The sequence below is a fragment of the Meles meles genome, chromosome 5 (genome assembly GCF_922984935.1).
Source record: "Meles meles chromosome 5, mMelMel3.1 paternal haplotype, whole genome shotgun sequence".
In the NCBI taxonomy this organism is placed as follows: domain Eukaryota; kingdom Metazoa; phylum Chordata; class Mammalia; order Carnivora; family Mustelidae; genus Meles; species Meles meles.
The window spans coordinates 44,277,464-44,421,642 of record NC_060070.1 but is presented as its reverse complement, the minus strand read 5'-3'; the positions used below and the strand labels follow the sequence as shown (position 1 = coordinate 44,421,642).

The following is a 144,179-nucleotide window of genomic DNA, read 5'->3' as shown; positions in this document are numbered from 1 at the left end:
ACCTAAGGCTACATTCACATGACAATGGTAAAGTTGAAGAGTTTAGATAGAGACCATTTGCCCACAAATTCTAAAGTACCTACTATTCGGCCCTTGATAGGCAAAGTTTATAGACCTCTCTTCTACAAAATTGATCTTTTGAATGGTCTCTTCAATCATTCCATTTTCTTTCTAGTGCCAGCTGTATGAAGAGAGAAACAAAGGTGAACAAGACATGGATCTCATCCTCAAGCAACATACAATTTATGAAGAGGTAGAGATAACATTTATCTAACTATAATTATATATAAAAATAAATATAGATAAAAATATATAGCACATACATATATAAAGCCACCTGAGAGAATAGATAGTGCAAGTGCTGTGTGGGATACAGATAAGATGATATTGCTGTTGAGAGATGAGCAAATGTTTTTATAGCACAGGGACTCAGCCAGCACTCCTAAGTGCATGACATATGGGTGGAACTTAAAGATTAGATACGTCCATGAAGTCTTTACCTCCTTTTATGCACCTTTTTTTTAAATTTTCTTTTCTTTTTTTTTTTTTTTTGGAGAGAGAGTTCACTTGCTCAAGAGTTGGGCAGGGATTGTGAAGGAGGGGCAGAGGGAGAAGTAAAAAGACAATCCCAGGCAGGCTCCATAGGCTTCATACTCAGCCCAGAGCTCTATGCAGGGCTCAATCTCATGACACTGAGATCATGACCTGAATGGAAATCACGAGTGAAATGATCAGCCAAGTGAGCCACCCATTCTTTTATGCCCTTTAAAGTGCAGTAGATATTTACTTGAAACTACAAATTTTTAATTCAGATGTTTAGGTAATAATAATAAACCTGTCATTTTTAAATACCATCTTTTAACAAGCTATTTGTATTATAATTTTATTTAACTTCATTCCTATTTAATTCTTATTGTCAAAGACCTTGAAAATTTTGTCTAAGAAAACGAACAATGAAGACACATAATGTTCTCTACACTACTCTGATTTGGGTAGGTAGTACTTATTATGATATACAGTACAGCAGGGAAGAAGGAATGGTTAAGTCAAAGTAATTACAGTTAAGCTGTCTTCTAATCAAAAGAGTACCTTTGGCTGGTCTGACATTAATCTAATTGCACAAAACATGTCATTCATTATTGATGGTATAAAAAATATTTTTTAAAGAACACAATAGTTCTATGGCAACAGAAGACTAAAATCTTATTTTCAATGGTTCAGGTCTTAAATTGTCTTAAATTGAACATCTCTTCTGAGCTCCATATACACAAGAAAGCTGAGGCTCTCACTCACATCAGTCTGGAATGATGGCTTATCACTTTCCTATGAAAGAAAACAGCTGACTACTGCAAGTCTCACAATAGAAAAAACAACCTCCTTTTGGGAGGGTAACCCCAGCTTTTACCTCAAGATCCCCTTTTGAGCATTCCTGCTACCACCTTAATGGCTTCAAGCATGGACAACCATGAATAACCAAAAACAAAGAAGGCTGAAAACACTGAGAATTCACCAAGACTTGATGAAAGACTAGAATAACAAGAAAGTAAATACAGAGAACCACATGGGGTGCCTGGGTTGGCTCAGCTGGTTGAGCATCTGACTCTTGGTTTCAGCTGAGGTCACAATCTCATAGGTTGTGAGTTTAAGCCCCATGTTGGACCCTATACTCAGCGAGGAATCTGCTTCAAGTCTCTCTCCCTCTGCCCCTCCCCCTACTCACGCAGGCATGCACATATTCTCTGTCTCTCTCTCTGATAAATAAATAAACCTTAAAAAAAAATTTAAAAAACTTAAAAAAAAATAGTATCACACAAAACTAAATAACAGCTAAGCAGGACACCAAAGCATGGGGCCATCTCCATGTACTTCTAGAGAGATGATGAAACTATGGTTCCCAAATTTACTTCCTTCAACTCTTTCCAACATGTTTCTTTTCCTCCAAACTTCTGAGATGCAATTATTTCATCATGAGAGAATTTCCTCACTATTGTGTCCAAGACATATACAAATCAATGATTTTTAATTAATATACAATTTGAAGAGTTACTGTAATATGCTATCTGATAATATTTGCCAGTATTGCTCTGACATGATCATGGAAAAGGCATTATTAAGCCAGCTCAAAAAGTAAGCTGAAACAAAATAATGATTAGGTGTTCAGTGTCTGTCAAGGAATTAGCACTAAATCAATCATATACATGACCAACTGGACGTAACTGAGGGGTAATGCTGGTGAAAAGTGTTGCCTGCCCCATTTTCTTTCTGTATTGCCTGACTGAGCCTCTCAGGTCAGACTTTTATCCCTTAATGTTTACTAATGGAATTCCAGGACTTTACCTTGAAACTGCAGACCATTTTTGAATTCCTACTAGGAAAATTTTTCAAATGATAATAAGAAGAAAATATTAATCTCTCTTCCTCTACAGTTGCAGAAATGCAGACTAGCTTTGTGACAGAAAACTGAACTTACAAATGTAATTTCTAGGAAGTAAATCTCCTAAAAACCTGGCCTTCAAGATAATTGCTATGCCCTGTAAAAGTACCTCTAACATCTAAAAAAATCTATAACTGTAATTGACTGTCTAAGAATTGTTTTCCAGGTGTTAATATTTAAACAAACTTCCCTGTTTGCCCAGGAATTTCCTAGTGTTAGCACTGGAAGTCCCACATCCCAGGAAAACTCTTGGTCCCAGGTAAGCCCAATTGGCCAATGTTTTAGACATCTTTGTGTTCTAGAAGGTATAAATGCAAGCTAACATTCTTTGTAAAGCCAGAAGAGGATTATTGGCACTTAGTTCTTCTTCCTCAAGCAGGAAGATTTTAAAACCTATCACTGTAATATTTCTTGCTTAAATGAAGAGTTTAAGATTCTGTGCTTCACTTAATAATGCAAGCAATTGTAAACTATAAACTTCTGTGAAAAAGTAAATAAGTCAACATGCTCTGAGTCCCCAAACGGGCATAAATTTTTTGTGCTCAAATACTCACAACAAAAGGAAACATGTTAAATAAGTCTACAATGTAATAAAATAGATTTATGAGGGGCGCCTGGGTGGCTCAGTGGGTTAAGCCTCTGCCTTCGGCTCAGGTCATGATCCCATGGTCCTGGGATTGAGCCCCGCATCGGGCTCCTTGCTCAGCAGGGAGCCTGCTTCCCCCTCTCTCTCTGCCTGCCTCTCTGGCCACTAGTGATCTCTCTCTGTCAAATAAATAAATAAAATCTTTTAAAAAAATAGATTTATGATTAATGAAAAACTGCTAATTAGTAATAATTATACTGTTTACTAGGAATTTAGTGGGTCTTTGAGTAGAATAGATTAATAGACTCAAAAATTTCAACCACCTGGGTGGCTCAGTCAATTAAGCATCTGATTCTTGATTTCAGTTCAGGTCATGATCTCAGGGTCACAAGATGGAGCCCCACACGAGGCTCCATGCTCAGAGTCTGCTGGAGATTCTCTCGCTCTCTCTCTCTCTTCCTCTGTTCCTCCCCCATTCACATTTTATCCCTCTTCCTCTCTCTCTCTCTCTCTCTCTCTCTCAAATAAATAAATAAATAATTCCTTAAAATAAAATAAAAATTTAAAAATACCTCACCTTGACTGAACCCTGTAACACTAAATTAGAATCAGAGACATCAGTATGGTCTCATGTTTAATTTAATATAAATACAAATAGACAGATACAAAGACAAGTACAGACATGTGTATATATGTGGGTTAGTATGCTACATACACTACCTAGCTCAGTCTGCAGAGAGGGCCTAGAAACAATGACACCCCAGTAGCAGTCAATACATCCAGTCCCTGAACTTGAACCCAAAAGCAAATGCAAAAGAGCTTTTGGTAATCAGAGCTGGAACAATTTGAGCATCAAAATAAATAACATAGTATGAAATCATAACTTAGAATATAATAAAAATATGAGATTATACTGTTTTTAATTTAAAAAAATAAAGTAAGTGGCTGAAAAAGAGTGGAAATAAGCAATAAATATTTCCCAAAAAAATTACAGAAAAAGGAAGCAGTTGAAAGGTTCTGGCAATTGATTAATAAAGATGTAAACAAACATAGACCATATCACTCATAGAAGGAATAGAATCAAGAAGACTGACAATTTCCCCCATCAGATCCCAAGGATCCTCAATCCTTGAAGAAATCAGATGTGGAATAGGGTAGAGTTGAAAGACAGAACTGAAACAAGGGCTTTGGTTACAAGTTTGTATGTAAAATACTTATTTCCTCCATTGTCTTCCATGCCCTAGAAGTAAAATCCTAGGAACTAGATGCCCATTCTCAAGAGGGTCCCTTCTCTAGAAAAACTGAGAGCTTTCAGAGAAAAGATATCTCTGAGACCATAGATAAAAATCCTCAGAGATAGTTGAAAGATCTGGTATTTATAAAAAAAGAATGAGATACTAGTTCTCCCAGCAAATAGGAGTTTAAAGGTGAAAAAGAATTGGAAGATGCAAATTATCAAAGAAATAATACTAGAGAAATTCCCAGAAATTGAAACACAAGTTTTTATATTGAAAATTCCCACTGAGTGTCTAACATACTGAAAGAAAGAAAAAACAAAACAAAAAGATGTAGGGAACATTATTAGAAATTCTGTTATACCAAATCTGAATAATACAAATGAGAAAATATAGGTTATCTACCAAAAAATAAGAATAGCAGGAAGTTTCTCTTGGGTAACCCAGTATGCTAGAGGAAAATGGACCAAAACCTTAAAAAATACGAGACAAAATGATGGTCGGCAATTAATTCTCCACTCTGAAAAATTATCACTCAAGTGTCAGGTAAAATAAAGATAGCCTTATAAATGTATGAGTTCAAATAAATTCTCCTCAGGCCCACATTTTTTAAGAATTCTGCTCAACAATATACTCCAACAAAATAATAAGGTAACCATAAAAAAGAAAGTTAAGAAAACCTGATATGGTAGATTCAACCTAAAAAATGTTGGAGTCCCCAAATGACAGCTAAATAACATGTCTGGGGAACTGTCAGGCCAGCAGTCAAGAGCAAAGGAAGACAGAACCTCAAATCAACTCCAAACCTTCAAGAAATAAAGGGCAGGAAAACAACTAGAGTACAAAATAGGGTAGAACATTTAGAAAAATTAAATGTGTGTGGCTGGAATTTGGCCAAAAGAAAGAAAGAGTACATAGAAAATTTTTAAACTATACAGTAATGAATATATTCCTATAAGTCGTGTTTTCTGATAACTTACATTAGCAATATATCTATATTGGGAAGAATGGAGGAGAGGAGGTGAGTGTCCCAAAATTAATAAATCCTCACCAATCAAAACAGGAAGTCAATAAAGAATCTTTCAACTTGATTACTAAGAATATAATAGTATAAACATATCATTGTCAGCAAGGACATAACCGCTGAAAATAAAGCAAACAAATGCATTAAAAATTATTGCTTCTTAAAAGCAAGAGGCGCCTCTGGGTGGTGGATTGGTTGATCAGCAGACTCTTGATTTCCGCTCAGGTCGTGATGTCAGGGTCATGAGATTGAGGCCCACTTTGGTCTCAAGGCTCAGTGCAGAGTCTGCCTAAGACATTCACCCTGCTCCCTCTGCCCTTCACACCTCACCTTTAAATAAGTAAATAAATTATTTTTAAAAGAGGGGCGCCTGGGTGGCTCAGTGGATTAAGCCGCTGCCTTCGGCTCAGGTCATGATCTCAGGGTCCTGGGATCGAGCCCCGCATCGGGCTCTCTGCTCCGCAGGGAGCCTGCTTCCTCCTCTCTCTCTGTCTGCCTCTCTGCCTACTTGTAATCTCTCTCTCTGTCAAATAAATAAATAAAATCTTTAAAAGAGGGACAGGCTCAGTGGCTCAGTCAGTTAAGCATCAGACTATTGAGTTCAGTTCAGGTCATGATCTCAGGTTTCTGGAATCAAGCTCTGCCTTGGTCTCCCCAGTCAGAGGGGAGTCTACTTGAGTATTCTCTCTCTCCCTCTCCCCCACAGTCTCTCTTTCTCTCTCTCTCTCAAATAAACAAATAAATCTTTTTTAAAAAGTTCTCATCACACAAAAAAATTGTAACTATGAGATGACAGATAACTACACTTACTGTGGTAATCATTTCACAATATACACATATATCAAATACTGTCTTATACATGTATAATTAATACAATATTATAGTCAATTATATCTCAATTTTTTAAAAATGATGTTTTTTAGTGTGGGTGGTAATGGGAAGAGGAATTGCATGTTTAATAAAAGTGCTCTATGATTATAAAATTTTTAAATTTTGTACCTGTTTCATGTTAAATTTTTGTATTTAAAACATTAGAATATTGGAAACTTCACATTTTAAAAATTAGAAAAAGAATCCTAGAGAATTTCCCAGAGATGAGCAGTAGACATGTCTCTGTTGACAATGCCCTCCCTATGTCAAGCACCTGGTAACATACATGTGACAGTTTAGATCATTGTAAAATTTCTTTTTTCTTTTGTAAAATCTTTTTCATTGTAAAATCTTCTCTTTCTTTTTGAACAGATATTTTTCAATAAATATTTTTCCTTAGCATCTAGCAGGTGCCAAGCACCATTCCAGGTCTGGAGCTTCAGTAATGATCAAAACCAAATTCTTACTCAATGGAACTCATTTAGGGTTTGGGAGAAACAGGCAATACAACAACTGAATAGAGAAAGTGTCAGGGATGGTAAGTTCTTAGAATGAAAAAGCGTGGGAGTCAAATGGCAATTTCATGGTAAATTTTGAATGAATTAAACTATCAACCTGATAATATTTTCCCAAACCTGAGATTCCAGCTGGTCTCAAAGTTACTTAAAAATTGAAAGAATAAACCAATAATTACCTGTGCACTCTTCTCCTAAACTCATCAATTCTACAATTTTCTGCATTTGCTTCCTCTTTCTCTCCAGGTAGAGACAGAGAAAGAGACTATTTTACATGATTTAACTTTTTACTGAGCCATTTGGAAATGAGTTGTAAGTATCATGACTTTACCCCTATGTTAGCATGCATCTCTTAAGAATACAAATATTCTCTTACCTAACTCCAACACAATTATTTCACCTAAGAAAATTAATGAGGTATGCTTGTTGCTGGTTGGGTGTAATTGTTTCTTAGACATTAGTGAAGATGACAAAGAATACATGTACATTATTTGTTCATATTGCTATCCCCAATTCAAACCCAACATTCCAGCTTTCTTCTTTAACTTCTTCCATTTCATATTTGTCGCTCCTTCTCCCACAATGAAAAAGCCTTGTTTCCCCCCAAATCTATGTATTCACCCATTCACTACTCTATAAGATAGTTGGAGAGCTACAACACTAATAATACTATCAACAACAAACCTAATAAGAAGAGTTCAAATGTATTTTGTAATTGGTTTTGTCCTCGAAATATATTCTTCTAAGTGTACATGATCAAAGTACTGTGTTCAAATTTACTTCAATTAATTCCTTTTTCTCTGTGGCTATGATATCAACTTTATACACAATAAGGATTGTATTTGTATTGTTTTTAATGTTTGCTTTTTATTTCATCCTTTTTATTTGCTTATTTTTGAATATGTAAGATATTTACATGAATGCATAAAACATTCCAAAAGTCAACATTATTTAAAGATATATTCAGAGAAGTCTAGTTCCCAGCCCTACCCCTTCTTCAGTCTCACCCACCAGCTTATGTAATCACTTTCATTACTTTCAAGGTTGTCATTCCTGTTTCTTTTTTAAAAACTAAGCAATGTGTGTGTGAGCTCTTATTTATTTATTCTTCATTATGCAAAAGTCAGTTCACTGCATACCCTGTTGACACCTTGCTTTATTTAATGATAAATTCTGAAAATCGTTCCATATAGTTACATAAAATTCGGGTTTTGTTACTCTTACAATAGCAAATTACACAATTTTATGACTGCTCAACTAATCTAAGAGTAGGGTATCTAGGTTGTTTTCAGTATTTTACTAATACAAGTCATTTTGCCATGAGTAGTTTGGGGCATTTTTATTTTGTACTTGTAAGGTGTATCTTTAGGGGCTTAGTACTATATTTAGTGTTTGGCATAATGGCTATTTAAGTGCTCGAGAAATGGTATGATAGTTGTCTATACAATATTCAATTTCTCCTACCTACTAACAGAAACCTGGTTTAACTATACACCTCAATATGCCAACTGAAAGACTATATTCTCTACTCACTATTAAGGACACAAACTCAACAAGGAGTGGATTTTGTTGTCCTTTTGTCCTCTGCATTATTTCTGTCTAAAACTTGAATGGAACATCTGGAACCCCAGCTGCCACTTTGCACCATGAGGCAACCTCAAAAGTTGGAATCTAAGTACAAAGGATGGGATAGAAGAGAAATGGTACACTGAGTTCTGGTTCTAAATTGCCTGCCTCAAGACTTCTTTAACATGAAAGAGAAATAGATTTCTATAATGCTGGAGCTTGTTCTTTAAATTTGCCGTATAAATAGCCAAACAAAATCTTAGTGACATGGAAACTGATACTTGAAAGTGGAATGTTACTAAGAACTTAAGCCAAAGAGTGTCAAGAGTTTGTGGAGGAACAACAGCTAGGAAGCTGGTGATCCTTACAATGAGGTAACAAAACATTTAGTCAAATGGCTTGCCTCTGTACTTTGGAAGAATGTCCATGTTCTGATAAAGACTAATGTCAAGGGAAATAGTTGGAATATTCATAGCGATCCATGTGTGGGCTCTTATTTGTCACTTTTAGTAAAGTCTACAAGGGAGACACAAATTCAGATCAGAGCTACGAAGCCTATAAACAAAGGTGAAAGGAAACTGCTTTAGGGAGGGAGGGGTTCTCGCCTAAGGTTTACAATCTAAATTGAATGAGAGACCCACAGTTCAAAGCCTCCAAGCTATAAAAGCAACCACTGCTTCTGTACTCTCAACCAGAGCAGTAATAGGAGGTGTCCATAAAAGTGCAGCCTTAACAGGATTTAACATGGAAGGTGCATCTGTTGGCAATGACAAGACTGAGGATGCAACTTCCTACTAGAGCCCTTATTTCAAATCAGCCTTGAAGCTGAGAGTGTTGGCCAAACATAAAAGTTGAAAGTCTTCAGGCTTTAGAATTTATATATCTATGGGAGAGCTAGGGTAGTACCATCCTTTTTGGAATAAATATAAGGCCACTACAGCAGCCCCAGACTAGGACTATGAAATCTGTCCCTGCCTCCTTGACTTTGACCTTCCAGAGGAAAACCAGCTGCTACGAATATTTAAGAGTTTACCCTAAAGCAATTATATCAGTTATGATGGGAGGAAATCTGTTATTGGCTTTCTTCCTCCAGAGACAAGGAGGACGACAGGAGGTCTAGCTGCTATTGGATGTACTGACAAGTTCACTAAATCACAACATTCTTCCAGCTGGGTCCTGCTGACCAATACGATGTTATCTTATAGTCCCTAAGTTCTTAGACTTGAATGCTGGTCTTTGACTCTTTCCAAGGGAAGGGAAAAACATGTTTTTTACTGAAGTCCGCTTTGCCTTTTTTCAAATAAATCCCTACGTGAGATCATCACAAGTTAAAGTGAAGGGATAGCTCTTACAGGCTTTATGAAGGAGGTGCAACTTGAAGAATGGATAGAACTTAAATTAGCTGTTACTTATTTCAAGCATAGTAAACAGCACACATAAAGGACTGGTAGAGAGAAGGCTCAGACCTGTCCCAACAGCAATGAACTGGTTTGGCTGAAGCTTCAGGCACAGACAAAGAGATACATTTGGACAGAGCCTTGAAGGCAAAGCTAAGACATTTGAACTTTGTCCTGGAGGTGACAAGGATTCCTGGAAAACAGTGAATGCTGTTTGCGAACACTGTTTTCAAACAATTCATAAAGCAGTGCCCAAAGCTAAATCATGGAGTCAACTAATGACCCATACAAAAGTGCACAAGTTCATCTGAGGGCAGTTAATAAGCAAAATGGAGTAAACTGGTGGTTAAACCAGCAACCCCTCTCAGGCTCACCAGCATAAGCAGCGATGGCAGAGTGAAAATGAGGCCGACTGCTCATTTGGAAAAACTCTTCCTTTTGAATCTCTATAGAATCAGACTAACCAATGTGCAGACTTAGGTAGCATATGATGTATTATCCTTGCCAACTGAGAACTTTCTAAATCTTGCTTTTTTCTCTCCATCATTACTTGAGAGTGGATCAACATTGGAATGCGTCTAGGAGCACCAAAAGTCAGATTTGTGACTCATCCACCATTCACAATAAAATCTGTTCAAATACATGGCTAAGTGACTATTTACAAATGTACTGGCGGTGCCTAGCCAAATACAAAGACAGACTCTCCTAAGCTTACTAAGCAATCTTGAATTTTTTGCATCGATTTGTATGGTTCTTTCTATAAGCCTTAATCAGAATAGGATACAAAACATTGTCTTTTGATTTCATTTACATCCAATAGATTGTCATCTCACTCTAACAGTGCACCGTGATTTTTCTAAACTTTAGAAAATGTGATCCTGAAACATGGCATAATCTTGGGGGATTTAGCGACCAGCCATTGTACCCACATCTGCGCAGTCATCTTGGCCTCTGAACTATCAGCTCCAATTGTAAATTTGATCTACTAGTTCATGAAGCTGGGTCTCAGAGAGAAAACATCAGGCCTGGCTTTAAAAAGGTAATACAGGGGCACCTGGGTGGTTCTGTCTGTTAAGTGTCTGCCTTCAGCTCAGGTCATGATCCCAGGGTACTGGGATGTAGCCGGGTGGGCATCGGGCTTCCTACTGAGCAGGGAGCCTGCTTCTGCCACTCGCCCTACTTTTGCTCTCTGACTCTCACTCTCTCTCAAATAAATAAATAAAATCTCTTTAAAAAATAAATTAGGGGCACCTAGGTAGCTCAGTCTTTTAAGCCTCTGCCTTCAGCTCAGGTCATGATCAAAGGGTCGTCAGCAGGAAGTATGCCTCTCTCTCTCTCCCCCCCTCTGCCTTTGCCTTACTCTTTTTCTCTCTCTCTCAAATAAATAAAATGTTTTTAAAAAATAATAAAAAATAAGTAAATAAGTTTTTAAAAAGGATTAGAAAGCAAAAATGGCTTCAAAGGTAAAAAGAGTATTAAAAAAACAATAAAACAAACATACTACCGATGTCTCTTTAAACAACAGAATAAATTATTCTAAAATGAATGCAAGAGGAATATCACTATTTGTTAGAGTTTATCTTTTCTTCTCTCTCTCTCTGTTGATATTTTTCCCACTCTCCTGTTTGGTACAGTACATCTTTTAAATTATGTCTTGCTAAGGGCAAAGATAGTTTTTGTTGGTGCTTTCCCTCTGGAGAGAAAGCAAGGGTGAGTGTCATTTGAAGGTAGACAACATCTTATTTGTTCTGTTGAAATCCTGGCTCACTGCAGAGACTTGATAAAAGCTTAAAAAATAAGGAAGAAATCTACCATCAGTAGTACCATCAAGATCAATGTCCATGGTTATATTGAGGGAAAAACTTTTAACTCCACAAACTCCAGAGTTTGTGTTCCCATAGATACATAAAAACCCTTCTGAATTCAGGCACATTAGAGTTCTGATTATCTCTTTTTCCTTCATGAAATAATACTTACCACTCCTAAAAGAAATGCCTAGCCATCAAGAAGGAATTAACGAGACATTTTCTTTCTAGTTTAAAGATTTGTTTAAATTAATAATGTTGTCTAAATTATAGAACAGTCTCCACTGTGAGATAGCATACTGTATTAATGTGGAGACAAAGGTGATCCATACAGAAATCCAGGAGCTCTTCCTGGGTTACCAGATTTTAGGAGTTGAATCATGTCTCCAGAAAGATATGCTGAAAGTCCCAATTTCTTGTACCTGTGAAGGTGATCTCATTCAGAAATAGGATCTTTGAAGATGTAGTTCAGTTCAGATAAGGTCATTAGAGTAGGCCCTAATCCAATATGACCAGTCTCCTTGTAGGAAGAGGAAAATGTCACGTAAGGACAGAGACATAGCGAGAATACCACATGACAAAGGAGACAGAGATTGCACTGGTACAGTTGGAAACCAAGAAATGCCCAGGACTGTGGGCCACCACCAGAAGCTGGGAGAGGCAAGGAAGGGTCTACTAGAGTCTCAGAAGGAGACTCACCCTGCCCAAACAATGACTTTGAACTTCCACTCCGAAGAACTGTGAGAGAACATATTTCTGTTGGTTAAAGCCATCTAGCTTGTAGTACTTTGTTCCGATGTTCCAGGAAATTAATAGAACAATATTGCATTAGAATAATAGCAGGAAACAGAAAGTCAAGCTGGGTTGGGAAAAAGTACAAAATTTGTCTTGGAAAGCTTGGATTTGGATCTTGGTTCTGCCACAACGCTGCTACATGGATATTATGGTTATTATTACATGCTAACAAACTATTTTTACGTGAAATACAAAATAATTATTTTAATCCTTAAACAAATTACAAAACTCTATAATTCTTACAAGTCTAAAAATCAAGAGTTGGACTAACCCTACTCTCCCAGACAGCTAGGATTACTCTGATGTCCTACCAAACAACAGGATACATCACTTTGATGCTTTATAAAGAATTTTCTTTCTTGATATCACAGATTTTTTAAGATTTCTGCTTTATAAATTTTAAAACAGTGGTAAGAAAGTAAGTATAATGTTAATAGCTATAATGACGAGAAGTTAAAATGATATTCTGTGTATATGTATGTCTTATTCTTGTTGCTAATCTTGCTTGAGATGATGAGATTGGCTTTGCAGACCACTGCTATGGACTGAAATGTGTCCCCCTAAAATTCACATGTTGAAACCTTAACCCTTCATGCAACTGACTGAGATAGGTCCTTTAAGGAGGTAATTAAGGTTCAATGAAATCACCTTGATCCCACAGAACTAGTGTCATTATAAAAGGGAAGAAACACCAAATCTGTCTCTCTGTCTCTCTCCCTCCCTCCCCCCACCAACCATCTCTGTCTATCTTTCTCTTTCTCTCTTGCCACCATTTGAGGGCAGAGAAACACAACCACCTGTAAGCCAAAAGAAAGTCTTGCCAGAAACTGAATCCTGCTAGCACCTTGATCTTGGACTTTACAGTCTCCAGAGCCATGAGAAAATACATTTCTTTTTTTTTTTTAAGCCATTCATTCTGTATTATTTTGTGATGGCAGCCGGAGCAGATGAAGATAACCATTAAATATATGGCAGGGTAAAAGAAGGGCTGTATAATCTGAACAGTTAGAGAAAACCTATCCTAAGACAAAACTACTATGTTTAAAATACATCATATCAGAGTATTTTGGCTTTCTTTTTAACAGAATAAGGAATCATTTGGGGAATCTCTGAAAAACACAGATTCCAGGGCTACTGGGGGCACAGCCTTAGAGATTTTGATTGCGTAGGTCTAGGGCAGGGTCTGGTTTTCTCGCTCTTATTTTCACACTGTCCAGATGATTCTGAGGTGTCACCAGGTTTAGAAACCACTGCACCAGGGAAACACATCAGAAAGAATAGAGTTAATGAGTGAAATCCCCTTCTCTCATGTTTTCTTCTCACCTCAAACCTGCCTATCCCTCACCCACCTTTTTCTTACAAGTAAAACAATTTTGAATTAATCAAAGTGTTGAATTGAAATCAGTGTGTAGAAATTTTTTTATAAAGAACAAGAAACCTGCCATTCTCTGGTCCAACAATTAGACGGTCTGCACAAAAGCAGAACACAAACCTGAGGAACCCGCTGAATTGGTTCTGTCTGTTCAAGAAGTCTATCACAGACCTCTAGGTACTTGTTTTCAAAACGGCCTTTTGGATTCTTCTACTTACCTTCTTTTTACCTTTGCTGTTTTTGGTCTCCCAGCCTAGAAACAAGTGAAACAAAATCAACAGGATTTGGTGACCAATGACAGAGGAGGGACAGGAGGGAAAAAGAATGTTGGAATTGGAAATTCCAACATTCTTTTTCCCTCCTGTCCCTCCTCTGTCATTGGTCACCAAATCCTGTTGATTTTGCCTTTTTAAGTCTGTCTCAAATATTTCCCTATTTCTTTTTTTTTAATTCTTTTTTTTTAAAAGATTTTATTCATTTATTTGAGAGAGAGAGAGAGAGAGAGAGTGATAGAGGGAACACAAGCAAAGGGAGTGGGAGAGGGAGAGGCAGTCTTCCCGCGGAGCAGGGAGTCCGATGCCGGGCTCGATCCCAGGACCCTGGGATAATGACCTGAGCCAAAGGCAGATGCTTAATGACTGAGCCAATTAGGTGCCCCTCCCTATTTCTATAGTATCCATAACGTCCGTCTTATTTCTGATTCGTATAACTTCACACATGATTGTAATAGCTCTGGTTTTCCTTGTTTGCAATCTTGACCTGCCGTGATCCAATCCAGACTCAGATCCTTCATACTCCTTACAGTGACTGGCAGGTTTCCTCTTCCTTTCAAGGTTAATTTCCACAGCATTACCCCAGCACTAACCCCTAAACACACACCCCTGGGCGCACACTGAACTATTTTATTTGTTGAACGCCTTATCTTATGATTCAAATGAATTTCACACATTAGCTATCATAAATCACCCCTCTTCTCAGAATAGGACTTTCCCAAAATTTGTCCTGTTCTACTCATCATTCCTTCCAGACCATCCTAAATCCTGCCTCCTCCATGAAATGCTATAGATCTTCACCTGTAGGGTTAATAGGAAAAAAAAAAATCACTTCTGTGAATAACTCAGTATTCTGAATAGACCTGTTTTGGGTAAGAAAAGAATATAGGGAAGTAAAAACCAAGCCTTGACATTGTGCCTCTAGAGCCTAGGATGTAAAGCTGAGTCTGATGAAGCTGTGATGAAGAAAGAATCCAGGGCCTGGAGGGAGTCAGCTCTGCAACCCTTATCTGCCCAACAGCTCACCAACAGTGCTGAGGGAGGCACAGTCTTTCCTTCACCGTGCAACATGGCCATGGAGAACAGGACAGTCATGAGGGGAAGGCTTGAACCACCTCCCAGGGGAAGGACCACTTAAGCTATAACATCAGGGATCCTTTACTCAAAATGTAAGGAGAAAGGAAGGAGTTGAAAATCCACTGAGGGAAAGGTAAAATATCAGAATATTCCACAATTGGTGCTGCCATTATGATGTCTGAAGTCCCTAGGGGTGAAATTTTGAGAGATACTCTTGTGAGAAACCCAATCTACTTTTCTTCCAAGGACTTGCTTTGGGAAGTACTTGTTAATAATTTCCAGAGACTGATGCAATTACCTTTAAAAACATTTTTTAGGGGGCACCTGGGTGGCTCAGTGGGTTAAAGCCTCTGCCTTTGGCTCAGGTCATGGTCTCAGGGTCCTGGGATCAAGCCCCACATCGGGCTCTCTGCTCAGCAGGGAACCTGCTTCCTCCCCTCTCTCTGCCTGCCTCTCTGCCTACTTGTGATCTCTGTCTGTCAAGTAAATAAAACCTTTAATAAAAAAAAAAAAAAAACCTTTTTTAGGGGTGCCTGGATGGCTCGGTTGGTTAAGTGTCTGCCTTTGGTTCAGGTCATGATCTCAGGTCCTGAGATCGAGCCTCACATTGGGCTCTTTGCTCAGTGGGGAGTCTCCTTCTCCCTCTCCCCCTCTCTGTGCCCCACTCGTTCCCTCTCTTTCAAATAAATAAATAAAATCTTCAAAAAAAAAAACCCACCTTTTTTAATACCAACACTTTCTGAAAAGATCGTAGCCAATTCTCTCTGTATAGACACACGGAATTCCCATGTTGACCTAATCACTTATGAATTCAAGAATTTGCTGGAACTAAAGTGGGTTTGGGGCCCTCAGACATGCATTCTATGTACCTCAGACTCAAAGAAAAACAATTATGTATCCATGATGCTTTTTCTTCCAGTTTCAGTATACTCCTCAATACAAGCTCACTCTTTTTCTGTCCCAGCGCACCAGGTTTTGAATCAATCTTTAAGGAGGACGTTAATGGAAAAAGTACCAACTTTGGAGTCAGGAGACCTGGGATCTAATGCAAACCCTGCCTCTGACTAGATGTGTGACTTTGGAAAAGGCCATACTTACTTTTTTATTAATTATTTTTATTAACATATAATATATTATTTGCCCCAGGGGTACAGGTCTGAATCATCAGCTTACACATTTCACAGTGCTCACCATAGCACATACCCTCCCCAACATCCATAACCCTATCCCTCCCTCCCACTGTCCAGCAACCCTCAGTTTGTTTCCTGAGATTAAGAGTTTCTTAGGGTTTGTCTCTCTCCCAATTCCATCTTGTTTCTTTTTTTCCCTCCCTACCCCTCAAGCCCCCTACCCTTGCTCTCAAATTCCTCATATCAGAGAAATCATATGATAATTGTCTTTCTCTGATTGACTTATTTCACTCAGTATAATGCCCTCTAATTCCATCCATGTCATTGCAAATTGCAAGATTTCTTTCCTTTTGATGACTGCATAGTATTCCACTGTATATACATACCACATCTTCTTTATCCATTCATCTGTTGATGGACATCTAGGCTCCATAGTTTGGCTATTGTGGACATTACTGCTATAAACATTCAGGTGCACATGCCCCTTCAGATCACTACATTTGTATCTTTAGGGTAAATACCCAGTAGGACAATTGTTGGGTCATAGGGTAGCTCTCTTTTCAGCTTTTTGAGGAACCTCCATGGTGTTTTCCAGAGTGGCTGCACCAGCTTGCATTCCCACCAACAATGTAGGAGGGTTCCCCTTTCCCCACATCTTTGCCACCATCTGTCATCTCCTGACTTGTTAATTTTAGCCATTCTGACTGGTATGAGGTGGTATCTCACTGTGGTTTTGATTTGTATTTCCCTGATGCCGAGTGACGTGGAGCACTTTTTCATGTGTCTGTTAGGCCATAGTTATCTTTGTTTTCATAGCCTATATCCTTATCTGTACCAAAACAAAGTATACTATATACTAATGTCTAAGGTGTTAGATTTCTCTAAAATTCTTGGGGATCTGATAAATAATTTTATACTGAATATATCTACATTGACAGTATATCTCTGGCGACTAGCAATGACCTTAAATAATTTATCTACTGACTTCTTTAAGCCTCACTACTGGTACTGGATTGCCAGGTTTTAAACCTCAGTGTTGCCATTCTCTGGTTACAAAGATTTGGGAATGTTGCTTAACTTCTTTGAACCAATCTACCAGTTTAAAAGATGAGGATAATAATAGCCTTCTCTGTAAATGTCGTTGCATACACATAATATGTTTAGAGCAGCATTGCATGTAGGAAGCGCTCCATAGATGTCAACTTCTAGTACCACCCTTATTGTCATGATAAAGTGAGACTGACCTGCTTTGACTTCTCCCCTGATTCATGAGGGTCAATTAAGATAATATATGCTGAAGTGATTTGTAAATGTAAAAGTGCTATTTAAAATTAGGGACTTATACAAATGTTCAGCACCTGGTGACAAGACTAGGAAAAAAAGTACTACATACCCATATAATGCAAAATAATTCAGTAATTAGAAAGAAGGAACTACTGGTACTTGCCACATACAGATGAACCCAAAGAAATTGTGCTAAGTAAAAGAAACCAGACACATAATATTGCATATTTATATGCACTAATGTGCAAATTTATAAAAACAGAAAGCAGATCAGCGGCTGCCTGGGGACAGGAGGTGGGAGCAGGTAAATTGACTGTAAACAGGCATGAGAGAAATTTTTAGGGTAGTGGAGGTGTTCTACAGCTGGACTGTGATGACGCTGCACAACTCTGTACATTTAACAAACCCATGAATTGTATACTCACAACAGGTAAATGTGACATTATCAAAGTTATACCTCAGTAAATCTTTAAAAATAAGAAAATATATATATATAAAGTTAAGGTATTATCATCACCTAATATGTTATGTTGTAAACTCTGTTTGTTAAAAATGATTTGAGATTCCAGCTGCAGAGTCAGGAGCAGGCCAGGCTTTCCAAAGGCCTCTGCCCTCCTCAGAAACCTTCCATCACCCCAGGTGCTCTCTGTGTAACATTTTAGAAAGCCAGGTGTGGCTGCTGATTTCCTGCTCACCATTAACCCCAACAGTTCCTGGCACTGCTCCATGGTGTCCTTACTGTGGCTCCAAGAAAGGCTCGAGAGTGCAGAAGTAAATCAAGTCTCAAGTCTTATAGAATGATGGGAATCACTACAGGAGAATGAACATTTAGGGGACGCCTGGGTGGCTCAGTGGGTTAAGCCGCTGCCTTCAGCTCGGGTCATGATCCCAGGGTCCTGGGATCGAGTCCCGCATGGCCTCCTTGCTCGGCAGGGAGCCTGCTTCTCTCTCCGCCTCTCTGCCTGCCTGTGTGCTCTCTCTCTCTCTCCTTCTCTCTGACAAATAAAAAAAAAAAAACAATGAACATTTAGCTTCCTTTCTAGACTGAGCAAGTGAAACCCTTTTTTTGAACCTTTGGCTCAGCCATAGTAGTGGACTTGGAGAGAAGAAAATGTCAGTAAGATGTGGTGGAAAAATGAAGAAATTCTGAGAGAAATCCAACCTGTTTACTCTTCAATCAGTATGAACACAAAGAGTTATCAACCAGCTCCTGTGTTTCTGCCAAATTAGGTTCATTATACCAGAAGATACAAGACTGTGATCACTATATAGAAAGAATAAAGCATTCCAGAGTACACCTTGTCTGCACCATGATTGATACATTCAGCTACACATCCATTCAGCCATATCTCACCAAAATGGCTAGGAGGAGGAATGCCCAGCAGAAGAAAAATTCAGAGACTGGGCCCTCTCCATCAGAGCTTTTGGATATGGACATAAACAGTATGTTGGAAAGGGAATTCAGGATAACAATTATCCAGGCAACAGCTAGGTTGGAGAAAGCCTTTGATGACAAAATGGAATTGATTAGGGCAGAAGTGAAAGGCACCAGGGATGATGTTAACAATGCTCCCAATGAGTTCAAATCTAATCTAAATTCTCTAAAAGCTAGGGTAACTGAGGCAGAAGATGGAATTAGTAACCTGGAGGACAAACTGATAGAGAAAATGTATCAGGAGGAAGCCTGGAACAAACAGCTTAGAAGCCATGAAAACAGAATTAGGGAAATAAATGATGCCATGAAATGTTCCAACATCAGAATTATTGGAATCCCTGAGGGGGAGGACAAAGAAAGAAGACTAGAGTTTGAACAAATTCTCCATGAAAATTTTCCCAATCTGGCAAATGGAACCAGCATTGGTTACAGATGTCACAGAGGCAGAAAGGACTCCCCACAAAATCATAGAATCTAGAAAGACCTTGAGACACCTTATTGTGAAATGATGAATCATAATTTTAGACAGGAGCTCTTGAAAGCAGCTAGGGGGAAGAGATTCCTTACATGCAGAGGAAAGCCCATCAGAATAACATCAGACCTGTCCACAGAAACCTGGAAAGCCAGAAAGAGCTGGCAAGATGTATTTAGTGCACTAAATGAGAAGAACATGCAGCCAAGAATACTTTATCCAGCAAGACTTACATTCAAAATGGATGGAGAGATAAAGAGCTTCCAAGACCAGCAAAGTTTAAAAGAGTATGTGACCACCAAGCCATCACTGCAAGAAATACTAAGGGGGGTTCTATAAAAGAGGAAAAAACCCAAGAATATCATTGAACAGATATATATGGAGACAATCTATAGAAACAAAGACTTCATGGGTAACATTATGTCAATAAAAACATATCTCTCAATAATCACTCTCAATGTGAATGGCCTAAATGCGCTCATAAAGTGGCACAGGGTTGCAGATTGGATAAAATGACAGGACCCCTCCACATGTTGTCTACAAGAAACCCATTTTGAACCTAAGCATAGGTCCAGACTGAAAGTGAAGGGATGGAGAAACATCTCTCATGCCAGTGGGCCTCAAAAGAAGGCTGGGGTAGTGATTCTCATATCAGATAAATTAGATTTTAAACTAAAGACTGTAGTCAGAGATACAGAAGGACACTACATAATTCTGAAAGGGACTATCTACCAAGAAGATCTAACAATTTTAAATATTTATGCCGCCAATATGGGAGCAGCCAATTACATAAGAAAACTGTTAATCAAGATAGTCATATTGATATGAATACATTAATAGTAGGAGATCTTAACACGCCTCTCTCAGTAATAGATCATCTAAGCAGAAAATCAATAAAGAAACAAGACCATTGAATGACACATTGGACCAGATGGACCTCATAGATATATACAGAACATTCCACCCTAAAACGATAGAATACTCATTCTTCTCAAGTGTACATGGAACCTTCTCCAGAATAGACCACATATTGGGTCACAAATCAGGGATCAACCAATACCAAAAGATTGAGATTATTCCCTGCATATTCTCAGATCACAATGTTTTGAAACTGGAGCTCAAACACAAGGAAAAGTTTGGAAGGAACTCAAACACCTGGAAGCTAAAGACCACCTTGCTTAAGAATGCCTGGATCAACCAGGAGATCAAAGAAGAATGTAAACACTTCATGGAAACCAATGAGAATGAAGACACTTCGGTCCAAAACCTATGGGATACAGCAAAGGTGGTCCTAAGGGGGAAATACATAGCCATCCAAGCCTCCCTCAAAAAAAAATGAAAAATCCAGAATACACCAGCTGTCTTTACACCTTAAAGAACTGGAGAATCAACAGCAAATTCAGCCAACTCCACACACAAGAAGGGAAATAATCAAGACTAGAGCAGAGATCAATGAGATAGAAACTAGAGATACAGTAGAACGTATCAATGAAACTAGAAGCTGGTTTTTGAAAGAATCAAGAAGATCAATAAACCATTGGCCACACTAATCCAAAAGAAAAGAGAGAAAGCTCAAATTAATAAAATTATTAATGAAAAGGGAGAGATCACAACTAACACGAAGGAAATGAAAACAATCATCAGAAGTTATTATCAACAGTTATATGCCAATAAGTTAAGCAACCTAGATGAAATGGATGCATTCCTGGAAAACTATAAACTCCCAAAATTGAACCAAGAAGAAACTGACAACCTGAATAGATCAATATCTAGTAACGAGACTGAAGCAGTGATCAAAAACCTCCCAAAAAACAAGAGCCCAAGACCTGACAGATTCCCTGGGGAATTCTACCAAACTTTCAAAGAAGAAATAACACCTCGTATCCTGAAGCTGTTTCAAAAAACTGAAGCAGAAGGGAAACTTCCAGACTCTTTATATGAAGCCAGCATTATCCTGATCCCCAAACCAAGCAAAGACCACACCAAAAAGGAGAATTTCAGACCAATATCACTGATGAATATGGATGCTAAGATTCTCAACAAGATCCTAGCAAACAGGATCCAACAGCACATTAAAAAGATTATCCACCATGACCAGGTGGGATTCATTCCTGGGTTGCAAGGATGGTTAAACATTTGCAAATCAATTAATGTGATAGAACAAATCAATAAGAGAAGAGAGAAGAACCATATGGTCCTCTCAATTGATACAGAAAAATCATCTGACAAAATCCGTTCCTGATTAAAACCTTTGAAGCATAGAGGGAACATTCCTGAACTTCATAAAGTCTATCTATGAAAAACCCACAGCAAATATCATCCTCAATGGGAAAAAGCTCACAGCCTTCCCGTTGAGATCAGGAACACGACAAGGATGCCCACTCTCACCACTCTTGTTCAACATAGTATTAGAAGTCCTAGCAACAGCAATCAGACAACAAAGAGAAATTAAAGGTATTCAGATTGGCAATGAAGAAGTCAAACTCTCTCTCTTTTCACAGATGATACTTTATATGGAAAACCCAAAGACTCCACCCCCAAACTACTAGAACTCATACAGCAATTCAGTAATGTGGCAAGATACAAACTCAATGTACAGAAATCAGTTGCTTTCTTATACACTAACAAAGGAAATACAGAAAGGAAAATTAGAGAACTGATTCCATTTACTATAGCATCAAGAACCATAAGATACCTGGGAATAAACCTAACCAAAGAGGTAAAGGATCTGTACTCGAGGAACTACAGAACACTCATAAAAGAAATTGAAGAAGACACAAAAAGATGGAAGACCATTCCATGCTCAAGGATTGCAAAAATAAACATTGTTAAAATATCTATACTGCCTAGCGCAATCTATACTTTCAATGCCATTCCGATCAAAATTCCATGGGCATTTTTCAAAGAGCTGGAACAAACGATCCTAAAATTTGTATGGAATCAGAAGAGACCCCGAATTGCTAAGGAAATGTTGAAAAAGAAAAACAAAACTGGGGGCATCACGTTGCTTGATTTCAAGCTTTACTACGAAGCTATGATCACCAAGACAGCATGATGCTGGCATAAAAACAGACACATAGACCAGTGGAACAGAGTAGAGAGCCCAGATATGGACCCTCAACTCTATGGTCAAATAATCTTCAACAAAGCAGGAAAAAATATACAGTGGAAAAAAGACAATGTCTTCAATAAAGGGTGCTGAGGAAATTGGAGAGCTATATGTAAAAGAATGAAACTCAACAATTCTCTTACTCCATACACAAAGATAAACTCGAAATGGATAAAAGACCTCAACATGAGGCAGGAATCCATCAAAATCATAGAGGAGAACATAGGCAGTAACCTCTTTGATATCAGCCACAGCAACTTCTTTCAAGATATGTCTCCAAAGGCAAAGGAAACAAAAGCGAAAATGAACTTTTGGGACTTCATCAAGATCAAAAGCTTCTGCCCAGCAAAGGAAACAGTCAACAAAACAAAGAGGCAACCCGCGGAGTGGGAGAAGATATTTGCAAATGACAGTGCAGACAAAAGGCTGATATCCAGGATCTATAAAGAACTCCTCCAACTCAACATGCACAAATAATCATGTCAAAAAATGGGCAGAAGACATGAACAGACCCTTCTCCAATGAAGACATACAAATAAATGGCCACCAGACACATAAAAAAATGTTCATCATCACTAGCCATCAGGGAGATTCAAATCAAAACCACATTGAGATACCACCTTACACCAGTTAGAATGGTCAAAATTAACAAGACAGTAAACAACAAGTGTTGGAGAGGATGTGGAGAAAGGAGAACCTCTTACACTGTTGGTGGGAATGCAAGTTGGTACAGCCACTTTGGAGAACAGTGTGGAGATTCCTGAAGAAATTAAAAATAGAGCTACCCTAAGATGCTGCAATTGCACTACGGAGTATTTCCCCCAAATATACAGATGTAGTGAAAAGAAGGTCCATCTGTACCCCAATGTTCATAGCAGCAATGGCCACAGGTCGCCAAACTGTGGAAAGAACCAAGATGCCCTTCAAAGGATGAATGGATAAGGAAGATGTGGTCCATATACACTATGGAGTATTATGCCTCCATCAGAAAGAATGAATACCCAACTTTTATAGCAACATGGACGGGACTGGAAGAGATTATGCTGAGTGAAATAAGTCAAGCAGAGAGAGTCAATTATCATATGGTTTCACTTATTTATGAAGCATAAGAAATAACATGGAGGACATGGGGAGATGGAGAGAAGGGAGTTGGAGGAAACTGGAGGGGGAGACGAACCATGAGAGACTATGGACTCTGAAAAACAATCTGAGGGTTTTGAAGGGGTGGGGAGTGGGAGGTTGGGTGAGCCTGGTGGTAGGTATTATGGAGAGCATGTATTGCAAGGAACACTGGGTGTGGTATATAAACAATGAATTCTGGTACACTGAAAAGAAATTTAAAAAATTTAAAAATTTTAAAAAATAAAATAAAAATAAAAAATAAATTAAAAAAACCAAAAAAATGATTTGAAATTGTTGGGTTTTGTGGAGACAGTGGAAGTGTTTTGAGAGTTGCAAATCTCTATGCAAAGTAATATAAATAATAATAATAAGTAATCATAAACATATCTTAAGGCACTCTGTGATTGGTCTACATAAGACCCCCCATACACACCTCCTCACTGGCAAAATCTGTCACAGAAATACCCTGCTTTGGTGAGTCTGAGTCTCACAGCCAACTGAGTCCTATAAACAAGTCCCATAATCTCTTCTCCTCCTCAGCACTCCATCATCCCATCCTTGGAACACATTGCAGTATCTTCAGAGCCAGTCATGGATTTAAATTTCAGCTCAGCCACATGTATATCCTTACGCAAAGTATTTACTCCAGAGTTCCTCCTTTTCCCTGAAGGCAGAAGGCAGGCACTGAGGGGCGCCTGGGTGGCTCAGTGGGTTAAAGCCTCTGCCTTCGGCTCAGGTCATGATCCCGGGGTCCTGGGATCGAGCCCCACATCGGGCTCTCTGCCCTGCAGGGAGCCTGCTTCCTCCTCTCTCTCTGCCTGTCTCTCTGCCTAGTTGTGATTTCTGTCTGTTAAATAAATAAAATATTTAAAAAAAAAAAAGAAGGCAGGCACTGAGACAGAAAGACTAGCCATTCACAGAGAGGGCCTAGTCATACCCCGCATGTCTTTCCAAATTCAGCTTAGCCCCAGTTCCTCCTCAGAGGCTTCTCTGCTCCTTCAGCTCTTTTGTATAGTAATTCATGCAAGAGCTTTCTCTTACCTTAACTTTGGAACTCCTTGAGGGAGGGAGCAGACATATGTCTTTCAAATTTCCTGACTGGAGGTGTTTAAGAAATATTTATTGGAAATGGGTTATTTCTACTCTTCAATGAGTGAGCTGCTTCTCATGATCACTTCCAGTGAAGAAGCTGGTTGGTCATGAGCCACTGCAGATACCATGAGAGCTTGAGGTTTAGTTCCATGACAGGGTTCTCCTTACCCACCTACTCCGTCTTAGTTATTCCCTTATGGAAATAAGGCATGGAGAAATGGCCAGCGAATGCCCAGAGAACAGAGCTTTTTCTTAGGGCAAGGCCAACTGCACCTGTAAAGTTTGGATCCTGATGACATATCATCATCAATTAATTTAGTCAGCCTAGATTCATTATTTTGTTCCTTATGACCTAAGGTTGGTGAACACCATTAGCCAATAGAGTCAATGATTTTTTTTCTTTTATATCTTTGTTTAAATTCTAGTTAGTTAACATACAATACAATCCTGGTTTCAGGAGTAGAATTCAGTGACAGATCACTTACATACAACACCCAGTGCTCATCCTAACAAGCGTCCTTTTTTTTTTAATAGTTTTCTTTTAAAGATTTTATTTATTTGAGAGAGAGAGCACAAGCAGGGGGAGGGGCAGTGGGAGAGCCGGAGCCCAATGTGAGGCTTGATCCTAGGATCCTGGAATCGTGACCTGAACTGAAGCAGATGCTTAACTGACTGAGCCACCCAGATGCCCCATAAGTGCCCTTTTTAATACCCATCATCCAACTTCCCCATCTCCCACCCACCTCCCTCCATCAACCCTCAGTCTGTTCTCTGTCCTCAAGGGTTTCTTATGGTTTGTTTCCCTCTCTCTCTTTTCTTTTTTTCCCCCTTCCTATATGTTCACCTGTTTTGTTCCTTAAATTCCACATATGAGTGAAATCATATGGTATTTGTCTTTCTCTGACTTATTTCACTTAGCATAATGCTGTCTAGCTCCAACCACATCATTGCAAATAGCAAGATTTCATTCCTTTTTATGGCCAAGTAATATTCCATTTAATATATAAATATATATTTGTAAATACACACACACACACACACACACACACATATATATATATATATATATATATATATATATATATATATATAAAACATCTTCTTTATTCATTAACCAGTCAATGGTCACTTGGGCTCTTTTCATAGTTTGATATTGAAAAATATTTTAAAGAGAAAATACCTTCATTCAAAAGCATCCCTGTAGACTGTTGTCAATTGATAACTTGTTCACCATAGTTTGCCACTATCATGCCCATCTCTACAGATCCCCTCCTGGAAGCCCTCCTTAGAGGAAGTATACTCAGCCATATGACTTACTTTAGCAAATGTTATATGAATAGAAATGATTGTTCCTATAACCATGAACATAGAATGCAATTTGAAGTTCATTCTTTAAAAACAACAGTAAAGAGTCACCTGGTGACTCAGTCAGTTAAATATCTGACTCTTTTTAAAAATTTTTTTTAATTTTTAATTTTTTTTTCTGACTCTTGATTTCTGTGGGTCATGATCTCAGGGTTGTGAGATGAAGCCCGCATCTGCTTAAGATTCTCTCTTTCTCCCTCTGCCCTCCCTCCCCTACCACCCGCACTCTCTCTCTCTCACACACACACACACACAAAAAGGCAACACTAGGACTGTGTAAACTCAGTAAGCATGAGCTCCTTCCCATCACAACTCCTTCCTTTTCCATTTTATTTCCACTTCCACAGTGGTGGTAGGAAACTACAGGCAATTGTCTACTAGAGTCTTGACTTTTCTCTATAATGAGGACATGAAAAAGTCATACATAGTCCCTACCTTAAGAATAGTCTAGTCTAAGTCCTGTGAGGAAAACACAACATGTGTATGCTTGCTCCCTCATATATTTAAGTAAGTTCCCAGCACCCTAGCAGAATGCTAACAAATAAGATTAAGACATGTTTGGGGGATGAATACAAGTTATTGTTCATCATTTTTCCTGCTCCCCATCCACTCCCACTACCAACCACCCCTTCTCCTATACACACAAAACCACCACCTGCACCTCCATCCAGTTTTCCCTAATACTCAAGGCTGGATTAGAATGCTCTCCTTTGTGTTTCCACAGAACACTCTACTTCCCCCTTCTTCCAACTGTTACTTAGGATTGGCTTTGTTATTTTGTGAATCAGTCTTCCCACTAGATTCTATGGTGCATCAAAGAAGAAACTGTGTCTTCTTTATTGTATTCCTAGAAGTTGGCTCACACCTGATAAAGGGTAGATGTTTACCAACATTTTTGAAAGAATGAATGAATTTGATCAATTCATTCCTTCATAATGACTTTCAGGTTCTCACCACAGTTGATAAATTTGTTACGCCATGTGCCCAAGGCTCTACCCAATAACTTTATAGATTATATTTTTAATTGACAATGATTCTCCATTATGAAATCAGCATGTAATTTACATGTACCTACAATCTTAAAGTACCCAAAGAGCCCCATGGAAATCTAAATGGGCAATCCACAAATTGAATTATCAGCTTCTATTAAGCAGAAGTTGAGTTTCATTAAAACTGGTAAATTATATCCTAGAAATTAATTAATAGCTTGAGGATAACCATGAACTTCATGAAGCTAAAATCTGCCAAAGCCAGGGTATGCTGAGGTATATTCAGGAGAGTTTCCAAATGTATAATGTTATGTTTCCATAATTGCTAACCTGTAATGATCAAAGAATAAGTAAACTAATTTCCTTAAAAAAAAAAAAAGACCAAAATGAACTCAAATTTTATTCATCTTTTGGAAGGATTCCAGAGTTGCCAAAATAGGACTATAATCCTATGAGGTTCCTTTCTAAAATGAGGAAGGATTCTTGTTCTGTTTGTTTTTACATAACAGCTCTATCATTAAACACAGAAGTACTACCTTTCTTTGGTAGGAAAATACCCTTCCATCCCATTCTCCTGTTTGGCTTTAGTGCACTAAAGCCTTTTCTCTTAGGATTAACAAAAAAAGCAAATCACAATTCACAGCCAGAGTTTACCAACCTTCCTTCCTCTTTTCAGCAGCGTTCCCCTTCATACCACCACCCAGCCCCTGCTGATCCTGAGAGGCCCTTGAGAAGGCAGGAAGAAGAGCGTGCTCGCTTACGTTCTGAATTTTAGAAGAATTTCATTTGTTTTAGAGAAGCCAAGCTACCAAAAAATTAAATCAAATAAAGCCTTCTCAAGTCAGCCATTAAACTACACACGAGAAAGGCAAGTGTGAGGCAGGTATTCAGGGAACTATGTGGGTTGTCTCTAGTTCGGAAGTCCTTTCAGTTTGTATCAGGCTGTCTACAGATCATATAGTCCGCATAAGATTTGCTATCCTATTTTATAACTCCTCATCTCTCCTCTCCCATCTGCCAGGGTTGTAGTTCAAATAATCTGATTTTTTTTTTCCTCCCAAAATATCAGGGAATCAATCCATAAAAAGCTTCAAGATTTCAGAGCCACCCAAGTTCCTTCTGGGAAACAACCCACTGACGCTCAGGAAGCTTCCTTCAGCAGTGTCAGGATTCTAGAAAGTCCCTCTCGAGTCAGCTGCTCTCACCTTGCAGCAGGTGGCTACCCCTGGAACACTGGGAAGAGCACAGAGAACTTGCCAACCTGAAATACCACCTCCATCACTTCCCCTTCTCTCCTCTTGTTTTCTCTACCTCTCTGCCGCCTTCCACTTTTCCCCACCCCAACGTTCCCCTACTTCTTCCTCGCCCTCTTCTTCTCATCCAACTCCTTAAAGCACCCTGTGAATGTTGATTGTAATTTTCCCCTCAAGGAAAGATGAGTAATTCACTTCCATGGGATTTGCCTGGAGGAGCCACAGAGCGGTGAAGTTCAAACCTGCCAGCGACGGTATTTCCTCTCTCCCCAACCAAGGCTGGCCACAGAAGAGGAGTATAAGATCTGCCTTTCCTTGGACCACCTGGACCCTCATCCTGGGCCGTCCCCAACAAAGGGCTCTGGATGTGGGACCCGCGTCCGCACCACCAAACCCGTAGGCCAAGCTTATAGCATGGACAGCACTGCCCTCTAGTGTTTGCAACCGGGAGCCCTGAGGGCACCATCCGCTCCAGAATTTTTCTTTTACAGCCTAGGCAAGACCTGAAACACCTCGGAGCTCCGACCCTCGAGTTCTCCTCCGCAGCCACCGCCCGCATTGCACCCCGGCTCACCTTTTCGTCCCTCCCACCCCTTGCGCCGTTCAGTGGCGTCCTGGGTGCCTGCAACCTGCCGGGTGATTCAGTAGACTGCCCCCTGCTCCTGTTCTTGTTCTTGTTCCTGCTCCTGCTCCTGCTCCTCCTCCTCCTCCTCCCAGCTCTCACTCTCGCCTCCTCTTCCAGTCGGGGCGCCCAGACTTCTCAAAGCACAGCGCCACCGGACTGCCCGGTGCGCCCCGCTCCTGGCTCCTTCTCGCGGCAGCCTGGGGGCATCGGCGCGGGCAAAGGACGCTCGAGGGGCCCTCGCCCCTGAGCTCAGCGTGCCCCAGAGCCGGATATTGAGAGAAGCTGTGCTTTGATAAAGCTCAGGAGAGCACCGAGCGTTTTCGGAGTGAGACTTCGGGAACCAGCGGGACGCCCTAGGTCACCCAGTGCGACGAGGCTGCACGCATGGTCCACAAGGTGAGGGGCGCACGCTGCCGGGGACGACCTCGGCTTTCCTGCTCACCCCCTCCTCGGGTGAGGGGCTCAAGCGCTGCTTTAGGGATTTTTGCCCCCTCTGAGGCGCAAAGGCAGCGTGGGGGGGGGGGGGGGATAGACTACGGGGGTCGCCTGGACACTGTGCCTGCCCTTGGACCCTCTTAGTGAGGAACGCATTTCTCGGTCAGACAACCCTCAAATGTGTGAAGCTGAGTGTCGACATTGTGTATAACTGTGGTTTAAGAATTTTATCCTGCTTCCTTGCGAAAGGATTTGAGGCGGCTTAAAGATGAAATGAATGTGGGAGGGCTGCCAGGAGAAAAAAAACTTGAGTGGAAATCACGCGGAGATGGGTGTGCGGCGAGGACCGCTAGAGGACGAGGTGATTTCAAAGCCAACGCTGATTGAAAAACCTTTGATTAGAAAGGATGGTGTGGTTTCTCCAGTCCTCAGAAAATAATGATGTGCTTAGTCCTGATAAAGAAAATACCCAGGTGGGCAGGTGATGGGCTTGACTCATTTTCTTAAATTACAAAATAAACCTGGAAAGTGAGAATTGAGACAGGAAGTTTGGTCTTTAGCTATTTCCACCCAGTACTGCAAGGTGAGAGACTGGCCTCCTGCTTAATGAAGACGAAAGGGCATCCAGGCTAAATGGAAGGGTTTCCTGCTCCTTTCGCAGGATGATACATGGTTTCGCATAGTTAAAATATATATACTTGTGTATTTTTTTTTATTTGGGGGGCTGTGTCCAATTTTGGATTCAACTCAACTCTGCTTGTCCTTGAGTTCGAAGGGTGAGGCAGAGGGTGTCAGCATCCCAGGATGCTTCTTCCTAACCTTCCTCACTGTCCTTCCCTGCCTCCTGCACCAAATCTCTCCGAGCCCAGGAGGGAATAATAGATGGTCAAATAAGTTGGGGCGGGGTGTTTTCCCCAAATATGTGATGTTCACCTACCATTCTTCTTTTACCCCAAACTCCAACAGTTTATGCTCCTATTCTGAACTTGACATTACTCTGGGTCACATTTTTCTATGGTTACACATTTGGATATAATGTGCCTGACCTTAAACACCCAGGATGACCTATGAATCTGAGGTTTCCCTGACTTAACAGTTTGGAGAGCAGGAAGCAGGGGCCTACGTCTTGTTGCCTGAGCAGCCTCTTCCATGGGGAGCATATTGGAAATACCTCTGAAATACATGTTTGAAATACAGAGAGGAAATCATGAGCCAGCCTTTCTGCACTTGCCTGTACACTTGTATTCTTGCTGAATTAAATGAGATGACCCGTCTTCAACAAATAAGTGAGCAGAGGCTTTTGAGGCCCACTAAACAAGTGCAAAAAAAAAAATATGCCTGCCTGCTTTTCTCTTCCCTTCAGAACTTTAGCTCCTAGACCACAGAACGGTGAAAATGAAGCAAGCCTCCCGAGTGGGACTCGGTTCAATTTCTGCACCATGTTTAAAGCAAAGTGTATTGCTTATTTCTGAAATTGCATAGCACCTCCACAATGAACCATTTTGCTGCCTAGAGGTGGGAGAAGTACTTCTGCCCAGATATTTCATCACTAGAGAACTATACAGAGAAACTCATTCAAATCCTGACTCATCATTGTTGATAAAACTTAACTATTATGTCATCATCACCAGATATGGGCTTTTGAAACCCAGGGACCGCTACAGATCTCTATATAAATTGAGACTTGTAATGACAGAGCCGGAAAGGAGCTCGATAGATAATGTAGCCAAAACTCTGGTTCTCGGGGCCTTGGCGAATGCATGCCTAAATATTCCTTTAGATGGTAATTGTTCCTTTCATAAAGATTTCCAGGGATGAAGACTTCACAGGCTATTTTTATATTAAAAAGTGTTCAAATTGACCATTTATATCTATCAGCCGGCAAATTTAAAATTCCACAGGAATCAACCTCACTGACAGTAAACTCAAGTTTACATTTCCTCTTCTGCCCATGGTGACTTTATTTGGGGGCATATTCCTAGGCCAGGAGCTTCTGAGTATCCTCCCAGACACACAGTTCTTTTGGGCACATGTTCATGCATAAGCCACGACCTCCTTTGAAACTCACTCTGATGGCACCTTTGTTAGCCATTTCGGTACCTATTAAAACATTTGCTCCCATTTCTTCTTACTGATGCCTGGTCAGCATCAATTCTGTAAATAAATTTCTTTTCTTTTGAGGTAAATAACCAAGTCAGGATGTCTCAGGGATAGTATTTAGGAAGAAAGAAAATCTAGGACACACAGCATATTCCCATTCCCTGCTGTTTGATGGGATTATTATTGGAGAGCAAAGTGAGATTACCACCAGCAGGACCTTGCCCCAACTGGCTGAAGCTCCTTCCCATCAGCATATTACACCACCACAACCACCACTACCAAGAGTCCAAGGCTTCAAATCAAAAATACATCCCTTTACAGAAAACAGTAGGCCCTGACCATTGGGTGATCTTCTTATGGCTCAAACGTCTGATTCCATAGACCTTGCCTTTATGCACATGCCATTTTTTTCCCATGTGTCTGTGGTCCTTCTTTGAATTTTATTTCTACGCTACCCTTTACAAGTAAAAGATCTAAAGCTAATATTTTAATAGGGGGAGGTCTTTACTCCACTACTATAGGCTTATTTACATGAGAAAATAAGCCTGAAGAGGCTCAAGACGTGAATTTCAACCAAATGGGGATTTGTTGTTCATACCATATGCTGTCAAGGCCATCTCAGGGCATCTTACACTGTACTGTCCTTTTTTCTCCACCTCCCACATTTTTCTACATATGAAATTATATGAATATTAGTTTCAGGAAAACACTGACGATAAGTATGCTCTATGAGCAAGGAGGGAGCAGATGGGTAGACAAGGAAGGAGAAAAGGCAAGCAGATGGGTGAATAGGAGAGAGAAAGGGGGAATGGGGCAGTAGCTCTTTAGAGTGGCTAACTACTCCCTTGTCATTGTGTGGTCCCTACAGCTTGGGGCCCAGGTGAGTGAATTTACCAAAGTCCATCCTCCTCAAAGTGAAAGGACTTTCATCAATAGCCCATCTACTTGTCAAAATTTAGTATCCTTTCTCACTTAATTTTGTGGATTAAGAAACTAAGGACTAGAATTTATAAAGATCATTTGGTCAATTTGGCATACTCCTAGATCACAACGAATTGGTAAAATCCTTGAGAATATTTCTAATACAGTTTGACTCTAATCTTGTTTTTCATTCTTAGTATTCTCTCTCTCTCTCTCCCCCTCCCTCCTTTTTGTCTTGCCCACTGTGGATTACCTGATTACTGTGGTCCTTATTCTAAGAGATTTCAATTCTTTTATGTCATGGTTTTATTCTCCTAAGACGTGACAAATGAAAAATAACCTAGCCAGCAGAAAACTTGTGATAGGTTCATTGTTAGAGCTCTCTCCTGTTGGTCAGTTCTCAACACATGCAGTTGTAGGATTAGGAAAACAAAATCCTTTAGAAAAAGCTATAAAACCTAATTCTTCTACATCTGGATCATTTTAAAGTACAAGTTGTAATAGGAGTGAGCATCTCAAGATTCTAGTTATCAGGACAGACCAGATGGAAGGTCTTTATGAAATCTGGCATGAGAAAGAAAGCATTTTTATAGCAAGAAGGTAATATTTTGAAAAACAGGAACCAATAGAAGCAGCAGCTTACAGTTCTAAAACTCTCAGATCCTTCTAATGACCCCATCTACCTACAGTGCTCAAATAAAGTAAAACCAGACCCCATAAAATGTCTTTCCTTAGCTGCAGCTGTTCTTTATCCCTTTATCAAATAATGGGTATGTGGTGATATTTCCAAGGGATCTCATTTAAACATTAAAGTATGAGTTTTGTTGGGACAGCTTGCCCAAGAAAGTCACATTTGTGTCAAGACTTGTATTCTTGGGAATTGAAGACAAGTCAGAGTGTCTTTGGGGAATAAACTCCACCAAATGGATAATGAAATTTATAGGCCATACCGCTCAAAAAGTGACTTCAGCAACACTACCCTAATAATGACCAGAGTTACCATAGGTTCATTCATCTGCACTGGTGGGAGGGAAAAGGAGGAAGGAGCTAACATATGTTGAGTGTCTGCTATGCTTCAGGAACTGTGCCAAGAACTTCATGTACATTCTTATATTTCATCCTCACAAAAGCCCTGTAGGGTAAGTGTTATCAGCCCCACAATTATCACCCCACATTCATTCATTAAAAACCTGTATTTATCACTCAACCACCTGCCCTGCTGTCCCTTTCAGGGAGAGGCAAAACATTCAGATTAAGTGAAGTCAACATACACGAGGAGAATACCTAGAGAAGTTTGAGAAATGTGCTTGCAATTGAGGGGATCCTATGAATTTGGACTTTACCTTATAGGCCCAAGGGAATAATTACAGGATTTGTAAATGTATTTATTAAGACTAATGATCATACAGGGAGACATGCAAATCATAGTTGTTACTTTTCTCTAAGTGAACATACTCATGTCACTAACCACCACCAAGATAAGAAATGGAACATTGCCACAGCACAAGCTCCTTTTGTGTCTCTACCCAGTCATGACTTCACCCTCCCTAAATGTACCTCCCTGCATTCCAACATCACAGATTATTTTGAGATTTAATTTGTAGAATGATATCTTTTATGATTTGGTTCGTGTTATATTCATGAGACTTGTTCATGTGGATGGTTATGCTAGTAATCCGTTCACTCATTGCTGTTGTTGTACAGGACTGTGTTTATGAATGTGCCACAAGAAAATGATCCATTCTCCCATGGATGGACATTTGGGTTGTTGCCAGTTTTTTGCTATGATAATGCTTTATTAGGGTAATTTAAGCTGTTGACCAAAATAATCATGTTGGTGTTATCAAGACCTCCCTCTCACCACACTATGGAGTGGGAGAGAGTAAGTGTGAAAGAAGCAGTTATTGGAAGAGCCCAAGTCAAGGTAGTAGCAGTAGACATGGAGAGAGTGAAACAAGAACAGGATGAGTTAAGGCTACCGTGGAAAAAGGAAATGATAAGATGCAGATATTAGATAGAAACAGATCTGTGTTTGAAAGAAGCACTTTGTTTCTCCCATGGCTCCCACCATTGCCCCTTTCTCCTGCGAAAGCACCCCTCACACCCCAAACTGTAATGGTTAGTCACCTAAAAAGAAACGTGAACTGCTTCATGTTTCCTGAACTGTTGACCTATGAATCATTTGCTTTCCCTTCAATTTGTCTCACAATTACCAAAAAAGAAGGAGATGGTAATGAATCAGCTAAAACTTTGGCTTACATTTTAGTGTACAAGACAGAATTCTGGACAAGAGAATGGAAATAAACAAAATAGAATGCAGACAGCCTAGTCTTCTTCTGGTTGGTTCAAGAGGACAGATCTAATTAACAACACGTGCAGAGAAGGAGATTCCAGCTCTTGGTGGAAGAGCTGTCTAACACTATCTGAAACACAGACTGTGTGGGGGGATGCCCTCTGCAGCCCTGGGAAGTACAGCATGCCTGGGGACATGTCCCAGGTGGGTTCTCCAGGCTCTAAGAGAAACATAGTCTAAGATGAGGTTTATTGTGCTTGATGTTGATTAGGAAATGCCCTTGAGAACCACGCTGAATGGGTGGAAGGAAACAGGGGTGGACTGAGGGAGAAACTGAGCTGCAGAGTTGGTCCAACCATAGCCTCAGCCAACCTTGTGGGGAGTCTGAGCTACAATGATCCATCAAAGTTGTCCCAAGCTAGACCAAAAGGGTCGGACTTTCCAACCCCTTCCTCCCTCAGGCGCTGATTGTGAGCTGCCCCAAGAAGAGCAGTGTCTTAGGAGAGACAGCTCTCTACAGCCAAGGACATCCTAGAAGGGTCGGACAGCTGAGGGCTATCCTGACCCAATCTCAGCAGCTGGCTATAAGCTCCTTCTTAAAAGAGGGATCTGGGCAGTATGTATCTGTGTCCATCTCAGGACATTTGTTTATTTGGACTTCAACTACAGGGGATTAAATTAGATAACCTTCCAGGTGCTGCCCAACTCTGAGATCTGCATGTACTTATTTCATATATCCAGGTTTCCAAGTCACTATGGAGTTTACAGACTGTTGTGAATAATTTGCCATTTCACCTTTAGTCTTTCCTCCCTCCCATTTCAGCAAGTAAATATATCACTTGAACCACTGAAAGTGGATGGAAGGCAAGAATTCCTATAAACATATGAGGTCCCTTGATGCAGAATTTCTCATGAGAAGGTAGAGAGGGTATCCTGCCAACTGTCTTCGGAAGGAGCTTTTTAAATAATCATAAAGGGTCTGTGTGTGTGTGCATGTGTGTGTTTAACACTTGAAACAGACTTTGACTTTGCCATAACTGCTCCTTTTATGATTGGACCTGCATGACATCTTAAATATAACAGAAAAACTGCTCATAGAAAAACCTCTCCTTCGTATCTCTGTGTAGTACCCCACAAAGGGATTTTGTGCCGTACATTTTTGACAGGAGGCTGGCTGAAACTTGGCAGCTTGAAGAACCTCTCCGAGCAGATTCTACTGGGGAGACTCCTGCTCTCACATCCGACACAGCAGCTCCTGAGCTGGGGATACTGCCTCTGACCTAATGATTCACCATCTTTGCCTTCAGTGCTGGGGCTGCTGCTCCCCGCTTAACCACAATTGTATTTAGTGAATGACTACCGAGAGCCACTCCACAAAATTTCTATGGCCCAGAGAGGGCAAAATTATGCTGTTTTCGGCATCCATCCCAGTTCCATTCCTGGGTGCTATTTTGTTTTTTCTCCCACAGTTTGGTCCCCTTTCAGAAATAGTTTTTTTTCTGCAAAAGCATGATTATAAAAGAAACATAAAACATCACTAGTGTTTTTTGGCTTTCATTGTATTGATATTGTGTAAGTGTTCTTTAATTCTCCAGTTTGCTTCTGTTGATTTTAATATTATGATCTCCCTTCACTTTGTCCTAATCACCTAAAGTAACTTCTTTGCTCTGTGCCTCAGTTGTCCCGTCTTTATTTTTTTAAAGACTTGTTTTCCTTTTTTTTTAAGATTTTATTTATTTATTTGACAGATCACAAGTAGGCAGAGAGGCAGGCAGAGAGAGAGAGGAGGAAACAGGCTCCCCGCTGAGCAGAGAGCCTGATGTGGGGCTCGATCCCAGGACCCTGGGATCATGACCCAAGCCGAAGGCAGAGGCTTTAACCCACTGAGACACCCAGGCTTTTAAAGATGTCATGCACATCTTTAAAATGTGCATGACAATTCCTGCCTTAGAGATCTATAGTGAGGAGTAAAGAAATGTGCTACATAGCCATGAAGAAATGATAGGTATTATTACAATTATCATTATCATTCCTGTGTGTGGTGTTGTACAAATAATTCTGACCTGAACTGAGGTGAAGAATATTGTCCTGGCCTTGGAGAAAATAGAGATGGGTCCAGACAAAGTTCCATTGCCCTGAACCCTGTTGGCAAGAATTTTTTCTCTTTTATTTACTAAACATTGCCTCAGGTCAGATATATCCTCAAGCCCCAGAGAATGCTTTTGCTGGAGCACCTGTGTGGCTCAGGTGGTTAAGTGTCTGCCTTTGGCTCAAGATCAAGCCCCAGACCAGGCTCCCTGCTCAATGGGGAGCCTGCTTCTCCCTCTCCAGCTCCCTAGTGCTTGTGTTCCCTCTTTTGCTATCTCTCTCTGTCATAAATAAACTGTTTTTTTTAATATTTTTAAAATTAAAAAAAAAAGAATGCCTTTGCATGCTACTTTCTCCAACCACTGAATCTCCACACCCTGAATCCACTCACAAATCCCTTCTTTATATGCAGGACAAGAGACTAGTCCTAGGATGTGACTCTGGAGTTCCATTTGCAATAGTTCTGCATCTAGAAAGTCATGATTCGAGCTTTCTATAATGGTGCCTCTCAAAGCTTAGTGTGCGGAAGAATCGCATGGAAAGCATGTTAAACCTCATGTTCATGGTCCCCACCTGCAAAGCTACTAATCAACAGGGCAGGGTGAGGCCAAGAATTTAAATTTTTCACAAAATCCCAGGGGATGGTGATGGTGGTCATCTGCAAACCACACTTTGCATAGCAGAAGATCTATGGGAGTCAGCAGGACACACAAAATTAATGTTTTTGTTACAGCCAGAGAAACAGAAAAATATGTAAAGGAACTTACTATCAAAGAAATCCAGACCTGACTAGAGACATGTAATCTTTGAGCAAGAAAACATGTTTTTGTCATGTTGCAAGTATTTTATGACCAGAGTCCTCTTTATGGGGGAGACAAACTGCCTTTAAAAATAGGAGCAAGAATATCACATTGACCACGTGATGACCATCTCAAAAGGAACCAAAGTTTACAAAATTCAATATATAATCATAATTTTTAAAAAACTGGTAAACTAGTAAACTAGGAATAGAAATAAAATTCTTAGTTAACTAGAAATAGAAAGGAACAGCTTTTTACATTAAGAACATTTTTCTCGGGGCATCTGGGTGACTCAGTGGGTTAAGCCTCTGCCTCGGCTCAGGTCATGATCTCAGGGTTCTGAGGTCGAGCCCCACATCTGGGTCTCTGCTCGGCGGGGAGCCTGCTTCCCCCTCTCTCTCTTCCTGTCTCTCTGCCTACTTGTGATCTCTATCTGTCTAATAAATAAAATCTTTAAAAAAAATAACATCTTTCTCAAACAATAGCCAACATCATGCTTATTAATAAAACCCTATACAGATAAGACACCATTATTTAGCACTCCTCTGAGCATTCTAATCAATACAATAGAAAGAAAAGAAAAGAAGTGACATAAATTTATAAATACTGATCCTACAGTAGCTATCTTTTACTTACAGATGATATGATTATCAACTAGGAAAACATAAGTGAATAAATGAAAATGCCATTAAAGAGTATGTGGAAATTCAATAAGATGTCTAGCTATAAAATACACAAAAGCCAATCAGGTTGCCTGATTAGCAGCAATATAATTGTAGGGATCTGTACTAAGCCTGCAAATCACTGGACAGAAAACAGACCTAAGAAATGTAAAAAGATTCTGTCAGCTGTCAGAGTCCAAGAAAAATAAGAATTGAAAGCCCACCTCATCTGAAGAAGATGGAGAAAGAGGACCCTGCAGGAAAGGACTCCACATTCCAACTCATCCCTATGAATTCTGTAATATTTATTCCTCCCCGTTTCCGACAACACAGTGGGGTGATATAATTAACTCTATCCTGTATTACTGTAAGTGAACAAGAGTAGTATACTTTAAACTTAAGTAGCTTACATCTTAAAACTTGATTACAGTACAAATTTTAACGTTGAACTCTGTCCTACTCAAGGAAATCTTTGTCACCTGCATGAGAAGGTGGCCTTTAGTAAACCATGAATCTCTCCAGAAGTATTGTCCAGCACAATTTAAGTAAACATTCAGGGAAAGAAGAAGGATTTCCTTTTTCATTATGTTTTCATGTGATCATTCTGTCCCTCTGAACCTAATTCAGTTCCTTACACAGATGCTTTTAAAAAATCAAGTATTAAATGTGATATTTAATTAGTAATTAGCAATTTTGCAAATAAATGAACAAGATACACTCACATTGGCTAGCATATTTTTTAGCATATTTCATTTCAAAGATTGTAAACTAGTAAAACAATGTCATCTCCTGACCCTTTCTGTGACATGATAGAGCCTGTTTCTAAGGCCATCTGAGGGCTTAATTTATGCCCAAGGCATTGGCAGACCAAAACGTACTTACCCTAGGATTTGGTCATGCATATATAAATGGAGCACTTTACAAGAAGGGTTGAAAAATGACGTTAGAGGAAACCAAAGTCTCAAAGTTCACAAGATCTGATTAGGTTTTCAGCTTGGTAGCACAGGCAGTACTCCTGCGATGCAGACGGGAGCAATTTTCTCCAGCACATCCATGGCAATTTATGCCTTCATACTAAAAAGGTATGTCAGGTCCCACTGACTTCTGGATAATCTCTCACATCGCCTTAAGTGTACTAAGTGCTTCTTTCACAGACACACATAGCACTGATGTGCACTTAGTTAACAGCTGATGGTTCTGTAATATTGTTATTACGCAACACACATTACTGTTATAATATAAAACGTGTAGTTGCAGCATATGGTCTGTCTGTTTCATAAAAAAGGAGCATGAATCTAAGGGAGAAAGCACAGAGCAGAGACTGAGACTCTGAAGGGCCAGGTGAACATCCCTGCTTCCGGGCTGTGTGAGCTCTATGGTTTGTCGTCACCACAATAAGACAGTAACACCTGCGCTACCTCCCTAGACCCCTTTTAGGAAGGTTCCTCAAATCAAGTGTGCTGTTGGAATCTGTCCTTCACGTCATCCCTGTGTTAAGTCAAACCACATCTTGTCTTCCTCCTAGGAGGCAATTCAGCACAGGGCTCAAGCTCTGCTGTCCAGTGAGCCAGGAGCTCTGCCACTTGCTAACTATTTGCTTGTGGGAAAATTACTTCACCTCTCTAAACCCTGATTTCCTCATTTGCTAGACATGGCTGGCATGACAGTACTACCTCATAGAGCTATTGTGAGAATTTAAAATGTGTGTTAGTTACCTGTTGCTGCACAGATTACCCCAAAACCTAATGGCTTAAAACAAAAGTCTGATTTTTCCACAGTTTATGTGAACCGGGAATCTGGGCATGGCTTAGCTGGCTCCACTGGCTCAGGTTTCTTACAAAGCTGCAATCAAAGTGTCAAGCAGGAGTGCAAACATCTCGAGACTCAACTGGGGGAAGATATGCTTCCAAACTCATTCATGTAGCTGTTGACAAGCCTCAGATCCTAGTTGGCTGTTACCTGGAGACTTCAGTTCATTGCTACATGGATCGCTCTACAGGGCTATTCACAGAGCTTGATTCTCCCAGATGTTCCAGCTTGCTTTCTCCAGAGCAAGGGCTGAGAGCGAGAGATTCCAAAACAGAAGGCACAGCGTTTTTGTAACAGCCTCAGAGGCAACATCCCATCACTTCTGCAGTATTTCATTCATTAGAGGGAAGTCACTAGTGCCAACCCATACTCACAGGGAAGGAGTTACACAAAGGCAGGACGTACCAGGAGGAACAAATCACTGAAAGCCACCTTAAAGCTGTCTACCACAAAACGACAGTATACTAAAAGCTGTTTGATAAGGATTCAACTCACTATCAGTGGCTATTACTACCTCAGTACTGTTCTTAGACTGAAATTAGATAATCTATGTAAAAGAAATTTGTAAAATGAAAAATCAAAACAAAAATCAAGATTTCATTAGGTTTTTCTTAGTTTTTGTTTAAATTCTAGTTAGTTAACATAGAGTGTAATATTAGTTTCAGTTATGCAATATAGCGATTTAACACCCATACCACACCTGGTGCTCATCACAAGTGTGCTCCTTAATCCCCATCATCTATTTCACCCATCCCCTCACCCACCTCCCCTCTGGTAACCATCAGTTTGTTCTCTATAGCTAAGACTTTGTTTCTTGGTTTCTCTCTTTCTCTCTCTCTCTTTTCCCTTTGCTTCTTTGTTTTGTTTCTTAAATTCCACATATGAATAAAATCATATGGTATTTGTCTTTCTTTGACTGACTTATTTCGCTTAGCATAATACACTCTAGCTCCATCTATGTTGTTGCAAATGGCAAGATTTCATTCTTTTTTATGGCTGAGTTGTGTGTGTGTGTGTGTGCGCGCGCGCATGCGCACGCGCGCGCCAGCCACATCTTTTTTGTTCATTCATTAGTTGATGGACACTTAGCCTGTTTCCATAATTTGGCTATTGTAGGTAATGCTGCTATAAACATTGGGGTACATGTGTACATGTGCCCCTTAGAATCTGTATTTTTGTATTCTTTGGGTAAATACCTAATAGTGCAATTGCTGGATCAAGGGTAGTTCTATATTTAACTTTTTGAGGAATCTCCATACTGTTTTCCACAATGACTACACCAGTTGCATTCTCACCAACAGTGCAAGAGGGGTCCTTTTTCTTCACATCTTTGCCAACACCTGTTGTTTGTTTCTTGTGTTCTTGATTTTAGTCATTCTGACAGGTGTGAGGTGATATCTCATTGTAGTTTTGATTTGCATTTCCCTGATGATGAGTGATGTTGAGCATCTTTTCATGTGTCTGATGGCCATCTGGGTGTCTTCTTTGGAGACATGATTGTTCATGTTTTCTGCCTATTTTTAATTGCATTGTTTTGGAGTTTTGAGTTGTATAAGTTCTTTATATATTTTGGATACTAACCCTTTATCAGATATGCCATTTGCAGATATCTTCTCCCATTTTGTATGTTGTTTTTTAGTTTTGTTGACTATCTCCTTTGCACACAGAAACTTTTTATTTAGATGTAACAGAAAGAGAAATTAAGGAATCAGTCTCATCTACAATTCCAATTAGAATTAAAAACAATGAGAAACCTAGGAATAGGGATGTCTGGGTCGTGGTTGCGTAAGTGTCTACCTTTGGCTCAGGTCATGACCCAAGGTCCCGGGATGGAGTCCCACAATTGGCTCCTTGCTCAGCAGGGAGCCTGCTTTTCCCTCTGCCTTCCACTCTCCCTGCTTGTGCTCTCTCTCTAACAAATAAATAAATAAATAAAATCTTTAAAAAAAAAAAAGATAGCTAGGAATAAACCTAACCAAAGAAGTGAAAGACCTATACTTTGAAAACTATAAAACATTGATGAAAGAAATTGAAGGGGCGCCTGGGTGGCTCAGTCAGTTAAAGCCTCTGCCTTCAGCTCGGGTCATGATCCCAGGGTTCTGGGATCGAGCCCCGCAACTGGCTTTCTACTCAGCAGAGAGCCTGCTTCCCCCCCTCTCTCTCTGCCTGCCTCTCTGCCTGCTTGTGATCTCTGTTTGTCAAATAAATAAATAAAATCTTAAAAGAAAAAAAATTTTTAAAAAGATAGATTGAAGATGACACAAAGGAATGGAAAAAACATTCCATGCTCATGGGTTGGAAGAACAAATATTGTTAAAATGTCCATACTACCCAAAGCAATCTACACATTTAATGCAATCTCTATCAAAATACAGATAGTATTTTTCACAGAACTAGAACAAAATCTATCTATGAAAGACCCACAGCAAATATCATCCTCAATGGGAAAAAGCTTGCAGCCTTCCCGTTGAGATCAGGAACACGACAAGGATGCCCACTCTCACCACTCTTGTTCAACATAGTATCAGAAGTCCTAGCAACGGCAATCAGACAACAAAGAGAAATAAAAGGTATCCAAATTGGCAAGGAAGAAGTCAAACTCTCTCTCTTCGCAGACGACATGATTCTTTATATGGAAAACCCCAAAGACTCCACCCCCAAACTACTAGATCTCATACAGCAATTCAGTAACGTGGCAGGATACAAAATCAATGTACAGAAATCAGTGGCTTTCTTATACACTAACAATGAAAATACAGAAAGGGAAATTAGAGAATTGATTCCATTTACTATAGCACCAAGAACCATAAGATACCTGGGAATAAACCTAACCAAAGAAGCAAAGGACCTGTACTCGAGGAACTACAGAACACTCATGAAAGAAATTGAAGAAGACACAAAAAGATGGAAGACCTTTCCATGCTCTTGGATCAGAAGAATAAACATTGTTAAAATGTCTATACTGCCTAGAGCAATCTATACTTTTAATGCCATTCCGATCAAAATTCCACCGGTATTTTTCAAAGAGCTGGAGCAAGTAATCCTAAAATTTGTATGGAATCAGAAGAGACCCCGAATTGCTAAGGAAATGTTGAAAAACAAAAGCAAAACTGGCGGCATCACGTTACCCGATTTCAAGCTTTACTACAAAGCTGTGATCACCAAAACAGCGTGGTACTGGCATAAAAACAGACACATAGACCAGTGGAACAGAGTGGAGAGCCCAGATATGGACCCTCAACTCGATGGTCAAATAATCTTTGACAAAACAGGAAAAAATATATAATGGAAAAAAGACAGTCTCTTCAATAAATGATGCTGGGAAAACTGGACAGCTATATGTAGAAAGATGAAATTCGACCATTCTCTTACACCGTACACAAAGATAAACTCGAAATGGATAAAAGACCTCAACGTGAGACAGGAATCCATCAGAATCCTAGAGGAGAACATAGGCAGTAACCTCTTTGATATCAGCCACAGCAACTTCTTTCAAGATATGTCTCCAAAGACCAAGGAAACAAACGCGAAAATAATACTAAAATTTATATGGAATCACAAAAGACCCCAAATAGCCAAAGCAACCTTGAAAAAGAAAAGCAAAGCTGGAGACATCACAATTTCAGGCCTGTAATCATCAAGACGGTATGGTATTGGCTTGAATTTTCTGCTATTATATCATGTGCTGTAGAATTGGGCACACATGTGTAAATATTCTTCTAGTATATAATCAAGCTTTATAGTGATTGAAGAAAGAACTCACAAAACAGCCTTTTGAAGTAGTCAAATACAACCAACTCTTGATTACCTAAAAGAGTGTTTTATGTTTGATTCTTATGTTAGCTACATTTCATCTCTCACTGTACAGTGACACAAATTAAACAGGTACAAAATACATAAAGGTTCATTCAACTCACTTGAAGAGGTCATTTTTCCTTTGCTTAAAAATATCTCCATATTTTCATTGTAGAAAATATGGAGATAGAGAAAAGTATAGGGAAGAGAATTTAAACTCTTCTGTTCCCACCAGCAAGAGATTGCCACTATTGATTTCTGCCTCACTGCTTTTCCCTTATATAGATAGAATTTTTTAAAATAAAATTAGAAACATACTATGTATTTTTTGACTTCTACATTTTTCCAATTAACATTATATCTTTAATATTTTCACATATAATTAAATATTCTTAGGAAACATCACTTCTAGTAAGTATATAAGATTCTACTGTATGGATATTCCAGAGATTTTACCAATCATCACTACTGGATTTTTGCGTTATCAGCAGGGGTTTTTTTAATACTATAAATTATAATGTAAACAAAATCTTGTTCTTTATGATTCTGGTTATTTTAGTAAAATTTCTATAGCAAAAGAGTTCTTAAAGTCATTAGAAGGAAATAAGGTTTGGTAATTTAAATGTGGATAGGATCTATGTATACCCCATGGCTTTTCTTACCCCTCCCTGCCCTCTCTCCTTTGGCAGAAATTTAGATGCTTTATTTCTGGAAATGGTCAAAGCAACAGTCTAATTGGGGTAGCCATCTGTCATATTTTTGCCCACCCAGCATCCATCCCCGTCCTCTGGTAGTGGAGGCCTGATTTTCCCTGAGGAATCATACCTCTTCATTCTCAGTTCATACGGATGATGGCATATTGAATGTATGCTTTGCTCCACATGTGACCTAGACCAATCACAATATCTTGCTATCCAGGCCACTGTGATTTGTTCAGGAGTAGCCCATGATCCAGAACAGGCCAGTCAGTCAGTGAAACTCAGTTTGGACAGTTTTTTTGTTTGTTTGTTTTTTGTTTGTTTGGTTGGTTTGGTTTTTTTTTTTATTTCTTTTTTTTTTTTAAAGATTTTATTTATTTATTTGACAGACAGAGATCTCAAGTAGGCAGAGAGGCAGGCAGAGAGAGAGGAGGAAGCAGGCTCCCCGCTGAGCAGAGAGCCGGATGCGCGGCTCAATCCCAGGACCCTGGGATCATGACCCCAGTTGAAGGCAGAGGCTTTAACCCACTGAGCCACCCAGGTGCCCCTCAGTTTGGACGTTTATTGGTACCATCAAGGCAATCTGTCTGTACTGGCTTTGGAAATTTGAGGATCTATGCCTGGAACTGCTGAGACCCAATTTAATGAGAGAAACTCCCAAGGATTAAAACCGTACACAGAGGAAAGAAGAAATGGAATGAGATTCTCAATTTCTACTGTTTGGATTTCTGCATCCACCTGTGCCTGACCTCCTGCGGACAATGGAGTTTCATGAGCAAATACATTCCTGTTTTTGCATAAGCCAGTTTAAATGGATTTCTGTTATACGACTTTGAAAGGATCTTCACTAATCCAGAGATCTTACACTCTCTATTGATGAAGATGAGTTTTATTTAAGATAGTGTAACTACATACTTTATAACTTTTTGAATTGTGACTAAGGCAAATTCTGGAACTGAACCCGAGTTCCATTGCTCACTATGTAGCTAAGGGAAAGTTACAAGACCTTTCCCCACCTCAGTTTCCCTACCTTATCCCCCAAAGAGAAGAATGCTAATACTTACCTAGGAGGGACCTTGACATACTATACGTTGATATGTAAAATAAGTTGATATGTAAAAGAGCTTAGAACAGTGCCCGACACCTCATAAGTACTATGTAAGTGTGTGCCTGCTGCTGCTGCTGTTTTTGTGTTTTTTGCTGGGGTTTTTTTTTTTTTTTTTGTAGGTGGAAAGTGAAACGCAGAAGAATAAATTTCACTCATGCAGAGATTTATCCGAAAGTTTATATTCAAACTTAAATCCTCTCTCGTCTCTGCTTGGTGTGCCTTCTCAAAAGATGGTGTGGTTAACATCATCATCTTTGTGACAGAGATATAAGCATTAAGATTTGAGAGGGTTTCTGTCCACATATTTGAATATTTCTGTGAAAAGCATTTGAGAGAGGTCTGAAGCCCACAAAATAGGTGTAGGTTACAGCAGTGACCAGACCCTGTTGGTGGGACTATAGGTTATTACAACTTGTAACTGAATGGCTTTTATTATAATAAATTCAATTACATTTATTGTTAAAGTTAGTGATTTAATTTTAAAGTTATAATGCATTTTATTGTAATTTCTATTTAACAAATGACTGAAAAAGAAATAGTTGGTACCTCTTTCAGGTTTTTTTTTTATTTTTTAAATAAAATATACCTTCCCACTAAACCAATTGCTCTTGTAAAATGCTTGAGTCATTTGGCTCTCAGTTAGTAGGTTCCCATTACCTTCTGAGTGCTGGGTGGACATGTTTGCTGGAGGAGGCAGCTGGTCTTTCCTAAATGTAAATCAGATTTCATCATGTCTGGCTTGGAGAGAACATGGCATATGGCAAATGAATACACAGCTGCCTGGTGAATTTTTCCACCAAGAATTGGTCTAATACTTAAATACAGAGTGAATAAAACATTTTCTAAATAAGAATATTGTGTTCAGGGGTGCCTGGGTGGCTCAGTCAGTTAAGCATCTGACTCTTGGTTTTGGCTCAGGTCATGATCTCAGGGTTCCACACTCAGTGTGGGATCTGCTTGTGAGTCTCTCCCTCTCCCTCCTCTCTTGCTCCTCCCCAACTCGAGTGGGTGTTGGGTACTCTCTTTAGTTGTCTACATTCATCAAGCTCACCTGAAAATCACTTCTCAGTCCTTAATTTTATACTTCCCCAACAGAACTTTTGGAGTATTTGTGTTTTTCTTTTCATGAAGTCCTCTTTTTTTTTTTTTTTAAGATTTTATTTATTTATTTGACACAGAGAGAGATCACAAGCAGACAGAGAGGCAGGCAGAGAGAGAGAGGAGGAAGCAGGTTCCCTGCTGAGCAGAGAGCCCGATGCGGGACTCGATCCCAGGACCCTGAGATCATGACCTGAGCCGAAGGCAGCGGCTTAACCCACTGAGCCACCCAGGCGCCCCTCATGAAGTCCTCTTAAGTTTTTTTGCTTAGACTCCAAAGTAGGAAATTAAATTTAAATAATATTGCTTTCAAACTAGACTTCTGAAAGCTTCCATACATCATCATTAAATCCAAATTGGTATTTTTTCCCTTAAAAGACGCAACTTTTAAAACCAGGGCCATTTCCTACGTGAATATAACTATATTGATTTATGAACTCCAGGAAGAATTACCACTAGGGAAAAAGACAGACTAGGGAAGCATTGGCTGTTAAGCAGAGAAAAACATTTTAAACTGATAGTTAATGTTCCTCTTACAACATGTCTTTGTGCTGGTATTTATACTCATTTTCCAAAAGCGAATTGAAGATTGATGAAGAATATATTCAAAACTCAAATCACTAAAAGAAAAAAACAATAGATATGTCTATTTAAATATACCCTGGGAAATTGAAAAATGTTTTTCTAATAATAATATAAATGGGATAATGCAAATAGTATCACCTGAGTTTGAAGTAGCACACAATATTTTTGGCTCCCAGATTGATGACTGTCATAAGTAACAGAAAATAAAATAAAAACTATATATAGCCAGACATTGGCAAATATCCTCTCATACAATTTTAAAGAAATTACGAATAACTGCCCCTTTATTGATGTGAATTTTCCTTAGTTGATGCTCTCTTGATTACCAGTAACAGATTCCCCCTTCAAATTAGCTTAATCATGATGGGAATTTATTAGAAGACACAAGGATATTTGATGGGAATCCAAGAGCCAGAACTAGCTGCTAGGAAGTTATCAGGAACCTGGGACTCAGTATGTATGTGTTTTCCTCGAACCCCCTTCCCCTTTTCCCTGTCCTAAGCTGGATTTGTCTTTCAGTGCATCTACAAGCATGTAGCCAAATGAAGGTGTTCCACAGCAACTTAGTTTAGATGTCCAGGTTGAAATAATCCAGAAAGAAGACCACTAAGTGTCTCTTACTTGAAGGTCCAAATTTTTAGAAGAGACTGACTGGTCCAGCCATAACTAGGTGTCTACCTACCCCTGGCCCAATCAATGATAGCTGAGGGTAAGTTTATGGAATGTAAACATGATTGCTGAGAATCTAAACCTAGCAGGAGGGGAATAGTATGCAGAAAAAATGAGGATATGGGTTATAGATATACTCCCCCAAAAGTTGCAAAAGTTGTCTCTCTATTCTTCCTTTGGCTGACACATACACACACACACACACACACACACACACACACACACACACGCACACATGCACACACACACACAAATATACCTATCTGTATTCCTCTTCATTTAGAAGTATCCCTGCCATACGTGATTTAACTATCTTACATTGAACTATGCTCTTATCCACCTTCTTCTGATAGGGAGATAATCCAGTTAGACATATCTAACAACTGAGACCAAAAATGTAATCATTAGGCCCCTATCTTCATAGTGAATGATTTCCAGATTTGTCCATTTTACTTCTAGGTCAGACTCAATTTTGTTCAGACAATGTTCTTTTCCATTCTGCAATGCAATGCTTAACTGGCAAAATTAGAAAGCTATCAGAACCACAAATGCTCCCACATAGAAAAAGATGCAAGAAGCAAGAACAGTCACTGTGACACCACATATTGGTTGTCAGACCACAAACTATATTGCATCCCACAGGACAAGGATTACAAGGTAAAGGGTAGGATAAACACATTTTGTGGGCATCCATTGGTGTTGGGCTTGGTTCTTTTCTTAATCAACTGCTTTACTACCTCATAATGCAAATGAAAGAATTCTTTGAGTATGCCACTCTGAGTGACTCAGCCAATGAGTTCCACATTCTTTCTATAGCTTTGTTAATTATAGCCTTCTCTATTGATACAATTTCTCTTTTAGTGAAGATTCTTTAGATTACAAGTACAAATATACACAGATACAAAGCCACACACTTCAAGTTAGCTTAAGGAAAATTTAAGTTAGAAGTTTACTGGCAGGGTACAGAGATGTATCAGTTAGATTTTACTGAGTACAAATGACCCCAAAACTAAATGACATAAAACAACACCCTTTATTTAACTCAACCTCAAAAACTGGCTGGATAGTTTTTGTGGCCTCAGCTGGTCTCTGCTGAGATGACTCATGCATGGGTACACAACTGGCAGGTCATTCACAATTCTATCTAGTATGTTTCACCTTTCTGGGGGTTGGCAGGCTATCAGCCATTGCAAAAGAATCAGGTGGACCATGTAGTTCTCAATATCCAGGAAACTAGATGAGGTGTCTTCACATGGTGGTCACAGGATTCCTAAAAGAGCAATGGAGGAAACTGCAAAGCTCTTGAGACCCAGACTGAAAATTCACACAATTCTATTTCTGCCGTGTTCTGTTGGTCAAAGTAATTCATAAAGTCATCCTAGACTCAAGGAGTGAAGAAACAGATTCACCTCTTGATGGGAGCTGCAAAATATTATGGACATTTTTTCAATCTTCAGTGAGTGATATTTCAAGCAAGTCAAAGATAATATGTATAGCCAAACATCACTGGAACTGGGAACTGTAAATCCCCCAGAGCCTAGGAGATTTCAGTTTTTTGCCAGGCTGTCTGTCTCTTAGCATATAGTCTCTTGCTCTGCTTCTATCCATAAGACAACTAACCTTATTCTGTGACTTTCTTCTTTTCCATGTGTATATGTAAGACCTGAGAGGATAGTCCTATTATTCACCAGTGAGCATGCATTCAATTCAAGTGACCTACACAGACAACAAAACAGTGTCTTTCGGTACCGATGGGCACATATTTACACAGTTCACCCACTATGTCTGAGTAGAAAGCCACAGAGGAGACACAAGATTGGTGGGAGCCTACCCTGTAGAAGGAGGTATGGGATCCTTCTCAGAGCATGAAAGCCAGGAGGCATTCTATCCCAATGTGTAATGACAAAGCCTGTGTGCCATGGAAAGGACAACTCTTCAAATGATATAAGTACTCTATTACAAAGTCAGTAGCAAGCAATTGCAACAACAACTGAAAACAAGCTTATCTTTTTCTTTTATACCTTCAGAATCTGAAGTACTCTCTGTTCTTTTAAAAGGTTGATAAACAGTATTTAATGGGAGTTAAATTTCATCTGCCGCATACTTTTTTTCATTTACTTTTTTCCCTTTATCATGGGCACATGCCCTATTGAAAGAAGTATTCCAGAGCACCATCACAGGACACGTCTGAGAAATAAGCATAGCATAAACCAGAGCAAATAGAATATCTGCTTCCTAATAGCACGCTTGATTTTCAGGAGCTTCCCTGAGCCACATCTTACAACTTCATCACACTCACCTACAATTTCTAGAGGTCCAACAAAGAACCAACTTCCCTGGCAGTCTTTTTGAGGCAAACTATATCTCTTGCTGGCACCACTGCTATATTCTGTAGAATGACTGAGAGGGAACATGGGTTCCATGCATGTTACCTTCCCATCTGCACTTACCAATCATGTGACCTCTAACAGAGCCTCCTCTCTGTCACTTTGTCATATGCAAAATTTAGGTTTAAATATCTGTTCTTGCTGGTACTTCATATGTTGGTTATCAAGATCAGATGAGATCATTTCTACATGTGGTAGCACCTTGAAAACAATACAGTGTTCTACATATGAGAAGAAATGGAACTTCTCTAATAGGTATTTGGTAGTGAGACCAATTTTCACAGTCATTTTATGCCCATTCTCATCACACAGAAGTTAAAATCCCACCTCAGAAAACTACAGAATACTCGTGAAAGAAATTAAGGAATACACAAAGAAATGGAAAAATGTCCCATGCTCATGGATTGGAAGAACAAATGTTGTGAAAATGTCTATGCTACCTAGAGCAATCTATACATTTAATGTAATCCCTATCAAAATACCATCAATTTTTTCAAAGAAATGGAAAAACAATCCTAAAATTTATATTGAACCAGGAAAGACACCAAATAGCTAGAGGAATGTTGAAAAAGAAAACCAAAGTTGGCAGCATCACAATTACAGACTTCAGGCTCTATTACAAAGCTGTAATCTTCAAGACAATATGGTACTGGCACAAAAACAGACACATAGATCAATGGAACAGAGTAGAGAGCCCAAAAATGGACCCTCAACTCTATGGTCAACTAATCTTCGACAAAGCAGGAAAAAATGTGCAGTGGAAAAAAGTTTCTTTAACAAATGGTGTTGGGAAAATTGGATAGCCACATGCAGAAAAATAAAACTGGACCATTTCCTCACACCATACACAAAAATAGACTCAAAATGGATGAAAGACCTCAATGTGAGACAGGAATCCATCAAAATCCTTGAGGAGAACACAGGCAGCAACCTCTTCGACATCAGCCATGGCAACTTCTTCACAGCAATGCCTAGAAATATTGCAAAGGCAAGGGAAGCAAGGGTAAAAATGAACTATTGGGACTTCATCAAGATCCAAAGCTTTTACACAGCAAGGAAACGGTCAACAAAACCAAAAGACAACCATCAGATAAAGAGCTAGTATCCAAAATCTATAAAGAACTTATCAAACTCAATGCCCACAGAACAAATAATCCAATCAAGAAATGGGTAGAAGACATGCACAAACATTTCTGTAAAAAAGACATCCAAATGGCCAACAGACATATGAAAAAATGTTCCATATCACTCGGCATCAGGGAAATACAAATCAAAACTACAGTGAGATACCACCTCAAACCAGTTAGAATAGCTAAAATTAACAAGTCAGGAAATGACAGGTGTTGGCAAAGATGCAGAGAAAAGGGAATCCTCCTACACTGTTGGGAATGCAAGCTGGTGCAGCCACTCTAGAAAACATTATGGAGGTTCCTCAAAAAGTTGAAAATAGAGCTACCCTACAACTCAGCAATTGCCCTACTGGGTATTTAGCCCAAAGATAAAAATGTAGTGATCCAAAGGGGCATGTGCACCTGAATGTTTATAGCAGCAATATTCACAATAACCAAACTATGGAAAGAGCCTAAATTTCCATTAACAGATGAATGAATAAAGAAGAGGTGGTACATATATACAATGGAATATTATGCAGCCATCAAGAAAAAAAATGAGATCTTGCCATTTGCAATGACATGGATGGATCTAGAGGATTTATGCTAAGCAAAATAAGCCAATCAGAGAAAGACAGTTATCATATGATCTCACTGATATGAGGAATTTGAGAAACAAAACAGAGAATCATAGGGGAAGAGAGGGAAAAATGAAACAAGACAAAACCAGAGAGGGAGACAAACCATAAGAGAAACAAACTGAGGAAATCTCAGGAAACAAACTGAGAGTTGCTGGAGGGGAGGGGGGGTGAAAGAGATGGGGTGGCTGGGTGATGGACATTAGGGAGGGTATGTGTTATGGTGAGGGCTGTGAATTGTATAAGACTGATGAATCACAGACCTGTACCCCTGAAACAAATAATATAATATATGTTAATTTTAAAAGATTTTTTTTTAAATCCCACCCTGAAAACAGGTGACCACATATAGAATTTTTGCTCTACCACCCCAGGAGGCTTCTGCCTCTTGCAAAGTTTTTGAGGCTTTTCCTCCTAGCCTTCCTCTTTAAGGAGAAACACTTGAATAAGTCCATCAGAATAAGGCCAAATATGTGTGAATTTAACAAATATTGGTTGTCCTAGAAAAAACCTCCAGAAAACATGCCAGTGGATTCAAGGATGGTTTGTCACACTGGTCTACTTTAGAAGCCCTTAGGGCCACCCATCTTTTCACATCCCTTCATAATTTTCTCCTAAATTTATCATTATTGTCTTCTGTGATTTTTTTTTTAATTCTTCTCTAACAGATCATGCATTCTCATCCTTGATGTTACTCCCGAAGTGTCAAGAAGACTCACAAAATGCTAGAACATTTTCAAATTATGTTCTGGATTTAGTAACTTTTCCTATTATTTTTCATTCTTACAAAGTTAAATTTTTCCCCTCCCCTAATATTTTATTTTGATAAATGTCAAATCCAGAGGAATGTTGAAAGACTAATACAATGAGCATGAATATATCCTTCTAGATTCTCTAATTATTAACATTTTCCCACATTTGTTTTCTGACTTTCTCTCTCTCTCTCTATATATATATATATAGATGATAGATAGGTCATATAGATGGATAGAGAGATAATAGAGATAAATAGACAAATTAAGCATAAATATATATATTGATACATGTCTGTATATGTTTATACACACACTTACATGTATAGGTTGTACTATTTGAAGGGAAAAGATATTCTGAGCTCATCTTGGACTTACTCTACATCAGTTTGGAATCATCTGTTTCTCCAAGGAGTACTTGTTTCTTTTCATGGAGAACAGTATTTATAAACCACAATCTGAGCTTTATGTGTACTTGTTACTAGGGTGTCCTTACTTCTAGACCTATTTATTTATTAGATTTTACTTACTTATTTGAGAGAGAAAGTGACCGCATGTGCAAAGTAGAGTGAGAGGAAGAAGCAGACTCCCTGATGAGCAGGGAGCACCACATGGCACTCAATCCCACAACCCTAAGATCATGACCTGAGCCAAAGGCAGACACTTAACTGACTGAGCCACCCAGGTGCCCCAATTCTAGGCCTTTTTGGTGAACAGAAATAGGGCATGCATTGTGAATTTATGTTTAATTTGTGTGTCTGTGTCTGTCTTTCTCTCTCTGAGAGAGGGAATAGGAAGGCAAATCAATGTGGGAAAATGTCAATAGTTGGAAAACCAGGAAAACAATTTTAAATTATGAGATTATATTGATGTTTCCAATTCAAATCAAGCACCCTGGAGGTCATTCTCACCATAGCCTGCTTCATATTTGTATGTATCTCCCTTCTTTCACTTGGAGAACTCTTCTGTAGTTCCAGCTACATTCAGGTATTACTCATGTGTTCTGTCCTACAGTACACACAAAATAGTTCTAGAATACTCAACCAAATACTACTGCTAACAATAAAACTTCTAACAACAAGATTTCTTTGCAATTCCTTTTCTTCCCTTAGAATATATATCATTTTGTATTATAGAGCATGTGTCACTATGTTATCAGTTTATGTACATTCTTTCTATATACAATAAACTTCATAATTTGCTTTTTCCAATATTTTTAAATTATTTTTTGAACACAAAATATTGACTGACTTCAAAAGCCAAAATATATTTTCTCAAAGTATACTTAGAAAAGTAAGTATACCTATTCTTTACTTCATCCTCACTTACCCACCCCCACAGGTAACAATTTATATTTGTTTAATTAAACAAATTAAACAATTAAAATTATTAAGATAATTGTTAGACATCTCTAGAAATGTTATAAATATATATCAGCTGTGTGAGAGAGTGATACTCTTTTCTCAACTTTGCCTGATAAAGTATATTGCCAGATTTTTTAATTTTTCTACTTAGCTAGGTAAGAAATGATATTTCAGTATAACTTTTTTCATTTCTCTTATTGTGAGTGAATTTGAACATGTTTTCATATGTTTAAATTTCATCTACATATCTTTTCTATGAACTGCCAATTCATGACTTTTGCCCATTTTTTATATTGGGTTTGGGTCTTTTTTATTCAAATTAGGAGTTCTTTTATATTAGGAAGATTAGATCTCTATTTTTAATAAGTTCTACAAAAATTTTCTCCCTCGGAGTTTGTGTATATCTGTGTTCTGCAATGTGACTTTTCTTTTTTTTTAAGATTGTATTTATTTATTTGACAGAGAGATAGAGAGAGAATGTACAAGAAGGCAGAGCAGCAGGCAGAGGGAGAGGGAGAAGCAGGCTCTCCACTTAGCAGGGAGCCCAGTGTTAGGCTTGATTCCAGGACCTTGGGATCATGACCTGAGCTAATAGCAGACACTTAACCAACTGAGCCACCCAGGTGCCCCATGACTTTTCTTTTTTTTTTTTTTAAGATTTATTTATTTATTTATTTGACAGCGAGAGAGAGAGATCACAAGTAGGCACAGAGGCAGGCAGAGAGAGAGAGAGAGGAGGAAGCAGGCTCTCTGCAGAGCAGAGAGCCCGACACCCCATGACTTTTCTTAATGTAGTCAAATTTATTAATATTTTCTCTCATTGCTTCTGGATTTTGAATCGACATCATCAAAGCTTTCCCTGGGTTATAAAGGAACTCATGTGTATTTTCTTCTGTTCTTTGACAGCTATACATTCATATTTAAAATTCTAATTAACTTGGAATTATGATACAGATCTAATTTTATCTTTTTTCAAGTTGCTATCCAGTTATCCCAACATCACTTATTTACATGTCCATCATTTTCTCAGTGATTTTATTTTTTTTTAAGGTTTTTATTTATTTATTTGACAGACAGAAATTACAAGTAGGCAGAGAGGCAGGCAGAGAGAGAGAGGAGGAAGCAGGCTCCCTGCTGAGCAGAGAGCCCGATGCGGGGCTCGATCCCAGGACCCTGGGATCATGACCTGAGTCAAAGGCAGAGGCTTTAACCCACTGAGCCACCCAGGCGCCCCTTCTCAGTGATTTTAGATGCCACTTTTATCATAATCAAAATTCCCACTTGTACCTGAGTCTATTTGGGGGTTTCTATTCTGTTTCACTGGTCTGTCTATTCATGCACTAATATAAACATGATTCCTAATCACCTGGGTTTCATACAACAGCCACTCCTTCTGTAATTGGTTCCTGTGAGGGTTAAAGTGAGGGGATTCCATCAGGCCCAGTATCTCAAATTTTAAAACTCAGAAAACTGTTTGCAGTTGATAGACCATAAGGTGATTCCCAATGATTCTGTCTTCTGGTATTCATACTTTTATATATTCTCCTCCCCTTGAATGTGAGTGAGACCTGCTATTTTCTTCTAACCAATAAAATACAGCAAAGTTGATGTGATGCCACTCCCTTACATTACATAAGACTGAGTTACGCTAACAAATATACTCTCATCTTCTTACTGGCCTTAAGAAAGCAACTATGCTATGAACTACAGAGTAAGCCACATGGCACAGAACTGTTGATAGCCTCTAGAAGGTCCACACAAAGACATATAGTAATTAAAAAGGTAAAAAGTAGCAATGAAGAGTGAATGTTAAAAGCAGCAAGAGAAAAGACAACAAGTACATATAAGGAAAACTCCATAAGGCTATCTGTTAATTTTTCAGCAGAAACTTTGCAGGCCAGAAGAGAGTGGCATGATATATTCAGTGATGATAGGAAAAACAACAACAGAATACACTATCCAGAATACACCTGCCACCAGAATACACTATCCAGAAAGGCTATCATTCAGAATAGAAGGAGAGACAGTTTCTCAGACAAATAGAAGTTAAAGGAGTTCATGATCACTAAACTAGCACCACAAGAAATGTTTGAAAGGACTCTTTGTGTGGAAAGGAAAGACCATAAGCAAGAGTAAGAAAAGTAGGAAAAACAAAAGCAGAAAAAAAATACACACATCTGGGGCACTTGGGTAGCTCAGTGGGTTAAAGCCTCTGCCTTCGACTCAGGTCATGATCCCAAGGTCCTGGGATCGAGCCCCACGTCAGGCTCTCTGCTCAGCAGGAAGCCTGCTTCCTCCTCTCTCTCTCTCTGCCTGCCTCTCTGCCTACTTGTGATCTCTGTCAAATGAATAAATAAAATCTTTAAAAAAAATACACACATCTATAAAAATGGGTCAGAAAATTCACAAAATAAAAGGATGTAAAGTATGACACCATATACCTAATACACAGGGGAGAAAAGTAAGGAATGGGTTCACATTTAAGTGACCATCAACATAATATAGACTGTTATATCCAGAAGAAGGTATATACAAACCAAACAGTAACCTCAGATGAAAAACCAGTAACAGACATGCAAAAAATTAAGAGAAAGGAATCCAAACATATCACAAAAGAAAGAAAACCATGAGAGAAAAGAGCAAGAGAAGAAAAGAACAGAAAACTACAAAAACAACCATAAAATAGTAATGAAATGGCAATAAGTACACACCTATCAGTAATTACGTTGAATATAAATGAACCAAACACAGCAATCAAAAGACACAGGGTGACAAAATGGTTAAAAAAGCAAGACCCCTTTCTCCTCCACTGTTGGTGGGAATGCAAGCTGGTGCAACCACTCTGGAAAACAGCATGGAGGTTCCTCAGAATGTTGAAAATAGAACTACCCTATGACCCAGCAATTGCACTACTGGGTATTTACCCTAAAGATACAAACATAGTGATCCGAAGGGGCACGTGTACCCGAATGTTTATAGCAGCAATGTCTACAATAGCCAAACTATGGAAAGAACCTAGATGTCCATCAACAGATGAATGGATAAAGAAGATGTGGTATATATACACAATGGAATACTATGCAGCCATCAAAAGAAATGAAATCTTGCCATTTGCGACGACGTGGATGGAACTAGAGCGTATCATGCTTAGTGAAATAAGTCAATCGGAGAAAGACAACTATCATATGATCTCCCTGATATGAGGACATGGAGAAGCAACATGGGGGGGTAGGGGGATAGGAGAAGAATAAATGAAACAAGATGGGATTGGGAGGGAGACAAACCATAAATGACTCTTAATCTCACAAAACAAACTGGGGGTTGCTGGGGGGAGGTGGGATTGGGAGAGGGGGAGCGGGCTATGGACATTGGGGAGGGGAGGCGAACCATAAGAGACTATGGACTCTGAAAAACAACCTGAGGGTTTTGAAGGGTCAGGGGTGGGAGGTTGGGGCAACCTGAGGGTTTTGAAGGGTCAGGGGTGGGAGGTTGGGGGAACAGGTGGTGGGTAATGGGGAGGGCACGTTTTGCATGGAGCACTGGGTGTTGTGCAAAACGAATGAATACTGTTACGCTGAAAAAATAAATAAAATGGAAAAAAAAAAAAAAAAAAGCAAGACCCAGGGGCACATGAGTGGCTCAGTCATTGGCTATCTGCCTTCAGCTCAGGTCATGATCCCAAGGTCTTGAGATGGATCCTGGCATCGGGTTCCCTGCTTGGCAGGAGGCCTGCTTCTCCCTCTCCTGCTCCCACTGCTTGTGTTCCCTCTCTTGCTGTCTCTCTCTCTCTCTCTCCCTCTCTCTCTCTGTTAAATAAATAAATAAATAAGTAAAATCTTAAAAAAAAAGAAAAAGCAAGACCCATCTATTCACTGCCTATAAGAGACTCATTTCAGACCTAAAAACACATCCACATTGAAAGTAAAGAGATGAAAAAGCATTTATCATACAAATAAAAATGAAAAGAAAGCCAGGGTAGCAATACTTATATCAGAAAAAAATAAACTTTAAAGCAAGGACTATAAAAAGAGACAAAGAAGGGCACTATATAATCATTAAGAGAACAATCCAACAAGAATATATATTAATTAAAAATATTTATGCACCCAACATGGGAGCACCCAAATACATAAAGCAGCTAATAATAAACATAAAGGAAATAATAGATAGTAATACAATAATAGAAGGGGACTTTAACACCCCACTCACATCAGTGGACAGACCATCCAAACAGAAAATCAAGAAGGGAACAGTGGTTTTGAGTGATGCATTGGAGCAGACAGATTTATCAGATATATTCAGAACATTCCATTCTAAAACATAAGAATGCAAACACAAATGCTTTTCAAGTGCACATGAAGCATTCTTCAGATAGATCACATATTAGTCCACAAAACAAGTCTCAACAAATTCAAAAAGATGGAATTTAGACCATGCATCTTTTCTGACCACAATGCTATGAAACTGTAAATCAACCACAAGAAAAAATCTGGAAAAAACACATATACATGGAGGTTAAATAACATGCTACTAAACAATGAATGGGTCAATCAAGAAATCAAAGAGGAAATAAAAAAATACATGGACTTTGGAACTTCATCAAGATAAAAAGTTTCGCACAGCAAAGGAAATAGTCAACAAAATAAAGAGGCAACACACAGAATAGAAGTTATTAGCAAATGACACTACAGATAAAGGTCTGGTATCCAAGATCTATACTCAAACTCAACACCCAAAAAATCAATAAATCCAAAAATGGGGAGAAGACACGAACAAACATTTCTCCAAAGAAGACATACAAATAGCTAACAGACACATGAAAAAATGTTCAACACCATTAACCATCAGGGAAATTCAAATCAAAACCACGTTGAGATATCACCTTACACCAGTTAGAATGGCAAAAATTGACAAGGCAAGGAACAACTAAATGTTGGAGAGGTTGTGGAGAAAGGGGAACCCTCTTACACTGTTGATTAGAATGCAAGGTTATACAGCCACTTTGGAAAACAGTATGGAGGTTCCTTGAAAAGTTAAAAATAGAGCAACCTTATGACCCAGGAATTGCACTACTGGTATTTACCCCAAAGATACAGATGTAGTGAAAAAAAGGGCCACATGCACCTGAATGGTCATAGCAGCAATGTCCACAATAGCCAAACTATGGAAAGAACTGAGACGCCCTTCAACAGATGAATGGATAAAGAATGAAATATTACTCAGCCATCAGAAAGGATGAATACCCAACATTTGCATCAACATGAATGGAACTGGAGGAGATTATGCTAAGTGAAATAAGTCAAGCAGAGAAAGACAATTATCATATGGTTTCATTTATTTGTGGAACATAAGTCATAGCATGGAGGACATTAGGAGAAGGAAGGGAAGAATGAAAGGGGGAAGTCAGAGGGGGAGATGAGCCATGAGACACTATGGACTTCAGGAAACAATCTGAGAGTTTTAGAGAGGAAGGGGCTAGGGGAATGGATTAGCCTGGTGATGAGTATTAAGGAGGGTGCATATCATGGAGCACTGGGTGTTATGTGGAACATTACATCAAAAACTAATGGTATACTGTATCGTGACTGACATAATTTAAAAAATACATAAAGACAACTGAAATGAAAATACAGTGGTCTGAAATTTTTGGGGTATAGCAAAAATGACTCTTTTTTTGTTGTTTTTTGGTTTTTGGTTTTTTTTAATTATGTTATGTTAGTCACCATACAGTTCATCATTAGTTTTTGATGTAGTTTCCATGACTCATTTTTTTCAGTTTATAGCAACACAGGCCTACCTTAAAAAACAAGAAAAATCTCAAAGCTAGGAAAAGAAAAACAAACAAAATCTAAAACAGGTAGAAGGAAGAAAATAATAAGAATCAGAGCAGAAATAAAATAGAAACTAAAACAAAAAACATAAAATAAAAAATTAAAATATAAAAAAAACAAAAAACAAACAAAAAATAGAACTCATCAATGAAATCAGGAGATGGTTCTTTGAAAAGATCAACAAAGTCTATAAACATTAAGCCAGACTCATCAAAAAAGAGAGGAGACTCAAATAAACAAACTCAGAATAATAACAGCCAATACCATAGAAATACAATTTAAAAAGAATATTATGAAAAATACTATGCCAACAAATTGGACAACCTAGAAGAAATGAATAAATTCCTAGAAATGTATAACCTCCCAAAACTGAATCAGGAAGAAAGAGAAAATTTGAACAGACCAATTCCCAGCAATGAAATTGAATCAGTAACCAAAAAACTCCCAACAAACAAAAGTCCAAGACCAGATGGCCTCCCAAGTGAAATCTACCAAACATTTAAAGAAGAGTTAATGAGTTAATAACTATTCCTTAATAGTTAACTTAATAGTTAATGAGTTAAAAACTATTGCAAAAAATAAAAGAGGAAAGAAAGCTTCCAAACTTATTCTATGAGGCCAGAAAGCTTCCAAACTTATTCTATGAGGCCAGAATAACCCTGATACAAATACCAGATAAAGACACGAGGAAAAAAAAGACAACTACAGGCCAAACCTTAATGAACTTACATGCAAAAATCCTCAGCAAAATACCAGCAAACAGACTCTACCAGTGCATTAAAAAAATCATTCACCACAATCAAGTGGGATTTATTCCCAGTATGCAAGGATGATTCAATAACCGCAAATCAATGTGATACACCACATCAACAAGAGAAAGAAAAAAACCATATGATCATTTCAGTAGACAATACGTGAAGAAAAAACATTTGACAATGTACATCAATTCACAATAAAAGCCCTTAACAAAATAGGTTTAAAGGGAACACACCTTAACATCATAAAGGCCATAAATAAAAAACCCAGAGCAAACATCATACTCAATGGGGAGAAACTGAGAACTTTCTCCTTAAGGTCAGGAACAAGACAAGGATATTCACTCTCGCTAGTTTTCCTCAACTTAGTACTGGAAGTCCTAACTACAGCAATCAGGGGTGAAAAAGGAATAAAAGGCATGCAAATTGGAGAGGAAGAAGTAAAACTTTAACTATTTGCAAAAGTCAAGATACCCTATAAAGAAAATTCTAAAGACCACTGAAAAACTACTAGAACTGACAAATGAATTCAGTAAAGTCACAGGATATAAAATTAATGTGCAGAAATCCATTCCAGTCCTATACACCAATAATGAAGCAGCAGAAAGAGAAATTAAGGTATCAATCCCATTTACAATCAGACCAAAACCAATTAGGACACTTAAGAATTAACCTAACCAGAGAGGTGGAAGACCTGTACTCTGAAAATTATAAAACTTTGATGAAAGAAATTGAAGACAACACAAAAAAATGGTACGATATTCCATACTAATGGGTTGGAAGAACAAATATTGTTGAAATGTCAATACTACCCAAAGAAGTCTATGAATTTAATGCAATCCCTGTCAAAATACCAATAGCATTTTTCACAGAATTAAAACAAATAATCATAAAATTTGTATGGAACCACAAAAGACCCCAAATTGACAAAGCAATCTTGAAAAAGAATAAAACTGGAGGTATCACAATCCCAGATTTCAAGTTATACTATAAAGTTGTAGTAATCAAAACACCATGTAGTAATCAAAACACAAAAATAGACATGTACGTCAATTGAACAGAGTAGAGACCCGAGAGGGGCATCTGGGTGGGGCAGTGAGTTAGGTGCCCAACTCTTGGTTTTGGGTCAGGTCATGATCTCAGGGTCACAGTATCAAGTCCCACAATTGGGCCCCACAAGACTGAGCATCACATCAGGCTCCACACTCAGGGGAGTCTGCTTAAGATTGGCTCTCCCTCTTCTTCTCCCCTCTCCATGCTCACTCTCTCCCTTTCTCTCTCTAATAGTATATAAAGAAATAAATCTTTAAAAAGATGAAAAAAAGGAATAGAGACCCCAGAAATAAACCCATGATTATACAGTCAGTTAATCTTTGACAAGGAGGCAAGAATACACAATCGGGAAAAGACAGTCTCTTCAAAAAATGGTGTGAAGAAAACTGGACAGCTATATGCAAAACAATTAAACTGCACCACCTTCTTACACCATGCACAAAAATAAATTCAAAATGAATTAACTACCTAAATGTGAGACCTGAAACCATAAAAATCCTAGAAGAGAGCACTGACAGTACCTTCTCTGATATCGGCCATAGCAGCTTTTCTCTAGATAGGTCCCCTGAAGCCAGGGAAACAAAAGGAAAAATAAACTATTGTGCAGCAAAGGAAACAATCGATAAAACTAGAAGACAGTTTACTGAATGGGACAAATATTTGCAAATAACACATCTGATAAAGAGTTTTCAAAATATACAAAGAACTTACACAAATCAACACACAAAAAAAATTTTTTAATGTGCAGAAGACATAAATAGACATTTCTCCAAAAAAGACATTCAAATGGCCAACAGACACATAGAAAGATGGTAAACATCACTCATCATCATCAGGAAAATGTAAATCAAAACTACAATGAGCTATCACCTCACACCTGTTAGAATGGCTAAAACCAAAACCAAAAGTGTTGGTGAGGATGTGGAGAAAAAGGACCTCTTTTGAACTGTTGGTGGGAATGCAAGCTGGTACACCCATTCTGGAAAAGAGTATCGAGGTTCCTCAAAAAGTTAAAAATAGAATATTCATATGATCCACTAATTCCACTACTGGGTATTAATCCAAAGAATATGAAAACACTAATTCAAAAAGATATATGCACCCCTATGTTTATAGCAGCAGTATTTACAATAGCTGAATTATGGAAGCAGCTCAAGCATCCACAGACTGCTGTGGATAAAGAAGAAATGCTATAGGATCTAGAGAGTATAACAGTAAGTGAAATAAGTCAGTCAAAGAAAGATAAATACCATATGAGTGAAATCATATGTGGAATTTAAGAAACAAAGCAAACAATCAGAGAGAAAAAAGAGAATGAGAGACAAACAAAGAGTAGACTTGAGAACAAAGTGATAGTTACAAGAGGGGAGATTGGGGGTAGTGAAATAAATGTTGGGGATTAAGAATAAAACACTTGTGAAGATCACCAGGTGTTGTATGGAAGTGTTGAATCACTACTATATTGTATACCTAAAACTAATTTAACACTATATATCAACAATACTGAAATTAAATTTTTAAAAAATGATGCAACAAAAGCTGTCCTCAAAAAAATTTTTTTAAATTAAAGTAACTTCTCTTCCTTAACTCTCTCCCTGCTTTCCTTTTTTAACTCAAAACAGTTTCCACAACCCAAAATTAACTTGTAAAGATGTTTGCTAGCATCTTATGCAGTCACAAAACCTGCCCAATTAGAGGTCAGGTTTTGTGACTGCAGAAGTTTCATCAGTCTTGTTCAATTTTGATTTGCCAATGTTTAGAAGAGAACTGACATAGAGGAGATGCTCAATAAAAACTTGAATAAGTATTTGGATGAATGAGACAAATACCCATTTGCTCTTGAACCATTCTTCTCAGCTGCACAATCCCAAGGTGGCAGGAGCTATAAGGAAAATAGCGGTTTTTTTCAAGTTTGACATCTGCTTCTGAAGGAGCCCTCCCTTCTTTGTTAGAGACACTTGTTTCAAGAGCCTCAGAGAGTATTTGCCCAGTGGAGGAGTCTAGCAGTCAGAGACTTGAAGGGGAAATGTCCATCTACAGATGTCGGCCGGGTTCCCAAACAGTATGAGGCAGCATGTTAGTCAGGGTTCTCCAGAAAAACAAAATTAATAGCTAGCTTTCTCTCCATACAGTATAGCTCTATTTATTTTATAAAAGACAAAACAAGGATTTCTTTCCAACAGGGGAGAACACAAAGAAATAACTCTAGCCACCATCTTATGTACAGAGCTTTGGTCACGTATCAGACTGTGACTCCCATCACAGACTGTTAGTGAGGCAATGATACTGTTCAAAAGAATCCGAAATTGGTCTCAAAATATCTCTGTCTTCTCGCAGGAAGTAATAAAGAAATGAATTATTCTAGAAGAAGAATAGACGATGTTATATATAGTAAAACATGAAGGAAACAAAATAAAGTAATTCTCAGTAATAACAGGGAAAAAAAGTAGCATGAATTTAAGCTTGTAATCTTTCTAGAGCTTAGGTGTGATGAAAGTGTCACGGCCGGTGCGACAAATCGACCGGGAAACGTGAGGGTAAGAGGATGGTGAAAAGAAGTTAAAGAGATAAAGAGATGGGGGCAGGAGGAACACTGAGGAGGATGTCCAACAGTGCCGAGTTTATTAAGGGCATTATGGCCATATATATAGTAGTTCTACAATAAGAGAAGCAATACATCCGTGTCTAGTTAAACAACCACAAATTCCCGTAATCAGTTCCCCTAATCAATCTTGTAAATGATTACGCACAGACTTCACGACTCCAAAAGGCTGGAGCTAAGACATAGTTTCAATATTGATTCAAGAAGTAACAACAATCCCGAGAGTAATCTACAAGTTTGTGCTGGGACAGCAAGGACAGTTAAGGATTTACAACCCCATCCGAATTGTATTCAAAGCTAACTGCATGTGGGAAGTCACGTGGGCGAGCGAGCGCACAACACATAGCACAGACCCTTTCTCAGTGCAACTCAACTCCATTATCTTCTGTCTTTAATCAGTCAGTTAGACAATAGAGGAGACACAAGTCAGGGCCTGGTTTGGTTCTCGTCTTGAGCCATATTGCGGCCTCCCACGTGAAAGAAGAGCAGCACGTGACAAGCAAGCCCTACTACTGGGAGGGGATAACAAGAGCTTCCAGGATTGTCACTGTGACATGAAAGATAATACTGTGTCCTTTGGGCACATTTTGAATTAGAGATTCATCCTCTCTCTTGTCCTATTCAACAGTTCCACTGGCTTCGGGAGCATCACTCTATCTATTACCGAGAGAGAGACCGAGATAGAAACAGAGAGAGAGATTTATGTTGAGGAATCAGCTCACAAAATTAAGGGAGCTGACATGTCCAAAATTACACAGCAGGCCAGCAGACTGGAGACCCAGGGAAGAATTAATGTCCCAGCTTTAGCAACAAAGCAGTCTGCTGGCAGAATTACTTCTTCCCTGGGGAACATATCTTTTTTCCTTTAAGGTCTTTGACTGACTGGATGAGGCCCACCCTCATTTCAGAGGGTCTGCTTGACTCAAAGTCTACTGATTTAAATGTTAATCTCATTTTTTAAAAGATTTTATTCATTTATTTGACAGAGATAGATCGCAAGTAGGCAGAGAGGCAGGCAGAGAGAGAGAGGAGGAAGCAGGCTCCCTGCCAAGCAGAAAGCCCAACATGGGGCTCGATCCCAGGACCCTGAGATCACGACCTGAGCCGGAGGCAGCAGCTTAACCCACTGAGCCACCCAGGTGCCCCTTAATCTCACTTTTTAAAAAAACACCTTCACAGAAACATTTAGACTAGCATTTGACCAAACATCAGGGTGCCATGGCCTAGCCAAGTTCACACATAAAATAAACCCTCACAGGCAGGATGACAGTGCTTCAGTGGACACAGGTGACACAGAGGGTCCTGTGGTGAAAGATTAGGAACAACGGCATGTGTGAAGAAGGGGCAAGTGTTATATAACTTCCTCATAGAGTTTGAACCTCTCTTAACCTTTTTTTAATGCAATTTTTGGAAAGAGAATCAGAAGATGGAGCCAAGTTCATTGAATCACTATGTTGTGCACATAAAACTAGTGTAACATTGTGTGTCAACTTATATATATATATATGTATGTACATATATATGTATACAAATATACGTGTGAGTGTATGTGTGTGTGTAAACACATATACAAAGAAAGGAGATGGAGCCAAGTTCAGCAATGGGAGCCCTAGCTTTCCAATCCCATCTCAGCCAAGATTAAGCTGTTGGTGGAGGCTAGGTCGCCCTGAATCCCCATCTTTGTCTGTCACTGCACTCCTTCCTAGTGTCGCTACATTCTTGAGCACTAGTAAGGAAGCCATTCCACGCAATTTATGGATAAGTACGTTGAAAGAGAGACTGTCTAAATAAGCAAAGTTAAGTGGCACACTGAAAAACTGCAGATAAATCAGGATGAGATTTGACAGATAAGTTTGAAAAGCTTATATTTTGGGTCCCTCTTCTCCCACCCAGGGAACTTCACCAGTTAGGTTACCTTTACGACTCAGCTGAGGCCCATGTTCAGTTACCACAGGTGTTTTGTCAAGCTCTATGATGCACTAGTGAGGAGAGGAATGGATTATGTACAACCACTTTGGGAAAGTGGGAGTTAATGAAACACCAGACTGGTGTAAGCGGAACAGAATTCAAATGGGTTTTAACACCTCTCTGGATAATTTGGGACAAGTCATTTAATCTTCCAGCCTCAGTTTCCCCTCTGATTCTCTCCCAGCCTTACAGTTTCATAGGATTTCTAATCTCAGACACTCTGCTGGTTATAAGGGTCTCAGGCACCTCTCCTAATGCCTGATGTTAACCCTGTGTCTTTTCAAATACACTGCTGTTGCTGCTTATTTTATTTCTACCACTTGAGTACTGCAAAACCCATATTAAAAAACACAGATTTTCCAGGCGCCTGGGTGGCTCAGTGGGTTAAGGCTCTGCCTTCAGCTCGGGTCATGGTCTCAGGGACCTGGAATCAAGGCCCGCATCAGGCTCTCTGCTTGGCAGAGAGCCTGCTTCCCCCTCTCTCTCTGCCTGCCTCTCTGCCTCCCTGTGATCTCTCTCTCTCTCTCTCTGGCAAATAAATAAATAAAAATCTTAAAAAAAAAAAAAAAACCTCAGATTTTCCCCACAATCATGAGTCAGAAAACAAGTTCTAAATTGCTTTACACATACACTGTCTGTTTATCTAATTATAAATGGAAATAATACTGTGCCAGTGAGAAAAATGAAGCTAGGAACTATCAAGAGAATCTGGTCATATTTCCAAATACCATTAGAGTCTTTAATATTTTGGCTTCAAATAAGCTTCTAATATTTGGGGAGTTGATTTTTTTAAAAAATTCTTGCCGCTCACTTGATTCAGAAAATCTCCTGTTGCTATGGAAGTCAAATGGGCTTTTCATCGGTTTTAAAATCCTTCCTTCATGCCTTTACAATTAGAAGTCAGACTGAGTTATAATGCTAAGCATCTGAGTGTGAGATCTCATGTAAAATAAAGAATACTTTTTCTGATTCAGTTTATTATTCTACCAGATGTTAACTCTTTCCTGTTCTTTCATATACTACTTGAATGAGAATGAAGTGTGTCTAAAATCAATTATATGAGTTTAATTTGCCCAAGCTCAGAGTAAAATTTTATTACTTTTTTCCTGAGCATCTGGTTATTCTAATTAATTTTCTCTTCCTTATCAGGGGATTTAATGATTCACTTCCATACCCTTTTTTTGCCAAGTGCGTCAGAGCGGTATTGTTAGCCAGAGGTGTCTGCGTGGCTGTTACGAGGCTCTGACTCTGGATGAAGAAACTGAAAGAGTGTGCTGAGCAGGAGAAGAGGGATGAGGTCATGCCACTGAAGAGTGACTGTCACCTTCATTTTGCCCTTGGGTTTTGTAATGGAACAGGTGCACACACAAATATATGCCTCCTTGCAGGGATCCTTATGCTAGAAATGGGCGGCAAGAGGGGTGGTGGATGGCTCAAACAGTTAAGCGACTGCCTTCTGGCTCAGGTCGTGATCCCAAGGTCCTCCCTGCTCAGTGGAGAGCCTGCTTCTCCCTCTCCCTCTGCCTGCTCCTTCCCTACTTATGCTTTCTATCTCTCTGTCAAATAAATAAGTAAAATCTTAAAAAGAAAAAGTGAAAGGAAGAAAGGAAGAAATAGGTGGCAAGTGAAGACAAGGGAATATTCCACATTTTTTAACCTCATCTAAATTCATCTCCTTTGCAGAGCTTCATCTGAGTAACCCCTTTTTAAATATGAACCCTCTAATTACTCCAATTCACTTAACACTTGGCTACTTATATTCCTGTGCTGTCAAAGCAAAGTCAAGGCTGACATCCACAGCAGCGAAGATGAGTAACAAATGCATGAACTTGTGGCACAAGATCAGGCATACATGCTCATGACTGGCATTGAGGGAAATGTCAGGCCTGCTTAAAAAACGAAGAATGTGATGGGAGTGCCTGGAATTAAGAATGGAGACATATTAAATCGGAAATGGTGTGTATGACACCTGTCCATGGAAGGTGTAAAAATGTCCCTGGTCCACTGCAGCCCCCTGCGGGATTATTTACTCCCTCCCTAAGGTGCATGCCGGGGGCATGGCTCAGCTTCAGACCCTGAGTGTCTGCCAATACTGAAAAATGTGTAGGAAAACAGATACATGAACATGAATACATCCCGGTGGAAGGATACTATCACCGCCAAAAACTCTACTGAGGCTAATATGAATCAACAACCCATGCCTGTGCTTCTGTTTTGCCTTTAGTTCCCAAGACTAATCTAAGTGAGCATTTCTTCCGTGTACCTTTCTTGTTTACAGAAAATGGGCAAAGAAGAAAGGAACATAAGGCAGGTGAGATTTTTTTTTCCATTTTATTTATTTTTTCAGCGTAACAGTATTCATTCTTTTTGCACAACACCCAGTGCTCCATGAAAAACGTGCCCTCCCCATTACCCACCACCTGTTCCCCCAACCTCCCACCCTTGCAGGTGAGATTTTTATTTGCACGTTAAGGAGAATTTCTTAGTGATGAAAAACAGATTTAAAATGCGGCTGTGTGATCTCCAACCCTTGGAAGGGCGACACATTAAAAAAAAAAAAATTTTAAAGAACATTTGCCTGAAGTCGTTTGGGTCAGAAATACGGATTGAATGCAAATTATTTTAAATCATTGGAAACTGGCCAGACATCGGTATAAAGAGAGTAATATAATCATTTATCCTGAAGTACTTGCCAAGCATCTACTATATGCCAAACACTATGTGTAGCCCTGGAAACACATGAACACTCATTTCAAGACCCTCATAATCTTAGGGGTAGGACAATGAGACAACCAAAAATTACTATACAATTCAAGAAATAATTCTGGAAAGCCCTAGAAGGAAAGTGTGCATAGGGTACTACAGAATACAGAGGAGAGGCACCTTACCTGAGACAATTTATGCTACAGAAAACTTTCTAACAGGATGCAGCCTTCCAGTTAAAAAATCATCCATTACTTAGATCTAAATCATCATTGATTTTGAATAAATCTCATATAGTCATCTACAGGAATAAAATAATATGCATTGGAATCATATCTTGGGGTATGGGATAGGTTGCACTATTGGCACACAAGATAAAAATTAAATATATTTACAATTATTTGTAAAATTCTTGCATGTTGCCCTTAAAGTACTATTACGTGAACATATGCAGTTTTATGTTATAATTATATTCAGTAATAAATATGCATAAATATGTGGTCTAAACAGTAAACATAAGAATCATATTCAGAGTAGCATGATGTTCTCAACGTGAGAGAACCAAGAAAAATGTCATTGAGGGTCATACACTTACTTAGTATGATATAGCAGAGTCATTCGCAGTATTTAAATTTCGTCCTGCCTCTGTATATATTTTCTCAGGCATGAATAGTTAGATTTGCCTAAGTTAAAGGACCACATGGTGTGATTACACTATATTACTTGGACTTTTCTTAGCAACGGTAATAAATTACAATTTGAATGAAAGCCTTTCGAGTATCTTAGGCAAAAGATTTATATGATCTGAAGAGAAGCTAGAGTATCTCTTCGCAGTATCTTAAATTCTCTTAAAAGCATGGAACACTGGGTGTGATGCCAAAACAATGAACACTGTTATGCTGTAAATAAACAAATTAAAAATAAATAAATAAATAAAGTGATTCACAGTATTGAAGAACTAAATGAATAAGAAATAAAATAAAACTACAAATAACAAATGTTTGTTAATTTTAGTATCCTTAAATATTCCTAATGCTTTTTTTTAAAAAAAAGCATTTGTTTTTATGTATCTTAAATAGATAATGGAGTATATAAGACTACTTCTTTGGATACATTTAAATGAAAAATAACACCTTTATCTTGATATGTCAATAATTTAAATATACTAGAAGCTACATTTCTTGCAACTATTCAAACTTAGAAGTTTTAAATGGCAAGACAGGCAAGGGGGTACAATTTTTCAAAATTCTCTTAAGGAGTTTGCAAACAAAATAGTATGATGCTCACTGATGCAGAGTAATTTAATGCTATTGTATTTTCACTGATGTTGACATAGATGTCCCACCTTAGTTCCCTAAAATTATGAAGAGTTACTTCATATGTAGAAATGATAACTTTCACATAAGATGCAACTGATAATTTATAATTAGTGAACAAAACAGTATGGTACCATTAAGAGAAATGAGAAGGAACATCATCGGAAACGTGGTCTCCAAATTTCCTGTGCTTCATCCGCCCCCAGATTATGTCATTCAGGCTGTGGGTTCAGAACCAAATCTGTTCAATTAAAATCACCTTCTGCCTTGTTTCCATTGCCCCTACAGGCCGAGTTCTCCATCACTGCACTCACTCCATGTCCCACTGGTAGCCTTCCAGACCAGTCCTGACTTGAGTGACTCAGCATCCTGAGCTTCCTACCCCTTTAGGGGAGCTGTCTGAGGTGGGGGGTGGTCTCCATCAGTCCTGGGCAGTGCTTGTTGTGCTCTGACCTAAAGTGTGACCAGCGCTGCCCACTGCCTCTAGGCAGTTCACCACCTTCTGTAGGAGAGCTCCCTACCCAATAATGAGGCTCCTCTCCCTGGCCATGGAATGTATGTATACCTCTCCTTCCACCTACTGTGAGTCCCAGTTCAGGGATTCTCAATGATTCTCAACTGAAAACATCAAATTCCTTAGTGCGGTGTTTCTTAAACATGATCTTGTGTTTTATTCACCTTAGAAGTTTTGGTTTGGTTTTGTTTTTTAATATCAGTGTCAGGCCCTGCCCCCATAGATTCTGATTTAATGGTTCTGGGGTGGGTTACAGTCATCAGCATTTTGCACATGGTCGCCAAGTAGTTCGAATTTGCATGCAGCCAGTGTTGAAAACCACTGCCCTAGTAAACTTCACACATACTCCCAGTCTCACCTTCTCAAGTAATTCCAACAGCCAGACCAGTCCACCCAGGCATTCCCAACACACACACACACACACACACACACACACACACACTAGCTACAAGTAAATAGCTTGAGGAATGATTACAAATAGGTGGTCTTTCTCCAAACTAAGTAATTCTAACTAGTAGTCTTTCTCAGAAGACAACAGAGATGAAATGATGGATGATTTCATAATTTTCCAGACTCTGAAAAAAATGAATAAAGGAAATTCTATGGCCATATGGAATTTAAGAGAGAAAAATGACATACCAAGGAAAAAGAGAGGAAAACACAAACGTCAAGTGAACTAATTGGGTCCAACGAAAAAAAGAGATACAGGGGAAGAGAGAAAAATAAGGAGGGAATAATTGAGATTTTAAGGAAAGGTAACCTTACTCAAATTAACAGACTTACAGATAAGGGAAATCTCTTTCCAAGTATTAACATCATCAAATGACTGAGATCCTATGCTGTAATGAAAAGTGTGTAGGTCATAAACTCAAACGGATAGACTGAATCTCATCTCTACCTCTTTCTAGCTCCAAAACCTTGGGCTATTGTGGCAGATTTTCTAAGATGCTCACAAGATTTCTCATCACACATGCCTTTTTACAACAAGATGTTAAATCTTCTAATGAAAGGTGGGGGTCTATGTTCTCCATCCCTTGAGTCTGGGTAGGCCTATGATTAAAGGGATGTGGCCTTACATGACTTCTGAAACTATGTCATGAAAAGCAATACAGCTTTCCTTAGTCCTCTTGGAATACTCCTATTGGATACCATTTATTGTGATGTGAAGAAGTGAGAGACCACACGTATAGGCCAAATGCAGACGTTCTGGCTCCAAGCTCCAGCTGAGATCTCCCCTAACTACCAGCATCAACTTCTAGGACAAACCTCCAGCCCTCTAGGCATTCCTAGCGACCAGTCTTCCTAGCTGAGGCCCTAGACATAGAGGAGTAGAAACAAAGTATCCCCAATATGCTGTTTCTCAATTCCTGACCCAGGGAATCCAGGAATGTAACAAAATAGTCACGGTTTTATGCCCTTATGATGGGGGGAGGGGAGGGTGTGAGTGTTATATAGCAATAGATAATTGGAACAGTAAGTTAAATAACTTTTCTAATGTTTGGTTCAATGGTTTTCTAAGGTTTTAGAAGGTTGTGTTGAAAATTAGAAATAATGTGTAATTTACTTGGCCTGAAATAAGTGCTCAATAAAATATCAATTCATAATAAGGATCATTGTTCATTTCCATTAACCATTGTCTCTTTGAGACCTGGCCTCTTCCACCACTTTATAGTGGCCCATCAAATTTGAAGATGCATAAGGACATGAACAAATATTTATTTATTACAGATGCTCTTTTAAACTTAAATGCACAAAGACCAGCACTTTGGTTAGAGATGATACCGGTCATTTGCCCAACAATTCAATCATAGCTTACTTTTTTGATATATGTTTTTCTGACTGATGTAATAAATATTATTAAACAGTGTGTTATGCATAATGACAGAGAAGATAGAATCCCTGCTAAAAAGAGTAAGCTTAATTAAGAAGACAAAATCATCAAATGCACCTGAGAGGGCTTCTAAATTATCCCTTCATTTTATATCTGAGGAAGCTGGAAAACTGGGAAAGTTAATCTAGTTTTTCAGCTACACATTATCAGCAGTAGAGGGGATTAGAACCCGGGACTCCTTACTTCCTATACTTTATTCATTCATTCCTTCAGGAAACATTTGGTGAGCACTTCCCTTTTTCCAGCCCCTGGGGATTCAAAGATGGCTAAGAAACACTCTTGCCAATAAGGAGCACGCAGTCTGATGGAAGATGCTGTCGCAAAAGAAATAAGTATAGAGCGTAAGAGAGTGTTGCAGCATTGTTAAGATCATAAGGGAGCTGAGCTGGCTCTTCCTTGTTGGGGAAAGTTTCAGAAAGGAGATGATGTTTAGGCTGAGTTTTAAATGCTCAGTAGGCGTTTGTCAGGCAGAGAAAAGGCATTCCAGGTAAGAATAACCAATTTCTGTGATGCTTCAAAGACATGACTATGCATTTTCATCACTCTGAAGTTTCTGAAACTCCACTCCATGGACATATTCTTAGAGGACCTAGAGACTTTTTATCCTTTAAAAGGGTTGATATTTTATACAGGCTTATTAAATATTTTATACAGGCTTATTAAACAGACATACTTACATACAATATGAGATATATAAAATGCATTTTTTCTCTAGAGAAACATAGAGCGTCTGAATTGGAGGGGCTCTCAGAGATCATTATCTCAGCTCCCATGTACACATGTGCCATAGCTGAGAAGTGATACAGCATAATGAGCAGGAAGACTGTGAAAACACAGATATAGTTAAAGAGCAAGAACAATTACAGGTTAAAATTAGGTTATTATTCCCTTTGATGCCCTCCCCCCTCGCCAGCATATCAGAAAATGTGAAAGCAAAGGAAGGAGAAAAAACAGCACATGGGAAGACTGTACCCTCTAGCCAGCTTATCACAGTTATAATATGGTATTTGAAAGAAGAAAAGACATTTCAAAAGGGCACCATTATTAATGCCACCAAGAAAGAATCGGAAAGTTGCAGTTTAAATCATTGGTTTTGTGCCAGTTCTCTTTTTTATATAAATATCAATTTTCACTGTGAGTTATTGCACCTTAATTTAGTTAGGAATACATTTTAAAAATGGCTTGCTAAAAGGTGTGATTCAATGGAGGGAAAGTATTATCAAGTGGTGCAATGATCCATAAATAGCTATTATTATTATTTAACATTCGTTAAACACCCACAGTGAGCTAAGCACCGTACTAAACTTCAGAAAGATATGGTTCTTTCTTTGACAAGGAAGGATTAAATACACAGGAGTTAGGAGAGCTTAAACCTACTTGGGATCTGAGAAATGTACTTTTCTGCTCCAACTTTTCCTTGCTTCACTTGTCAAATTAACATAACTCACAATATTATCTGAGGACTAATGATAGTCACTCCTTCCTTGTGTTCAGTGTTTTCTATTTTACAGAGTGTTAAATACGTTTCTCACTAGATTAGGTGGCAGATGGTCTCTGGAAAATGTAAGCACTAAACAGAGGTAGTTTCATTTCAAAAGAAGACCAAAAGCTTAGAGGGGTCAGCTATCCTGTTAGAACATCGAAGGACAGTTGTGCTTTGCAGAAGCAGAGAGGCAATATTTGCACGAAACTCCTTTCTCTCCCACCTGTCTTTCAGCCAGTTTTCCCCCCTGGAGGCAGCCACCATGACCTTGCGTAGCCTTCCCAAAATATCAAATGCACTCACTAGCATGCAGTTTACACGTGTGGCTTCATACTACATGCACTGCTCTGCACCCCACTTCTCTCTCTTATGATATTTTGGAGATTATTCTTCAAGGGCAGTGTTTGGCAAGTTACAGTCCATGAGCCCAATCTGGCCCCCTGCTGTCTTTCTAAATAAAGGTTTATTGGAACATACACCTACTGAGATAATAATAACTACGCATACCAAATACTTATTCTTAGAACTAATTATTTCACCCTTTTCCTCATATAGATAGGCTCAATTCTCTTCAGAATCTTTACAGATTATAAAAATCACAAAGAACTCTAAATTCTGAAAGGAAGACATCATGGCTATAGGAGATTACTCTGAGTTCTGCAAATAAAATTACATTTTTATTCGGCTTCCAATTGTCTCTGCTGATGAGAGAATGCAAAGTAGTGGATAATCAAAAATCATTTATATGTGTTTGGGGACCTTGTTCTACGATGAGTTCAGTAGTAAATTTTCCTTCCTAATTGCATTTTGCCTAGAGTGGCACCAAAATGAGTTTGGATTATCTGAGCATATGTTAACAGGGTGATAAAGATGATAATCATTGTGCTGGACAGGAACAGAAGCCATTTAAATATGTTTTAAAATTTTACATCATATAATCCTCAAAGCAGATAATCCACAAAGCAGAGGGGCAAGTGTCAACTGAGTATAAGAAATTTTTTTGTTCTATTGCATCATTATGATTTTTAATGTGGCATTATAGTTTTTGTTTTCAGTGACTTTAAAAATCTTACCTATTGATAGGACTTTCGTTAATTGTAAAATTTTAAACCACTTGAATAATTTCATGTTTCAATTACCATCTTCTTAAAATAGCTTAAGTGATGGCTAAAGCATTATTCATTCTATTCATAAGTTAACGCTGTTTAAATTCTGTTGTGAAATGTATTAAAAAAATTTATGCACTTTTCCACACTACTTCATATTTTTAGCTAGGCATGGTTTAAAGGCCAGGCAGAATATATGACTACTGTGGGCATTTTGAGAAAAATAATTTACCTAAACTAGATAAAGCAAACATCTTTTACAGGAATCTGGTACCCTTACTATTATTGGTGGTTGTGTACATTGAGATATTATTTCTGGAGGGCAATTTTCCTATTTGTATAAAAATCCCTGAAATGTTTAGCATTTGACTCAATTACACTCTGAGGAATTATCTTGGGAAAATAATTAACACAAAAAAGATGTCATTGTAGCACTATTTATTATAGGGGGGAAAATCTAAATTTCTAGCAATAATAGCATATCTGTAACTTCAGAAATCATGTTTTCAGAGATTACTTCATGGCTTGGCAAGATGGCTACAATATAATTATTAAATAAAATTAAACACACACACACACAAACACACACACACACACACACACACAGAGGCAGAGAATTCTCCCAGCTATCTATGAGGGTATGGGGAGTGGAACTGGAGCTGGATGGGGGCATGTGGAAGAAAATTTGCCAGTGAAGGGCGCCTGGGTGGCTCAGTCACTTATGTGTTTGACTCTTGATTTCAGCTCAGGTCATGATCTCAGGGTTGTGGGATGAAGCCCCACGTCAGGCTCCACACTTAGTGTGGAATCTTCTTGAGATTCTCTCTCTCCCTCTCTGCCTACTCACACTCTTTCTTAATTAATTAATTAATTAATTGGGTAATTATTAATTAATCTTTTAAAAAGAAGAAAATTTGCCAGTGATTATTAGATGATGGATAATTTTTGCTTTCATTTTCCACTTTTACCATCACAAACTTCTGTAATGCATACATATAGCTTTTGTAAGAGTGAGTTTTATTTCAATACCTAGATGGTGGTTCCCAGAGCAGGTAGATTAGGTATACAGCCCTCTTTAGAAAATGCTTTCTAAAAAGAGGCTATAAGACTAAAGTTTGTTTTATACCTACTATTTCTCATTAGCCAGTTTGTTATCATTGTTGCACTTCACAGCTTGGTCTACAGTGTAGAAATTCTTTAGCAAGTTTGGGTAATTCCTTGGTGTTCAGTAGAAGGGTTTATCTTCCTAGAGAAAAAATATTCTTCTCTTTCAAGTCTCTCCAATGCTACCATCTACCTTCTCATCATAAATCCTTGGCTTTGGGGCGCCTGGGTGGCTCAATGTGTTAAGCCTCTGCCTTCGGCTCAGGTCATGATCTCAGGGTCCTGGGATCGAGCCCCGTATCAGGCTCTCTGCTCAGCAGGGTGCCTGCTCCCCCCCCCACTCTTTCTCTCTGCCTTCTTCTCTGTCTACTTGTGGTCTATCTCTGTCAAATAAATAAATAAAGTTTTTTAAAAATTAAATAAATAAGTCCTTGGCTTAAAACCCACATTAGGTTCTAGGCTCCTTGTCTGGAGGCAGGAAGATCTGTTAGGGACTGCTGCAATAGTCTGGGCAAGAAATGGCACAACCCACATGTATCCTCTGCCTAGAATGATCTTCCCTTCATTTTTGCTCAACCAGATCCTCCCATCCTTTAAGTTTTGATTCAAATGTCTTCTCCTCCATAAAATCCTCCTTGTGCCCGTAACTGAAAATCATTTCATCTCCTTTTATTTTCATTTTTTACTTTTTTGTGTATATATATATATACATAAATATATATATACATATATATATATACAAAAATGTGTGTGTGTATACACACACACACACACACACTTTTCATTTTGAAACAACTCAACTTACAGGGGAAAAAATGCAATTATAGTACAAAACTTTTTTCTTAAATCATTTGAGAGTAAGTTGCCAAGCTAATAATGCCCCATCACCCATGAATACTTTAGTATGTATTTTTTCCAAAAAAAAAGACATTCTCTACATAACCACAGTAGACCATCAAAATCAGAAAATTAGTATCAAAACATTAATACTATAATCCTTACTCCAGTAATGCTTTTTACAGTAAAAAGATCCTGTTTGGAATCAAGTGTTGTACTTTATTACCATGTCTCTTTAATCTCATTCACTCAGGAATAGTGTCTCAGTCTTAACTCTCATGACCTTGACACTAGAAAATTATGGTCCAGTAGAACATGCATCAGTTTGGGTTTTTCTGGCATTTCCTCATGACTCAATCTAGGTTACGTGCATCCTCAGTAAAAATATCACAGAAGTTATGCTATTTTCCTATTAAATGGTACATGACTGCAATTTGCTCTCTTACTGGTTAGGTTTATACTGATCACTTGATTAAGATGATTTCTGCCATTCTTCTTAACTCTGAAGTTGCTCTTTTCTCTATGGAATTAATAATATTCTGTGGTGATATACTTTGAAACTTATTCATTCATGTATTTTTATCAGTATGAACTCACTGTTCATTTCATTTGATTAGCTATAATCCAATACTATCATTATTTATTTGAAGTTCAAACTGACACAGATTGGGCCAGTGGGAGGCTGTTCAAAGTTGTTCTTGTGTTCTTTGACTCCTCCTCATCATTCTTTGAGCATTTCCTTGTTTTGTGCTAGAAGATGTTTCACGCTCGTTTATACTTTCCTTGTCCCAGACCTGGAATCATCCATTTCTACAAGGTCTCCTGGCTCATTTAAGAATGTTATTTAGAAGACAAGGTCTCAGCCCTAGGAGTTCTTCCTGCTTTTGGAGTATCAGTGCTCCTAGGACCATGCAGTAGACAGAGATTAGGAATCTTGGAATATGTGTATGTACACATACATACAAATCTACACACATTTACATCATAGTTATTAAGACATTGGTCTATATATTCTGAAAACCTTGAGTTTTTACAATTAAGACTTCTAACTCCACTTTTATTCCAGCTTCTTCCTTTCCATATTTGCAATTCCTTTTTCCAAAGGTGAGAAACCTGGCTTCCATGAACTTCAATATAGTTATTTATTTATTTATTTTAAAGATTTTATTCACCTATTCGACAGAGAGAGATCACAAGTAGGCAGAGAAGCAAGCAGAGAGAGTGAGAGGGAAGCAGGCTCCCCGCCGAGCAGAGAGCCCGATGCGGGACCCGATCCCAGGACCCTGAGATCATGACCTGAGCCGAAGGCAGTGGCCTAAACCACTGAGCCACCCAGGCGCCCCTATAGTTATTTATTTAAACGCTTCCTCTATATGTAACCAGGCTCTCATCTTAGAAACTACCACCTCCCTCACATAGATGTCCTCCTTACTCTACTCAGGCCATGACCACACGTGGATGTTCTTCCCACCCTGTTCCATCACAAAAGCCCATGCCAAATTATTCTACATACCCCCTTCCCTGTATACCCTCTTCAGCTTGTTCTATCTCTGACATGCCAAAGCTGGGCCACTGGCTCCCATGTGAATGCCAACTTTACCCTGCTTGGACTCCAATACCCATCCCAGGCCATCCTACATGTGTACTCTTTCACTCTGCCAGGCTGCCCCACACATGGGCATCTTCTTCACTCTCTTTACAAATAATAAAATTTTTAAGTTAAAGGAAAAGAGATACTGGAAGAACTTTTAGTCTACAGACATTCTAATACCTTAAAGTCCTTAGCCTAACCCTGACTTTATTAGAATATGGGAAATCGACTCAAGGAATAGGTATTCCTCCTTTTCTACCCAAAAGGCCAGTCATCAATGTAATCATTTTAAAAGAGAAAGTGTAACAGGTTTTTATCATTAAATATCACCCCCATGTAGGACATACTCGTAATCCTTCAGTGTCACTTATTCCTCTGAAGATCAAAAATTAGAAAAAAGAGGGGCTCAGTGGGTTAAGCCGCTGCCTTCGGCTCAGGTCATGATCTCAGGGTCCTGGGATCGAGTCCCGCATCGGGCTCTCTGCTCAGCAGGGAGCCTGCTTCCCTCTCTCTCTCTCTCTCTCTCTGCCTGCCTCTCTATCTACTTGTGATCTCTATCAAATAAATAAACAAAATCTTTTAAAAAAAATTAGAAAAAAGAGAATAAAATTATTAGCATTTTTAATAAAAAGCACTGCCCACTGCATATAACAAGAATAATGGCAACAACCAACGGAGATACAAGGAAGATATTAGAGAAGACAGAAGGAAGGAGAGAGGTGAGAAAATAAGAAAAGGTGGGAACAATGGAAGGTAGCAAGGAGAGAGACTGAAAGAGGAGAGACCTAAGACAGAAAAGACAGAAGAGGGAGGCTAAATGGGAGAGATGGGAAAAGGGAATGGCAGGATGCCATTCAGAAGAGTCTAGTTCGGCCACTAAATCCCATGATAAAGGGCTCTAATCCTGTAATCAGCCCAAAGCAGTGTCACTGTCAGAATGAAAACATATCCTCTACCCCAAGACTGCTGACAAGTAATGAAGAAAGTTACTTCATACACTTCACTAATACACAACTGAATGAAACTGACATCTGGGATTTTGGTACAGCCAACTTCTGGATTTTATCTATCTATTGGCTTAATGACACCATTAAATGATTCCTATTTTGAAAGTCACTTTTGAAAATATCTGCCAATTGTGAGAAGGCTCTCAGTCAAAACTTCAGCGAGGCAAAATATGGATACTATACATATAAGTGGAACATCTGCAATTCTTAGTATCACACCTGGTTTTGCTTCTTTGATAAAGAAGCTACATATCCTGTAGATGATGATGTCAATGTCTCAGATTCAATCCCCTACCAACCATCAGAAAGATGTCTTGCCTAGCGTTGTGGTTCTTGTCAAAACCAGGGTATTAAACCATTCCTTTTTTTTAAAGTGTAACAGAAGATAAAATTGTTCTCTATTACACATTTGGTTGTCGGATTTCTAAAAAGTATTCTTGAAACACAATAAAACTTAAGGGAAAACTTTTAGAGAAGAGGAATACTCATTCTCAAAGTAACTCAAAAGAGTGTTAATTCATGGTTTACGTTATTTGGTAGATATTTTCAGTTGAGGTAAATCTTTTTATATAATTTTAGATGCTATTATAGATACTACTGAAAAGATCAATAGAGAACATTAGTTACCTTCCCAACTCCCATTTCTCTTTCTTCCTTCCTAATACAATCCTGATTTTGTTTGGATAGTGCTGCTGTCCCCCCCACCACCCACTCCAACCCAGTGACTGATGGTAATAGACCTCACTGTCAAGTTGTTCCTGTTTCCTTGAAAGCAGTCAGCACATGGCATTGCTTTGGCCCCTGTTGGGACAGAAGTCACATGGTCTACATTGGTCCAATTATAGTTGGGGAAAAGGATTTTCTCTCATTTAGGGTGTGAACAAGAATGTATGTTGCATCAGATAGTACTGGTAAGTATTTTATAACCATAAGAGGAGCAAGTCTAAATTCAACACTGTCACCCTGAGGATTACAGAGCAGAAAGATAGGAAGAATATGGATTCCTGATGACCATCATTGAATTACTGAGTCACCACCCTGACCAGAACTAATTCTACTTCTGAACTTTTTGTTATATAGGTAAAAAAACTTTTTTACTATATAATTTTTTCTTGATTTGGGATTTTTTATTTGCAGCCAAAAACATCATAGTTGATCAAACCATGTCTAAGCTCCAGTATGAAAGCCAGAATTGCAGGGAGACATAGAAGCCAACCTTACAGTGCTGGGAAAAGTGCTTTTATAGGTTAGAGTCAAGAGTTACAAGGCCTTCCCAGTTTCCCTGCAGAAAGAAATCTGAAAATAGTTAGAAGCCCTGGAGAATTCTCTCACAGATTCCTTGTATTTAGGCAACTTTAATATTTAAATATGGACTCATAGTCCTTTCTTTCCTGGCATAGAGGATATCAGTAATACCAGCTTTGCAAAGGTAAACTTATTGATTTGAGGACAAAGGAAATGATGCTATATAAATTCAACCCAAAAGAGTCCTGAAAATTTCTGATATTCTTTAATAACAACCTACCTTTGAGTTACAGTTATTAAGCACTGGCTGCCATCAAAATCAAAATGTCAAAGTCAACTTAGGGCCCAAGATAACTTTCATGTTGCTATGACAACCTCTTTTTCAAGTTTAACATCAGATACCTTAATTTAGGCAGAGTTAATATTTACCTTGGGAGTTTGGGGGGATTTTTTATACAAATTAGATCTATTTCAATTATTTCATGAAAAATCACTATTAGAGTTTATGCAATCTTTTCCATAAATAAATATTTTGTGATCAAAATCAATTTCCAGTTTAGGATGTCTGGGTGGCTCAGTCAGTGAAGCTAAGTGTCTGCCTTCAGCTCTGGTCATGATCTCATGAGTCCTGGGACTGAGCCCCTTGTCGGGCTTCCTACTCAACATTTCCCTGTGCCCTCCTCCCCCATGCTCTCTCTCGCTTACTCTCCCTCTCAAATAAATAAATAAATTTTTTAAGGAAAATCAATTTTCTGTTTAGTAAAATAAATCCTATGCAAATTTGTTACATACATTTTTATACACTGTTCTGAGGAGAAAAATTCTATTTTCATCTAATTCATAAAGGAGTCATGACTCAAAAAGTTAAAATTATTGCTGGAGACTGAATAATAACTGTAGGTGGTCAGAGAAATTATCATGAAAAGGGAAAGGAGATAGAAGGAATAAAATAAGATGTATTTTTGAAGTTTTGTTATGGTAAATCGAAGGAAGGACAGATACAAGGAAAGTGCCTGCTGGATAGGGCAAGTGGCTGTATATGCATTTGAATCTGTTACAGTTTGTTGTGGAAGATGCAACAAACACATAGGAAGCCACACAGGAAGCCACTTTAAGATATGACAATCTTTTTGTCATATCTTAATGATGACAGTCTGTTGTGGCGCATGTAGAAATTAGATGTGTATCTGTCGGTCAGGAAACTAAGACACAATCAAAAAGGGTAACTGAAGAAATTTAAACAAAAGGAATGCAGACCCCTTCTCGACTTACAGTGGGGTTACGTCCAGATAAACCATTCCTAAATCAAAACTATCCTAAGTCAAAAATGCGCTTAATATACCTAGCCTACCCAACATCATAGCCTAACTCAGCCTCCTTTGAACAGGCTCAGAACACTTGTGTTAGCCTACAATTAGGCAAGATCATCTAACGTAAAACCTGTTTTATCGTAAAGTATTGAATACCTCATGTGATTGATTGAATGCTGTACTGAACGTGAAAAACGGAATGGTTGTGAGTGTACGAGTTGTTCCCCTCGTGATCATGTGGCTGGCTGGGAATTGTGGCTGTCGCTGCTTCTGCCTAGCATCAGGAGAAAGGACTGTACCACAGGCCACTCATCCAGGAAAGACTAAAATTCAAAAATCGGAGTACAGTTTCTTGTGAATGAGTATCGCTTTTATGCCATCATTAAATTGAAGAATCCTAAGTCAGACCATCGTAAATCGGGGACCACCTATATTTACAAGAAAAGCAGACAGGATTAAGAGAAGCCACAGGGCTGATGAAGGAGCCTGGGACTGACGACAGTAAATGTTATTTACACTCCTAAACAGGAAGAGGCCAAAAGAGGGCGTTTTCTCAGAAACCAGACTAGTGAGACAAGTGTACCTGACAGGAGCTACGACCCTACATGAGGGGTGCAGAAACCCAAACCACAGCCCCACAGGAAAGAGGCCAGGAAAATATATACACCATCCTCATGCTCTCCCATCCTCTGATCTCCTTGTCAAAGATTTCTGTTGGCTAAATCCACACAAAACTGAGCGAAGGTGAGCTAGATTACCCTGTCTGAAGAGGCCCCAACAGAGTCAAGGGTGGAAAAGGAATCTGACAAAGCAAACAGATACCCCCAACACAGACACTGCCCAAATAACACAGCCGGGACTCATTAAAAGATGGAGACATTTCGTTCTGCAACAACTTTGGTACACATTTGGGGCAAAGATGTATATTTTTAGAATCCTTTCCATTTTTTTTTTATGAGAACTTCTTTTTTTTTCCATTTTATTTATTTTTTCAGCGTAACAGTATTCATTCTTTTTGCACAACACCCAGTGCTCCATGCAAAACGTGCCCTCCCCATTACCCACCACCTGTTCCCCCAACCTCCCACCCCTGACCCTTCAAAACCCTCAGGTTGTTTTTCAGAGTCCATAGTCTCTTATGGTTCGCCTCCCCTTCCAAATTTTTTTTTTTAATAAACATATAATGTATTTTTATCCCCAGGGGTACAGGTCTGTGAATCGCCAGGTTAGAATCCTTTCCATTTTGTTAATGTTAGTTTTTAGTCATTATACTTCATGTTGACAACTTTTGAATATAAACAAATACATATTTCACTATCATTAACTTTCTCACAGTAAATCCAATACTTTTTCCCTCAGGCAAAAATACCCTTCTAGGGCGCCTGGGTGGCTCAGTGGGTTAAGCCGCTGCCTTTGGCTCTGGTCATGATCTCGGGGTCCTGGGTTCAAGTCCCACACATCGGGCTCTCTGCTCAATGGAGAGCCTGCTTCCCTTCCTCTCTCTCTGCCTGCCTCTCTTGTGATTTCTCTCTGTCAAATAAATACATAAAATCTTTTAAAAAAAAAATACCCTTCTAGTTCCACAAACCTGGCAGTACTTCATTACTGTCAAAGAATGAAGTGTTTCTGTAAACTTAAGACAATTTGCTTTGACTCCATCTCCAATTTCTCCTATTTCTCTTTCGAGTTGTTATGAACATAAATTGTGTGTGGAGTGTGGGTAAGTGTGTAGGTATAGCTTACTGAGCTGACCAATGGAAAGTCTACATACACAGATGATCTCAAATGCCACCATCAGCTCATCAAGTCTGTCTTTCCAAGAACTGATTAAATAGGTTGTGTGGTACAAATGAAAAGTGTTCTGGGGCGCCTGGGTGGCTCAGTGGGTTAAAGCCTCTGCCTTCGGCTCGGGTCGTGATCCCAGGGTCCTGGGATCGAGACCCACTTCGGGCTCTCTGCTCAGCGGGGAGCCTGTTTCCCCTCCCCTCTCTCTGCCTGCCTCTCTCTGCCTGCCTCTCTGCCTACTTGTGATTCTCTCTCTGTCAAATAAATAAATAAAATCTTTTAAAAAAATTTTTAAAAAATGAGAAGTGTTCTGTGCTCTAGGTCTGGAGGCACTGGCTATAACCAGTCTCTTCATTAACAAGCTGTAGGACTCTTGCAAGTTCTTCACCAGCTTCTCTATTATTTCCATCAAAGGTGTTGAGACACAGAGTCTCTGATGTCACTTCCAGCTTTAAAATACTGTGGTTCTCATGCACATCCCTAATTATCATGCCTAATAGGATCCATCAGTTTTGCTGCTTCTTGATTGCTTTAGTTTGAAAGGGCCTTTTTCAAACTGACACAGAGAATGCTAAATATGCTATTTTAAATTAAAATTTAGATAAAGAAACGCAGATGACATTAAAACACAGCAAAGCCTCAGTGACTTTTTGAGTCTAACAATTACAGCTTCTCATGAACCTTAACATTTCCCTGAATTACAAAAATTATGTTTACCATTTCACAGGTAAATATTTACATGCCTAAGTAATGATTCCACAAAGTTATGAGAAATGAGGAGGATAAATTATGCTCTAGAGTAGAAATATACTTTGTAATTCAGCTCCACTGGAGACACTCTCCTTAATATCCTTAATATCTTCTTCAGGTCCTAGAACAAAGGAAAGAGCTATTTATCCACTGCAATGGCTGAAGTAGTCAGTGCCGACTTTATTCAGGGCAGTGAGGCATTGTATAGCCAACAGCAACTATTTTCAGCTGGTTACAAAAGAATTTACTACATGCACTAAAAACCACCGGACTTCCCCATTACCTACTTCTCAAGGTCTAATTGCAGACCCTCTGGTTTCTTGTGAGAACTAGTGAGAAACGAACGAGGTGCACCTGCAGGCAATGACTGATGTTAGTACAATTGTCCCGTATTGATACAAGAAGTAACAGCAAACATGAAAGTGATTTATGAGCTGCGCTGGAACAGCAAGGACTAGTTAAGTGTTTATGACCACAACCAATTTGCTCTCATCTAACTAGTAAACATGTGGGAAGTCACGTTGGCGAGCGCACAACACATAGCACAGACCCTTTCTCAGTGCTACTCAACTTTTCCGTCCTAAACCTTTTGTTAGGCTATCAGGACTTTAAAGGAGACACAAGTCAGGGCCTGGTTTGGTCCTCGTCTCAAGCCTTATCGCAGCCTCCCACATGTAGCATGTCTTCAGGCATGAAAAGCCCTATCTCTTTTTGCTCTTCTTAATTATAAACCACGTTTTTTCATAAGTATCTACCTCCTATCTCCTTCCATTATAATTACCCAGTTGTCCCAACTCCAATTCTCTCTAGAAGACATCTACTTTCTAAATGTGCTTTAGAAAATTTTTTACCTTTACTGATCTTTGAGAAATAAAGAAAGATTGGAGGCAGTGCCCTAGACCACTTCACTTCTGTCTTAGACTGGATGTCCTGAAAATACCCTGAGATCAAGAATTGTGTGCCTAATATTGGTTGGGAAGTGCTCGCAGGAGACACACCTGCAAAGAAGTGAGAAAAGGACAGAGGGAAGGAGGACCCAGGGATAGGTCAACCCTGGAAAGAGGTCTGGGAAGGAGCAGCATGGAATGCTTTACACTCTGTCAGACTGGTAGATCTAATTTGTGTCTTCAGTTTAATTTTCTGTTTCTCTTCCAGACAAAAGTTTTTTTTTAGATTGATACATTGATATAAAATTTAGGTATATATGCATCATTTTCAGACAGAGGGGTTTTTAAGATTCTAAAGACCAGTCTGAAATCTAACTATGCAGAATTCAAAAGATCCTGAGCTTTCTCTCCTGGGAAAATAAATGGAATAAAAAAGAAAAGATTATGAAAAATGCAAGTTCTAAAAATAATAGCCCGAACTGGGTAATTTGAATGAAAGCCAATCAAATCTGTATGGAATATTGCATATTACTGATTCATTATCAGATCACATAATTTAATTATATTCTACTTACCATGCAGTTTTCACACCCTAACCCTCCCGGTGTGAAGTCTATGTTATCTGATAGAGAAAGCAGAAAGAGAAAGAAAGAGGCCATGCAAAAGAAAAGCTTAGTTAAGGATGGCAGACTGCATTGCAAATTCAGAAACATCTTTAATATTAAAAGAAATGATGCAAATTCTTCTTTTGTTTTCTATAGATAAGCCAGGTTTGATTATCTTAAACTATTGGTAAGAATACTTTTCCTTTTCATCGTTCCTGGATGTGAGCCATTTACAATTTGTAACACAGAGAACCATTCTTCAGATCTAATTTAACATGTAACTCCTTGTTGTTACAATTGAATTTAGCAAAATCAAGAAAGAAAACTCCTTCGTAAAACATAATTAATTTCTACATGTTGATTTAAGAGCTGCTGATTTAGAAACATACATATCCCTATTGCTAGATTCTTCCTGTCAGACTTTAAAGATAGTCTTTCAAAATATATATATATATCTTGAGATATATACTTTCAGTGACTGAAAGATGTTGAGGAAAACATAAAACTCTCATTTAAAAGTATAAGTCCAGGGATGCCTGGGTGGCTTAGTGGGTTAAGCATCTGCCTTTGGCTCAGGTCATGATCCCAGGGTCCTGGGATGGAGTCCTGCATCAGGTTCCTGCTCAGCGGGGAGTCTGCTCTACTCCCTGCGTGCCATGCCTCCTGCTTGTGCGTTTTCTCTCTCTCTGACAGATAAGTAAATAAAATCTTTGAAATAACTAAATAAAAGTATCAAGTCAGATACATGTATTTGCCTTGATACTTGATATTTGACTCTACTGTGGTTTGATATTTAACTACACTATCAGTAGTATAATCTATGCTAAAAACAATTATGTACCTTTCTCCTAATGGGAGATTATATATATAATGAATATGCAAATAATGCTGATAGGTTAATCTGATGAAATAAATTAATAACTCAATAAACACTTAAGGTTTACATGTATGTATGTATTTAAAACATTTCCTAGAAATTACAGTATCCTGGGAATTATATACAATGTACTTTTAAGTCTGTCTCTAAAGGAGACACAATTAATATTTCATTTTAGATAAATTATGCTAGGAACAGGATATAAACCAGTGGAAAGTATAGTTTTTTATTTGTATATTTACACTATATCACCCAACAGGTGCAACAGTAATGGCACAAAGTAGGTGCTCATAACTCTCTGCTGAATTAACAAATTAGGACAAGGTTAGTGAGAACTATAAGACAATACTAAGAACAAGGAATAGTCCTGGCCATTCAAGGACTATACTTTAGCTTAGAAAGAGAACTAGCAGATATTTAAAGCAAGGGGAGTTCAATCCAGGTTTGGGTTAACATTAAAACACTATTGACATCTGTCCAAATTCTATTCACAATCTTGGGTTCTTACATAAATGTTCTGAATTTTTTTAAAATAGCACAACGGGCATAAGCCCAGAACCCTGACAGTTTTGTTTCAACAGAGAGTTAAGAAATGGCCTGTTTATGAAATATCTTTACCATGAATTATTCATGTTGGGAAATCAACAAAATACTTACTAATTCGACTATAATGTTTAACTGTGTTATTTGACCAAGAGATTGAAATGATGCTGGAAAAGCCAGGAGAGAAGTGAGAACTTGGCAAGAAATATGACCTCATGGAATCACATAAAAACCTTAAATACTCCATTATCATCACTATTATATAATATGCCTTAAACTTTATAAAGCAAATTGGTACATATTATCTAAATTGATGAGCATGACAACCTTGTGAATCAGATAACGGTACTGAATCATGTTGAAAGTTTGGGAATACTAATGCCAATCTTTTGAAACTTAACCAGTTGAGAATAATAATGATAATCATGATCTTACCAATCAAAGCTAGTACCTAAATAGAACTTGTTTATGTGCCAACTGTGACCTACATGACTTTACATGTTAGCTCAATTCCTCCTCCAACCATCACAAGTCTCCAAATGGGAAATGAGGCATCTGCTTTATTCAAGTTGGTTGGCAAATTCACTTTCCACATGCTTAAAAAAAAAAAAAACAACCTGAGGGTTTTGAAGGGTCAGGGGTGGGAGGTTGGGGGAACAGGTGGTGGGTGATGGGGAGGGCACGTTTTGCATGGAGCACTGGGTGTTGTGCAAAAAGAATGAATACTGTTATGCTGAAAAAAAAATAAATATTATTAGTATATTAAAAAAAAAAAAAAAAGTATTTTTTGGTCCCTCTCTCCTGCACTGAAGATAACCTGGGAATGACCATGCTGACTTTTCCACCCAGTGTCATGCTATAAAGCTAGAACAGAGAGAACTGAGGTGTTCTCAGGCTCATGTGGTCTGATATCTGTTTACTGACAGCCTGAGGATGTGAGCTCTAGCCTTCCCTGCTCCCAGGCAGGACTGTGAGCAGAGGGAGGGGTGGGCACAAATGCCAGGCTTTCCCCAATCTCACACTCTCTCTCAAGTTTCTTCAGTAGGTGGAAAATTGTTACTGAAAATGCTGCTGCTCTCTCCTGGGAAGTAAGGAATATCTCCCCCATTCTTCCATGGGAAACTGCAGGCAAGAAAATGAGTGTTCCAGTCCATCCTTCTCCCAGCCCCTCCAACAGCTAAATGAGGGAAACTAAGGACTATGTAGGTTTAATTTTTTCCTCAAAGGCAAGGAGCTAGCAAGCAGCAAAGACAAGACTTGAGCCCTAGCATTCTGACCACAGAGTGCACATCATATTTATTCTACACTACACTAGAAACCTTGCCCTCCAACAAGCTTGATGAATGCTGAAAGGAAAACATTCTAGAAGTCAAACCCTTGAATGCTCTTCTGGAAATGCTTTCATGTCCTAGCCAGATTCTCTTTTATCCATAATTTCTTTTTTTAATGGTTCTTAAGATCTTTATTAATAACCTTATAATTTATGTTAATTATTCCTATCAGGAGTACTAAGTTACTTTTCCCCTTTATTTATTTTTTTATTTTTATTATTTTTTAAATGTCTTTTCAGTGTTCCAGAACTCATTGCTTATGCACCACACCCTGTGCTCCATGCAATATGTGTCCTCCATAATACTCACCACCAGCTCACCCAACCTCCCACCCACCTCCCCATAATTTCTTGTCAAATGTTTGAAAACATATCAAACTATTTCTTTCTGAGCCAAGTTAAGGGATGTAATAAACAACAAAAAGGAAAGGAAAAAATTATAATTATACTCCATCTCACAACAGCATATTTAAAATTTGACTCACTCTGACTTTGATGTATTTGTTACCCAGTAAGTACTCATTATGTTGTGTAACAAGGTAAGACATCCTCTGTTCATAGAGTTAACAGTTGGGCCAAAAGCACTAATATTTTGCTTTACTGAATATCAGACTCAGGAACAGATATTGTATTATTCTCTTATTTGTATTTTTTTCAGCAGTCTTCATTCAATAGGTACCCCAATATGGAGCTGCTTGTTAGTTTAGTTTCCACCAAATATAGACACATAATTAATATGTGCTGGGCCATAAAGTGTTCACTTACTGTTATCAATAGCTCAAATTGCAGAACATGAATACATTTGACTGCATTTTGTGAAAAATGACTCAGAGTCTTGAACTTCCTAGTTGGGAGTAGAATTATATCACCCTCCAGGCTAGAAGACAATTTTATGTTTTAAATGTATGTATTTTGTAACCACTACTGTTGTTATTTACTATTTGTGGTATTATGGAGAAGGGAAGAAAGTTGTATCACTTCCTAACTGTGATTCTTATAAACAATAAAAAAGTAGCAGGAAGGGTCAAAATTCTATCAGTTTTCAGATAAGAGCTTCAATTCATAAGCATGGTGACTGAAAGAATTGGTTTTTCTCTAAGCAGAACTGGAACTGAAATTAGATTGAATCAAGACAATTGTCCTCAAGACTTTTTGCTGCCATTTGGAAGGATAATGATTTTTTTTATTTCTAGGAAAATAAAAAATCTTAGCTTCTTGGGTACCAATCTAGGCTAGTTGCTAGTGAGAGATCACTAATCAGTCATAATTTTCTTCTGAGTCTAGACACCACCTCTGAATTCTCAGCCCAGCACTCCATTACTCAGGACCCATAAGTTGGAGTTTATATGAGGTGAAACTATTTGCCTTTTCTATTACAGTTGAAGTACCTCACCTGTAGCAGTTTAAAAAAAAAAAAACAAAATAAGTATAATCCTATAATATTAATAGAGATATCAGTGCTCTTTCAAATTCTGATTAGTGCCACTAATCCCTGTAGACTCCTTCAACATTTTGCAGTAAAATAGTGAAATCTAATTAACTATATTCTATAAGGACTGTAGCTGATAATAGCTTAGCAACTAAGAGGGTTCATCAAGGTAAAAAGAAACATAACAAAGTCCCTTATTGAGCATTTGAAAAATGGTACTAGTATAATCAAGGAACTGATTTTTAATATAATTTCATTTTAACTTAAATAGTCATCAGTGGCTGCCATATTGGATAGCAGAGGTATATTGAATCTTGTTTTACCTTCACAATAACCTGGCAAAGCTGTTCATCTCCACTAAAAAGAGAAGGAAGTACAGACGTATTAAGTGACTTCCAATGTTACATAACTGGAAGGTGACCAAAATCATACTTGAATCCAGTTCTCAACTGGATTCCAAGTTCTCAACTCTTTTCATAGTATCATATCAAGCTCGAGGTAAGTATGAATCAAGAGGGGACAACCCCCCCAAAATAGTGACCCACTAAAAACTCTCAATAGCAAGTACACTACAAAGAACTAACTGTGAAAAATCTGAAGTCTTATCCTACTTGCAAGCTAATAAATAAGCATGCCACAGTTTCATGCAAGCCATCAGAAGACAGGAGATTCCTGAATCAGAAAGTAAGGATTTTATTATAGCAATAGCAGTAGCCAGGGTATTAGCATTTTCTTGTACCAATTTCCCAAGCCCAAACCACACAGTGATGCAAAAAAGGTCAGATGACTCTTGCACATGCAGTGAGTGCATTACAGGTTGCATACTGAGCTTAGGGAACCGAAATATTTTGTAATGGGCAGTAAGCATCCTGCCTATTACCCCAAAAAGAGACATTATCTTTATCATACTAGACAATAAGCATGACTCTCTTTCCCAATCTCTACCTTTCAAGATTATTCTCTATGCAAATATCCTTGAAATAGATAGCCTGGAGCAAAGACAATCCCGAGACTTTGCATAAACGTGAGAGATACACACACCACCCATGACAAGTGACAAACTGGGAGAAAACCAGCAAAGAAAAGGGAGAGATGTCTAAATATCAACATCAGAGTCACAGTGTACAGATAAATGTGTGTGTTTGATAGAAAGATTATGTGACCAAAGTTATAAACAGAAAATAAATATTGAAACAAGAAAATTAAGGTGAAAGTAAATTTGGAAAATAGCAGTGTTATATAAATGTCACATTGTCATTTTTATTGGGCATCAGTAGTACATTTATAAATGTTAATTTCCTCGAAACTGGAGGTTACTTCACTCTCAGAACTGAGTTGTAAATATATGCAAGTACCCTTCTTCCAGTTACCATAAAATTGTAGCATAAAAATCATAGGATTTGGAAGATGCTCAGAAATAATGAAGTCCTAATTACACAGGCATGGAAACTGAGACCCACAGACATAGAGTGTCTTTTTCAGGGCCACACAACCAACCATCTATATATCTGAGATGCATTCACAGATGTCTCTGCTCTTGACCCCTTCAATTCATCACAACACCCTATCTCTTATTTCCACCTTGAAGTGGATTGAGACCCAAAAAATAAATACCTAAAATCCTCTCTCTTGTAGAATATACCCTTGGAACTAGTTGGAGCAGAGCCAAGTAGTCAGAGCTAGCAATGTTTCCCCAGGCGGAAGCCCAGTAGGAAACCTTAGCCCTACACATAGCTTAAATGCTCCTTCCCTTGGGTCTGCCACAAAGAAACATTGCATTGCAGAAGAGTTAAAAAAAAAAAAAATGTGTGCACAGCACAGGAAGGAGACCAGATCTTCTCTAAGGAGTTGAGTGGTATCATTAAAGCTGGGTCCAAAAAAAAAAAAAAAAAAAAAAAGTCATTTCATTTTTTTAAAAATATGGTAATATAACCTCAAGCACCAGCTCACTTCAATGACAGGCACTTCATAAAGTTCATTTTTATTATTCTCAGCTGAAAAGTAAATAACATTTCTACAGGTGTCCTTCATATTAAAAGGCTTTATTTGCTGGCAATAGAGACTCTCTATTGACAAAAACCTTATCTATACTTCACAGAGCAGATTGTTTTTTCCCAACACCTTTCAGAGAGGTATAGCCAGTCCATTCTGGACAAAGGAAAACAGTGTGATAAAAGAGAGATTGCAACACCAGCTGACTGAAAGAGCCCTCAATCGCCTAACCTTTAACAATTTGAGCAAAATCAAATAATGCAGTTTTTTATTATAACCAAAAGAATAAAATAAATATTCATGAGTCCATATTGATAAACAGAAAGGTAAATAAGCATCAACAGCACTTTTATAAAGACAATTTTCCCCAAAGTGGAATCTACTGTTTCCTTGGGACTGAATCATAAATGTTTAGATGCATATAAATATAAATCACTGAATAAGTAAATAATAGAGGACAGGCAAATCTTCCTCACAGAAGAATTCTGAGTAATATATATACATATTCCCACCTCCAGGAGGTGGAACTTTTATTTGCTTATCATTGAAGGTGGGCTACACTTAGAGACTCACTTTCAAAACATAGAGAAGGGAAAGGGAAAAATAGTCCCTTTGCTGTAGAGAGTCCTGGCAAGAGCTGCCTTAACCAAGTGATGAAGGTTAACATTGGCAGTGATGTCCACGTGGATATAATGTACTCTGATGTGAGGGAACAAGAAGGGCACTTCGATTCCATGGTATTCTTTCCAAATCTTGTAACTCAAGTCTACTCATGAGAAAAACATCAGACAAACCAAGATCAGGAAACATTCTACAAAATATTTAGCCTGTACTCCCCAAGACCATCGAGGTCATGAAAAACATGCAGAGCGAGAAATTGTCACAGACCAGAGGAGACTGGGAAAATGTGACAACTGACTAACTACAATGTGGCATCCTGCAATGAAACAGAAAGAAAGCATTAATGAGAAAGCTGGTTAAATCCAAATAAGTTCTGGAGTTTAGTTAATAGTGATGAATAATGTCGCTTTCTTAGTTTTGATAAATGTATCCTGTAATGTAAGATATAACAATGGGTAAAGCTGGGTGGTGGATATACTCTCTGTACCACCTTCACAACTTCCCTATAAATTTAAAATTATACCAAAATGAAAAGTTTATTTTAAAAAATAGATGGTACAAATTCATCTCATTGTGTTCTCCTTATCTCGAGTTTGTCAGAATTCTATAGCTAATGCATTGCCCAATCCAAGAAGCACAGTTAAAGAAGGCTTAGGGAAGCTCAATGAGTTCAAAAGTCAGGGAGGGAGTGTATCAGCACATTTCACAATCAAAAGGAAAAGTAATGTTTGTTCTTCACTGAATAACCTGAGTATTATTTGTGTAATAATCTGAGAAGCAGAATATATTCTGAACATAACAAAAATTGAAGCTCTCTTTTATAGGTCAGGAAAAGTAATAAGATAAAAACCCAAACCAATAAACTAACCAAATTTCAAAGAAACAAAATTGTGCTGAATATCCAATAATGTCTGTGTATAATAGTATAAAAGACTCCAATTAAAAACATAACTTTTAGTCTCTTATGGTTTGCCTCCCCTTCCAATTTTTTTTTATAAACATATAATGTATTTTTATCCCCAGGGGTACAGGTCTGTGAATCGCCAGGTTTACACACTTCACAGCACTCACGATAGCACATACCTTCCCCAATGTCCATAACCCCCTCCCCCTCTCCCAACCCCACCTCCACCCAGCAACCCCCAGTTTGTTTTGTGAGATTAAGAGTCATTTATGGTTTGTCTCCCTCCCAATCCCATCTTGTTTCATTTATTCTTCTCCTATCCCCCAACCCCCCATGTTGCTTCTCCATGTTGAAGGGTCAGGGGTCGGAGGTTGGGGGAACAGGTGGTGGGTAATAGGGAGGGCACGTTTTGCATGGAGCACTGGGTGTTGTGCAAAAACAATGACTACTGTTACGCTGAAAAAATAAATTTAAAAAATAATTAAATTTTTTAAAATTAAATTTGTATATATGAAGAAGTTAAGATGTAGCAGGAATAAAATTATAAGTAGCATTTAAAAAATAATTTTTAGACAAACACTTCAATTTTGAGAAATTTCTTAAAAAATTTTGAGAAATTTCTCTAAATTCTCTTTATAAGTTATCTAGGATTAATTATAATACTATCTGATATTTATATTATCATTTCCAAGGTAGTGAAACCATTTTGCCTATAAATTGTATCTCCTTCTTGCCACCCAGTTCTCTAAATTACTTCCTTTTCCCACTTGGGCCATCCTCAGCTTTCAATCATGAGGGTTTTAGCCCCAACCCAAATTCCCCAACCTGCGCTCCCACTCCCAAGTCCCAACTAAATCCTATCTCTTGCATTTGACACAATTTTGGATTCATCTTCTAAATAATAATCCCTTCAAAATGACTGTGAATGAATGGATGGATAACTGGGCTCTTTCCATATTCTTACTATTGTGGACATTACTGCTATAAACATTGAGGTCCATCAACAGATGAATGGATAAAGAAGATGTGGTATATATATACAATGGAACATTACTCAGCCACCAAAAAAAAAAAAAAAAAAGAAAGAAAGAAAGAAAGAAAGAAAGAAAGAAAGAAAGAAAGAAATCTTACCATTTGCAATGATGTGGATAGACCTAGAGGGTATTATGCTAAGCAAAACAATGTCAGTCAGAGAAAGACATTTACCGTATACTCATATGTGGAATTTAAGAAACAAACAGATGAACTTAGAGGAATGGAGGGAAAAATAAAATAAGACCAAAAAAAAAAAAAAAAAAGGGAGCTAAACCATAAGAGATTCTTAGCAATAGGAAACAAACTGAGGGTTGCTGGAGGGGAGGTGGGTGAAGGGATGGGGTAAGTGGGTGATGGGCATTAAGGAAGACACTTGATGTAATGAGCACTGGATGGTATATGAAACTGAGGAACCACTAAACTCTATCTCTGAAACTAATACTACATTATATGTTAACTGATTGTTAAATTAAAAAATTATTTTGAATGAATGGAAGTAACTTAATGGGTTAAAAAATGTATATGTCTGGGGCACCTGGGTGTCTCAGTGGGTTAAGTCTCTGCCTTCAGCTCAGGTCATGATCTCAGGGTCCTGGGATTGAGCCCCCGCATCAGGCTATCTGTTCAGCAGGGAGCCTGATTCCCCCTCTCTCTCTCTCTGCCTGTCTCTCTTCCTACTTGTGTTCTCTGTCAAATATATAAATAAAATCTTTTTTTTAAAAAGGCATATGTCTGCTTTCCATATAAATTTATGTATATGAGGAAAACTACCTTGCTCTTTTTTTCCTCATCTTTGCATAGAAACATACAATCCTGTTTCCAAAAGATGCAAGAAAGGTATGGGCATAACTTATAATACATGTGATATGAATTTTCTTAAAGACAGTCCTTTAAGTTGAATTCAACTATGATTGTTTATAAAGAAACTATGTTAGGGAATCTGACGAATGCATAAGATTTTGATCAATATATATGAGGCTTACATTTTGGTTCATCACTTTCATTGCTGAAGAACACATTTTAATATTTATTTTAGAGAGAGTGCATGCACCAGCTGGTGGGAGGGGCAGAGGGAGAGGGAAACAGACAGACTCCCCACAGAGCAAGGAGCCCAATGCAGGGGCTCCATCCCAGGACCCAGAGATCATGACCAGAGCCAAAATCAAGAATTGGATGCTGAACTGACAGAGCCACCTGGACAGCCCAGCTGAAGAATACATTTTAAAGGGATAGATTAAATATTCAAGGACAAAAACACAAGTAAATACCTCTTAGTTCAATATGAAGATAACAAATCCATTAGTATATCTACATATGAACATGCTCAGCAAACAGTAGACTGAACAAATGTTTATTGAGTACCTCATAGGTATCAGGAAATGTGCCAACACTTTGGTAAATGCTGTCTCATTTCATTTTTTTCTATAAATATGTAGGATCAATATAATTATCTTCACTTTTCAAATTGTAAAACCAAACATCCAATGATTAAATCACCCAAGGGTATATTACTTATGGTAAGTAATTAGTTCCTTTAACTAATAAACCCCAAAATATCAGTGGTTTAACACAATAAAATGCTACTTCTCATTTATATCACCATCTAATGGAAATCAGAAGGGGAAGGGGTTGTATTCTGCCCCACCTGGTCATTCAGAGCCACCCGCACCAAGTTATTTCCATCTGTCCACCACTGGTGGATGGAGATTGAGAGCAAGGATAGGACATTAAAAGTGTTTGTAAAAAAAAAAAAGTTTTTGTAGACCAGGCCTAGAAGTGGCACATACCATTTATGCTTGCATTCCATTCCCCCAAAATGATCACTTTTCTGTTAATAGGGAAAGAATGAATGCTTTCTCCCTAAGATAGCGAATAAGCTAAAACAGTATGCTCTCACTACTAATAATCAGCATAGAACTGGAAGGTCTACCTACTTCAATAAGACGAGCAAAAATACAGACAAGCTAGAAGAAAGGAAAGTGTTCCTGTTTGCAAATGACATGATCATCTATGTTGAAAACTCTGGAGACTGCCCAAAATGTCCTATAACTAATAGGTGATTTAAACAAGATCAAAACACAAAATCAACCACTTTTCTGTATCTTAAAAATAAACATACAAAACTGAAATTAAAAACACAATGCCATTTACAATCACTCCAAAAAAAAAAAAAAATGAATAAGACACATATAAATCTACCATCACATGTGCAGGACTTGTATGCTGAAAAATCACAAAATGCTAAAGAAATAAACAAAAGGAGACTTGAATAAATATAAAGTAACTATCAAAAAAGGTAGAATTAAAAGCAAGCACATCAATAATTATATTATGTGCAGATAATTTAAACATCCTAACTAAAAGACAGAGAAAGTCAGATTGGACAAAAATGCAAGACACAACTAGAGGCTGTCCATAAGAAACCCATTTAATATAAAAACATAGAGAGGCTAAAAGGAAAAGAAAAAAAGATACACCATGCAAACATCAGCTAAAAGAAAGCTGGAGTGGTTACATTAATATCATACAAAGTAAACATCAGAACATAGAATATCAGGGACACACAGGTATTACACAATGACATAAAAGTGAATTCATCAAGAAGACATAGCAATTCTAAATGAGTATACATCTAATAACTGAATTTCAAAATACATGACTCAATGACTCAAAAGTTGACCTAACCAAAGGAGGAGATTGGCATATCTAAAATTATGGAGATTTTAACTCCCTTCTCTCAACAATTGATAGAATGAGTTGATAAAAGCATTAATAAAGGTATAGAAAACTTGAACAATACTGTCATGCAAGTTACATGGAACAATGACAGAAAACACATTCTCTTTAATCATATGTGTAATATCACCAAGATGGACTACAAACTGAGCCATAAAATAAGTTCTAATACATTTCAAATGATTGAATTCATAAGACTATGTTTTGTGAGCCTGGGTATGATGATATTAAAAGTCAGTTTTAAAAGAATACATGAAATCCTTATATATTTTTGAAGTTAAGAAATGGACTCCTAAATGTTACATAAGTGAAAGAAGAAACCATGAAGGTATCAGAAAATATTTCTGACTGAATAATGAAAATACAAATATTGAAATTTGCAGGATTCAGCTAAAATAGTGCTTAGAGCAAAATTTATAATTCTAAATGCTTCTGTTGTTGGTGAAAATAAAGTTCTAAACTAATTATCTTATCTTCTACATTAAGAGACTAGAAAAAGAAGAGTGAGTTAAGCCAAAGTAAACAAAGGAAGGAAATAATAAATATAAAAGCTGAAAGTAATTAAAGAATAGATAATAGACAAAATCAAGTCATTCAGAAACTGATCCTTTGTAAATATTAATAAAATATTAAAATCCTTACCTAGACTGATCAAGGAAAAAACAAAATTACCAATATCAAGAATGAAAGAGAGAGGAGAGGAGTCAAGGTGGCAGAGAAGTAGCAGACTGAGATGACATCAAGTTGCAGGAGTTAAGCTAGGTAGTTATCAAACCATTCTGAACACCTACAATCCCAAAAGGAGACTGAAGAGAAGAGCAGCAATTCTAGAAACAGAAAATCTACCACTTTTTTTTTCCGATTTTATTTATTTTTTTCAGCGTAACAGTATTCATTGTTTTTGCACAACACCCAGTGCTCCCTGCAAAACGTGCCCTCCCTATTACCCACCACCTGTTCCCCCAACCTCCCACCCCTGACCCTTCAAAACCCTCAGGTTGTTTTTCAGAGTCCATAGTCTCTTATGGTTCACCTCCCCTCCCCAATGTCCATAGCTCCCTCCCCCTCTCCCAATCCCACCTCCCCCCAGCAACCCCCAGTTTGTTTTGTGGGATTAAGAGTCATTTATGGTAGGACATGTGGAGAAGTGAATCTGAAGTAACGCGAAGACAAGACCATGGGAAGAGGATGCTGGATCCTGGCAAGTGGTGGAGCAACAGAGCACAAAATTCAAACTTTTAAAAGTCTGCTCCACTGAGGGACATCACTCCAAAGGCTAAGCAAGGGTGAAGCCCTTGCTAGAACAGTGTAGTCTCAGGTCCCACGGAGTCACAGAAGGATCAAAGGTGTCTGAGTGTAGCAGAGCTCACAGGTGTCAGAGCAGGGAAGCTGGCTACAGAGACGGAGCCGAGGAGTGAGTTCTCAGCTTGGGGTTACCTCAAACTGTGATCTGCAGTACAGTTGGACCACTGCTCTTTGATTAGGGACCCCACAAGTGGTCAATCCAGGGAGACTCCCCTGGAAGAGTGGCAGGGATTGGCTGGGGTTGGAGACTCCAAACAGGGGTGTATGCCAGAGACAGAAACACTAGGTCACAGGGTGGATGAGTTCAGAGCACAGCCGAAGACCAGGGACATGAGAGTGACTGAGCACTTTTCTCTAAGGATGCACTGAGAAGTGGGGCCCTGAGCTCTTGGTTCCTCCCTACTGGAGATTGGGAGGCCACCATTTTCATTCCTGTCCTCCAGAGCTCTATGGAAAACATTCAGGGAACGAAAGCTCCCAAGAGTGAAACTGAGCAGATTATTTAGCCCAGCCCCTGGCAAGGGTGGCACAATTCCGCTTTGGACAAAGACACTTAAGAATCACTACAACAGGCCCGTCCCAGGCCCTTCCCCCAGAAGATCATCAAGAACATCCAGCCAAGACCAAGCTCACTGATCAAGGAGAACAGCAGAATACCAAAGGAAGAGAAAGCAAAGCATGGAATTCATGGCTTTCTCCCCATGATTCTTTAGTCTTGCAAGGATAATTAATTTTTTTACTTTTTTTTCTTATTCTAATTTTTTAACTTTTCCTCTTTCCTCTTTTAATGTTTTTTAACTAGTTTATCTTACCAATAACTTTCAAAAAAATTCTTTTTAAACCTTCATTATTATAGTCGTATTTTATCCTTCATTGTATCTAACTTTATTTTTTTTGTATAAATACATGTTTTGTTCTTCTAAAAAATTTTTGGGATTTAACTTCTTCTAATAGATCAAAATATACCCTAAATCTATCACAAGGCTTTGTTATAGTCTCCAGCCTGAGCAAATTCTGTCCACTTTCTTTTTCTTTCTTTTCCCAAACAAGTTATCAATTCCTTTTTAAGAAATTTTTAAATTTTCATCTTTACAGTCATTTTCCATCCCTTCATGTTTACCCTTATTTTTGTATACATATATTAGTTTTCTTTCTTTAAAATTGTGGAAAATAGTTTCTTCTAAGAGACCAAAATACACCAAAAATCAGGTGAGTGGCTCTGTTCTATTCACCAGTCTGATATGTATATATTTTTTAAACTTTTTTTAAACTTCTCTTTACCCCTTTTCTTCTCCCCCCAGTTTGGGATCTCTTCTGATTTGGTTACTACACATTTTTCGGAGATCTTTGGAACCTTTTAGTATTTTAACCTCTCATTCATATATTCTTATCTGGATAAAATGACAAGGTGGAAAAACTCACCACAAAAAAAAGAACAAGAGGCAATACCAAAGGTTAGGGACTTAATCAATATGGACATTGGTAATATGTCAGATCTAAAGTTCAGAATGATGATTCTCAAGGTGCCAGCTGGGCTCAAAAAGGGCATGGAAGATATTAGAAAAACCCTGTCTGGAGAAATAAAAGCCCTTTTTGGAGAAATAAAAGAACTAAAATCTAACCAAGCTGAAATCAAAAAAGCTATTAATGACATGCAATCAAAAATGGAGGCTCTTACTTCCAGAATAAATGAGGCAGGAGAGAGAATTAATGATATAGAAGACCAAATGATGAAGAATAAAGAAGTTGCGCAAAAGAGAGACAAACAACTACAGGATCACAAGGGGAGACTTTGAGAGATAAGTGATACCATAATATGAAACAATATTAGTATAATTGGGATTCCAAAAGAAGAAGAAACAGCAGGGAGCAGAAGGTATATTGGAGCGAGTTATTGTAGAAAGTTTCCCTAACATGGCAAAGGGAACAAGCATCAAAATCCAGGAGGCACAGAGAACCTCCCTCAAAATAATAAAAATCGGTCCACACCCCATCATCTAACAGTAAAATTTACAAGTCTTAGTGACAAAGAGAAAATCCTGAAAGCAGCTCAGGACAAGAAGTCTGTAACATATAATGGTAAAAATATTAGATTGGCAGCAGACCTATCCACAGAGACCTGGCAGGCAAGAAAGAACTGGCATGATATATTCAGAACATTAAATGAGAAAAACATGCACCCAAGAATATTCTGTCCAGCTAGGCTATCTTTGAAAATAGAAGGAGAGATAAAAAGCTTCCAGGACAAACAAAAACTAAAAGACTTTGTAAACACCAAACCAGCTCTACAGGAAATATTGAAAGGGTTCCTCAAAGCAAAGAGAGAGCCTAAAAGTGACAGACCAGAAAGGAACAGAGACTATATATAGTAACAGTCACCTTACAGGAATACAAAGGCACTGAATTCATATCTTTCAATAGTTACCCTGAATGTAAATGGGTTAAATGTCCCATTTAAAAAAAGAATCAATATGCTATTTACAAGAAACTCATTTTAGACCCAAAGATTCCTCCAGATTTAAAGTGAGGGGGTAGAAAACAATTTACCACACTAATGGACATCAAAAGAAAGCTGGGATAGTTGAGCTGGATAAAGTAATCCTTATATGAGACAAATTAGATTTTAAGCCAAAGACTATAATAAGAGATGAGGAAGGATACTATATCATACTCAAAGGGTCTGTCCAACAAGAAGATCTAACAATTTTAAATATCTATGCCCCTAACATGGGAGCAACCAACTATATAAACCAATTAACAACAAAATCAAAGAAACACATCGACAATAATACAATAATAGTAGGGGACTTTAACACACCCCTCACTGAAATGGACAGCTCATCCAAGCAAAAGATCAACAAGGAAATAAAGGCCTTAAATGACACACTGGACCAGGTGGACACCACAGATCTACTCAGAATATTCCATCCCAAACCAACAGAATACACATTCTTCTCTAGTGCACATGGAATATTCTCCAGAATAGATCACATCCTGGGTCACAAATCAGGTTTCAACCAGTACCAAAAGATTAGGATCATTCCCTGTATATTTTCAGACCACAATGTTCTAAAGCTAGAACTCAATCACAAGAGGAAAGTTGGAAAGAACCCAAATACATGGAGGCCAAAGAGTATCCTACTAAAGAATGAATGGGTCAACCAGGAAATTAAAGAAGAATTGAAAAAAATTCATGGAAACAAATGATAATGAAAACACAACGGTTCAAAATCTGTGGGACACAGCAAAGGCAGTCCTGAGAGGAAAATATATAGTGATACAATACTTTATCAAGAAACAAGAAAGATTGCAAACACACAACCTAATCCTACACCTAAAGGATATAGAGAAAGAACAGCAAAAAAAGCCTAAACCCAGCAGGAGAAGAGAAATCACAAAGACCAGAGGAGAAATCAATGAAATAGAAACCAACAAAACAGTAGAACAAATCAACGAAACTAGGAGCTGGGTCTTTGAAAGAATTAATAAGATTTATAAACCGCTGGCCAGGCTTAACAAAAAGAAAAGAGAAAGGACCCAAACTGATAAAATCATGAATGAAAGAGGAGAGATCACAACCAACACCAAAGAAACACAAACAATTATAAGAACATATTATGAGCAACTATACACCAGCAAATTTGACAATCTGGAAGAAATGGATGAATTCCTAGAGAACTATTAATTACCAAAACTGAACCAGGAAGAAATAGAAAACCTGAACAGATCCATAACCAGTAAAGAGATTGAAGCAGTCATCAAAAATCTCCCAACAAACAAGAGCCCAAGGCCAGATGGCTTCCCAGGAGAATTCTACCAAACATTTAAAGAAGAATTAATACCTAGTCTCCTGAAACTGTTCCAAAAAAATAGAAATGGAAGGAAAACTTCCAAACTCATTTTATGAGGCCAGCATTACCTTGATCCCAAAACCAGACAATGATCCCATCAAGAAAGGGAATTACAGACTAAATATTCTTGATGAACACACATGCAAAAATTCTCACCAAAATACTAGCCAATAGGATCCAACAGTCTATTAAAAGGATTATTCACCACGACCAACTGGGATTTATTCCAGGGCTGCAAGGTTGGTTCAACATCCGCAAATCAATGTGATATAATACATTAATAAGAGAAAGAACAAGAACCATATCATACTCTCAGTAGATGCTGAAAACGCATTTGACAAAGTACAGCATCCTCTCTTGATCAAAACACAAAATTGGACAGCCACAGGCAGAGAAATAAAACTTGAACATTTCCTTACTCCACCCATAAAAATAGACTCAAAATGAATGAAAGACCTCAATGTGAGAAAATAATCCATCAAAATCCTTGAGGAGAACACAGGCAGCAACCTCTTTGACCTCAGCCACGGAAATTTCTTCCTAGAAATCGCCAAAGGCAAGGGAAGCAAGGGCAAAAATGAACTATTGGGACTTCATCAAGATCAAAAGCTTTTGCACAGCAAAGGAAACAGTCAACAAAACCAAAAGACAACTGACAGAATGGGAGAAAATATTTGCCAGCAACATATCAGATAAAGGGCTACTATCTAAGTTCTTCTTCTACAAAGAACTTATCATACTCAACACCAACAGAACAAATAATCTAATCAAGAAATGGGCAGAGGACATGAACAGACATTTCTGCAAAGAAGACATTCAGATGGCCAACAGACACATGAAAAAGTGCTCCACATCACTTGGTATCAGGGAAAAGCAGATCAAAACTCCAATGAGATACCAACTCACACCAGTCAGAATGGCTAAAATTAACAAGTCAGGAAACAACAGACGCTGGTGAGGATGCAGAGAAAGGGTAACCCTCCTATACTGTTGGTGGGAATGCAAGCTGGTGCAGCCACTCTGGAAAATAATATGGAGGTTCCTCAAAAAATTGAAAATAGAGCTACTCGATGACCCAGCAATTGCCCTACTGGGTATTTATCCTAAGGATACAAATGTAGTGATCCAAAGGGGCATGTGCACCTGAATGTTTATAGCAATAATGTCCACAATAGCCAAACTATGGAAAGAACCTAGATGTCCATCAACAGATGATGGATAAAGAAGAAGTTAGAGAAACCCTAAAAACCCCAATATATGAGATTTTGGTGGTGGTGGTGGTGATTTTTTTTTTTAATTCAAGTATAGTAAAGAATCTAAATTTACAGTTAAAAATCTCCCCACATGGGGCACCTGCATGGCACATTTTGTAAAGTGTCTGACTTGGTTTCAGCTCAGGTCGTGATCTCAGGGTCACAAGATCGAGCCACATCAGGCTCTGTACTCAGCACAAAATCTGCTTAAGACTCCCTCTCCCTCTCCCCCTTCCTTGTCCCCACACTGCTTCCCTCTTTCTCTCTGTTTCTCAAATAAATAAATATTTAAAAAGAAGAAAACCTTCCCAGAAGGAAAACTCAAGATCCAAAGGGATCTGCAGGTATATCCCATCAAATATTCTCAAAAGAAATGACATTGATATTTCTCAAATTCCTTCAGAAAATTTTTAAACTCACAAATCAATATAAGAAAATAAATTGTGAAGCAATCTCTCCTGAACATAATACAAACTTCTTAACAAAATATTAGCAAATCATACTCTGTAATATGTATTTAAAAATACATCATAACTAATTGAAGTTTTTCCAGGACTGCAAGATTGGTTTAACTTCCAAAACTCAGTTACCATGATTCACTACATGAGATCATAAACTGTCTCAGTAGTTTAAAAAGATACATTTGATAAAATGCCCACTTATTATAAAAACTATCAGAGATTTAGGATAGAAGAAAATTTCTTCAAACTAATAAACATGACCTAAGAAAAACTTATATCTAATATATTAATGGTGAATGATGAACATTTCCCCCATCTGGTAGGATGAGAAAGACAAATATCATGATTTCACTCATATGTGGAATCTAAAAAAAACAAAACAAATGAACAAATAACAAAAAGCAGAATCAGACCTATAAATACAGAGAACAAACTGATATTTCCAGAGGGAAAGTGGGTGCATGGGATGGACAAAATGGATGAGTGAGAGATACAAGCTTCCAGTTATGAAATGAATAAGTCATGGGAATAAAAGTCACAGTATAAGGAATACAGTCAACAATATTGTAATAGCATTGTATGGTGGCAGATGGTAGCTACACTTACGGTGAGCCAAGCATAATATATAAGCTTGTCAAATCACTACACTGTATACCTGAAACTAATGTAACATTGCATGCCACTTCTATTCAAATATAAAGACTAAATTTACAAATACATAGGGATAAATTTAAAGAAATATGTACAAAACTTCTACACTGAAAATTACAAATATTACTGAGAGATACTAAGAAAAAACAAAACAATTAGAGAATGTTTCTTTTTTCTTGAATTGGAGAAAACACAATATTGATAAATTTTAATTCTCCTTAGTCTAGTTTTTATACAAGGCCAACTAAAATTCCAACAGGTTTTTGTAGAAACTGATAATTTGATTCCAAAATCTATTTGGAAATTCATAGAACCTGGAATAGCCAAAACAAGGTTGGAAAAAAAATTGGACTCACACCACCTGATCTCAAGACTTACATTAAAAGCTATAGTAATAGGGACGCCTGGGTGGCTCAGTGGGTTAAAGCCTCTGCCTTTGGCTCAGGTCATGATCCCAGGGTCCTGGGATCGAGCCCCGCATCAGGCTTTCTGTTCCGCAGGGAGCCTGCTTCCTCCTCTCTTTCTGCCTGCCTCCCTGCCTAGTTGTGATTTCTCTCTGTCAAATAAATAAAATATTTTTTAAAAAGCTATAGTAATAAAGACAGTGCTATACTGACTACAAAGGTAGATCAAGAAACAGGAGAGAGAGCATAAAAATAAACTGACACATACAACTGATTGATTTTTGACAAAGACATCAAAGCATTTCAAGGGGGAAATAAAGTCTTTCCTACAAAATTTGTTGAAACAACTAGACATCCACATGTAAGAATAAAGATAAACCTCAACATCTACCTCATATCAAAATGTAAAAAATTATTCAAGATATATCATGAATTTTTGGTTCATAAATTTGGGAATTTCTCAGGTGAAATCTGAAATTGGCCCCTTGAACATAGAGGGCAAGGAGAGCCTAAGAGACAGACCACTTCATATTGGTAAGTGGCAGGTTTAATAACCAAGGGAAACTACACAGGAGGCTTGTCTTGGATGGCCAGGAGATGAGTAGCTCTGCATATCCACCCTCCAGAATCTTTAAAGTTTATATAAAAGAATTACCTGTGTTCAATAATGTGTATCATCCAGATAGTCTCACCAGCACATTGTTCTCTCAAGGCTGTATCCTTGAAAATGGCTCCCACTGTAGGAATAGTAGGCCAAGCACACATTCCAAGGATGGAGGACTACAGACGGTGAGATGCCTCTGATTGTCTGGGTCAAGCTCACAGGACACCAGAGGTCCCCCTGATGACCTAGAGATACTAAGTTTCTAGAAGAAAGTGTAGAAAATATCTTTGTGACCTTGAAATCATTTCTTAGGACACAGGAAGTTCTAATCATAAAAAAATAGATAACTTAAACTTCATCAAAATCAAAATCTTCTGCTTTTCAAAAGACATCATTAAAAAATACAAAAGCCAAGTACAGAGTAGAAGAAAATGTTCACAAAACATTGTTTTGACAAAAGACATGTGTCCAGAATATCTAAACATCTCCTAAAACTCTATATACTCTGTTTTGTTTGATTTTTACAATGATAATGTTTTCCTGTTATTATGAATATAATAACCTCATAATGACCACATGTCACATGTCACAATTTAAATAAACAAGGAGAATAAAGAACCCTATACTCCAGTATCTCCTCTACATCTTCCTTTGCTCCCAGTGAAGACCAAATGAGAAGCAAACTACTATCCACCCCTTTTTTTCTGTAGACAGGCCAAGAAAATTCTTTACAAAGGCTGAGGAAGTGAATTTAATGAATAATTGGAAAGATAAAATTAGTAATATGAGGGCAAGCAGCTGCTCCTGAAATTTTAAAAAAAAAAAGGAAAGAAAAAAAGAAACTGGCACATATTTTTTTTAAAGAATTTATTTATTTATTTGACAGAGAGAGATCACAAGTAGACAGAGAGGCAGGCAGAGAGAGAGAGAGGGAAGCAGGCTCCCTGCTGAGCAGAGAGGCCGATGCGGGACTCGATCCCAGGACCCTGAGATCATGACCTGAGCCGAAGGCAGCGGCTCAACCCACTGAGCCACCCAGGCGCCCCAGAAACTGGCACATATTAAAGATTTTTTCTTCCTTTTTTAAATTGAAGCATAGATGATATACAGTATTATATTAGTTTCAGGTATACAACATAGCGATTCCATATTTATATACATTAAGAAGGGATCACCATGGTAAGTCTTGTTCCCATATATTACCACACATTGTTAGTACAGTATTATTGACTATATTCCCTAGTCTATACACTTCACAACCCCATGACTTATTTATATTATTAATGGAAGTTTGTATATCTTAATCCCCTTAACCTATTTTTTTATTTGTTTATTTACAGCATAACAGTGTTCATTGTTTTGGCATCACACCCAGTGCTCCATGCAGTACGTGCCCTCCCTATTACCCACCACCTGGTTTCTCAACCTCCCACCCCCTCGCCCCTTCAAAACCCTCTGGTTGTTTTTCAGAGTCCATAGTCTCTCATGGTTCATCTCCCCTTCCAGTTTCCCTCAACTCCCTCTCCTCTCCATCTCCCCATGTCCTCCATGTTATTTGTTATGCTCCACAAATAAGTGAGACCATATGATTCTTGACTCTCTCTGCTTGACTTATTTCACTCAGCATAATCTCTTCCAGTCCCGTCCATGTTGATACAAAAGTTGGGTATTCATCCTTTCTGATGGAGGCATAATACTCCATTGTGTATATGTACCACATCTTCCTTATCCATTCATCCGTTGAAGGGCATCTTGGTTCTTTCCACAGTTTGGAGACCGTAGTCATTGCTGCAATAAACATTGGGGTACAGATGGCTCTTCTTTTCACTACATCTGTATCTTTGGGGTAAATACCCAGCAGTGCAATTGCAGGGTCATAGGGAAACTCTATTCTTAATTTCTTTTTTTTTTTTTAAAGATTTTATTTATTAATTTTGACAGAGAGAGCTCACAAGTAGGCGCAGACAGAGAGAGTGAGAGGGAAGCAGGCTCCCTTCAGTGCAGAGAGCCCGACGTGGGACTCGATCCCAGGACCCTGAGATCATGACCTGAGCCGAAGGCAGCGGCTTAAACCACTGAGCCACCCAGGCGCCCTATTCTTAATTTCTTCAGGAATCTCCACACTGTTCTCCAAGGTGGCTGCACTAACTTGCATTCCCACCAACAGTGTAAGAGGGTTCCACTTTCTCCACATCCTCTCCAACACACGTTGTTTTCTGTCTTGCTAATTTTGGCCATTCTAACTGGTGTCAGGTGGTATCTCATAACTTCGATATCAGCCACAGCAACTTCTTTCAAGATATGTCTCCAAAGGCCAAGGAAACAAAAGCGAAAATGAACTTTTGGGACTTCATCAAAATCAAAAGCTTCTGCACAGCAAAGGAAACAATCAACAAAACAAAAAGGCAACCCACGGAATGGGAGAAGACATTTGCAAATGACAGTACAGACAAAAGGTTGATATCCAGGATCTATAAAGAACTTCTCAAACTCAACATACACAAAAGAGATAATCATATCAAAAAAGATATGAACAAGACACTTCTCCAACGAAGACATACAAATGGCTATCAGATACATGAAAAAATGTTCATCATCACTAGCCATCAGGGAGATTCAAATTAAAACAACATTGAGATACCACCCTTCCCCTATTTCATCTATCCTCCCAGTCTTCCCTCTGGCAACCACCAGTTTGTTCTCTGTATTTATGAGATTTTTGAGTGTGGTTTTGTTTTGTTTTATTTCTTAGAGCCTATATTAAAGAATTTTACAATTATTTGAAGAAATTTAGGCAAAATTAAAGAGACCAAAGAAGAGATGAAAGGATATTTCTGAAAAATTAACAATAATTATTGAAAACCAATGAAAGACTAGATAAGATGGTGAAATTAAAAATGAGTATATTCATGACCTCTTGTCCCTGGTGTTCTGTCACTGGGGTAGTATAAATCAGAAATTCTGAAGCATCTCAGTAAATGAGAGCAGCATACATTGACTCATTTGATTTATAGTGATTCTCTCCTGTTTGTAATTTCAATGCAAAACCATTTAAATATGGCTTTTGACTGCGCTGGTATTTTCCATGTCATAATCAGACAGAAACTAAAAGTTACAAACCCCCAAAGAAGGACATACATTAACTCCTCATGGGATATGTCCATTTTTAGCTATGATTTTTGCAGTTAATTTTCCATTCCAATGGACTAATGGAAGTTTGGTATATTGATATTGATGTTTGGACTAGTTATGCAGAGGATGTTTTGAGTTAAGTGTTATAGTTCCTCCTCCCCTGCTATGCAAAAAGCTAAAGATACTTAAATTTTCAGGGGCTGCTTAACTAGCACTGTTATAATTAGACATCATACTGCCTCCTAAGGAGTTGGTGGTGATTATAAATCCATGCCATTATTTTCTTAAGAAGATAAAGGGACCCAAGATCATTTCCTGAGTATGGCTACATCTTTGTCTGCTTCACAGTCCCCAGTATAATCCCTTGAACTGATCAAAGAATTCTACTTCCCTGGTGCCCCCAGCCCCACGAACTCCCAGCTTCTTCCATTATTGCTTCCCTGCTTCCTCTTTTACATTTCACTCACTCCAGAAATGCTCTGAGTACCAATAAAAAGAATACACAGTATAGCAGTAAAGAAAACTGCAAATAGTCCAGTTTAAAAAGACAATCTCTCATCCTAAAAAGAATACAAACTTGATCCCACATCTCCCTCCACAGCTACCTTATTTCTCTGCTCCCCTTTTCAGCAAAACGCTTTAAATATTTGTTCTTATTCAATGTCTCTATTTCCTTTCTTCTCATTCTTTCTTGAACCACCACATTCAGCCTTCAATCTCTACCACAGCACCAAGTGGATCTTGTGAAGGTCATTGGTGTCATCCACATCACCCAGACCAACGGTCAAGTCCTCATCGCTCACTGCCTGTCAGCAGCACTTACATAGCTGATCACTCTTATTTCATACACTGTTTTCATCTGGTCTTGGGATGGAATTAACTCTCATCCTTCTCCTCTACCTGAATAGCTGTTCTCCTCTGCCTTCCTGGTTCCTCCTTTTCTTTCTGATCCTTTATTAATGAAGAGCTCCAGGACCCAGTTCTCAGACTAGTTCAATCCATAATTGCTCCCCAGTTCATCCCATCCAGCTATTCAAAAGATTATGTTCTACATGGTGTTATGGAACAAACTTCAGGCTAAAGGATGGCAAGCTGGATGCATGCAGGAATTTCGAGGGACTGGCAACACCAAGATATAAAACTTAACTCGTATTCTGAAAGACTGGGGTATGAAATAAACCAGAAAGTCACATTAAAGGGCTGACAATATAGCCCCAATCAGTAATGTTTTTGCTAATTTAACTGGAGACAGTTAAAAAGAGGAATCAGACATACATCCCATTCTCCAGAAATGTGTAGTTAGCTGGGGGGTAGAGTGAAGGGGAGGGAGAGGAATGAAAAATAAATAGGTACAAAATAAGGAAGAAGATGGTGTCACCAGAGAAATAAGAACTAGAATGGGAGCTCAGAAAAAGAGCAGCTTTTAAAAGCTTGAGGAAGCTGAATTATTTGATTTTTTTAAGATTTTATTTATTTATTTGACAGAGATCACAAGTAGGGAGAGAGACAGGCAGAGAGCGAGAGAGGAGGAAGCAGGCTCCTAGTTGTTTCCATTATCAAACTAAAACTTCTAAAGTTTTCTGTCTCTTATCCAGGCTACTCTTTATATTCTCAATCTGAGAATATTGAAGAGTAGAAGAATCTGATTCTTCCAATCAGAGTGGAAAAGCTTTTTTTGTTTAGAACTAATCTTCTAACAAAAGTTAACTAACAAAAGTCTTCTAACAAAAGTACTCTTCCAACAAACCTCAAGGACCCAAGAAAAACATAACTTAGGATTAATGTTTGCAGGAAAAAAAAGACTCTATTTCATGTAATTAAGGAGAAGGGGGTCAAATAGAGAAATATACATGTTGGCCACAGGGAGAAATGTAGAGAGTTTGTCCAAGCTAATGGATGGCTCAGGTGCAACCCAGGTCTCTAATTCCAAAGCCCATACACTTTCAATGTTACAGCCTGTCTCAGATATAAATGCAAGTTTAAAGTGACTAGAAAAGAAGGGAAAATATCCAGGAGAGAAGGAAACATTTAATTTACAAGAAAGAATGTATTGTTGGTGGAGCAAAACCCATAGAAGAAGTAGGGAAGCTTGAATTTCAAGAAGGTACATCTACAGAAATACTATAAAAGCATAATGATCTTGATGAAATCCCAAAAGTTCATTTTCACTTTTGTTTCCTCTGCCTTTGGAGACATATCTTGAAAGAACTTGCTGTGCGTGATATCAAAGAGCTTACTACCTGTATTCTCCTCTAGGATTCTGATGGATTCCTGTCTCACGTTGAGGTCTTTTATCCATTTCGAGTTTATCTTTGTGTACGGTGTAAAAGAATGGTCGAGTTTCATTCTTCTCCATAAAGCTGTCCAATTTTCCCAGCACCATTTATTGAAGAGACTGTCTTTTCTCCATTGTATATTTTTTCCTGCTTTGTCAACGATTATTTGACCACAGAGTTGAGGGTCCATATCTGGGCTCTCTACTCTGTCCCACTGGTCTATGTGTCTGTTTTTATGCCAGTACCATGCTGTCTTGATGATCACAGCTTTGTAGTAAAGCTTGAAATCAGGTAACGTGATGCTGCCAGTTTTATTTTTGTTTTTTCAACATTTCCTTAGCAATTCGGGGTGTCTTCTGATTCCATACAAATTTTAGGATTATTTGCTCCAGCTCTTTGAAAAATACCAGTGGAATTTAGATCGGAATGGCATTAAAAGTATATATTGCTCTAGGAAGTATAGACATTTTAACAATGTTTATTCTTCCAATCCAAGAGCATGGAATGGTCTTCCATCTTTTTGTGTCTTCTTCAATTTCTTTATGAGTGTTCTGTAGTTCCTTGAGTACAGATCCTTTACCTCTTTGGTTAGGTTTATTCCCAGGTACCTTCTGGTTCTTGGTGCTATAGTAAATGGAATCAATTCTCTAATTTCCCTTTCTGTATTTTCATTGTTAGTGTATAAGAAAGCAACTGATTTCTATACATTGACTTTGTATCCTGCCACATTACTGAATTGCTGTATGAGTTCTAGTAGTTTGGGGTGGAGTCTTTTGGATTTTCCATATAAAGTATCATGTCCTCTGTGAAAAGAGAGAGAGTTTGACTTCTTCACTGCCAATTTGGATACCTTTTATTTCTCTTTGTTATCTGATTGCTGTTGCTAGGACTTCTAATACTATGTTAAACAAGAGTTGTGAGGGGCGCCTGGGTGGCTCAGTGGGTTAAAGCCTCTGCCTTCGGCTCGGGTCATGGTCCCGGGGTCCTGGGATCGAGCCCCGCATCGGGCTCTCTGCTTGGCAGGGAGCCTGCTTCCTCCTCTCTCTCTCTCTATGCCTGCCTCTCTCCCTACTTGTGATCTCTGTCAAATAAATAAATAAAATATTAAAAAAAAAAAGAGTTGTGAGAGTGGGCATCCTTGTCGTATTCCTGATCTCAATGGGGAAGGCTGTGAGCTTTTTCCCATTGAGGATGATATTTGCTGTTTTTCATAGATAGATTTTATGAAGTTCAGGAATGTTCCCTCTATCCCTATACTTTGAAGCATTTTAATCAGGAATGGATGCTGGATTTTGTCAAATGCTTTTTTTGCATCAATTGAGAAGATCATGTGGTTCTTCTCTCTTCTCTGCACAGTAAAGGAAATAGTCAACAAAACAAAGAGGCAACCCACAGAATGGGAGAAGATATTCACAAATGACAGTACAGACAAAAGGTTGATATCCAGGATCTACAAGGAACTTCTTAAACTCAACACACACAAAACAGATAATCATGTCAAAAAATGGGCAGAAGACATGAACAGACCCTTCTCCAATGAAGACATACAAATGGCTATCAGACACATGAAAAAATGCTCATCATCACTAGCCATCAGGGAGATTCAAATTAAAACCACATTGAGATACCACCTTACACCAGTTAGAATGACCAAAATTAGCAAGACAGGAAACAACGTGTGCTGGAGAGGATGTGGAGAAAGGGGAACCCTCTTACACTGATGGTGGGAATGCAAGTTGGTACAGCCACTTTGGAAAATCCTGTGGAGATTCCTTAAGAAATTAAAAATAGAGCTTCCCTATGACCCTGCAATTGCACTGCTGGGTATTTACCCCAAAGATACAGATGTAGTGAAAAGAAGGGCTATCTGTACCCCAATGTTTATTGCAGCAATGGCCACGGTCACCAAACTGTGGAAAGAACCAAGATGCCCTTCAACGGACAAATGGATAAGGAAGATGTGGTACATATACACTATGGAGTATTATGCCTCCATCAGAAAGGATAAATACCCAACTTTTGTATCAACATGGACGGGACTGGAAGAGATTATGCTGAGTGAAATAAGTCAAGCAGAGAGAGTCAAGAATCATATGGTCTCACTTATTTGTGGAGCATAACAAATAACATGGAGGACATGGGGTGATGGAGAGGAGAAGGAAGTTGAGGGAAATTGGAACAGGAGATGAACCATGAGAGACTATGGACTCTGAAAAACAATCTGAGGGTTTTGAAGGGGTGGGAGTGGGAGGTTGGGGGAGCCAGGTTGTGGGTATTGCATGGAGCACTGGGTATGGTGCATAAACAATGAATTCTGTTACACTGAAAAGAAATAAATAATAAATAAATAAAAGGCATAATGAAAACAGAGAGGCAGAATGATTCTCATTTCACTGCAGAAAGATAAAGACTGTTTTAAAAACAATTTCCCCATTTTTTGTCTTTAATGAAATCATTTTCTTTTACTTTTTATATCTAAAGAATAAATGGTAACCATACCCCAGTCTTCTTGATTTTTCCCAGTGGGCAGAAGAAATTAAATCCAGAGCTAGATAGCTCTCAGCCTGGCTGGAGATTTTTATTCCTACACCCCTGACTTCCAGCCCCCAGTCTACCCAAAGATTCTCATCCACTCCATTCTCCATTTCATACATGCCTCACCTGCTCCTGCCCTCATTTGAAAATGTCTGTTAAGCCTAATCCACATCAATCTATGTCCCTTCTTATAACTGCCATTGTCTTTGAAGTTTTCCTGGACCTAATCCCACAGAGACAAATCAGAGGATTTGATCAATGTTCTGACAAACAGCCATTGGCTGTGAATATTCCTACGTGGATTTTGATCGTGTTGTTTTCATGAATATACATTCATATATAAGCTTACAGTAGTCCCCCCTTACCTGCAGAAGATGTGGTCCAAGACTGAATACCTGAAATCACAGATAGTACTGAACCCTGTATGTACTGTCTTTTCCCATATTTACAAACCTATGACAAAGCTTATCAGTTAGGTACAACAAAAAGATTAGCAACAACAACTAATAAAAAATAGAAAAATTATAACAATATACTGTAGGGGTGCCTGAATGGCTCAGTCAGTTAAGCATCTGCCTTCCATTCTGGTCATGATCCCAAGGAAGTCTGCTTCTGCCTCTCGTTCTGCCCGTCCCTCCCTAACTCATGCTCTGTCTGTTTTTTCTCTCTCAAATAAATAAATAAAGTCTTTAAAAAACACACAGTATACCATAATAAACATTATATGAATGGAGTCTCTCAAATTACCTTACTGTACTCACCTTTCTTGTGATGATGTGAGAGGATAAAATGCCTTCGTGATGAGGTGAAGTAAGGTGAGTGATGCAGGTTTGTGACATAGCGATACATTACTATTGACCTTCTGAGGATTCATCAGAAAGAGGATCATAGGCTTGAAGACCAAGGTAACTGAAAGTGTGGAAAGCAAAACTACACATAAGGGGGACTGTTGTACCTTTTTTTTTTTAATTCCTTACAACTATGCATTCAATAAATGTCACTATCTCACTGATTGCCTAGTTTAATCACAACTATCTAAGAGGCAGATCATAGATGGTAGGTAGATAGAGAGAGAGAAATGATAGAGCTAGATAGACAGATAGATAGATAGATAGGTAGATAGATAGGTAGATGATAGATAGATAAATAGAAATTGAAAGAACAAAAATGTCAACCAAAACTAAAGACTTTTTTTTTAATGTGGAATTCTTTGACCTTGGTGATGATGCTGTTTCACTGTCAATTTACTGTGTTACTCTGAGAACAATTTGCCATAAACATCAAAGTAATGTTATATGCTTTTTTTCTCTCTTTTCTCCAAAGACATGCACAGTGGTATAAGTAAAATGTCAGAAATAATTAGACAAAAGTTGCACAATTTCATGGTGACACTAAAATATCTTTGGAGTTGAGCATTTGCTATGAAACTTTAAAACTGCTTTGAAGTCTGGGGGCACCTGGGTGGCTCAGTGGGTTAAGCCTCTGCCTTTGGCTCAGGTCATGATCTCAGGGTCCTGGGATTGAGTCCCGCATCGGGCTCTCTGCTCAGCAGGGAGCCTGCTTCCTCCTCTCTCTCTGCCTGCCTCTCTGCCTATTTGTAATCTCTCTGTCAAATAAATAATAAATAAAAATCTTAAAAAAAAAAACAAAAACAAAAATAAAACTGCTTTGAAGTCTGCTTATTATAAACAAAATAATTTTTTTCTATAATGTCCCAGAATTTTAAAGTATGATGCAAGGTGAATATATGTTTCCAAATAAAAAAAAATACTTTATGTTTAAGTGCATATATACATTAATAAATATAAATAAGAAAGTAATTCAGGTGGCAAGAAGACTTAAAAGATGATAATGTCCATGAGAGTTTGGGAACTTAACTTTTTAAAAAGTTTCTTTTTGGTAGCTACATTTGTGGTTAGCACAGCATAAGGATAAGATTTATGAATCACTATGTTGTATACCTGAAATTATGTATATTGTGAGTCAACTATACATCAATTTTTTAAAAAGTATCTTTTGAAAAATAATGTAAAGGTAAACTTTATACCTAGAGATAAAAAGAAAATTATATCAAAAATGTGTAAAGAATTTATGAGTACTGAAATACAATAACATTTTCCAGGGGGAAAAATATGACTTTTTCATTCATTAACCAGTAGCATACTATCTTCCAGGAACCCTCAGAAGAAATGATGTGGTGCTTCCCTTTACCCATACAAACCGGAACATAAGAAACTACATAGCTGAAGAAACTACAGTCTTCATATAAATGAGAGGCATTGAAGTCTAAGTGATTTCCAGTTGAAGGAAAATAACCAACAGCTTCTCCACAGTGTAGATTGAAACAGGGAAAACATGAATATCACTAACTGTACCGCAGAAGCCAGTGTGGCTGCAAGACCCAAGACCATCACTGAAAAGATGCTCATCTCCATGACTCTGGTGATCATCACCACCCTGACCATGTTACTGAACTTGGCAGTGATCATGGCCATCTGTACCACCAAGAAGCTCCACCAGCCTGCCAACTACTTGATCTGTTCCCTGGCTGTGACGGATCTCCTGGTGGCAGTACTTGTCATGCCACTGAGCATCATGTACATTGTCATGGACAGCTGGAAACTAGGGTACTTCATCTGTGAGGTGTGGCTGAGTGTGGACATGACCTGCTGCACCTGCTCCATCCTCCATCTCTGTGTGATTGCCCTAGACAGGTACTGGGCCATCACCAATGCTATTGAATATGCCAGGAAGAGGACCGCCAAGAGGGCTGGGCTGATGATTCTCACTGTCTGGACCATCTCTATCTTCATCTCCATGCCCCCCCTGTTCTGGAGAAGCCACCGTCAACTCAGCCCACCTCCTAGTGAGTGCACCATCCAGCATGACCATGTCATCTACACCATTTACTCCACGCTTGGAGCATTTTATATCCCCTTGACTTTGATACTTATTCTGTATTACCGGATCTACCATGCAGCCAAGAGCCTTTACCAGAAAAGAGGATCAAGCCGGCACTTAAGCAACAGAAGCACGGATAGCCAAAATTCTTTTGCGAGTTGTAAACTTACACAGACTTTCTGTGTGTCTGATTTCTCCACCTCAGACCCTACCACCGAGTTTGAAAAGATCCACAACTCTATCAGGATCCCTTCCTTCGATAATGATCTAGATCACCCAGGAGAACGTCAGCAGATCTCTAGTACCAGGGAACGCAAGGCAGCACGCATCCTAGGACTGATTTTGGGGGCATTCATTTTGTCGTGGCTTCCATTTTTCATCAAAGAGTTGATTGTGGGTCTGAGTATCTACACAGTGTCCTCTGAAGTGGCTGATTTTTTGACGTGGCTTGGTTATGTTAATTCTCTGATCAACCCTCTGCTCTATACAAGCTTTAATGAAGACTTTAAGCTGGCTTTTAAAAAGCTAATTAAGTGCCGAGAACATGCATAGATTGCATAAAGCCAAAAGGCATTGTTTTTACCAGCCGTGTTTGTGGACAGAGGAAAGGGGTTCAACTTCTTAATTCTTGAACATAGTTGGTTCAGAAAAGTTTGTAAGGTAGTGTGGTCTTTTTGTTTGTTTATTTGTTCTGTTTTGTTTTAGGTTTGTTATCTGGTGTGCCGTTTTCTACCTCTGGTTTTATTTGTGGTACATGATTTCAAATAAACATGCTATAAAGACAGAAATTTCATAGACATAATAATAAGGTGAAATAGTAACTACTTTTTTTTAGCCATTTCAGGTAATCTTGCAATTAAAAAATGCCAAAATAAATCTTCATTTGCAGAATTTCTTATTACTTATAAATCAAATACCTGATAACTTGCCCTCCTGTGCCATTAAATCTGAGGTCATGGCTCCATATCCGTGCAAATTTTAGAGGGAATTGCATGACTACATAAAGCATTAATTTTAAAAAAAAAAGTGGTGCCCTGTCATCTGCTTGCAGACCTGAGCTAAAGTCATTTACTGTGACTACATAGCCCACTCCTTTTAGGCACAAATAGTACAGCTGACGTGTCCTTTATAGTTCATGATTAAATATGCTTCCTCATTCTCTAAAAAGAACCTGGAATGAATACTCTGACACTTTCCTAGGTATTTAACTATGAAATGAAACAAAAACAAATACAAGATAATCTAAATCTCCTTTGATGTGTTGTTATATTACCTGACAGGAACACTGGACCTCCTCACATTCTGAGAAGAGTCCCACTGAGCCTTGCACACTCACACGGACTCTAGCAGGATTTGGGTGGGAGTACAAGCAGCTTCACAGGGTGGAGTTATCAAATGAAGGAATATATTATCTGAAGAACTTTGTTAGAGAATGTTACTCATTATCAGTTTTGCATTTGGAAAAACCATTAAAAGTTGAAAATCTATGTTTAGTGCAAAGGTCACCCATAGACTAAACAAGCATGAAATTGTATCCCCTGGGATCTCAGTGGCTTCCATGCCAGACTGCACCTTGTGGCCAGGAAGCTGCAGATGGAACCTGACCTGAGGCCACAGCGCCTGCCTGACCTGGGGTGACTGCTCTAGTCAATGTGGAGGAGCTTACCATAGTCAAGAGTGATGACAGAAGGACATGAAAGTTTGCAAATTTGTGTACACTCTCAAGTCAGTGACTATTTTATACCTCTTCTTATCTCAACCACAGCTTCTCCCCATCTCTTCACTCTCCACAGGTTATCTCTCTTCTTTGTTCACTGAAAAGACATGAATTTCCTCCCTCTGCATCTCCATATTTTAGCCTTAAATCTACACCCTCTAATCTTTTCTGTAATCTTGCACGTGTCTCCTTACCCCGACTCCTCTTCCCTACTACCCCCTCCTCTCTTTTTTTTTTAAGATTTTATTTTTATTTATTTGACAGAGAGAAATCACAAGTAGGCAGAGAGGCAGGCGGGGGGGTGGGGCAGATGCAGGCTTCCTGCTAAGGAGAGAGCCTGATGTAGGGCTCGATCCCAGGACCCTGAGATCATGACCTGAGCTGAAGGCAGAGGTTTAATCCACTGAGCCACCCAGGTGCCACCCCCCTTCTCTCTTTATCCCCTCTCTCTTCCTCCCTTCTCTCTTCCCTTTCTCCCATCCCCCTCCTCTCTTCTTTAATCTCACTTATCAGTTTGCTCAAGTATCTTGGACACTGGTGTACATTTCTTCTACTCCTACTTCCCACTCAAGAGTCTGTTTCATCTCTCTCCTGGCTCTCCCACCTGAGTTTCTCCACTCATCAATCCTTTGTTCTGCTCACCTCTCACCTTCCACTGACTTTCCTATCCTGTGCCATGTGAGTTTGTCCCTCCTAGTTCTCTTGAAACAGAACTCCCAGAGGTCTTTGGTGAGTTGCCAGTAAGCAAATATAATGGCCTTCCCTCTGTCCTTATCTACTTTCCAATCTCTCATCAGTTAAAATAGCTAAGCCTCCCTTTCTCCTTAAGCCCATGACTTCCAAAATACAAAATACATTACTCCCCTGGTTCTCCAACTACCTCCTCATTCTTTGTTTCCTTTTCTTCCTCCTGGGGCATTGTCCTCAGCTCTTACCTCCTGTATCTCCATACTCTGTCCCATCCCATCACATGCCTGTGGCTTTTCAATTTTTGTCTTTAGTTCTGATTTGTCTTCCTCAAATTCCAGACCCATGAATTACCTCCAGTGAACACGTCCATGTGACTAGCCTGTTCATTCCTCAAACATAGTTTTTCCATACTGAACTCAAGATCTTTTTCCCACACTCACACCTTCTCCTCCTTCCACCTTCCCAGTTTCAGATAACAGGATTACCTTGCTTCTTATCATTGCTATTAGATAAATGTGATCCTCTCTTTCTGACTTGCCTGTAACATTCAGATAGTCTTAAAGTCTTCTCCATTTACCTCTACAGAAATATGCCCCCTTCTTCTCCAATATGTTGGTCCCCTCATCTATTCCAAGTCTTCTTATCTGGTCCACCGACCTCTGGAGTCCTTCGCCTGCAACTACGCCCCCACACACCTGCACACCTATCAGATACATCTTCTAGAACAGCGGTTTTCAGAGTGGCAGCACCCGACTGAGAACATTTGCATCACCTGGGAAGTTGTGAAAAATGCAATGTCCAGGGCCCTACAGAAGACATACTGAATCACAAATTTGGAGAGCAAAAATTCTGTTTAATAAGCCCTCTAGGAGATTCTGATTTGAGAATCCCTATCCTTAAGCATAACACAGGTTTTAATCATAGTACTCATAATCCTCCAGTATTTCTCTATCAGTTTAAAATAAATTAAGATTCCTTAGTATAATATTCAAGGCTCCTTCACTATGTGACTTTAACTACCTTTCCAGAGTTGTGTCTCACCACTTTTTCTCACCCACCTCATACTCTAGAAAAGTCTGGTTATTTTCTGGGTTTTCTGAGCTCCCCCAGCAGTAGATCCCATTGCTTCAGAAAACTGACCCCACGGCTTTCCTTTCTTCTTCTACCAGCTCTTCAAGCCATCTTGCAGCACAAATGCAATCTCCTCTGTAAAGTCTTTCTGAGATCCTTCTTCCTTCTCTATCACTATGAAAATCCTTTCTCCCAGCTCTATGCTTCCATAGAACCCCATTTCTATCGCTATTACTATATGCACCCTATTTTATAGTGCATTGTTTTTGTATTTCTGCTGCCTGCCCTAATAGACTGCGAGTTCCTTGAGGGCAGGAACCATGTCTGTTTCATCTCTGTATCCCTAGGGACTTCTACAGTGTTTTGCACACAGTAGCCCCTCAATAAATGTCTGTTAATGTGAATGGAATTATGTCCCTGAAAGAGAAAATATCAATGTGCCATCTTCTTCCAGTAAGAAAACCAAACTTTTAAAATCCCATGGTACAGTACTTTCTTTTTCCCCAAAACTTACTCTGCCACTTCCCAACCTTGTTCAAAAACTGCTAGAAAAAGCTTCCACATGGAAAGAAAAAGGATTGGCTGTTGAATATAAATGAATATACTTTAAGCAATAGGATTCAAGCTAAGCTGCTGTCAAAGAAGCCCCCCCCCCCAATACAGTAATTCAACAAGATAGTTTGTTTCTTCCTCACATGAGAGTAAAGAGGTAGGAGGTCAGCCTAGAGTGAGTAGGAGACTCTGCTGCACAACATTATCCAGGACAGGGTGGTTCTTCCTTCCTCCCAGGGCTTGCTCTCATCTGCAGGGCCAAAGCTGAATCACCATCACATCCACATTCCAATCCATAGGAAGTAAGAGACAGAAGTAGAGAGCAGTTTCCTTTTAAGATATGGGGGGGGGGGGGCGCCTGGGTGGCTCAGTGGGTTAAAGCCTCTGCCTTTCGCTCGGGTCATGATCCCAGGGTCCTGGGATCGAGCCCCGCATCGGGCTCTCTGCTTGGCAGGGAGCCTGCTTCCTCCTCTCTCTCTCTCTCTCTGCCTGCCTCTCTCCCTACTTGTGATCTCTGTCAAATAAATAAATGAAATCTTAAAAAAAAAAAAAAAAAGATTGTGGGGATCAAATAACTTCTGCTTGTACTCCATTGGCAATAATTTGTCACAAGGCCACACCAAGTTGTAAAAGAGAATAGGAGAGTAAATCTCTTGCTGGGCACCCTCATGCCTTCCTAAAATTGAGGACATTATAATAAAAGGAAGAACAAAAGAATGAATACACAGGAACAATGAACAGTCTACCTCAAAGGGATATTGGTTTCTGTATGTAGAGCTCCAGTATCTCAAGGCAAGTCAATTGATACCCAGCTCTTGACGATCTATGCATGAGGATGTGGAGATTTAAATTATGGGTGACTGGACTGAGATTGTGCATATGCTGAAAATACAATATTTATCATGACTGTATCTCTAATATTTAGAAATGATATAAACAACTCACTTGCTTTCTCATCATCTTCCACATATCTATTGAAAATTCTTGGTAATTTTAAGCATTTTAAAATGTTAAGACTCTAAGTAAATAAAAAACAAAAAGCAGATGCAAAAGTAATTTTCACTTACTCATTTTTACTAACATATTTACAATTTACTAGATAAGTCCTAATTAAATGCAACTCCCTCATACCTACCTTGGCCCTTAGCAAAGAAGAATCTGTATCTATTTCCTAGTCTAAATCAAACCTATTGGGGAAAAAATCCATTGTTTGGTTTACTCATTTAACCAGTAGTGCTAGCTAGTATTGACTGCCATTGCTGCTTTCAGTTAAAACTTGAATAATGGTTCCTTCCAATATCATTAGTTTTTCTAGTGTAAATATTAAAGGATTAAAAGTAAAACCCAGAGGTGACATTTCAAACACTCCTGCGAACTAATAAATTAGGACTTCCTGATTTGTGTACTTGGTGAAAAAATTCTCAGATATAAGTCACTCCTTTGGAGACCTGGTAGGTGTTCAGTTACAACCAGTAGCAATAAGAATCCCTATGAGCATTGCCACCATTGTCTGCTTAGGATAACTGTATAGCCCCCATACTTATAAATTTCAGTTTGCAAACTCTGACACGTAAGTACAAGGGAAATTCCAGAGTGAGGTTCAGTAACTGTTCTGGCTACCAGCACAAGACATCCAGCATCATACTGGTCTCAGTCTACCATGTGTTTGCTGTGTTTGCTTAGGTTTTTAAGGTCTTCTATGCACAACAACTTCTAACTCCAGATATACAGTGCTTGTAAATGCAGTAAGAGCATCAGAAAAAATTAGTGAAAAGGAGCATATGACTACATAGGAAATACAAGCAAAGGCAATTTTTTAAATTACAAGTGCTGAGAAAACGTCAAGCACCACGTATGAGAATGGGATCAAAACTTGTTCAGGTTTCAAGGACCACCATATGCAACACGTGAAAAAGCAATGTGCCTAAATTATTGACTATAATCAGCAGGAAACAAGGAAAAATGATTAATGAGATGAAACACCACACAGCAGTTGCGAGCACCACACAGTATTTCTAAAAGGTGTTTGAGAGTGTGTATGGGCATATCTATCGCAATAGAGAACACTAATGGTATTTTGTAGGAGGAGGCACGGAGGCTAAATTCTGCATTGGGGGTGGAGGGAGCTCCACTCAATAAAGAATTGCCACACCCAAAATACCAATATCACTACTTGCTAAGAAATGCAAGAGTACCAGCATCGACATGGGATATGCAGAAACCTAATATTAATTCAGGTATTGGCTAGGGATTCTTTGAGAATTTAGAAGACTAAACATTGCAAAAGTTTGCTATGAACTTTTTTTGCAAGTCATGGAGGGTTGCAGAGGTTCAAGGCCAATTTGAATCTGCCCAATATCAAAGTGAGGGTCAGGCCAACAAATATAGACAACACATTGATTAGAGGGTCTCCCATGACATTGGAAGAGATCACTGAGAAAAGGAACACAATACAATATCTATCAGCAAGGAGGAGGTATTGGTGACCCAGAGGATTGACTCAGATCCTTATTTTATGGAAAGGCTTTCAGAAGTTAAACATGGTCTCACCTAAGTCACTTCAGAGTTAAAGTTGAAAGAGAATCTCAGGTACTTTTCACTAGAAGCAGGAGATACTTTAAAAGGTAGGAAGGATGACCCTGGATGATCCTGGGAACCTTATTATCCCATGGCCCTCCTCTCTGCCCATAAGCCCCACCTTGGAGAAAACATGGTAGGCTTCAGCCTTGCCAGAAAAATGGTTTGAAATTATTTCCTTCAGAATAGAAGAGAATTACTAGGAGAAGAGAATTTTTTCAGAAAAATGAACTGTCAGCTCCCTGGAAGCTCCTAACACCTAACACAGAGGGTGGTACATGGTGGCATTCAATTTACATAGCTTACATGCCTGCTGAATTTAATTGAAATGAACACATTGATTACAGAACTCATGAAATTTAAAAGTGGTACGACGTTGTGGTTAAGAAGGGAATGTCCTCAAATGGAGTTGTCAAATATTTATTTTTTTTTAAGGAAAGGGGGCATCAGGACAATGATGATACAAAAGAAACAGCAACAGGAGGAGTTTGGCAATGATATCAACAGAGTTTTAGGCAATAAAAAAAACATTAACCATCTGTAGTGAGCTTGAGTAGATTATAAAAGTTTTTCACTGAAAAAGAAAAAGTGGTATAAGAGCAATCGTATGACAAAAGCAAGAACAGAGCAATGAAAAGAGCAAAGCTGGGAAGATAAGGTTGGTGGTAGCTTGAGGTCCACATACATCAGGCGAGCATTGGCCATGAGTTTCACCTTGTACTAGGCACTGGGATCTCTGTAAGGAAAGAAAGAGGGAGGGGAGGAATTGAGCAGATAATTCAGGTAGAAAACTACTCCAAGACCCAAACCTTAAGAGCAGATTTGTAGAAAGCTGATTATAGTTATTTTCTATTTGGATAAAACAGCATTTCAGGGGGAGTTATGTATATTGCCTTTGCCTAAGGGGTGGGGGAGAAAGAAGACAGAGGAGAGCATTTTGAATCTTAGGGAAAAGGAAGGTGATACCAAAAACTCTGAAGAATGGAGGAGAACAGATGTTTCTTCAAAGAAAGTGTATAAACAACATGGATATAAGAACAAAGGTCTTAAGGTCATGTGTTTCCTGTTTGCATGGTATCAAACAGTTGGTACATCAAAGGATGATTTAAGAAAAGCTAATTTAGGGGAGGAGTCAGGATGGCAGAGAAGTAGCAGGCTGAGACTACATCAGGTAGCGGGAGATCAGCTAGATAGCTTATCTAAACATTGCAAACACCTACAAATCCAACGAGAGATCGAAGAGAAGAAGAACAGAAATTCTAGAAACAGAAAATCAACCACGTTCTGAAAGGTAGGACTGGCGGAGAGGTGAATCCAAATGATGGGAAGAAAGACCACGGGAGGAGGGGCCAGCTCCCGGCAAGTGCAGAGCAACAGAGCACAAAATCAGGACTTTTAAAAGTCAGTTCCACTGAGGGACATTGCTCCAGAGCCTAATCGGGGTGAAGCCCACGCAGAGTCACCATGGCCCCAGGTCCCACAGGGTCACGGAAGGATTGGGAGTGTTAGAGTGTCACAGAGCTCGCAGATATTAGAACGGGGAAGCCAGATACAGAGACAGAACAGAGGACTGAACTCTCAGCTCGGGGTTACCTTGAACCAGTCGCAGGCTGGGTGAGCTCGGAGCGCAGCCAGTACGGGAGTGATTGGGCGCTGTTCTCTGGGGGCACACTGAGGAGTGGGGCCCAGGGCTCTCGGCTCCTCTGGGCCGGAGACTGGGAGGCCACCATTTTCATTCCCATCCTCCGGAACTCTACAGAAAGCATTCAGGGAACAAAAGCTCCTGAAAGTGAACCCGAGCAGTTTACTTAGTCCAGCACCAGTAAGGGTGGTGCAATTCTGCCTTGGGCAAAGACACTTTAGAGTCACTACAACAGGCCCCTCCCCCAGAAGATCAACAAAAAATCCAGCCAGGACGAAGTTCATCTACCAAGGAAAGCAGGTTCAATACCTAGGACAGCAGCAGAATTCCAGAGGAAGAGAAAGCAAAACACGGAATTCATGGCTTTCTCCCCATGATTCTTTATTCTTGCGGTTAATTTATTTTTTTTTCAACTTTATTCTTTCTTTTTTCTATTTCTGCTAAATTTTTTTAATCTCTTACCCTTTTCATTTTTAACTTTTTTTTAAGATTTTTTATTTATTTATTTGACAGACAGAGATCACAAGAAGGCAGAGAGGCAGGCAGAGAGAGAGAGGGAGCAGGGTAGAAGCAGGCTCCCCACTAAGCAGAGAGCCCGATGCGGGACTCGATCCCAGGACCCTGGGATCATGACCTGAGCTGAAGGCAGTGGCTTAACACACTGAGCCACCCAGGCGCCCTCATTTTTAATGCTTTTTAACTACTTTATCTAATATATATATATTTTTTTCTTTTTTATATTTTTTCTTTATTTGTTTTCTTTTTTAAATTTTTCTCTTTTTTTTTCTGAATCTCTTTTTATCCTGATTTGGGGTCTCTTCTGATTTGGTTAAAGTGCATTTTTCTGGGGTCTTTGCAACCCTTTTAGTATTTTACTTGCTCCTTCATATACTCTTATCTGGACAAAATGACAAGGAGGAAAAATTCACCACAAGAAAAAGAACAAGAGGCAGTACCAAAGGCTAGGGACCTAATCAATACAAACATTGGTAATATGTCAGATCTAGAGTTCAGAATGACAATTCTGAAGGTACTAGCCAGGCCTGAAAAAGGCATGGAAGATATTACAGAAACCCTCTCTGGAGATATAAAAGCCCTTTCTGGAGAAATTAAAGAACTAAAATCTAACCAAGTTGAAATCAAAAAAGCTATTAATGAGGTGCAATCAAAAATGGAGGCTCTCACTGCTAGGATAAATGAGGCAGAAGAATGAATTAGTGATGTAGAAGACCAAATGACAGAGAATAAAGAAGCTGAGCAAAAGAGGGACAAACAGCTACTGGACCACGAGAGGAGAATTTGAGAGATAAGTGACACCATAAGATGAAACAACATTAGAATACTTGGGATTCCAGAAGAAGAAGGAAGAGAGAGGGGAGCAGAAGGTCTATTGGAGAGAATAATTGGAGAGAATTTCCCTAATATGGCAAAGGGAACAAGCATCAAAATCCAGGAGGTTCAGAGAACCCCCCTCAAAATCAACAAGAATAGGTCCATAACCCATCACCTAATAGTAAAATTTACAAGTCTTAGTGACAAAGAGAAAATCCTGAAAGCAGCCCGGGGAAAAGAAGTCTGTAACATACAATGGAAAAATATTAGATTGGCAGCAGACTTATCCACAGAGACCTGGCAGGCCAGAAAGAGCTGGCATGATATATTCAGAGCACTAAACGAGAAAAACATGCAGCCAAGAATACTATATCCAGCTAAGCTATCATTGAAAATAGAAGGAGAGATCAAAAGCTTCCAGGACAAACAAAAACTGAAAGAATTTGCAAACACCAAACCAGCTCTACAGGAAATATTGAAAGGGGTCCTCTAAGCAAAGAAAGAGCCTAAAAGTAGTAGATCAGAAAGGTACAGAGACAATATACAGTAACAGTCACCTTACAGGCAATATAATGGCACTAAACTCATATCTCTCCATAGTTACCCTGAATGTTAATGGGCAAAATGCCCCAATTAAAAGACACAGGGTATTAGAATGGATAAAAAAAACAAAACCCATCTATATGTTGCCTACAAGAAACTCATTTTAGATGCGAAGACACCTCCAGATTTAAAGTGAGGGGGTGGAAAAGAATTTACCATGCTAATGGGCATCAGAAGAAAGCTGGGGTGGCAATCCTTATATCAGATCGATTAGATTTTAAGCCAAAGACTATAATAAGAGATGAGAAAGGACACTATATCACACTCAAAGGGTCTGTCCAACAAGAAGATCTAACAATTTTAAATATCTGCCCCTAACGTGGGAGCAGCCAACTATATCAACCAATTAATAACAAAATCAAAGAAACACATCAATAATAATACAATAATAGTAGGGGACTTTAACACTCCCCTCACTGAAATGGACAGATCATCCAAGCAAAAGATCAACAAGGAAATAAAGGCCTTAAATGACATACTGGACCAGATGGACATCACAGATATACTCAGAACATTTCATCCCAAAACAACAGAATACACATTCTTCTCAAGTACACATGGAACATTCTCCAGAATAGATCACATCCTGGAGCACAAATCAGGTCTCAACTGGTATTAAAAGATTAGGACCATTCCCCGCATATTTTCAGACCACAATGCTCTGAAGCTAGAACTCAATCACAAGAGGAAAGCTGAAAGAACCCAAATACATGGAGATTAAACAGCATCCTTCTAAAGAATGAATAGGTGAACCAGGAAATTAAGAAGAATTGAAAAAATTCATTGAAACAAATGATAATGAAAACACAATGGTTCAAAATCTGTGGGACGCAACAAAGGCAGTCTTGAGAGGAAAATATATAGCGGTACAAGCCTTTCTCAAGAAACAAGAAAGGTCTCAGGTACACAACCTAACCCTACACCTAAAGGAGCTGGAGAAAGAACAAGAAAGAAACCCTAAACCCAGCAGGAGAAGAGAAATCATAAAGATCAGAGCAGAAATCAATGAAATAGAAACCAAAAAAAAAAAAAATACAAAAAAACAATAGAACAAATCAATGAAACTAGGAGCTGGTTCTTTGAAAGAATTAATAAGATTGATAAATCCCTGGCCAGACTTATCAAAAAGAAAAGAGAAAGGACCCAAATAAATAAAATCATGAATGAAAGAGGAGCGATCACAACTAACACCAAAGAAATACAGACAATTATAAGAACATACTATGAGCAACTCTACACCAACAAATTGGACAATCTGGAAGAAATGGATGCATTCCTAGAGACATATAAACTACCACAACTGAACCAGGAAGAAATAGAAAACCTGAACAGGCCCATAACCTGTAAGGAGATTGAAACAGTCATCAAAAATCTCCAAACAAACAAAAGCACAGGGCCAGACGGCTTTTAAAGAAGAACTAATTTAAAGAAGAGCTAATTCCTATTCTCCTGAAACTGTTCCAAAAAATAGAAATGGAAGGAAAATTTCCAAACTCATTTTATGAGGCCAGCATCACCTTGATCCCAAAGCCAGACAAGGATCCCACCAAAAAAGAGAACTACAGACCAATATCCTTGATGAACACAGATGCAAAAATTCTCACCAAATTATTAGCCAATAGGATTCAACAGTACATTAAAAGGATTATTCACCATGACCAAGTGGGATTTATTTCAGGGCTGCAAGGTTGGTTCAACATCCGCAAATCAATCAATGTGATACAACACATTAATAAAAGAAAGAACAAGAACCATATGATACTCTCAATAGATGCTGAAAAAGCATTTGACAAAGTACAGCATCCCTTACTGATCAAAACTCTTCAAAGTGTAGGGATACAGGGCACATGCCTCAATATTATCAAAGCCATCTATGAAAAATCCACCACAAATATCATTCTCAATGGAGAAAAACTGAAAGCTTTTCTGTTAAGGTCAGGAACACAGCAAGGATGTCCATTATCACCACTGCTATTCAACATAGTACTAGAAGTCCCAGCCTCAGCAATCAGACAACAAAAATAAATTAAATGCATCCAAATCAGCAAAGAAGAAGTCAAACTATCACTCTTCCCAGATGATATGATACTATATGTGGAAAACCCAAAAGACTCCACTCCAAAACTGCTAGAACTTGTACAGGAAATCAATAAAGTGTCAGGATATAAAATCAATGCACAGAAATCAGTTGCATTTCCCTACACCAACAACAAGACAGAAGAAAGAGAAATTAAGGAGTCAATCCCATTTACAATTGCACCCAAAACTATAAGATACTTAGGAACAAACCTAGCCAAAGAGGCTAAGAATCTATATGCAGAAAACTATAAGGTACTCATGAAAGAAATTGAGGAAGACACAAAGAAATGGAAAAATGTTCCTGGCTCCTGGATTGGAAGAATAAATATTGTGAAAATGTCTATGTTACCTCAAGCAATCTACACATTTAATGCAATCCCTATCAAAATACCATCCTTTTTTTCAAAGAAATGGAACAAATAATCCTAAAATTTATATGGAACCAGAAAAGACCTCGAATAGCCAAAGGAATATTGAAAAAGAAAGCCAGAGTGGGTGGCATCACAATTCAAGCTCTATTACAAATCTGTCATCATCAAGACAATAATGGTACTGGCACAAAAACATACACATAGATCAATGGAACAGAATAGAGAGCCCAGAAATAGACCCTCAATTCTATGGTCAACTAATCTTCGACAAAGCAGGAAAGAATGTCCAATGGAAAAAAGACAGCCTCTTCAATAAATGGTGCTGGGAAAATTGGACAGCCACATGCAGAAAAATGAAATTGGGCCACTTCCTTACACCACACATGAAAATAGAATCAAAATGGATGAAGGACCTCAATGTGAGAAAAGAATCCATCAAAATCCTTGAGGAGAACACAGGCAGCAACCTCTTAGACCTCAGCCACAGCAACATCTTCCTAGGAACATCACCAAAGGCAAGGGAAGCAAGGGCAAAAATGAACTATTGGGACTTCATCAAGATCAAAGGCTTTTGCACAGCAAAGGAAACAGTTAACAAAACCAAAAGACAACTGACAGAATGGGAGAAGATATTTGCAAATGACATATCAGATAAAGGGCTAGTGTCCAAAATCTGTAAGAAACTTAGCAAACTCAACACCCAAAGAACAAACAATCCAATCAAGAAATGGACAGAGGACATGAACAGATATTTCTGCAAAGAAGACATCCAGATGGCCAACAGACACATGAAAAAGTGCTCCACATCACTCGGCATCAGGGAAATACAAATCAAAACCACAATGAGATATCACCTCACACCAGTCAGAATGATTAAAATTAACAAGTCAGGAAATTAAAATTAACAAGTCAGGCAAGGATGCAGAGAAAAGAGAACCCTCCTACACTGTTGGTGGGAATGCAAGCTGATGCAACCACTCTGGAAAACAGCATGGAGGAGGTTCCTCAAAATGTTGAAAATAGAACTACCCTATGACCCAGCAATTGCACTACTGGGTATTTACCCTAAAGATACGAACGTAGTGATCCAAAGGGGCACGTGCACCCGAATGTTTATAGCAGCAATGTCTACAATAGCCAAACTATGGAAAGAACCTAGATGTCCATCAACAGATGAATGGATACAGAAGCGGTGGTATATATACACAATGGAATATTACGCAGCCATCAAAAGAAATGAAATCTTGCCATTTGTGACGACGTGGATGGAACTAGAGGGGATCATGCTTAGTGAAATAAGTCAATCGGAGAAAGACAACTATCATATGATCTCCCTGATATGAGGACGTGGAGATGCAACATGGGGGGTTAGGGGGATAGGAGAAGAAGAAATGAAACAAGATGGGATTGGGAGGGAGACAAACCATAAGTGACTCTTAATCTCACAAAACAAACTGAAGGTTGCTGGGCGGAGGGGCGGTTGGGAGCGGGGGAGGGGGGTTATGGACATTGGGGAGGGTATGTGCTATGGAGAGTGCTGTGAAGTGTGTAAACCTGGCGATTCACAGACCTGTACCCCTGGGGATAAAAATACATTACATGTTTATAAAAAAATAAGAAATAAATAAAAATTTTTTTAAAAATAAAAAAAAAAGCTAATTTATGGAGCGCCTGGGTGGCTCAGTGGGTTAAGCCTCTGCCTTCGGTTCAGGTCATGATCTCAGGGTCCTGGGATCGAGTCCCACATTGGACTCTCTGCTCAGCAGGGATCCTGCCTCCCTGCCCCCCCTCCTGCCTCTCTGCCTACTTGTAATCTCTGTCAAATAAATAAATAAAATCTTTTTTTTTAAAAAAAAGCTAATTTATGAAGACATCCAAAGGAATGAGGATGGAAACAGAGCTTTGAGGAAAATGTAGATTTATAAGGAGTCTTATAATAAGTAGAGCAGTGACCACAAGTGTTTCTGGTTCATGGTTAAGCACTCAGTAAGGAATTGGGAAATGAATAAATGAATTATTCAGTTAAGCTATCAAGCCTGTGTTAGCATTTGGATGGCAAAGAAGAACAACTTAGTAATATAACAAAAGTAATTTTGTGGGCCCCTGTGTGGCTCAGTCAGTTAAGCATCTGACTTCAGCTAAGGTCATGATCTCAGGGTCCTGGCAATGAGCCTCACTTTCAACTCCAAATCCAAATAAATTAAATCTTTTAAAAAAATGTATCTATGTAAGTCCATAAGAAACATGCTAATAAAATATGCATTCAGATGTATGAAGCAGTGATATAAAAATGTTGAACTATCAGTCATTCTTGATTCCTGCACTTTGGAGGGTATGGGCAGAGAAGAGGTATTTTATAAAGAACAATAAGCACAACCACAGTGTAAATAGTATTACCTGACAACTTTACCTGATTACTTCTTATTTATCTGTTTCTCACTAACAAAAACTAAGGCCTAACTGCCCTTTCTAATCACATACACTTGCATCTAGAAATAAAAATGATGTCTTCAACTCTAATAAGGAAAGCAAAGGCCAGTTTTATACAGGCAGATGTCATTGGTAGAACTGTTACAGGAGTCCAATTAGAAACAAATACCAGGGGACACTTGGGTGGCTCAGTCAGTTAAGCATCTGCCTTCTGCTCAGGTTCTGATCCCAGGGTCCTGGGATTGAGACCCATGTCAGGCTCCCTACTCAGTGGTAAGCCTGCTTCTCTCTCTGCCCCTCCCCCTGCTTGAGTTCTCTTGCACTCTTTCTCTCTCTCTCTTTAAAATCTTTTTTAAAATAAATAAATAGAAATGAATGACAAGTATGCACATGTTGTTTCATGTGTAGTTATTGGATATTCTACAAGTAGAATAGGAAGATAAAAAGATAACAACTTTATTGGTAATACTTAGGAAGAATCATGATCAGAGCTTCCAAGATATGTCTATAGTAGAGAGATCTTGCTTTAGAATCTTGCCTTGCCCATAAACTCCTTCTAACTGTATTACAAGACATAGCTCCTACTGAGAAAAGCAGCTCTAAATGGTTCTTTAAGCATAAGTCACTGTGGCACCATGTGACTTCCCCTGCCTATCCTGAGCTCCCCTATCTGCAGCTGATTAGTTGGGGCAGTTGGTCCCCTGACCCAAGAACAAGGGGTCTATATTCTAGCCATGTGCTATGATGTGGTCTGGTGGTGAAAGCTCCCCCCACACAGAAGGTGATTGCTTGTGATAATGACATTCCCTTTCCTTTTCTTTTCTTTCTTTCTTTCTTTCCTTCCTTCCTTCCTTCCTTTTCTTTCTCTTTCTTTCTTCTTTCTTTTTAGAATGGGGGAGGAGTAGAGGGAGAGGGAGAGAGAGAATCCTAGAGCCTGATGTAGGAATCAATCTCACAACCCTGAGATCACAATCCAAGCTGAAATTGAGAGTTGGATACTTGACCAACTGAGCCACCCAGGCACTCCAGTGATGACATTCTTACCGCTCAAGAATTTGAACAAAAAAAACAGAGTCATATATTGTCAGTGAAAGGAGAACTAGAAAGATAAGCAAAGTAAAGCTAAAACAAAAAGAGCAGCCAACTGGCATCCATGGCAAAGCACAAGAATGAAGCTCAATTAATTCCTGCTGCTGAGAAACTAACAATGTTGCCTGTCATTTAAAGTTACCTTTTATAATTCCAGACAACCTTCCAGTTCCCAAACCGAGTCCTTGAGGTTTAGCTGTGAGAATATTCCAAAGACTCCCTTCTCTCTCTCTTTCTCTCTCTCTCTCGACATTTTAAAAAAATTTTATTTTTTTAATTTATTTTCAGTGTTCCAGAATTCATTGTTTATGCACCACACCCAGTGCTCCATGCAATACATACCCTCCATAATACCCACCACCAGGCTCACCCAACTTCCCACCCCCTTCTCCTCCAAAACCCTGTTTGTTTCTCAGTGTCCACAGTCTCTCATGGTTCGTCTCCCCCTCCAGTTTCCCCCGACTCCTTTCTCTCTCATTGCAACAGTTACCACTACAATCAACCACCACTACTTGAGGTAACTGGTATTGTTCTCTTTATTCCAATGGAAGGATTCTGAACACACAGAGTTCCTAGGTTTCTGAGCCATAAGCTTCTGGAACAAACACCTCCGCTCCATTCGTACAATAAGTGCAACTGGACAAGAGTCTAGTCTTTTCATTCCCATTGACATTTCTAGTGTAGAAATGTACATAGTTTCCATTACTCTGACATGTCTCAGTTGTCTTCATGAAACTAAATTTTTTCATTTAGTTTTTACTCCATGAATTTCAATTCTATTCCTCATAGGTTGTTTTTTATTTTTAGGTTGTTGTTATTTGTTTTTGCTTTGGCCTCAGGATAAGTAACCTATCTTTGCCCAAGGAGCAACTGACTTTTACTTCCTTAATTCTTAGCCTTGGGAATCGGAAAGGAATAGAAAGGACAGGGTGGCAGGGGCAGTGGGCAGAGAGACCAAAGTACTGTCAGTCTGTCAGAGCTGCTATAATGAAAATTCCATAGACCAGTTGGCTTAGAAACAACAGGAATTTATTTCTCACAGTTGTGGAGGTTGAAAATCTGAGGTCATGATTCCATTATGGTTGGGTTCTGGTAAAGACCCTCTTCTGGCTCATAGAATGCTGAGGAAGGTTTTGATATATGAATTTGGGGGAGACACAATATTCATTTCATGACAAGTACTAACAGTCATCTTGAGAGGGTTTGTGAACCAGTTACACTTGCATCCTCAGCAGATGTTTTGGAGGACTTTGGGTGAGGGAAGGAAATACTCTTCCTCTACCCTCAAGGTCTTCCTTGAGGACTAAGAATTAAATTTATATGAGACAGTTGAACAGGAGGTCAAAAACAAAAAGTTTTATTATGGGCACATGGAGGCCCAATAATGAAATTGAGACCTAAAAAGTGACCAAGACAGGCAGCTTTTATTCTTTTTAGACAATGAGACAGTAAACCTTTGAGGAATTGACAGACAAAGAAAATTTAACTTTGGGAGCTTCAATTAGTAAAAAAAATTCTAAAGGTGTTTTTTTTTTTTCTTTTAATGTGGTCCCTACACCCAACATGGGGCTGGAACTCACAACCCCAAGATCAAGAGTAACAGACTCTACCAAGTGAGCCAGCCAGGTGTCCCAATTTGCAAGAAGTTCTAAGCAGAATCTGAACTGGGGCCATAAATTAGTAAAAAGTAATAAGGGTTTTTTATACAGTCTTCTTGGCTCTAAATTTCCCATCTCTAGTAATAAGGATGTCTCTTTATGTCCTGGCACAGGGAGGGTACCTTTCACATGGGAGACTTAATTCCTGCTTTCATGGGGGTAGAGAAGGGTCTGAGTGTCCTTCTTGCTCAAGCTATCTCTTAAGTAACTTTCATTTAAAACCAATAAACCAATGTGGTCCATCTTGGGGCAGCCTGTCACTGGCATCTCTACAGGGGAACAGAGTCATGACGTTAATGACCACTGTGTACTCAACCAGGCTTAGCTCTGTCACAAGCATCCTAGGAAATAGAATCACCTCTTTGAATCTTATAAAATATTGTAGATCTGAATATACTCCAGCAAAAGAGCATATTTCTACTGGATGAGTACCTTCTTAATAAAAATAACCAGAAGAAATTACTAAAATCCAGCAAAGGTGTGTGTGTAAAATTTAGTCTACTAAATAATAATTTGAAGATAAAGTTCATTCAACACATATCTATTAACATCTATGGGTCAAGTTTCACTACATATTGTCTTGTGAGACACAGTCCCAGTCCCTAAGAAAAACATGATCTTTTGGAAGAGAAAACCAAGTAAACAATAGAGTAGGATACATTCTATTGTAGAGAGATATACAATCTGCTATGTGCATGCAGAGGAAAAAATTATCAGTTCTGTGCAAGATAGTGGAGACTAACCTTCACTAAAAATTTGAAATGGAACATGTTATTTGAAATGGAACATGTTATTTGAAATGGAACATGAAGGGAGTTGAGGGAAATTGGAAGGGGAGGTGAACCATGAGAGACTATGGACTCTGAAAAACAACCTGAGGGTCTTGAAGGGGCAGGGGGTGGGAGGTTGGGGGAACAACGTGGTGGGTATTAGGGAGGGCACATATTGCATGGAGAACTGGGTGTGGTACAAAAACAATGAATACTGTAACACTGAAAAGAAATTTTTAAAAATTTTAAAAAAATGAAATGGAACATGCTATAAGAATTCAGTTGGCTGACAATTCATTCTGATAAACAGCATAAATAAAACCATGGAGACACAGAGATTTGAATGGTGTTTGGGGAATGAGAAGAGGCCTGCCATAACCAGCATATGAGGTAGGAAGGAGAAAGGAGACTTGTCGTCCAGGAGTGTCCATGAAGGACCTCAAATGCCTCACTAAGGATGTTAGATCTTATCTTGCAGACAGCAGAAATTTGCCTAAGGTTTCTAACCGAAGGAGACCATGATCAGACTTGAAGTTTTGAAAGCATCCTTGATTGAAAGAGGATAGAGGAATGAAGACCAGATTAGCAGGTGTTGGAATAAGCCAGGGAGCAAAAAAGGTAGAGTCTGTACTAAAGAAAAGGAAAGTGAACAAAAGGAGAGATGGTAGAAGATGTTGAAGAAATTTCAAAGATAAAACTAGAGGACAGACATATCAGTAGACTTATCTAGAAGATGACCTTTTTAAACTGAAAGGGAGCAAAGCTTCAGACTGCCAAAGAGAATGTGTAATAATTTCAGCTGCAGATCATAAATACCACAATTTGGTGATATAATAGAAGAGAACAAGAGTAACCTTCTTTGCTAAATAGACCAATCCTTTTCCCATGCTGGAGATTGTCTACCCTTCCTTAATCATAGTCAACTGGGCAGAAAATCTTTCCTAAGAAATTGCAATAGGTTAATTACACACCTCATTTGTCTCCACAGTTAGTACTACTCTTTCACTGATTCCTTCTAAACACACTGGTTTCTTAACAACTCAGTTCAGCAAACAACCTTTCCTCAAGCAGATATTCATTTATCATTTAACAAAAATTTACTGAGAACCTACTATCTGCCAGGACTTATATGCTAGGTCCTAGATATTCAGTAAAGAGCAATATTTCTCCAACTTCCAATATGGAAGATCTGAAGTAAGACCCAAGGTAATGCATTTCTAATTTCCCAAGTGATGCTGATGTTGCTGGTCTAGGAATTGAACCCTGCATGGCATAGAATCATGTATTGTGGTCTAGGACATCTTCATCCAAAGCCATCTGAAGAGAAATTGGCAGGAGAGTGAAATCTCTTGCATTTCCCACATTTCATAATTTGAGCAAAGGCAATTAAGAACAGAAAAAGAAATAACAAGCACTATCCACATAGATCTGCAGAATTCTGATGGGATCTCAGCTGGTCTTTGAGAAAGTTGGGACAGAAGATAATGGGGATGAGAATGCCCACACTTGGAACCTCAAGCAGAAATGTAGAAGATGAGTTAAAGAGTTGTAGAGGTCAAGAGCCAGGACAGAACACTTACTTCATCTCACAGGCTTTTTTTTTTTTTTTTTAACACAGCACAATGTAGAAGAATTCGTATTTAACATCTGGCCCCAAATTAAGTTATATCAGTACTTTTTAAATAATTTCAGTATGCTTTTATGCTTACATTGACCACCCTATAAATAAATGCACTTTATCCCATGGGCTGATATCTCCTCAATTAATCCTCATGTTAAAAGATCAAGAGAGGAGTGCCTGGGTGGCTCAGTCAGTAAGGCGTTGGACTCTTGATTTTGCCTCAGGTCATGATCTCAGGGTTGTGGGATGGAACTCCCATCCAGCTCCATGCTCATTAGAGAGTCTACCTAGAATTCTCTCCCTCTGCCTTTGTCCCTCTCCCTGCTTGCACTCTTTCTCTCAAATAAATAAATAAGTAAATCTTTAAATAAATACATAAATAAATAGGCTAGAGAAATGGAAAGCAAATGGAAAAAGGAAGGAAGTTGCCCCTGTTTATTTAGTTAGCCTGCCTCACATCTGACAATATTGGATGCTGCAAACCCAGAATCCTAACAAGGCAACAGCAAGGCACAGAAACATAATGCAGGAAATCTGGAGATATCAATGAAAGATTCTTCTACCAGGAAAAGCTCTTTACTTTGCATTTTAATACAATATAACATCTAAAATATGTCTATAAGTTCCACAATTTATACCTGTATCATTAACAGAAGATATTAAATGTCTACCTAAGTCAGCATCCTGAAACATGGCTCTCCTGGCTTCCAGAGCTCTATGAGACCATATTCAGTGAGCTTGTTCTCTTCCAGAAAGCTGTACTTCTGAGCCCTGTGTGTCCTGGTAAATGCCTCAGTGCAGGAGATGAGCCCCAAGAAGGAGGTACATCATGACTGTCAAGCCAAAAACCACAGTTTTGCATAGTTCTCTTTGGCCTTTGTTACACTGGTAACCAAAATGTGTCTTATAGGATACTTCTGAAGATCAGTCCTTAACACCATTAGATTCTTTAGGCCTTGCCTACACTTGCTTTTGGCTGCATTTATTGGCCTGCCCCAGTAAAGGACCTGCCCACAGATCTTCCTTGAGACACCCACCCTGGCCAACAACCCATTCTCCAAAACCATTTTATCTTTCTCTTTCTCTGGAAATAGCTCCTTCAGGAGTTTGGAGAATTCTACCTTGCCCCCATTTCATGTGGCTCCAGGAAGCCAAAGTCCATTCCTAGGAGTTATGTTCACTCCCTGAGAATTGTAAGCATAGGAATCCAGTGACCAAATTCTCTGCTGCATGGGAGCTAATGAGCTAATGAGACCAACCCAAGAGATAAGATGAAATAAGGGTAGAGATAAGCACAGAGCCATCAGCATTTTTGCTAATGAGGAATTAGAACAGCTAATTCCTTCCACCTCTAAAATCTTATTTTCTTGACAATATATTCATGAAAAATTGTAGTTTAGTAAGTTACTAGCAAACAACATATTTGGAATTAAGTGTGGACTTATTCTGGTAGACTGAAAAGAATATTGAACATGGGGTAAGAAAGCCTGGATTTAAATTTCCATCCCAAAATTAATGAGTGACAACAGGAAGTTGTTTAACCTCTTGGAGCCTCAGTTTCTTCATCTATAAAAATGAGCCACCTGGGTGGCTCAGTCCATTAAGTGTCTGCCTTCAGCTCAGGTCATGATCCTGAGTCCCTGGATCCAGCCTAGAGTCAGGCTCCCTGAGCAGTGGGGAGTCTGCTTCTCCCTCTTCCTCTGCCCCTCCATCTGCTCATTCTGAGAGTTAAATGACATAATGCTCAGAACAGTGCTTGGTACATGACAAAGCCAGAAAAAGAAGAAAGAGAGAGAGAGGAAGGGAAGGAGGGAGAAGAAGAGAGAAAAAAATTGAACAGGATGGGAAATGAAATCGGAAAATCTCTAAAACTGCCTAACATAATGCAATGTAATGAGGCCTCTATTTTGATAAGAACGCTCGCTAAGAAATCAGACACATCATGTCCACAAACCACCTAGTACTTTTAATCCAAATTCTGATCTGATGTCGGGAGCCCTCCAGTGGTTGAGAGATAGAGATACATCTGAATTCTCCCTTTTGAGCTGGTGCTCTCAGAAGATGAATAAAAACTAGCCATCACATTTCGATATAACTAGAAAAGACCTTGGAGAGTACTTCCTCAATCTCCCATATTTGAAAGATGAGGAAATGAAGACACTAAGGGGCTGTGTATACTTATGTTGAAAGTCAGAAATTACACTATTTATTTTGAAATTTAACATTTTATTATTTTTCCTAAGAATGCAAAATTCAACAGTTTCCATTTTGACACGAGTAAGAACTACTCTTACTTCAAAATGTATAACTAAAGCATGTCTATAGTGACCAAGACCCAAAATTACTCAATAATATAACCATGATGCTTTGAATATATTTACATCATGGAGTCATTTTTGTATAGAAGCTTTGGCTGAAAATGTTCTGCAATTAAAACACCAATATTTTTGTCTTATCAAAACCTGTACTTGGGACAATTCCTTGATGCCCTCTACTGGTCATAATGTTATTATCCAATGTGAAATGCTAATTATTTCTGCCTAGCCTACTGATCTACTTTATAACATGCCTGGGCACTAGAAAGGTTTACTTTGGGAATAAAAATAAGTAAATAAAGGAATATACAGTATATAAGAATGTATCAAAAACATTGAGGCAATGAAATAAACCAGAAACAAGCCATCACTGCAGTCAACATTTGGAATGCTAAGAAATTATGATATCAGCTAGTTATACCTAATTTTGCTCTACAAAGTAATATAACTAGGCTGTGAATTTTGTTCTTAATTTACATATTCAACTGCACCAGATTCCCTAAGGATGGTCTATAAAACAATATATTACTGACTTTGACACAGAAAAATAGAGTTGTTTAAATTATTAGGATGCCTGGGTGGCTCAGTCAGTTGAGCAGCCCTTCACTCTTGGGTTCAGCTGAGGTTATGGAATCAAGCCCCACATCAGGCTTCACACTCAGCAGAAGTCTCCTTAAGATTCTCTCTCTCGGGGCACCTGGGTGGCTCAGTGGGTTAAAGCCTCTGCCTTCGGCTCGGGTCATGATCTCGGGGTCCTGGGATTGAGCCCCGCATCGGGCTCTCTGCTCCGCAGGGAGCCTGCTTCCTCCTCTCTCTCTGCCTGCCTCTCTGCCTAGTTGTGATTTCTATCAAATAAATAAAATATTAAAAAAAAAAGATTCTCTCAGCTCTTCTTGGCCTTTTGGCTAAGATCAAGTGAAGATTCTCTCTCCCCCTCTCTCTGCCTCTACCCCTGCTCTGTCTCTCTCCCTGCCTCCCCCCGTCTCTCAAGTAAATAAATAAATATTTTAAAATATTTAAATTATCAAATGTTGAGAGATACCGTGTTTAGAAGTGCAAGAAATGGAAAAATATGAATGAATGTACTAAACACCCAGATAGCCTTAAGACTAGCCTTCTCCTTCCCTGAAACAGAATTTTTCAACCTTAGGATCAGTTCCACAGTTCATGCTGACCGTTACACTAGTTCCTCTGGCCTACTGGGTGAGTGTCAGGCTGAATCATAGATTCATCTACCTTCTCATCTATATAATGTTGCCAAAATATTACTACTACCTAAATAATAATAATAATAAAAACATTTATTGAGTTGTAGCCATGTTCCAGGCACTGTTACAAATGCTTCTCATGCATAGTTCTCACAACAATGCTGTAAATTTCATGCAAAATAGACGCTTGAAAATTACCTGAAAAAATTATTGCATGAAGACTGTAATTGCCCTTTTTTTACAGATAAGAAAAAAATGTCAACTTCTAGACATTAAGTCACTTGTTCATTGTCACATAGCCAGCAAGTGTCAGAGCTGGGGTTCACCCAAACCTGTGTTCCTTACCAGGTCTCAGGCACTGCCATGCCGTGTGGATACCCTCAGAGTTACACCTGCCAAGCCATCTACTGCTTTGTCTCTCTTATGACTCACCCAGATCCCATGCTTCAAAGATATGAGACAAGTGAGAATTGTTCTATGACATTCAAAATCAAAATTCAAACAGTAGATAGACACACTTACATAGACTAGGGTAAGAAATATATTTAAAGTTGGAAACACTTATTGCTTATGGCAATTTTAAAACCTGGTCTTCAGATTACATGATGCTACTCCCACCTCAAGATGGAGTATACATCCTCTCTTCAAATCTAGATGTGTTTGTGCCAGCCTAGATCAATAAAGTAGGAATAAACTGTACTCTGACTTCCTCAGTTAAGTCAGAAAAGACCATCAGTTCTCTACCTGGTCCTTTTGGGATGCTCACTCTGGCGAAGCTAGCCATCATGTGTAAGAAATCTGCAGACTCTGAGATCACCATTCTGGAGAGAGCTCAGGTGCCAGTGCTCCAGCTAACAGCTCCTGATGACTCCCTGCTGTCAACTAGCTTCAACTGCCATGAGAGCGAGCCATGGTGTGACCAGTCAACCTGGGTCTTCAGAGGACTGCAATCCTAGCTGACACCTGAAAGCAAATGTGTGAGACCCTCCAAGCAAAAACTGCCTCCCTGAGTCCTTCTTGAAGTATTTGTTGCTAAACTGTGAACAAATAAAATGCTGTTTTGAGCCAGTGTGTTTGGGTGCAATTTCTTATGCAGCAATAGTAACCAGACCATGACTCCACTCAGTTTTAGTTTCTCTTGTTACCCAAGCTCCTGGGCTTGTCCCAGTTGGTTCAACATGGGAATATTCTAGCAATCACATTCAACTGTGGTTTTGATGTTTTTTAGATATGCTTCCCCAAAAAAAGGCACATAGAACAGGAAACTGGTAGAACACATACTTCCTAAAGTTTAGGCTGACTGGTTTATAATTTTTTTTAAAGATTTTATTTATTTGACAGACAGAGATCACAAGTAGGCAGAGAGGCAGGCAGAGAGAGAGGAGGAAGCAGGCTCCCTGCTGAGCAGAGAGCCTGATGTGGGGCTCGATCCCAGGACCCTGGGATCATGACCTGAGCTGAAGGCAGAGGCTTTTTTTTTTTTTTTTTTTAATATACTAATAATATTTATTTATTTTTTTTTCAGCATAACAGTATTCATTCTTTTTGCACAACACCCAGTGCTCCATGCAAAACGTGCCCTCCCCATCACCCACCACCTGTTCCCCCAACCTCCCACCCCTGACCCTTCAAAACCCTCAGGTTGTTTTTCAGAGTCCATAGTCTCTTATGGTTCGCCTCCCCTCCCCAATGTCCATAGCCCGCTCCCCCTCTCCCAATCCCACCTCCCCCCAGCAACCCCCAGTTTGTTTTGTGAGATTAAGAGTCATTTATGGTTTGTCTCCCTCCCAATCCCATCTTGTTTCATTTATTCTTCTCCTATCCCCCTACCCCCCCATGTTGCTTCTCCATGTCCTCATATCAGGGAGATCATATGATAGTTGTCTTTCTCCGATTGACTTATTTCACTAAGCATGATACGCTCTAGTTCCATCCACGTCGTCGCAAATGGCAAGATTTCATTTCTTTTGATGGCTGCATAGTATTCCATTGTGTATATATACCACATCTTCTTGATCCATTCATCTGTTGATGGACATCTAGGTTCTTTCCATAGTCTGGCTATTGTAGACATTGCTGCTATAAACATTCGGGTACACGTGCCCCTTCGGATCACTATGTTTTAAACCCACTGAGCCACCCAGGCGCCCCTGGTTTATAATTTTTAAAAAGAAATGAATATTGCCGTTTGGAATAAACACACAGAGAAGCATAAGTGAACTCAGGGCTTATGAACTCCAGAAAACCATGAAAGAAAATCATTATTCTCAGGCCATTCTCCTTTCCCAGATGATATGGACCATTGAAGATGTCTTGTTCCACTGTCACTATATTTTCCTGGTATCCACTCTGCAATGGGGACTTTTGAGGCATCCACATGCCCCACATAGTAAGGTACCCATAGAGTCATCATGCAAGGTTCTGCCACCTCTTGAGGCCTATATACAAATAGGACACAGGACTCTAATACCCATGGAAATCGGTACATCTATGCCTTGTCAATCTCAGGAAATTCAATTCCTAAAGTTTGGAAGCTTTCCTACTTCTCTGAACAAAAGTCTTCACCCCCAGCCCAGAAAGTCAATCCTAATTGCCCAGAAAATCTTCAATATATACTCTAAAACCTCTCTAAGATTGTGTGCTCCAGGTACCAAGGTTGCTGGAAATTTCTTCATTGATCTATGATCTACATGGACATCACAACTGTTTACTTCTTTCCTGATACCATGGAAATTCCAAAGTTTAAAAATACAACCATCCCCCACAGGAACAATGAGCATATTTACTCCCCAAATCTTGGTTTCCAAGATCATTCTCCAATTAAAGGAACTAGGGATCCTTAGAAAAATGGCTGACACTAAGGCTGGGGCAGGAAATATACAAGATGAATTTAAAATATCTTGTAGTTTCAGAAAGCAAGGGTGTCCTCAAAAAACACAATGATGGGGGTGTGTCAAAGAGACACAGTAGTTCACTGATAGAGCTCCCAATTGCTAAAGCTGGAACAATTTTAGGAACAAAATAAATAATGTAGTTTTGGATTATAGCCCAATGTATAAAATAAATACCCATAAGTCCATAATGATATAAATAAATTACTAAGTTAAAAATGAAAGAAATAATCTCTTCCAGTCCC

General features: G+C 38.7%; 1 protein-coding gene across 1 annotated transcript; it reads left to right on the top strand.

Annotated features, from left to right (window-relative positions):
- The first annotated feature begins 28,754 nt into the window (after positions 1-28,754).
- HTR1E (5-hydroxytryptamine receptor 1E) lies at positions 28,755-118,100 on the top strand. Its single transcript, XM_046005955.1, has 2 exons — positions 28,755-29,220; positions 116,592-118,100. Exon 2 carries the CDS (start codon positions 116,773-116,775, stop codon positions 117,868-117,870), a length of 1,098 nt encoding a protein of 365 aa, XP_045861911.1. The 5' UTR covers positions 28,755-29,220; positions 116,592-116,772; the 3' UTR covers positions 117,871-118,100.
- The last annotated feature ends 26,079 nt before the right edge of the window (positions 118,101-144,179 follow it).

Bases quoted from the DNA above. Each gene is read 5' to 3' on its own strand.
- HTR1E (XM_046005955.1), top strand. From the start codon at position 116,773: ATGAATATCACTAACTGTACCGCAGAAGCCAGTGTGGCTGCAAGACCC.